At 48.8% G+C, this 123,185-nt stretch overlaps 1 protein-coding gene across 4 annotated transcripts; it reads left to right on the top strand.

The window, feature by feature from the left end:
* Window positions 1-1,837: 1,837 nt before the first annotated feature.
* LRRK1 (leucine rich repeat kinase 1) lies at window positions 1,838-122,919 on the top strand. 4 transcript variants are annotated; one of them, XM_032835992.1, is made up of 35 exons: window positions 1,838-1,871; window positions 6,919-7,135; window positions 41,157-41,320; window positions 49,416-49,587; window positions 52,783-52,962; window positions 53,378-53,526; window positions 73,082-73,308; window positions 74,359-74,486; window positions 74,577-74,740; window positions 75,621-75,758; window positions 77,713-77,825; window positions 79,116-79,192; window positions 83,687-83,816; window positions 84,378-84,490; window positions 84,917-85,131; window positions 87,418-87,582; window positions 88,078-88,250; window positions 88,338-88,391; window positions 89,231-89,351; window positions 89,635-89,794; window positions 90,216-90,492; window positions 93,959-94,130; window positions 96,659-96,822; window positions 97,986-98,125; window positions 100,122-100,371; window positions 102,469-102,635; window positions 104,545-104,742; window positions 105,763-106,040; window positions 107,939-108,133; window positions 108,671-108,822; window positions 114,584-114,701; window positions 115,762-115,878; window positions 118,389-119,239; window positions 119,596-119,697; window positions 121,536-122,919. In XM_032835992.1, exons 2-35 carry the CDS (start codon window positions 7,039-7,041, stop codon window positions 121,711-121,713), a joined length of 6,099 nt encoding a protein of 2,032 aa, XP_032691883.1. In that variant the 5' UTR covers window positions 1,838-1,871; window positions 6,919-7,038; the 3' UTR covers window positions 121,714-122,919. The 4 variants fall into 4 exon arrangements, with proteins under 4 accessions (XP_032691883.1, XP_032691884.1, XP_032691885.1 ...); XM_032835993.1 differs by lacking the exon at window positions 1,838-1,871 and adding an exon at window positions 3,849-3,979; XM_032835994.1 differs by lacking the exons at window positions 1,838-1,871; window positions 88,338-88,391 and having other exon boundaries at window positions 6,710-7,135.
* The last annotated feature ends 266 nt before the right edge of the window (window positions 122,920-123,185 follow it).

Here is a 123,185-nt window from a genome sequence, read left to right as displayed (position 1 = left end):
CCAGAGAAAAATGTCTGAGGAAACTAAGTTTGCAGCCGAAGAAATGACTAAAAGTCTGTGGTGGTGGGATGGCAAGGTAGCAGTCAGCCACTAGGCCTTCGGGAGGCAGAAATGTGAGGTGGGGGAAGCAGCTTCCAGTTGATTACACCTTAGGAGCGGTCATTCCAACTGAGATGCTGAGAACCTGGGTACGCAGAGCAAAAGCTAGAGGACCATGGGTCAGCATTGGCAGGGGAAGTGACCAAGAAGCAGTAGGAAGAGATCTTAACTGACCCGTAATAACCTTCCCGTGCAAGTCTCTGACTAACTCATGCCTAATGAATAGAGTTAAATGCTGGGATGTAACCAGCTCAAAACACTCCAGTAGGCTGTTTTTGTTTTTGTTTTTGTTTTCTTCACATTGGAGACATTCCCTAGCCTCTATTCCCAAACTCTTGGAAAAGGGAAGCTGAGTTGCCCCAACCACATTGGCCACAGGAGCTACAGCGTCCGCCCGGCACTGGGCGTGCTCTTCCTCACGGTACCGCTAGATGGCGCGGCCGCGCGCCGTGGAGGCGCCGCGCGGGGATTGTCCGGCTCACTCAGCACTACGACGCCACGCCCTGCAAATTATTAGGGACTTTTCGGTAGCAATCCCACTGCTGCCTTTTGAGTTCTGGCGTTAGGACCGAAGTATTGAGGACAGGGTTGAAAACCGCATCCACCCTTTGGCAAGGGCGTTCCGTGGCAGGAGAGCTGGGGGTCTCCTGGGAGCAAAGCAAAGCTGCCCAGGGGTGCCCTTGCCAATGGGCCACTGCTCAGAGTGCCCGCGACGTCGTGCGGGGTTCGTGCGGGGGTCGTGCGGGGGCCCTGCGTCCGCCCGGCCTTTGTGAAATGGCAGTGAGGGTGGTGGGGATTTGCCTCCATCTTGCCCTAAATCTCTTGTAACGTTCCATGAGAAGCGTTTAGGGCGCGGGTCCTGCCAGGCTGCAGAACCATAGAACCATCTGCTTTTTTCTGAGCAGACTTCTCTTTCTGGGGTTCGCACGTGGAGCCAAATCTGAGGGCTGTCCGCCTTCAGAGAGTGGCCTCCGCGGTGTGATGAACATACTTATATTCAGTCGAAACAAAAACTGCCAACAATTCCCCCCTGTCTTATCTACTAAAACAGCCCACACCATTTAAAAGGATTCACCAGAGAGTGACATCTTTATATGTGCATCCATAATTAAATAAATTCTTGTGACGGGAGGGGCACAGTTTGCAAAATACAAAAGCATTAAAAATACGTATTTTTATACTGCCCTATACGGAATTGTACATAAATGAATGTTTGCCTGACTTTTAAGTATTTACTGCGAGTCTACACCTAGTACAAGTCAGACGTTAGTCGTTGGATTTTGCCCCCGAGCAGAGCCAAGGGGACAGTGAAAGCTGGGCTGAGCTGGGAACCGACCAATCTTGTCGCTGCGCCTGCCCCGCCAGGAGCGGGCAGGGTACCCAAACCTGGAGGAGACCTCGCGCTGCAAGGGCCCACGGGCCCCGTCGTCTCCCGGGCAGGAGCGGTGCATCTGGGCACCTCCGGCTGGGGAAACTGAGGCGGGCCGCCACACGGACCCCCACCCCCCCGCCCTGTGCCCGTCGCGGGCCGCAGCAGCCTCTGCGGACCCTCGCCGTGCGCGCTCTCCGCGCCTCCCGCCCGCGGGCCGCAGGATTGAGGAAGTGCGTCTGGGCCCGGCCCGGCCCCGGCGCGCGCGGCGGGAGGCGCAGGGGGCGGAGGGCAGGGGGACGGCCAGGCCCCAGCCCGCTGGTGTCCGCCCCGCCCGGCCCCGCGCGCCCAGCCCCGCGTCCCAGGCGTCCCGGGTTCTGCCCCGCCGCCGCCGCAGCCGCAGGTAAGCACCCGTCCGGCCCGCGCCCCAACCGGGGGCCCTGGCTGCTTCCTGCGGAGGGTCTCGGGGAGCCCCGGGCCCCCGCAGTCCAGGCCCGCGCTCCGGGCGGTCGCGTGCTCCGCCGAGGTGGCCCTTGCGGGAGGGGTGGGGGGGATGCACCGAGGGCGCGGGCGACCCCGGTCTCGTGGCCCCGCGGCCTCCCCGGCCCGCGGAGTGAGGGAGGGTGCGGGGCCCTGGAAGGCCACCCCGAAATCCCGCGCGGGCCGTGCCGGGGGTCGGAGGAGCAGGGGCAAAAAAACAAAAGTCGGGAAGAGATACAGGGAGTCTCTACAGATGTCTCTACAGACATTTCCTTCAGCCCCGCACGGGCCCAGTGTGAGCGCGCCAGGGTGCGGGTGAGTGTGAGTGCGTGTGCGTGTGCGTGTGTGTGTGACGGGGAGGCTCTGCCCAGGATCTCTGGCCCCCGGGGGCGGGGGGCGGGGAGCTGCTTCTGAGGGTCTGCCAAGCGCGCCAGCCCCCCCACCCCGCCCTGCAAAGCCTGGGCCGGGTCTCTGCCCAAGGGACCAGGCTCTGGCAGGTCCCCGTAAAACCCGCCATCTCTGCCACCTTGCCTGGCAGGGGTGTAGAGATGAGTGAGGTCCAGGACAGGGTAAGGAGGGAGCCTGGGAAGGCTGGTGGCCAGAGGGAGATGGTGAGGGAGAATCTGGGGACTTCTGGCCAGCCTACCTTCTCCCTGCATGGTTAGAGGCCAGGAAGTTTTCTCCCCAAACACATTGGCAGGGTTCAGAGAGAGAGAAAACAGGAGCCCGAGGTTAAGTTTTTAGCAAGGCTCTCACTGAATACACTCTTTTTAGAGTTTGCCAGCCAGTCAACATTGTAACTAGGTACCCAGACATTAAACGGTCGACTAGATTGACTAAGTATTTTTGCTTCTGTCTGGGAAGAATAAAAAAATTAAGTTACAAACATACAAACCTCACACCTGACTTGTCCCTAAAGGAGGTTTTGGGGTCAGCCAAACATTCCTGCCCCCAAACTTCCACATCTCAGGGAATAGGCCCATATTTAACTCAGTTGCTCAGTTGCTGGGAATTTTCCTCTATCCTGTACCCTCATCCCTTGAATTCAGTCTGTTACCAAGTTGAGTTGGGCTTACCTGTGTGTCTGGGTCCAACCCTTCTTTCTCAGTCTTCATCCTAGTCTAAAGTAGGAGCACCCATTTCTGTATGATTACAATCCTCCCCTCTCCAGTTCTCTATTTGACATCCAGAGTGATTTTTTTAAAAACTAGGTAAATCAGAATGTGTCAGTCCTCTTCTTAGAACCCTGCAATAATTTCTCCTTGTGACTGGCATGAAATATAGGATACCTCCTTTCCCTCGGTTTGTTTGGAGTCTGGCATCATGAACCACATGACCATTGCCCATGTCACCCCACCACACCCCCCCGCCCCAGCCACCCTGGCCCATCTCACTCTTCAGCGTGTGGTGTCTGCTGTCTTGACCCCTGATTCTTCACAGGGCCAGCCACCCCCCTCTAAACCCAGCCTCTTTTTTACATCCCTTGCTCAGTGTCCATCTGGGGTCCCCACTGGCATTATGGTCCTTCTTCATTTATTAGCTCTCTCCTTTAACTGCCTGGCACTCTCTACTGGAGCTCCAGGGGTTCGAGACCATTTGTAGGCACCAGCATTTCTCACTGCTGCTCTTCTCTGCCAGAACTAAGAGGTGCTCAGTACATACAGGCGCAGGAATCGAATGGCTAATGGACAGGCGTAACTTATTTGTGGTTTCAGACTCATGAAGAACTTCTGTTCCCAAACCTTTGGGTGTTCATCTGGGACTGAGACCTACACATTTCTTGTCTGTAGCTCCTTGGTATTTTGATGTCCATGAATCCATTAAACACATTTTGGAAACAAGCCAGTAACTGATCAGGGGAGTATAGTAGTGCCAAAGGGATATCGAAGACTTTGGATCAAGCATCTCTACCACCACACTTTTCATTCAAAAAATTACCGGATAATATGAGCATTGCTAACATGCTTCATTTGCAAGCGTCTTCCAGCCCTTTGGTACTGGCAATCCTTTCCAAGCCTCCTGAAAAGACAGGTGAGCAGGTCCTGAATCTCCTGCCTTTCTCCTCTGTCAGAAACTTTGTAGCAAGCACTCACTTACTTGTACCTTCCCCACAAGCTGTAAAGTTTCCTGAACTCATGGAGTTCCCTCCTCATAGAAAGGGCCCAATGAAAACATTTGCCCAATGAATGTCAGGTTCCCCCCCACTTTTTTCCATTAAGTATTCAGGTATTGTTCATTAATGCCAGTATAAAGATTTGCAAACGAAAAATTGGTGAGGTTTTAAAAGGTATTAAAATGATCATGACAGAAAACCTCTTGAAGCCCTCTTAAGGATGTGTACACCATAATGAAAACAAGACATGGAAGTTATAACCATGATTTGTTGTGCTGGTCTGAACCCAAAGGAAGTAGGAAGAAGCAAAGATCCGTTTGAGGGCGAAGATTAAGCAAAAGTTGAGTTACCTCACTTTAAAACTTCTACCTTAGAGTCTAAGCCGACATACAAATTACAGTTGAAAAACTGCTCCGGTTGTAATATCCTCCATCCTCCATCGGTAAAGAGATTTTCAAAAGGAAACTGAAAATGAAAAGGGGAACAAAATGTGCTGGGCAAGGGTTGGCCTAAAATATTTTAAAGATTTTTTTTTAACTTAAAAGCATTCTATGGTAAGACACTTCTGTTTTCAGAAGGAACATCTACTAGCATTTGGATTTTTTTAAGATGTTGGGTAGATGTGGTAGCTGATTTTAAGAGGTGTTTGAAAGCAGATGGCCACTGTGTTCCTTGGTTTCTGAATGTTACTGTAGGATTCGGAGCTTTTAGTTTAAAACAGAGATGAGATGGTTTGGTGCTTCACTGTGTTCTTGTCTCAAGCTGGTTTTCCTAATCAGATTTTACAATTTAGAAAGCTTTGATGGTCTCCTACATTTTGTCCAGGTGGATCATTCCTCCTTGGATTGTTCAGGCTCCCAGACTCCAAACACAGGTTTTCCTAAATATGGTTTGCTGCAACCTCTCACTCTTCGGTTCAGAAACGTGGGACGGGGGAAGGTCATAATGGACATGGCTTCTAGGGGAGGGGTTTCCTAGCTCCTTGACCTTCCCCTGCCTGTAGGAGTCTAGCCTACCGGGGCCTGATTTCCAGGACCTAAGATGAGAAAGCTCCAGTGCCCTCCTAGCCTTATTCTGTAGCTTGCTCAGTGCCCACACTGTTCAGGACACCGTCTACAACCTGCTCGGTGGGGAGACCATGTGTCTGCCCCCCAGCATTGATATTGTCTCTGAACTTGGTAATTAGATGGTCTCTCTGTCCTCCTGCTGATACTGTAGGGGAGGACCACTTCTGTCCCTATTATAGAAAGTGACTGGGGAAAAATTTACCTTATTTGAAATCACACAGCAACCCTCCGAGGTCACCTGGGTGAGAGGGTGCATGTCTATTTTTAACAGATGGGAAAACTGAGACACATGTAAGTAAGTTTCGGCTTGAGGTCATACTGCTGACATGTGACAGAGACGGTCTAAGCCTTTGATGTTCAGATTGTGCTTTATTCCTTTCTATATTGTCTTGGGCATGACTTACATGACCTTGATTTTTTTTTTCTTACTACATTAGATCACTTTCCATTTCCGTTATTTGTCTGAAAGGATAGTGGCTAATGACCCCGTGCTTACATATAGATAGACTCTGCAAACACTAATAGAAACACGTGCATTTCACATAGTAATCCCCTCCCATTGTGCAATTTATCCCATGCCAGGCCCGAGCTGGACCTGGGTCTTGCCCTCAAGGCAATTCTGGAGATTTAATCATTATAGCAGGATAGGCACCTGTGTTGGGGGACCCCCCCCCCGCACCCGGCCCCAGGCTCAGTGGGAGCCCAGTATGAGAGAGCAACACCCTGCTTCAGCAGTTATCACAGCCTGGTTAGTTTGGGGACATCAAGCTTAATCTAACTCAGGGTTTCTGCAGATAATCGGAACTATTCAGGCTAGATAATTCTCTGTTGTGGGTGGCTGCTCTGTGTATTATAAGATGTTTAGTAATGAACCTGACCTCTACCGGCTAGATGCCTGTAGAACCCCAGACCCCAAGTTGTGACAACCAGAAATGCCTCCAGCCACTGCCAAAGTACCCAGGCAGGCAAAACATGTGGGGCTCCTTTCTGTTATCCCCCAGGGCTCAGACAGACTTGTCTTCATAATCAGTACCAACGCCCTCTGGACCCCTTCTCTTCGGGATCCTTGCCTACCTGCCTCTTTGAGATTACAATCTCGCCTCTGGGCTTCCGGAAGAGTTTGTTCTGGGCAAAGGGAAGATCTTGTATTGTGTTCAGTTGTGAAGTGAGTCTGCCCTACCCCAACTCAGAGTGTGAACCTCGGAAAGCAGAAGCCTCATTTAGTTTTATTGGTGTCGCTGTGCTATTGACAACGTTGACGTGTTGTTTGAACAATGACTGAACCCTTTATCAGGGGTGTCTGCGATTGTTGGGGTTTCTTCAGGACTGTTTTTGTTTTTGTTTTTGTTTTCTTTTCGGTTTTCGTTTTAGAGAGAGAGAGAGCACGAGAGAGCATGAGCGGGGAGGGGGGTATTGGGGAAGAAAAGAGAGAATCTTAAGCAGGCTCCATACCCATTGCAGAGCCCAGTGTGGGGCTCAGTCTCACAACCCTAAGATCATGGCCTGAGCCAAAGTCAAGAGTTGGAGGCTTAACTGACTGAGCCACCCGGGCGCCCCTCGAGACTGTTCTTTAAGTAGCCATGATCCGTGGGGAGCAAGGTTGGGTGGGGGGAGCTCCGTCTTTCCCTGCCCCCACCTGACTGGGCGTGGCTAGACAGATGAAATGCAAGGAGGAATGTTGGCAAAGGAGAAGGACACCAAAGGGCGACATAAAATAGTAAATGTATGCAAGGGAGCAGGAAGGGACTTGACAAGAAGAAACTTTCTGATTTTATATTTTTCACCACCAGAACCAGACAGCTTTCTGCTCAGCCATGACTGAGTGTCTGTGCCTTAGTCCATCCTCTGGGCAGCGGTGGCGGCGGTGACCCCGGCCAGGACTGACTCGGAGAGCGGCCACCCAAGAGTCGATGGCTGGCATGTCTCGACGACCGCCCAGCATGTACTGGTGTGTGGGGCCAGAGGGCTCAGCTGTGTGTCCGGAACGTGCCATGGAGACCCGTAATGGTAAGAGCCAGGCCAGCCTGGCGCGGGGTGTCACCTGCCGTTGGCGTGCTGCGGGGAGTCCAGAGCAAAGGGTTTTCGACCAAAGGTTAAAAAGGCCAATGACTCGGCGAAAGTCTCATCATAAAGTATATCTTGGGATTCTCACTTAAATTCTGAACATTGAAGGGCTGGGGGACAAAATTTATTATGGAGTCAAAGACCTTAAGAATCAGGGCATTACATCATGTTGGTTAAAAAGTTTTTTTAATGGGGATTTGGTTTTGTTTTCTCATGATAAAAGTAATGCATGTTTATTAAAGAAAAATTGAAAAAAAAGGAAAAAAAATAAAGAGAAGTAGGGGGAAAAAACTCGCCAGGAGTCCCACCGCCCTAAATCCAAGAACTGCTAGTAGCTTGGTACGTTCTCGTCCAGTCCTGTAATCTGGGTGCCAGGGATTTTGTTTTAATTTTATAGTGTATACAGTTTAGTATCCTACTTTTTTCTCCTAACTTTGCCAGTCACCTAGCTCATGTGATCTAGTAAAACACCATCTCATGTGGGAACACTGTATAAAGTGATCGACTTAGTCCTTACTCCCCTGTCGGATGTGTGGGAATATTCGGGTTGCTTCTGTTTACTGGCTCTTACCAAAACCATCCCACTACCATCTTTTTCTACATGGTTTGAGACCATTTCCATAAAATACAGGTATAGAAGTGTGATTATTAGGTTTGAACACTTTTAAGCCTCTTTCTGTGGATTGCCAGAGTTCTGCTAGAGTTGTACCTCTTTTAACACCATTTCACCCAAGTTGAGAGGATGGCATTGACACTGTTTTTTTTTTCTAAGATTTTATTTATTTATTTGACAGAGAGAGAGAGATCACAAGGAGGCAGAGAGGCAGACAGAGGGAGGGGGAAGCAGGCTCCCTGCTGAGCAGAGAGCCCAATGTGGGGCTCGATCCCAGGACCCTGAGATCATGACCTGAGCTGAAGGCAGAAGCTTAACCCCCTGAGCCACCCAGGTGCCTCTGGCATTGACACTGTTAATGAAAAGTATTTGGCCCTGGGTGCATAGCAGGCACTGGATTTGGTGCTTTAGGAAATCGTCTCATTTGATCCTCACAATGACCTAGAAAATGGCCATTTATCCCCATTTTATAGCCGAGGAACTTGAGAGTAAAAGATGCGTAGACACTTGGTGGAGGTCAACAATTTGGAAGTGGCAGAACTGCTATTGGAACCCTGTCTTCGTTCTTGAATTCTCTAGGCCACCGTGTGGGGTTTGAGAGGGCCCGTATGTGGGGTTTGAGAGGCCCATGAAGTTAGGGGTGCAGCATCGTGCCTGGCTGGGCAAACACTTTGTTCATTAACTTGAGTGTCTCTCTCCATTGAAAATGCCCCAAAGCTAACTAGGGCGATGTTTCTGGAAGATTGCTTTGCACATAAATCAAATTATGAAAGGGGAGAAGAATTGGTTTCTCGACATCGCTGAGCACTAAATGTTCTCAGAATGTTCTACTCGCATCTTTTGAACAGTTGTTTCTGTCTTAAAAGACTATGTCTTATTGCCATTACTCGTTAGAAAGGTCTCCCCTTGTTAGCATGAGATCAAGGTGACCTGCAGTAGAACACGATATCGGGTTTTTGAGTAGTACCTCTACTTTCCAGTACTTTCCAGTTATCCCATCTGTCTCTCCTCTTAGCAATCCTGAGGAATGAGGATGGGGCGGTGACACTGGGGCTTACTGGGTGGGTGACAGTGTCAGCCGGAAAAGCCCAAGAGAGGATCTGCCCTGTCCCCTTCCTGGTCAGGAGTTGGTGATCTAATGATCTAAATGAGTAGGTCTTTACCCTACCAGAAACACTGGGGGTGTCTACACCACCAATGCCCAGGCACCCCCTAGACTCACTTGAGCAGCATTTTTGGGGAAGGGCAAGTATGGGTGTTTAAAAAAATTTTTCCACCCCCTTTCCATGATTCTAATATGCAGAGAATCAACTGGTCTACAGTGTTTGGGTCCCATAGAACAGAACTTCTCAAACTGCAGTATATACTTGAGTCCCCTGGGAATCTTGGTGAAATGCAGATTCTTACTGTGTCAGTCCGAGGACACCGAGATTCTGTGTTTCTAATAGATGCTCGGGCCATGCTGACCTTCTGTTCTACCCATAGAGTTGCAAGACTGATGTGATGGTTTTCTGAGGGGCCCAGGGATCCTCACTAAGTCTTACAGATCCTTGGGACCTGGGCCAAGGGACACTGAACAGACCTGGAACCAGCCCCGCCTTCCAGGCCTGAGATAGGACAGATAACCAGAAAATGTTCAGATGCACTGGGAGGTGGAGCGTTGAGACGCCGCAGCCCCCATTTTTTTTTTTCTTTCCTTTTGAGATCTGTCTGGCCTTTCCCCTACTCCTACAGTAGGTTCCCCACCAGGCTGGAGGAAGCAGCTCAGAAATGTCTTTTCTGCTACAGGGCTTCCTCCCCAGGGGAATCTCAGGACCCCCCACTACCCTGTTCTGAGAGAACCATGGAACACCCACAAGAGGACAGGAGCCTAGGGGAGTCATGCAGCCCCCACTGGGTGCTGTTCTAGATGCTGGGGTTGGAGGGAGGGGAACCCACATAGGAGGTGATGTCTTGAGAATCCCGGATTGCTGAGGGAGGTGTTTATGTGCAGACAAAACACCTAAACCACAGAGTTGAAAAAGGTAAGAGACAAGTGGCCTGAAATGCACTGGAAAGTTCTGTCCTGTGGCTTAGCTTTATGGAAATTATATTCTCTATTAAGGAATTATAAGAGTAACTGAATTCTCATGAGGACTGCATGGAGTGCAAAGATGCCCATATTCTGAGAGGGGAGAGCGGCCATTGGAGCTGAGGGAGGGGATGAAACCTTTCAGCACTCCCATCCTGCTGGCCATGGACTGTTTACTTGGTGGCCAGACATCAGCCCCGCCCCTCCTTCCCCAGCACCTCCCACCCCCCCTCCCCGCACAGTGGTGGAAGAATGAGGGCAGAGGAGGACCCTCCCCTGCCCTTCCTGCCTGTCTCTTCCTCAGAACAGTATCCCCGCGGGGACCTCCATAGGACCTCACAGGCATTGAGAAGGTTTAGTCTGTTACCTGTGACTCTGGGTTAAGGAGCCACTACTAACCGCATTAGCTAGAGTGATGAGCATTAATGCTAATGACGTCTGTCCCCCACCCCCACCTGCCACCCCCAGGGGCAGAGACTCCTAGTGTAGAAAGCAGAAACACACCAGTCCTCTTAAGGCCATGGCCCAGAATGGTGCCCTGTTGCCCTTGGCCAAAGCAAGTCACGTGGGGGAGCCCAAATGAAGAGCTCCAGCCATCCACCAGGAGGCCGTGGCCAGGCTGTGGATGCAGACAGAGGTGCCTGTCATTCCGTCTGCCGTGACGGGAGTTGGTGGGCTTCAATCCTCTGAAAAGTACGATGTGTTGTACTTATATGTTGTTACTTATCTGGTTAAGCAGCCTGAGGAATTCCTGCCTGGAGCCTGTGTACCAGTGGACCATGGAGTTGCCCTGATGGGCCGTCCTGAGGGGTGGGGTTGGTGAATCCCCCCTGCTGGCCTTCCCCTTCACCCCAAAGCTCTGCAGGCCCAATTTTAAAAACACCCCATGTTTGGATTTTATTTTCACAAAACACAAATCTGCACACCAAGACCACAGCCCCGGGGGCAGGGCACATTCCCAGGGTAACACAGTCACTTGGAGATCAGAGCCACTGCTCTTGGCTCATGAGTAGGGTTTATGTTTTCTGCACTGAGCATGTGTTCCCTTTCCGTGTTGTTTTGTTTTGCATTACATTTGCAGCTGGAAGAATAACACTGCCATTTATTTTTGAAAGTGTTGACTCTTTAAATATCGATGTTTTGTGGCACACCTAACTGGCACAGCTCAGTGCTCACTTTGAAGGCCAACGTTGCTCCAACTGGCCAATGTCCTCCTCATTTCTTTCTGAAACCAATGGAGGAATATTTGTACCCACCGTCCAGGGCTGTGTCCCCAGCAGAAGAGCCAGATTTGTTCTGCTCATTTTCTCCCCAGACCTCCTGGGATCCCAGGGAGTCCTGCTTCCCCTCCTTCCCCTCCGCACCTCCCCTATCCACTCACCTCCCACATCCCCCCAGGGAAGCTTATCACACAGCCCCCTCCCAGAGCCAAGGAAGGAAAACTGGCCAGGAAGCAAACTGATAAGACTCAAATTATAGTCCCTGTAGGAGCAGCTTTCTCTCTTTTAGAAGCTCTCTCTTTTTAAAAAATGCTTGGAAGACGTCATGCTTTGGAAACAGTGAAGTTATTATTAGGCTTCCAAACATAGTTTAGAAAAAGATCCAACCATTAATGAAAATCAGGGAAGAACTCGTGTTTTACTTCGGGGTTTTGGGTGATGGCATTTTGTTTGCATACCGATGTATCCTAGGTGTGTTTCTCGCGCCCCTACCTGTTCTGACCGTATAAGTCACCTTGTTCCTGCTTAGAACGGCTAGCCCTTCCAAAGCCCACCAAGGTTCGAGCACTTCTCCAGTTGCCAGGTGGGGCCAGGGGTCTGGGTGTGCCTGTCCCGTGTTTGTGGGGCACCAGTGTGTCCCAGGAAGGCACGTTGCAACCTTATTGGCACCGTCAGCAGTCAACTGGCTTGTGGTGCAAGAGGAACGTTTAGAAAGCCTGGAGGAGTGGAGAGCAGGAGTTGATAGAACGAGGGTCAGTGAGATAGGGGGGGCCGGGGCTGTGGGGCAGTCTGTGTGAACAAACACACCCTGACACATTTTTCAGTGCCTGACACTCCTCAGAGTGGAAAAACCTGTTCTGCCAGCTGAGGTGAGGCTCCCTGGCAAGTGGAGAGGTGAACAAACTTCTAGATAATTCAGGCCAAGGACTCTTGGCGAGACTTTTCTGGAGGATTAGGGGAGACGTCACGTTCCCCGGGGCAGGGGTGGCTCAGAGACCCCACCGCTCTTCGAGCAGCCCTGACTTCAGCTGCCTGCCTCTCAGAGCACTGTCCTCCCCTGAACCAGCATGGACCAAAGGTGGACAAGGAACCTTCCAGAAGGTCTTCAAACCCCAGGTTTTTACACAGCTACTTTCAGTGCCCTCCTCTTTTTCTTTTGGCTTTTTCAAATCTGTATTAAAAATGACTTCCCAAGAGTCAGGTGGTTGGCTCAAGTCGGGGCTCTTCTTGCCTTCCAGAAAGAGAACCAGGAAAGAGGCTGAAACAGGAAGTGCCCCTCCAGGGGGAGTGTGCTTTCTTGGAGGACCAATGTTAGAAATCCTACCAGGGACAGGGGGCTGGTCTGCGTTGATCCGGGCCTCTCCCAGCAGAACTGCCCGCCCACATCTTTAGCAGGTTTCCGGAGCCCGTGTCCCTCCAGGTTCACACTCTGGGAGCCAGGAGGGTAGACAGGGCTTTGCTTGGAAGGAGTCTGTGGTCCATAGGGCGGCCTCACCCTCAGCCTGGCCTCAGAAGCAGCACTAGGCCTTGCAGGGACTGTAGCCAGTACCCAGTAAGGAGTCCCTTACTGAGGAAGGTGAAGGGATGAGAGGCCCAGTGGTGGCCTGGGGGGGTGGGAGAAACGGCTGTGGGCATCCATCCATGAGGGCAGTGGTTAGTACAGCTGTGCCTTGTGCCCACAGAGTCCTGCCCAAACACAGAAGCTCTGGGTTCGATGGGGCTTCTAACATTACCCTTAATCTGAGGCTTAGATCTGGATATTTCTCCAGAATGTACTTGCTTACTCCTAGCGATGGGGAACTGACTGCCTCTCAGATAACGCCAGCCTGGCTGTGGGCAACTCTGTTAGGAAGTTTATGCTGCAAGACCAGACCTGCCCTCAGGGCATGTAGCTCCACCCACCTGGGCTGATAAGAATCCCTTAACATGCCCTTTCTTGAAATAACTAGAAGCCTATTCCTTGCCCTCCCTCCCTCCGTGCGGATTCCATTTCAGGCTCAGTAAACCACCCACTGCCTTCAAGAGAGAGCAGGCTTCTACTCGGTTATCACTGAGCTTTTTTTTTTTTTTTCCTGGCTTCTTGGTCTGTGGAGTCATTAGGCCATGGCCACCTGGGCCCAGGGAAAGAGCTGCTTCCCCTCTTCCCCTGCCACAACTGCCTCTGCCTTGTGGCGGGTGAGCTCTTGGGAACATCTATTCTAGGGGCTAAGAGCCTGAAGCTCACCCAGCCCTCAGCCCTGACCTCCAGCCTCCCCCTGCCCAACATTGGCCCTTACTTGGCTCCACTTCTCAGGGACAGGCAGGACCGTCCCACTGGACAGCCTCTGTGCTCGCTGGGGAGTAGCACGGGCCCACCTGACATGTATTCAGTGGCCAAGAGGGGACTTTTTCTTTCCAGCCCTACCTCCAGGCCCCCAAGGAGACTGTGAGCAGGAAGGTGTCTGTGTAGACCTCGCCAGGTCCTGGATCAGAAGAACAAGGATTTTCTTCCACCTGTCGGATTTCCTGGTCCCCATGAGTCAGACCTGGAAGCAGCCATATTTAGGGATTTGTATGAAATTCTTGAGTTCTCTGGGAATGGACCCCTTCTCAGCAGTAGCCTATAAATCTGAACTTCAGTATCTATCTTTCGCACACACTTCCAGGAACCCTGATGAAGGAAAATAGGGCACTCCCAATATGCCTTCAAAGTCCTTCACCAGCCTGGCCTCCCCCTGGGTTCAGTTTATCCAGATTTCACATAGACATCTTGTTATTTATTGACACTTGTCACGAAGAAGAAAAGAGCAAAAGACAAAAAACAAAACTCACTGAGTGAGTTTCCTTCCCAACTTCTCCCTGTACTTGTGCCCATGCCTGTGTGCGCGCGCGCGCACACACACACACACACACACACACACACACTTCTTCTGTGTGTATTCCTGGTTTTACCTGCATGATATTCAACTGTACAGACATTGTGCGACGTTTTTCCCCTCCAGTTGTCTTGGAGGCTTTTTCCGCATGAGCCAAATTTGATAGCATGAATAGAAGAATGTTTATCCAATCAGCCGTCTGTTCAAGTGCCTCTAGATGATTTCTCCGTTTTGCTTATTATGGTTAAGAGTTGATTATCACTGCCTATGACCCAGCATGATCGCAGGACCCAAGAATATGCACATGAAATGTTATCAAAGTAATATACACCCCTAGTTAAAGAGGCAGGGGATACAGGGCAGGCTCTAAGGCAAAGCGCCAATGTCAGCTCCCAAAAGGGTCTCTATTTTCTGCCTCTGAGTCTAGATCTTCAGGTCATTACCATTTCTCTACGTGGAGCATATATGCCTGCACATCTGCTCCATTGGCCAAGCCAGTCTCCATGGCCTGCCTGCCGTGATAAACGATTTCCTTCCCTTCTATGCCACGTCTCCCAGCTGCTCCATCCATGCTGAATTCTGTGGGTGTCCTCTCATCTTTGGGTCGTATTCGTGGTCTTCAGTGATACGTTCCCATCACAGTGATTTGGCCTGAGGATTCCATGTCTTCCTTGTCCTGTGGGGACCTGGGGGTGAGGACCCCTTCTTTTCTTTTTACCTCCATCCCACGTTTCTGGCTCATACTCAGAAGTCGTTGGCCCCTCTTTTATTGGAAGCACATCAAGAAGACTCCTAGCCCGGGACTTATGCAGGCACACCAAAGAGACTGGGCGTTCCCAGAAACATCTTTTTGCCCTCCCTGGGGTCCCCCTTGGAAATCATCCACTTTCAGACCATGAAGGAGCCCACTCTGTTGTCCTCTAATGTGGTTTGACTCCCAATGCTTTGTGGGTGACCTTTGGGTGTTTTTTTTTTTTTAACCTCCTCTCTGGAAGCTTCTAGAATCTTCCCTGTATGCTTGGTCTTCTGCAATCCTTCTTCGTAACACAAGACCTGGGTGAGGGTCCTTTTTCATTTCTGCTGCTTGGCACTGGTTAGGCCAGCTGTTCAGGCCTAGAAAAATTCCTTGTATTTGCTTTGATAATATCTTCCTTCTCTGCTTTTTCCCTTTTGGGTTTGGTTTTATTGGTTTTTCTGGAACTTCTTGTAGTTATGATACATGTTGCTCATCTTTTCTCCCGCATTTTCCAGTGCCGCTGCTGCTTCTGAAAATTTGAGAGATGTTCTTGACTCATTTTCTGTCCCGTCTCCTGAATGTTTCATCTGTGATTTCCAGAAAGCTCTTTCCTTTTCTTGGTTGTTTCTTTCCAAGCCTTCTGTTCCTGTGTTATGTCTGAGGTGACTTCTTGAATTCTCCTTAGGATCCTGATGGCATTTATCTTATTTTATTTTAATGTCAGTCTTATTACCTTCTCAGTTGATTTTTAAATTGATTGCTTATGTCAGATTTATTAAGATCAATATTTTTACAGTGAATTTTTACAATGAATTACAGTAAACCAATGATTACATGGTTCAGAGCATTATTAAGGAAATTTGCAGTCAGTTGACTTGATAGGCAGAGCATGTGTATAAACGACCCGGGAAGCAACTTCCCACGATGCCAAGAGAAGCCAGTGAACATGCTGCTAGAAAAGTATTTTTCCATTGTCACTTACTATGTGAGTTCTTTTTTTTTTTTAAAGATTTTATTTATTTATTTGACAGAGAGAGAGATCACAAGTAAGCAGAGAGGCAGGCAGAGAGAGAGGAGGAAGCAGGCTCCCTGCTGAGCAGAGAGCCTGATGCGGGGCTCAATTCCAGGACCTTGGGATCATGACCTGAGCCAAAAGCACAGGCTTTAATGCACTGAGCCACCCAGGTGCCCCTTGTGAGTTCTTTTTAATGTCCTGCATTCTCGGTGTTTCTTCTGAGACCTCATTTTCTGTTTGTTTTATTTATTCAGCACGATTCTGTCAACCCTCATTAAGCATCCGTTTGTGGTAGACACTGTTCTAGGTTCTTAGAACAAAACAGGAGCCTCTGCTCTCATAGGGACTGTAATTCTGGTAGGAATAGACAGCGAAGAACAGGAAAAATCAGAGAGTGATGCTGGATGAGGAGAACATTACAGCAAGAGGAGGGCCTCAAGAGGGACTAGGGGGCTCTCTTTCATTGTTATTGGGTAAGACCTCTCTGAGGAGGGGACTTTGAATTTCAGGTCTGCTCAGTTGAGCAGAAGGAGGGAGCCAAGGGAAGACTGGGAAGAAGAGAGTTTAAAAAAAAAATCCTGAAAAACAAGACAGGATGATATGCCCAGCTCTCCTTCCTGTGCCCCTTCATTCACCTCACGTTGTTTCCAACCTTCTATAGACTGAGGACCGGGAAAGCCGGAAAATGTCCTCATGATACTTACATTCCAGGGGGAAACCGGAGAAATACACTGTGTGTGAAGGCCACAAAGGAAGCTAACCAGTGTGCAGGGATGGGGTGTGTGGGGCAGAGGGCACTCTTTTAGCTCAGAGGTCAGGGAAGGCGTCTGGGGAGAGCTGGCATTATTGAAGCAGAATTAGGTGAACAGAAGGTGGAAGTCAGCCCCATAAAGGGCTGGGGAAGTACTCTCCCAGCCAAGGCTGCCTCCCAGGGCAAGAGCAATGACGTGGCGCTGAGCTGGGTGTGTTGGCACAGCCCCGAGATGGCCTGTGTGCTGAAAGCGGGTGCTCAAAATGTCGGGTGGGGGCTGAATGGGGGTGGGGGGCCTCCGTGGCAGGCCAGGGAAGGGCTCAGGTCTTATTCTGAGAGTAATTGAAGCAGTCAGAGGAGTGACAGGGTGGGATTTAGAAGCTGTAGGCTCTTGGGGTGGTGGCCCAGGTGGGTGGGGCAGGAGCCAGAAGAGGAGGACAGACCTGGGATCTATTCTGAAGCAAAACCCATCACGACTTATTTAGGTGTTTATTGTTTCGTAGCAAACCACCCTATAACCCACTGGTTCCAAGCAACAGTGTGTGACTCCCCGGGATTCTGTGGGCCAGGAAGCGGCCGGGCACCGGGCCCTTCTTCCATCTCTGGCACATCTGACCCCCTCAGCGCTCCCCCACGTGCCTTCTCCCTCCCCATGTGCTTTCTCCCCGTCAAACACCTGCCCCCACTTCCTTGCAGCATAGCAGGTGCATTGAGGGGAATTCAGAAGCTGAAGCTCCCAGGGCCTTCTTGAAGCTCAGGCCAGGCACTGTCTCCTTATCACCTCTGCTGCCCCCATTGGTCAAAACAGTTGAAAAGGCCAGTCCAGGTGCCAGGTAGGGTGGGAGAGATGATGCCTCGTAAAGGGAGGGAAAGCAAAAAGTTGTGACCCTCTTTAATACACCGCAGAACTTGGTAATGGATTACAGGAGGAAGGGAAAGGAGACTCAGATGCAAAACATGACTTTGGACCGCTCCCTGATCATGTCCCCCATTAGCCCCTGAAGGTAACCGTTATTTTTTTTTTTAAAGATTTCATTTATTTATTTGACAGACAGAGATCACAAGTAGGCAGAGAGGCAGGCAGAGAGAGAGAGGAGGGAAGCAGGCACCCCACTGAGCAGAGGGCCCGATACGGGGCCCGATCCCAGGACCCCGAGATCATGACCCGAGCCGAAGGCAGAGGCTTTAACCCACTGAGCCACCCAGGCACCCCAGGTAACTGTTATTTTGAAGATACTTAGAACCCTTTGCCCTAATTTATACCATTGCTAAATATATGGGAATCTTTAGAGTCCAGCAGTCTAGTAATCTTATCTCTGTCCTGCCAGGTGGGTCCCCTTGGGGTTGGGTCAGCATAAATTCCACAACATCTCCTGCCTGGGTTAAGGAAGAGGCTTCACGGAGGAAAAGGAAATCCCAAAGCCTGGCTCTGTCAGATGGAGCACGTGTGGTCCCTAGTCTCTGATCCTCTCTTAGGCAGGCTTGCCAGGGCTTTAAAGAGGTGGGTTCGGGTCCCGTGAAGGGTCCAGCATGGACCTGCCCTCTCGGAAGACTAGCCTATCAATGGTGTGTATGCTGGCTGTGAACAGAGGACATCTTGGAGCCACGAGGTGCCACCATCCCTCAGCCACTGGACTCGGGAAACCAAGCTTGGGTTCCAACCCTTGAGCTGAGAGAAAGGGGGCACCCCTCCTCTGGCTCACTATCCCCATATACAGAGTGGGGGTGGGGCAAGGGGCTGGCGGTTGGCATCCAAACTCACATTTTGGCAATCCTGCTCCTTTCCGAACAGTTTAAATATTTAAAAATGTAAAAATAAGTATTTTCCTACCGGGCTACTCTTGTTGTAACTTGCTTTTTCAACCCACATGAAGTTTGCGCAGGATAAAGATTGTTATTTTCCAAGAAGCCGGATAAAACCTTTTCCCTATAAAACTATCGAGACCTGGTACTTTTTTTATGGGTCAATATTTTACCATTGCTTCCAGTTCTTTAAAGATTGAAATTTTCCATTTCATCCTGAGTTAATTTTGGCAATATATTTTTCTAGATAGGCTCTGTTTCATCAAGATTTTCAAGTGTATTAGCGTAAAGTTCATAGGGGCATTGGGATTTAAAATATATTTTTTAGTTATCTTATTCATTTGTCACAGATAAATCATATACCTGATATAAAATTCAGAATATAAATAAATATATATATATATATATATATATATATATATATATGGGAATATAATGAAAAGTACTCCCTCCCACCCTGGGCCCCGGTCTTTCAGTTCCTTTCCCAAAAAGTCAGAGAAAAAAGTACCCTGTCTTGGTTGGTTTTTTTTTTTTTTTTCCTCAGAAACCACAGTTTTTTGGCCTGGATTTAAAACAGCTGTTTTTCTTTTCATAAATCTTTAGCTTAGGCAGAATTTTGAAATGTTATGTTTTTATCTTAGTTATTTTTCATTTTCTATATTATAAAACTTAAAAAAAAGATTTTATTTTTTTAATTTATTTATTTTATTTATTATTTATTGGAGAGAGAGAGTGAGTGACTGAGAGAGAGAGCACAAGCTGGGGGAAGGGGCAGAGGGAGAAGCAAACTCCCCGCTGAGCAGGGAGCCCTCTGTGGGGCTCGATTCCAGGGCCCCGGGATCATGATATGAGCCGAAGGCAGACGCCCAACCGACTGAGGCACCCAGGTGCCCCTATTTTGAAAATTTTTGAACATATTACAAAAGTAGGGAGAATGGTGTCATGGATCTCTTTGTGTCCATTGCTCCGACTTCCATAATCGTCACCACAGCCAAATCTTGATCTGTTCATATCCTGGTCCCTCTCTTTTGAGATGATTTTAGAACCCAATTCCATGTTAAAAAGACTAAAAACAAAACAAAACAAAACAAAAAAAACCAAAAAACAAAAAAAACCCAGTATCTTTCACATACATTTTTTTAAAAAATAAAAACGTTTCGTTAGTAACATCAGATATCTAGTCAGTGTTCAGATGCCTTTGATTGTGCCCGTAATGTGTTCTGTTTTATTTATCTATCTGAGAGAGAGAGAGAACATAAGCATGGGGGGGCGGGGCAAGCAGAATCCCCGCCTGACTCAGGGCCTGATCCCAGGATCCCAGAGATCAGGACCTGAACTGAGTCACCCAGTTAATTGACTTGGAGCCACCCAGGCGTCCCTGTGCCCATCACGTGTTTTTATCACTGTTTTGTCTAAATCCGGTGTTTTGAATCAAGGTCCCTGCGTTCCATCTGGTGATACGGTTCTTCATTTCTCCCTGTCTCCCTCCTTTACTTTTTCCTTGCAATTTGGTTGTTGCTCAGACCACACTGGCCTGTCTCCCACAGTCTGGATTTTGGTGACTGCATCCGGTGTGTGTTGCTTAACACATTCCTGTCTGTGTTTCCAGAGATCCAGAGGCTTCCTGATTCCGTAAGATGCTCTGGCAAGAATGTTAGACAGTTTGTACTTCCCGTTTCATCCGTGGTGGGAGTCAAATGATGTCTAATGGTCTCTCCTTGGTGGGGGGATTTGTCCAGTGATTTCGGATGTTGTCACCCTCATAATCTGCTATAAAGGTCCAAATGTTTTATTAGTCATCGATTCTTGCTTCGACTGGCTGTCTCATTTGGGCTTGCAAAGTGGTGCTATTTTGAGTCTGTCATTTCTCCTTCATCTATTGGCTGCGATCTGTCTTCAAAGGGCTTTCTCCCATCACCTCTGTGGTAACTCAAGTTACAGTTTTTGGGGGGAAGTCAGAACGAATGGGTCATTCTTTCCCTTTATTTATTCCTTTTTCTGAAAATGAGTCAATTCCCTAGTATTTTTCAAAGATCACCAGTGACAGGTCTTTCTTGTATCACCATTAGCTCATGGATTTTAACTTACTTGATTTTTGATGCTAAAATTACTCATCTTTGACCAGTAGAAGCTCCTTTGGGTTGGTTCCTCTGTCTTTGGATATGACCCCAGGAGTCTTTGGTGCCCTCCTTGCTTTCTGATGTGACAAGATGTTCCAGGACTAGAACTTACTGTCTAATATTCCTGCCATCCGCCATTTCTTTAAGGAGGCCCGCTTCCTCTGGTGGTCTCGTGATTTAATTCTCTACTGTGTAGTTTCGTCTCCCTTCTCATTGAAGACACCATTGTTCTCTCTCCCTCCCCACCCCACCCCTCCATCTTCTCTTTTGTCGATCAATCTTCCAGTGAGATTGTATCATGAATCTTTTGAAAGAATCAGTTCTGGATCTTCTTCTTGTTCTTTTTTATCTCTAAGTTTTCACTTTATACAATTTCTGATTTTCTGTTTCTTTTCTCTTGTTTTCTAAACTCACTTTTCCTTTCCAACTTCTGGAGTGCTATCCTCTCACTTCGGGGAACTCATCCTTTATCACCTTGAGAATTTTTCTTATTTATTTGAAGAGACAGTTCTGGAATTCTTACCAGACAATGTTTTGCAAAGCATTGAGCATTGTCTCCCGTGTCTCTTAATTTTTTGGTTGGTCCTCTTTGCGTCTGGATGCCGCACCTCCCGCTTGTCCTTGCAGGTGATGGAGGCGTCCTCCAGCCCTGTCCATTCCACTCTGCCATCCATGCAATGAGCCTTCCTTTGCAACTCTTATAGTTTTCATTTCTGAGCTTTTTAGTCAAGTCTTGTTTGTGGATGCCGTGTCCTCCTATCTCTCTGGAAGACATCATTCATACTTATTCTGAGGTCTTGTTCTCACTTTACAAATACTGGTTCTGGGTGGAGACGGGCCCCTGAGATGCTGGAAAGCCAGAGCCCAAGATGCTGCTTAGAGAAGCTCAGGCACTGCCTCGTCCTTTCCTCGTGGATGAGGGTGGTGGCTGTTTTATCGGGACTGGGAGAATCCAGAGTTTGCCCATACTCTCTTATCTCAGTGACTGGGTTATGTGTTGAGCCCCCCACCCCCGCCAAACCCCAAGCAGTATGTAAAGGTACAGAAAGCAATGCCTGCTCTCAGACCTGGCAAGACCCTGCCTGTGCAAGTCTTGTCACTGTATGCTCCCTTCCCCTTGGGGACACTCGGGCCCAAGGAGGGCTGAGAGGAGATATGCCCCCACCTTCTCCTGCCCCAGGGCCCATGCGCTTCCAGCGGTGCGGGGTCCTTGGCTCTAAGCAGAGAGCTTAATTTCGCCTTATTTCCTGTGCATGGGAGTGGAGGGTAGGGAGGCCTCTTCCTGCTAATCTGCCCTCTGCTTGTGGGCTCGGTAGGTGAAACCGAGTGCTTCTCCTTATGGTGTTCATCTTCCTCAAATGTTTGTGCGTGTGGAGTTGGATGCTGATGTCTGGGGCTGGGATTCCCCTTGGTTGTCTGCGAATGTGGCATCAGTCACCGCCGCCTACAGAGAGAAGAGCAGAGAGACTGTGGCGTCTTCCCCGGGAGTGTGCCTGGAGCCTGTCTTCTTGGTGGTGGGGGGTGGGGCTTCATGAGCCTCCTGGGTGTCACTTACCAGCAGAAGTGCCACACTTCCCATCTGGCACAGAAGAGGCAGAACCCTGCCCCCTGCCCCACTGCCCAGCAAAGGCTGGACGGGGGCTCACTGTGGTTTCCCCCTCCCTGCAGTCCCCTGCTGGTGACCTTGGTGGCCCTCCTGCTTCCTCTATGCTCCGAGCACTGCTCAAACCTTCTCCACCTGATATACCATGATATCCTATCCTCTCAGGTGTCCTTTTTGTTTTCTTGTGCTAATATATATTTTTTAATGATTTACTTATTTATCTGAGAGAGAGAGAGCACAAGCTGAGAGGAAGGGGCAGATGGAGAGGGAGATAGAGAATCCCAAGCAGACTCCCCACTGAACCCAGAACCCGGTGTGGAGCTCCATCTCATGGCCCTGAGATCACGACCTGAGCTGAAACCAAGAGTCAGATGCTCAACCAACTGAGCCACCCAGGGGCTCCAGGTAATTTTTTTTTTTATTAAAATTTCCAAGGATTTGGGGCAGGAGGTGATGACTCTGTCAGGGTTCAGTCTGCTGTCTTAATTCCATCTTCTAGCATCTTTTTGAGATCTCTGAGGTGTGTAGTTTGTGGGAAAAAGTGGGTGACAATGGCAAGAATGTGGGCTTTGCAGTCAGAAGGAGCTGGTTTCAAATTCTGGTTCCTGGGGCGCCTGGGTAGCTCAGTCGGTTAAGCATCTGTCTTCAGTCAGGTCATGATCTCGGGGTCCTGGGATGGAGCCCCACGTCCAGCCCCATGCTCAGTGGGGAGTCTGCTTCTCCCTCTTCCTCTGCCCCTCCCTGTTCATGCTCTCTCTCTCTCGCTCGCTGTCTCTAAATAAATAAATAAAATCTTAAGAAAAAAGTCCTAGTCTTTCCACAGCCTAGTCCTTCTTTGTAATATAGGCATTGTTAGAATGTGTTCGCAGAATACTTAACACCAGACAGGTGTGAAACCCCGCTTGTGTGATCGGTAGCCCCTCAATTTGTGTCCATTTCTTTCTCTTTCTCTGTGGGGCAAGTTCTTTAACCTCCCCTGGGCTGGATTTCTGCCAGGGAAAATGATCAATAATACTGAGGATTAAAATGGGAGTTCTTAAATACGGAGGTGTCTTTGATTTTATTCGAAGGCACAGGATTGAAGTTGGGGCTGGTCCTCATGTTCAAATGTGGGTAGAACTAAAAAGCGCAGAGCCCAGATCCAATCCTCAAAATAGAATCGTTTTAATTATAACTTAATTGAATTAAAAGTCATCGATTAAAGTTTTAAATCCAAAACATTTTCATTAAAGCCAAAATCTTTTCTTCCCTCATGTTCAGAGTCTTTTTTTTTTTTCTTTTCTTTTTTCCCCCACTCTTGGCCAAATCAGCAAAATGCAAATGTCTCAGGGAAGAGACAGGCCCTCTTAGTAAGGCTCGAAGTTCTAATAGTCTTGAGTATCGAGAATAATAGCTTTCAGCCTCCCGCCGTCCACAGGGAAAGCCTGGGACACGGGTCACGGAGGAATGGTGCGGGGCGCCGGAAGGCAGGTTCTGGTGGGCCAAGGGCCATGGTCCGGAGCCCAGGCATTCTTGGGATGTTTGTGGTCACAGAGAATCGCGGAGCTCCTCGCTTTAATAAGCGGGTTATCGCTCATAAAAACAAACAGCCCTATTGTCAGGCGGCCGGTGCTAATACTGCGCGGAGAAAGCTTGCACTGCGCGCGTGGACACTGACAAATAGGAAAAGGAGCCGTGAAGGCGACAACCGCAGACGGCGGGGTGCACCCCCGCACCACACTAGAAACCCGGCCCCAGACCTGCACAGCTCCCCGGAATGTCGGCTCCTGCTCAGACGGACGCTCTTCTCCGCGTTTCTGTCTCAGGGCAACGGGGAGAGGCTGCGCGCCTTGGCTTCTGTTACGCATTATATCGTAGGTGGCTTTGGCTTTTAACCATTCAGAGGCCACGTTGTCATCCCCCTAATGAGGCGTGGGGCTCCCCTCAAATCCCCATGCAAATGTTATGTGCACGGACTTAGAACTCTGAGAGCCACGCGGGATCCCCGATCCTGCCTTTTTGCTTCTTTCGTGTCCGCTTGCGCTTGGATTTGGAAAGCAGATGGCATCCCAGGATTGAGGCAGATCAGCTGGAGTCAATTTTTGTTGTTTGAACTTGAGGGTGTGGATCTCTGCCTGAAGACCTGTAGAGGAAAAGGAAGAGCAAATGACCTCATTTTTTTCCCCCTTGCCAAGATTCAAAAACTTTAGCCATTTGACTACGAATCTCCAGATCACACCTAGGGTTCCAAAACCCTAAGTATCAATCCACAGTTCTTAGATTTTTACGTCATTCCAGAATTGCTTTGTATGTATGCACACAAGCAAAAACAGATTCTTATTTCTCCCTCCTTTATACAAAATGTAGCTGATCACAGATACTGGTGTGTACCTGCCCTCTTCCACACATTTGTACATAAAAGCTATCATCACAACACAAACCTAGTTAATATAGAGGAGATTAATAAACGCGATTTCGTAACAGTTGGCACTCTTCTTCAGAAAATCCTCCTCAAAGGACAAACAACAAGCAGGTAAAAAATTACTTTCAACATGTACCACAAAGAGCGCTTGCCGATTGATGGGGAAAAGAACAGTCCAATTTCCAAATGAACAACAAAATAGAAGTAGAGAGCCTTGTTCATTGAAAAAGATAGAAATGGTGGGTCTACTAATGAAAATTTGCTAAATGTCATTGATATGGAAAGAAATGCAAACCAGAGCCAACCATGAGATATGTTATTTTGTTTTTCAAATTGGGAAAAATCAGAAAGTTTGATATTATTTAATATAAGCAAGGATATAATTTTTCTTCCATGTTCATAGTTTTAACTAATCTTGAGTTGATAACTAAGTAAGGCTATAATTGGCGCAACTTTTGGAAAAGTAAATTGGCCATCTTTATCAAAAGTAAGGCTCAATAGAGTCTCTTCTCCCACTGCTCTGAATTAACCTGAAGATACAGGTCACAGGTGAGCAGAAATGCACACACGGGTTGTTCAGCACAGCATGAAAGGGAATTATAAAAAAAAAAAATTAGAAATGCTCTAAAAGTCCACTGGTGAGGACAAAGAACTGCTGTAAAATAAGATGTCTGGGTCTCCATGTGCAGATCCAGAAGAACTTTTAGGTGGGAAAAGCAAGTTGCAGGACAGAATCATGGTATAATCTATTTGTTTAAAAAAAGAAAGAAGAAGAAGAAGTGGAAGGGGTGCTTATGTGGCTCAGTTGGTGAAGCGTTTAACCCTTTATTTTGTCTTAGGTCATGACCTCAGTGTTGTGAGATCGAGCCCCATGTCGGGCTTCATCCTGGGCATGGAGCCTGCTTGACATTCTTTCTCTCCCTCAGCCCCTCCTGCATATATGCTTGAGCTCTCTCTCTTTCGAATAAATAAATAAATAAATAAATAAATAAATAAATAAATAAAATCTTAAAAAAAAATAAAGAAGTGGAAGATAAATGAATATTTATGTGAGATCCAGGGGAATCTGAGCCACTTTGTGGCTCTGTCATCACAATACAGCGATATATTTCAAGGAAACTTCAGCCTGGAATCTTAAAATCACAGAGCAGCTTAAATCTTTACTGAAGTTTCTTGACAAGGCATCTGTGGGGAATTCCACTTAAAGCGCACAGCCAAACCTCAGAACTCCTCCGCTCAGATCTTCCTCAGAAGTTCACGAAATATCGTCTCTGTCCTCAATCTCTAATCTCATTATTCTCTCAAGAGATCCGCAGGTGTTTTCCCCAAGGTCAGCTTGTCCTGGTGTATGTATGTGTCTGGAGGGTAGGTGCGTTCAGTTCAGACTGCCTGGGAGGTGGGGGACAGTTGGGAGTTGGAAGGGGGGACACCTTCTTACAGTTTCTGTCCCTGCCATCGTTACTTATGGATGTGTGTTTTATCATTGTAACCCTTTGTCTGTGATATAAGTTGCAGGTTTTTTTTCTTGTCATTTGTCTTGTTACCCTGTTTTGTGCGTTTTGGGGCACACAGACTTTTGTGAGGGGGTTTCCTTAACTATTTGAATTTTAAACAAGCCTCAACAAATTTTTAAGGATTGAAATCCTACAACATAGGTTCTTTGATTAATGGAATGAAATTAGAAATTAATAACAGAAGGAAGTTTGGGAAATTCACAAATATGTGGAAATTAAACAACATGCTCGTAAGTAATCAGGTTAAAGTAGAAATCACAAGAGAAATTAGAGCATGCTTCAAGGTGAATGAAAACAAAAACTCAACATATTAAAATTAAGGTGCAGCTAAAGTAGAGCTTAGGAAATCTCTAGCTATGATCATCTGTATTTAAAAAGAAAGATCTCAAATCAATAACCTAACCTTCCATCTTAAGAAACTAGAAAAAGATAAACAGACGAAACGCAAAGCAAGCAGAAGGAAGAACAAAGATTAGCAGAAGTAAATGAAATAGAGACTAGAAAAACAAGAGAGAAAATCAGTGAGCCCAAAAGTTGTTTTCTAAAAAAAAATCAACAATATTGGCAAACTTTCACTTAAACTGACCAAGAAAAGTAAGAGACAAGGCTGAAATTACTAAGATCAGGAATGAAAAGGGGACATCATGGCCAACTGTACAAAAATAAAAAGAATTATGATAGAATACCAAGCACACTTGTATACCAACAGATTCAGTAACCTAAATGTAGGGCATAAATTCCTGGAAAGATAAATTCCATCTAAACTGGCTCAAGAAGGAATGGAAAATCCAAACAGAATTACAATAAGTAGCTACATTGAGTTAGTAATCCCAAAACTCCCTCAAAGAAAAGCCAGGCCCAGATAGCTTCACTGGTGAGTTTTACCAAACATTTAAAGAATTAACATCAACCTCACAAACACTTCCAAAAAGTAGGAGAGGAGGCAACACTTCCCAGTCCAATCTATGAGCCCAGAATTACCCTAGAACCAAAACCAGAGATACCACAAGAAAACTACAGACCAATATCTCTTTATGAATACAGAGGTAAATCCTCAACAAAATATTAGCAAACCAAATCCCGTAATAGATAAAAACATGGCTAACTGGGATTTATCCAAGGATTGCAAACTTGGTTTAATATCAATCAATGTAATATATCATAGTAGCAGAAAAAAGGAGAAAAAAAACCACAGGATCGTCTTGACACAGAAAAAGCATTTGACAATATCCAACACCCTTGGATGTTAAAAAAAAAAAAATTCAGTCAGCCAGTAATAGAAGGGAACTTCCTCAACCTGATAAGGTACATCTATTAAAAATCCACAGCTAACATCATACTTAATTATAAAAGACTGAATGCTTTCTCTCTCATACCAGGAACAAAACCACAATCTCTAGTGTCACAAATTCAATCAACATTACACTCAAGTGTCTAGCCAGCATAATGAAATAAGAAAAAGAAATAGAAGGCATCCAGATTGTAAAGAAATATGTAAAACTATCTGTATTTGGAGATGACATAGTATTTTCTACAGAACATCCTAGGGAATCTACCAAAACTTAGAACTAATGTCAGTTCAGCAAGTTTTCAAGATACGGGATCAAAACGTAAAAATCAATTGTAGTTACATATACTTTCAATGAACAGTCTGAAAATGAAATTAAAACACATTAGTAGTAACACCAGAAAGAATAAAACAATTGAGAATAAATGTAACAGAAGTACAAGATTGATACACTGAAAACTACAATGCATGGTTGAAAGAAGTTACCGAAACCCTAAATAAGTGGAAAAACCATCCTGTGTTCATGGGTTGGAAGACTTAAGTCAGGTTAACATGGCAGTAATCCCAAAATTGGTCTGCATATGCGGTCCTTATAAGAAATCCCAGCTGAAAGAGTCACAGAAACTGACAAGCTGATCCTAAAATGCATGTGGAAACAAAGGAGACTCGATAGCCAAAACGATCTTGAAAAAGAAGAACAAAGTTGAAGGACTCACACTACCTGATTTCAAAATGTCCTACAGAGTTGTAATAATCAAGACAGTGTGGGATTGGCGGTAAGGGTAGACCTAGAGATCAGTGGAATAGAATTAAGAATCCAGAAATAAACCCCTGCATTTATGGTCAGATGATTTTTGTTAAGAGCACTAATGTAATTCAGAGGGAGGATAATCATTTTTTTCAACAAATGGTACTGGGACAGCTGGATATCTATGTGCAAAAAAAAAAAAAATTCACACACCGTAAATTCACCATTTTAGGGCACAAAGTTCAGTGGTTTTTAGCATATTCCTGGCATCACGCAATAGTCATCAGTCCTCTAAAGGTAAAATACTTTGATCCCTCCAGAAAGAGACCCTGTCCCCAGGTGCAGTCCCTCTCTACCTGTCCCTCTCCCAGCTGATAACAACCACAAATTGACTTTCTGTCTCTGTAGCTTTGCCTGTTCAGGACATTTCATGTAAATGGAATCAGTGGATTTTATGATATGTGAATTATACTTGATAACACTTATACTTAATAACACTATAGTCAGATTTATTAGTCTTTCATTACTACTGGGTTTTGAGTCACAGTTAAGAGGCTACACCCTCCTAGGTTAAAAGGAAATTCACCTGTTTTCTTCTATTGCTTCTGTGGTTTCATTTTTTTTACATCTGTCTGTCTGATCCATGTGGAACCATCCTGGTTTCTCGGTGAGGAATGGATCTGACCGTGTCTCTCCCATGTGCCCCCACCCCCACAGTTGTACATACACCATTTATTAGCATGCTCTTTTTGGGGAGGGTTGCCTTGACTCCTGTCCTGGGCCACGCTCTTCTCTGAGAAGAAACAGTGAGCATTGGATCCTAGCACCTTTCCTGGGAGAAAGTATCAATTTGCTGGTCAGGCTTTTGATGATAACCAGTTTTTTGGTTTTTTTGTTGCTGTTTGTTTGCTTATTTGTTTTTTTTAATCACAGTTATTTCCTAATAGAGATTTTGCTGTAATTAACCAAGCAGTTAACTCTGAACACTGCCTCCAGGATTAAAAACTATATTAAATGTAAGGTTACCTCTTACATGGGAATATTATCGGGCATTTCCCATGCTTTCAAGTAAGATCATTGCCTTGCCCTGAATATTTGTGTCCCCTGAAACCTTCATGCCAAGGTGATGGTATTAGGAGGTGGGTCCTGTGGGCCTTGATTGAGTCACAAGGATGATAGGATTAGTGTTCTGGCAGAAGAGACCCTGCAGAGCCCCCTGGCCTGTTCTACCATGCGAGGATGTAGTGAGAGGTCAGCCACCCAGCCTACGGTTCTCGCTAACCATGCTAGCACCCTGATTTCAGACTTCCCGCCTCCAGAATGGGGAGAAACAAGTTTCTGTTGTTTACAAGTCATCCAGTCTGTGGTATTTGGTCAGAGCATCCCTGATGAACGGAGACAAACTTAAAAGAAGAGCTGTTCATCAAAATGAACTCTAAAGCCCCTTACTTGAACTTGGCTGATCTCATTCAGCAGCGTTTTTAGATAAGGTCACTGCCAGAGTAAACAATGGAGGCCCCTTATGTTGGCCAGTAGCATTTACACGCCTACTTATTGAGCTTCAGCTGGGTGCGAGGCAGTGTGCACGTGTCTGGCTGTGTCCACCAGCATACACCGCCCTATCTGGAATTTGTGGTGCCCAGACATTTGGGGTGCATCCGTACCCCTGCTCCCCCGCAAGCTCAGGGATGCTACAGGCAAGCCCTTTTCTCCCACTGCTTGGCCCCCACTCACATCTGACCCAGAGTTCAGTAGAGCAGATATAGAAAATCACCAGCTTGTCCATTTGAATTCACGTGATTGACCTCAGATGCCGGAGGACTTAACAGGATTCTTAGACACAGGCCACATTTCACTTAATTTCAAGTGAAGATAGTAAGAGCTAGCATCGATCAGAGCTCACTAGGGTCAGGTCGTGCTCTAGCACTTTCCATGCTGACATACTTCCATTCATTGAACCCTACAAGCACCCTCATGAGGTAGGTGCTGCCGTGACCTCCAGGAGGCCAAGGGGGTGATGTAGAGATGCTTGCCCAGCTGGGTACAAAAGGAGGGGGCTAAGGCCTTTCCACTCTTCCACTCCTGCATGTGGCTGTGTTTACCCTGGGCCTCCTCCTACCACAGAGTGTTTAAGTCCTGGGATACTTTCATGAACTGGAAAGCCCCGGAGTATTATCTTGAAATAGTCTAGATTTTGACCTAACTTGAACCCCGCTGCAGCTCTGCGGGAGCAGGTGGGGGGGTGCATGCAGGCAAGGCCATTGAGCCAGAATGAAGCCATTCATGGAAAGTAAATCCAGAAGGGCCTAAAGACCTCCTTCTCCTCTTTTACCCAGAGAAGTCGGTGCCCCACCATGCATATGCTGAATGATACTGCCGGTGAGCAGGATTATAGGGGAACCGCTTACTGACAGGAGGAGAACTCTGGAGGTTCAACAGATTGAGTGCAAGGAGCTCTGGATGAGCACCTACTGTGTGCGTGGCACAGTGCTAGGCCCACGTGACTCTGAAGGAGCACCTACTGTGTGCGTGGCACAGTGCTAGGCCCACGTGACTCTGAAGGAGCACCTACTGTGTGCGTGGCACAGTGCCAGGCCCACGTGACTCTGAGTGAACACCCACTGTGTGTGTGGCACAGTGCCAGGCCCACGTGACTCTGAGAAAGTAGGTCCCAGGCTGCAGCACTACTGGGCAGAAAGGAGGGGGTTCAGACACTTCACAAGAGGATGGTCTTGGCCAGGCTAAAGAAGAAGAGGGTAGCCCACGGAGAGCGTGGGTACAAGTCTTCCCTGGGGAGCAGCCAAGCCTGGAAGCAAGAGGAGAATTTTGATAAATGGTGAAAGGCGGGTGGCCTCCTTCCAGGTGGGAGAGACACAGGAGTGAAGGCTGAGGGAGCCCAGAGTCCCCGGTGGGAAGGAGACTTCAGTGTAGGGAAGGGAAGGGGGAGGGTAGGCTTCCTGCAAATAACCCCCATTTGTGAGCCCATCTTTTTTTTTTTTTTTTGGTCATGAATTTTACAGTAGTTTTTTAATGTGTCTTTTTGTCATTGTTTTTACAAGAGGTGACAAGATTCAGACATAAATCCTTGTCAACACCATGCAGCCATTAAGCAGCCAAGAAGCTAGGACTTGAACCCAAGTCTTACCATCCGAGTTGAATGGCATTTCCATTAGCACATTCTAGCATAGTTCATAGCTTTTGGGACACCACTGGAAAAATCTGGGTGCCTCATGCTTCATTTTCCTCTAGGTTGAGATCTTTTCTCCCTTCCCTTGTGCCCATCCTTGTTAAGAAGAAGAAGTTGGATTCACCAGAAGTTCTACTTTGCTAACCTGAAAAGTATATTTTTAAAAACCACTCCTCCATGTCAGCAGTTCCAGAAGTAACTAGAAAATAGAGCAAAGGGGAGGGATCCCCTCAAATTCCACCACATAAAGAAAAAAGAGAGTTATCATCTTGGGGTCTTTCCTTTCTGTCAGTCTGTCTGACAGAAAGACAGTGTCCCTCCGTGAGCTCAACACCATAAGCATTTAGAATGCATTAGGTCCTTGGCATAACCACCCTTCTTTGCTCCACAAAACAATCAGTGCCTTCATGCATTTTTTTTTTTTTTGGCATCGTGTCTTTAAATGTGTGGAATTATTCCCTTGGAATTCAGTTCCCCAGAAGTCGGACTGGTGTGACAAGGGGTGGCCTTCACCCTCCATGTTTATAAACACAATCCTCTCCCCACGGTGTGACTGATTTCTGTTTCTGTCCTCAGATTCTGCCATCTTATATTATGTGAGTATTAAATAAAGGAACTGTCTTACTTCTGTTATTTTTATTTCCCCAGAAGGATGGTTCCTCTTTCTTTTACCAGGGTAGGTCCCAAGTCTCTCGAGCCTGGTTTCTGTGGTAGATATTTAAAATCTGGGAAGAAGATAGCCGCACGCTAGCTTTTCCTCCCGTTTCCATCCAGCTGTGTCCCCGGGGTCTAGTTCAGCGTATACTGGGGGTATGATATTTCTAGAATGAAGGAGCAACAAATAAATGAATTTTTGGAAGAGGAACTAAGCAAGGAAAGAATTCGTCTTTGTAGCTTTGTACTCTGTATTTCTGTGTTTCTCTTCCGCTGTCCCAGAAAATTCATGGAGGAGTTGACATCCATCATTTCCTTTGGTTTTTGCATCTAATGAGATAGGATCGTCTCACCTTTTAGCTCCGATGTGTTTGCCAAGCACATAATGTTCTGGATAGGCAGGACATGTTTGGCTGAGAACGCACAGCCTGGGGAGTTAGGGGTCGGACTTCGGTGGCAGGTGTTGGGGACAGGTCCAAGTCCCATCTCCGCTGTGGGGAGCTGAATAAGGGGAGTTTCTCTGACGCCTCAGAACCCTGAGCAGCTCATGGAGGGTGGTGATGACATCTCTTACATCATTAGGCAGAACTCGATAAATGGCACTGATTACTGGCATACTAAATATTATTACTAGACCATTTTATTTTATCTTTAAAAATCTGCGACGTGCTTACAGATAGATTGTCCCAAGGGGTTTTCTTGTTCTCTGGCTTTTCCCAGAACTGAAACAATTGGTTTCTCCAACAGTTGGTTCCTTCAACTTAGATAAGGCCATCATGAAACCAGGGTAGAAGGAGTCAAACTTGGGCAGGATGTCTTTCATCTTGTAATTTCCTTTTCTTCATTTCAAAGTCAATGCACACTTGGTGAGGAAAAAAAAATACCAGAAAGCACAGAAAAACCCAAATTAAAAAAAAAATTCCATTCATTGCACTGCTGAAGGCAGGTAACATACATGGGATGTTAGGCTTTTTTTCTAAACAGAGAGAGAGAGACAGACTCAGTGTTTATAAACGAAAATAATAGACTGCACATTAGAAACCTTTCTTTCTTTTAATCCCATATTATCTACCAACTTGGAGTAAATTCTCTTACTTTGCATATTTTCAAATAGTGTCACCCAACTGTTAGGTATTTCCCCGTGATGCTTCCGTCTGTGCCCATATCTTACACTTTAAGTTAATGATACGGAAGTGTTTTTCGTTATTAGTCTTCATTATTATCTGTTGTAACTTCTGCATCCTGGCTTCCCTCATCTGTAAAATGGTAGCCATGCAGAGTGTCGCCGTGAGCATTAGATTAAATGACAAAAATCGAGCACCAACCAGTCAGCACTGGGCACCTAGACGTTGCCTTTACCATAAGCCATTCCCTAATCCCCTGATAACGGCCATTTCCGGGGTTAGCGGGTTCTTCCCTCCGATGTAGTAGGTAACTCGGCTGGGCTGTGTCATACCTTAGGAATGGCTCTTTCTGGGTGTGCCCTGTTATTTCTTCCTAGAACAATGGGGTCTCGTTAATATTGTCCTATTGCTTTCTGAAACAGCCATGCAATTTGTCCAGCCTCCCACAATGACAAACGTCACCACACTCTAACCAGAAACGAAGGGTTAGAATTTATTAGATTTTTCACTGTGCCCGGTGGGCATCACATAGCATCAGGCGATTAATTGTATATATATATTTTTATTTCTAATGAAAATAGCACTTTTACTTGCGATTCTCCCTTGTGTGAGCTGTTTGTATCTATAACTGCACATCCCCCCTTCTATGAACAAAAACCCATTTGGTGAGAAGATCCACAGAGAAGTTGTGCATCTGTGCTGCGAGCCTCCGAGGTACGGGAAGCGCTCAGCTTCCCTTGCCGGAGCCCAGCGCTGCTCTGCGTGAGCCATGAGCCAGGATGCCTTCGCTCCCTGCGCTTTCTTTGCTGATGCTGGTCCATCCAGGCAGCCCCTCGTGATGGGGCTGAGCCCCTGCCATCTGGAGCTGCTGAGGAATTATCACTGGGGGTCACCCTGGGGGTCATGTCGCCCTCCACACCCCCATCCTCTGCCTCTTCCTCGAATAAATAAAGGGTTGGATTTCACCGTAATTCAACCCAGAGATGAAAACCGCTTACTGAGGCTAAAATCCTAGAGTAATAATAGCTGCAGAGAAAGAAGCATCCTTCCAGCTGAAGGCTGGGGAACCTGGGGCTACAGTAGGTGAGCCCCTGCAGAGCCAGGAGGGATCCCCTCCGGGGAGGGACGGCCCCTGCCCCCGCGCTCTGGCTGCACAGGGACTCGGAGGACGATGGCACGGCAAGGTCCTTGAGCAGTTGTGACCAGGTCAGTAGCATCCTGAAGTTTACTTTTGCTTGCTTTGCTGTGAACTAGAGCTTGGTAGAGATGTTTTTACTTTTTGCTACTCTATTGATAGAGATGAACATAATAAAAAAAATTCATGGGTGTGCAAGTAAAATGTGTCTTTTCTGGGATATACCTAGGATGCAACAGATTTTGAATTGACAGACAACATTGTCTTTCCATCATACGTGTTTTCTTTGGAGGGGAAGAGAGAATTAAGTATAATATATGTTATATATGTCTATAACATAATCTATGTAATTATAACATAATTATATAATAGTAATATAATTATATATTGTCACATGATCATATATATGTATATATGTATGTATGTATATATTCTCATATTACCTCTCTATTGTCCTAGATTTGTAGGAAAAAAAACAGTAGAGAGAGAATTTTATTTTGATTTTTGGGTCGGGAGGGATGACTTATCAAATGCTGTTCTTAAAGGAAAGGTAAGACTTTCCCTAGGATATAAGGACAGAACAACAACAACAAAAAGGATGTAAGAACAGGACAGACTCTGCACTGACAAACAAAGGAGGACTCTTTAAGGGGGGACGTCCACAAGGAACTACATGTCCGCATGTAAGGGACATGGCTTTTATAGTGGACATCACTATAATATTCATGGAATTCTATTTTACTGTTTCTCCAAAATAAGAGAATAATTCCCATTAGTTTTCCTATAGTCAAAATAACCTGTATTTCTAGAACCTGAATTACAGAAATGATATTTAGACACCCAGTCATTGGCAACCAAACCCATTTCTCTTCAAAACGCCCAAATCTAGAGCACATACAGTGTTACTGAAAGTATTTCTTTATAAATAGAATATTAAATGGAAAGTGATTCTCGAGGTCTAAATAATGTCCTCATTGCACAGGCTTTTAAATATTGTTTTAACCCAATACTTCTTCACATAATGAACTTTAATTACTGTCGCTGTCCAGCATATTCAAATATTAAATACCATATTAAATACCAGGCTATGTAGATATTAACATTTGTCACCAACTGCAGATGTGTTGTCCACTTACCCCCTCATGGCTGACGGTACATGTTTCTTGTCTTCTTAATAATTCTGTTATTATAGAATAGGGCTGAATCCCTAACCCCAGCCATCCACTGTATTTGCAGTGTCCTCTCACTAACTCCTACTTCTAACTAACAAACTCCTAAAATCAAGCAAGTAACACTACCAAAAAAAAAAAAAAAAATTGTGCTCTTGGTTTTTTTCCCTTCTGCTCCTTTACTTGGTAACTTACTTCACTAAGCATATTAATTTTGCATTAAAAGCAAGTGAGTTGCCTATTTGTAGTGTGTGTCTCTATCTGTCTATCTATGGAATGTTTATTGCTATATAAGAAAGTAATGACATTGTAATGGAGAACTGAAAGGAATTTTTTTCTTTAAATTTTGAAGCTGAGTCATTCTAATGTTCTGTGATTGTTTTCCTATGGGTTCTAGTTGCTTCTTTGGCACATTAATATTTTATTGAAACAGAATACATTTTGAGTGTTTATATTTTTTGAGTGTTTATATTTTTAACATGAGTTGTATATCCATGTGAGAAAAATATTGAGAACTGTCCTATTTTACTGAATACAAGAATTTAATATGGACAATGGTTGAGAAATAGGCACAAATCACTAAATAATCCCTCATAGGATAAATACATCCCTCCACTTTAAGTGTAAATCAGGGGTCACCAGTTGTCAGCTACAAAACTGTACTATTCGGAGGAAAAGTACTATAAAAGTAAATATTTACCTCTAAGAAAAGGTGTATGATGGTGGGGAAGAGAGGTTTCTGCTTTTTTCCATGATGTAGTTCTGTATTTTTATTTTCAGTGAGAATGTGTTGTTGTATTACTTGTGTAATATTTTTAAAATTTAAAATAGTTTTATTTAATTCCATTAAATAAATTCATTTAATTCCATTATGGGGAACTTGGAAAATAAAGAAGAAAAATCTTCTCTAATTCCATTATTAATTCCATCCCAGCCCACCGTTAATACTCACTATTAGCACTGTGGTCTTTTTTTTTCCCCTTTTCAATATAAATATATGTTAACCATTCTCTTTATAATTTCAGAAAATTAAAAGAAGTTGGCAGATTAAATTAAATGCATGTGCACAAGGAGATGTTTCCCCATAATGTCCTCCCAACAATTTGATTGCCCTAGAACCCCCAGCTCTCAGCCTCAGTGACGGTGCACCTGCGCGGTCCACACAACCTAGGAAAATCAGATTCAAAACTGAAAACACCGCAATATTAAAAAATATATAAATAGAATTGAGCAGAGTCTTGGCTCTGATTACCTCATTTAGTGCACATATGCTGCATTATTTAAAAGTCAAGTGAAAGTAAAATCCCCCATGTAATTTTTTTTAAGATTTTATTTATTTATTTGACAGAAAGTGCAAGTAGGCAGAGTGGCAGGCAGAGGCAGAGGGAAAAGCAGGCTTCCTGCTTAGCAGGGAGCCCTGTGAGGGGCTGGATCCCAGGACCCCGGGATCATGACCTGAGCTGAAGAAGGCAGACACTTAACTGACTGAGCCACCAGGCACAAGAATTTGACATGCACCCTAATCCCTGGGTTCTGCCTTCTCGGTGTTGCTTAACTGGGACTGAAGGTGAACTGTTTTTATTTACGTTCCTACAGTAAACAGAAGACGTCACTTCATACTTGCTTGTACACACATGCGTGCACGCACACACACACACACACACACACTTGTATTTTGCAGAGATAAGGGAAATATTTAATTTTTAAAGATGAGCAATGACATAATTAAGTGCCTCTTCTGATGCATGCTGTTGCTTTTGATTCTGCCTCCTTGCAACCTGCCAGCGCCTCCCTCCTTCCAGCCTGCTCTCCGATGTCCCAGGGTCTCTGACGGTGAATAATTAATGGGATCCCTAGCGTGTGATGGGGAGCAAGGCTGCCTTACTCACAAGTGTGGCCACTTACAGACTGAGTCATTTTCTGATTCCTCTTTGCAAAAATACTCAGACACGGCCATCTTGCACTGGTGTTTCGTGAATGGTGCAGAGTGTGTGTGATGCATTAGCCACATAAGTGAATGGTTGTAAAGACCCCAAACGGGTTCAAGAGCCTTTACAGTAAGCAGATTGTCTTTGCCTTTCTACGGAGCAGGATTTTTTTCTGCCCCGTTGGTGGAGCTCATTCAGGATGCCATATGGTGAGCCCTGCATTTAGGGTATGACATTTTGATTCACTTCTCTACATTTTCTTACGAAAAATGTTAAACATAGAGTTGAAAGACTCGAACCATGTACATCCATTACCCACCACCTAAAGTCTACCATTAGCATTTTCTAAAACTGCTCTCTCACGTTCTGTCCATCTGTCCATCCCTCTCTTCATCCATCAGTCCAATATTTTCAGTGCATTTCAAAGAAAGTGGCAAGTATCTGTATACTTCCCCCTCACAATCTTCGGCATTCGTGTTTTTTACTACAGTTCAATATTGTTTACATAGCATTTGGGGATAAAATCCGTATAGAGCAAAATGCATAACTCTTCCTTAGACCATTTGGTCAGTTTTGACAAATAACACCAGTGTAATGAAAAAAAAAATCAGTTTCCTTGTGCCCCTTCCCTAGTAAACTTCACGCCTGACCCTGCCTCCAGGAAGCACTATACTGACTTTTTTCCCCCACCCGTCGATTAGAACACCATATAAATGGAATCATCTTGTGCAGTCATTCTTTCACTCAGCATTATGTTTTGAGATTTCCTGTCACTCATTTCACAGATCAGTATTTCATTCCTTTTTATTGCTGAAGAGTCACTAAACCACAGTCGTCGTTAATCTGTTTTCCTGCCGATGGACACTTGTGCTATTTACAGTTTGGAAATGCTGTGAATGAAACTGCTCTGAAAATTCTTGGATAGGTTTTTTTAGACCTATTTCTCTCGTGTAAATATCTGAAAATAGATGTGCTGGATCGGAGGGTAGCTGTATATTTAGTTTTATAAGAAACCACCAGACTTCTTTCCAAGCGGTTATACCATTTTATACTCCAGCCAATAAGCTATGAGCGTTCTTGTGGCTCCGTATCCTCACCAAGTACTGGGAGACTTTTTAAATGTTAGTAATTCTGCTGGGAGTGGACTGGTGTCTCCTTCTGGTTTTAATTTGCATCTCCCTGATGACTAATGATACTGAGCATTTTGTTTTGTTTTGTTTTAAGGCTTTATTTATTTATTTGACAGAGAGAGAAAGTGCACACAAGCAGACAGAGGGGTAGGCAAAGGGAGAAGCAGACTCCCCGCTGAGCAGGGAGCCCCAGGTGGGGCTCAATCCCAGGACCCCAGTATCATGACCTGAGCCAAAGGCAGACACTTAACTGACTGAGCTAACCAGGTGCCCCAATATTGAGCATTTTTAATATCTTCTGTTCTAATCTTTGCCCATTTTGTATTGGGCTGTCCTTTATTATTGAGTCATAGGAGTCCTTTGTGTGTTTTGGATACCATTCTCTCCTTTTGAGGGTGGGGAGGGGGTTATGTTTTATAAATATTTTCTTCCAGTATATGACTTGCTTATTCATTTTTAAATGGTAGAGCAATCTTTTGATGAGCAGAAATTTTAAATTTTGGTGAAGTCTGATTTAGCAGTTTTTCCTTTCATAGTTATTATTTTCTCTGTCCCATCTAAGAAACCTTTGCTTCCTCTCAAGGCATAAAGTTACTGTCATTTCTTTTTCCTAGAAGTTCCTTAATTTTAAACTTTATGTAGGTCCATGGTCCATCTCAGGTTAATGCTTGTGTGCGGTAGGAAGTGGGAGTCTGGGTTTCTTTTCACTCCTTGTAGATGTCCAGTTGTTCCAGCGCCGTTTGTGGAAAAGACTGCTTTTCTCATTATATTGCTTTGGCACTCTTGTCCAAAACCAATTGGATGTATAAGTATTACAAGTATGAGTGTATTTCTCAACTCTCTATGCTGTTCCATGGATTTATCTGTCTATACTGGTACCAAAATGTCTTGATTACTGTAGGGTTTTTTTTCTCTCTCTCTTTTTTTTTTTTTTTTTAAGAGAAAGAGAGCATGAGTTGGGGAGGGGCGGAGGGAGAGGGAGAGAAAGAATCCCAATCAGGCTCCACACCCAGTGCAAAGCCTGACATGGGGCTCGATCCCACAACCCTGAGATCATGACCTGAGCTGAAATCAAGAGTTGGACACTTACCCCACTGAGTCACCCAGGCACCCCTTGATAACTATAGCTTTATAGTAAGTCTTGAAATAGTCTTGAAATTACCAGTGGTATACATCTTCCAGTTGTATTCTTTCTCAAGATTACTTAGGATATTTAAGATCCTTTGAATTTCCATACAGACTTGAAGATCAGATTGTTAATTTCTATTTTTGTTAAGAGATTTTATTTATTTATTTGAGAGAGAGAGAGAGAAAGATAGCAAGAGAGAGCACAAACAGAGGAGAGAAGGAGAAGCATACTCCCCACTGAGCAGGGAACCTGACTCAGGGCTCAATCTCAGGACCCTGGGATCATGACCTGAGTCGAAGGCAGACACTTAACCAGCTGGGCCACCTAGGTGCCCCCAGATAGTTAATTTCTATCCCCAAAAGCCTATGAGAACTATGGTTGGGATTTTATTGAACCTATAGATAGGTTATAGATAACATTGGGAAGAATTAACATATTAAGAATATTGATTCTTCTAATCCATGAACGTGGGATTTCTTTCCATTTATTTGGGCCTTCCCATCTTTTGTTAAATTTGTTTCTAAGTATGTAGTTTTATGCTATTGTAAATAAATTAATTTTTTTCCCAGAAGTTAGCTGCTATAGTGTGATTCGCTTCTGTGATAGGAATATTTGGAAGCCAGCCTTGCTCAGCATGATTTTCACATGAGAAGAAGCTTCTTTTTTGTTTATTCCTTCAAAGAGGCCACAGAGAGATGGAGGGGGTTCACCCCAGCCTGAGAGCTAGGGGACCAAACTTCTGTTCAGGTTTGCCTTTTACTGACTGTGTGGACCTGGCCAAGAATGGTTAGACTCTCTCCCTATTTCATTCAACATGATAAGGACATAACTCCTTATTCTTTGGAGTCTTTTAAGGAATATTGCTTAGCTCAGTGAGTGCAGGAGCTGACTTCCCTTACTTCTGCATCTTCAGTACCCGGTACAGTGCTCGGCCCATCACAGCCACTCAGTAGACTCCCCAGCGTTCTGCCTCTTGGCCTCCTGCAAAGCTGACCCCGCCTGCTAAATACTTCCAGCTGCTCAGTTGTTGTGGAGCAGCCTGGCCCACCTTCCACCCCGTACAGCCAGTGTCCACTATTAGGGAACAGCAAGATACTAACCGATGGCTGAGCCACATTGCAGATAACCCAATGGCAGAGTCAGGAGACATCCTAGGTACACCATGTGCCAGGGTCCCAAGACCCAGAGTTTCAGGGGATTGCCAAGATCATAATGTGGCATACTTGTGCAAGGGCAGGTATGGATGAGGGCTGCTGATTCTAAATCCCATGCCCTTAGTGGGGTTCTCTAGGCAGAGAGGGGCTAGATTTCCAAATCCCTAGTATGAGACCTTTCTTTCTACCACCACTGGATACTATATCCCCATGAGGGAGACAGCAGGGGCATAGTTTGGCTGGACCAACCATTCTCCCACCAAAGTCCCTGTTACTCTGTTCCTGTTAGAGAGATCCGCCTGGCTGTCACCAGCCAGACAACCACCCTAGGTGTCCTGGACCCCCTCCATGACAGCACAGTGTGGCTGTGCAGACAGCTCGGCTGAGCACCAGCCCCACACTGAAAGTACCCCCCCATCCCCCCACCCTGGCCCAGGTTTGCAGGGCCCGGGGTCTGCTGTCATCCATGACACCGGCATTATTTCAGGCCCATCCCTTTCTCTTTCTAAGGCCTCAGATGGATGTCATAGAGAGCACGTGTGGCTCTTCTCCCGTGATCCCCATGAGCAGTCCTGGCCAGTGACAGTGACCTGGTGTGTGTGCTTCTGTCTACTAGGAGCTGAGGACATGGGCAGCAAACCGTCCACACCAGGCGGTGACCCCACAGCACAGTGCCCCAGGACAGAAGGCATTCATGCTGCATACAAGCAAGGAGACCCCAGCAGGGCCCGGCATCTGCTCCGAGAGGCTTGTGATGAAAGCACATCCCAGCTGGAGAAGGTAGGGTCGATGCTGGCTCCTCAAGCCAGACTGGGGATCTGGCTTGGATGAATGTTACCATTCAGATTATTTCCTTTGTTATCATCATAATCATAATGGGGATCTTTTTAACCTCCTTTCACATGTAAACATATGGTTGCTGGTGCGGGACTCGATCCCAGGACCCCGAGATCATGACCTGAGCCGAAGGCAGCGGCTTAACCCACTGAGCCACCCAGGCGCCCCGGTTGCTGGTCCTTTCAAACCAACTTCTGAACTTGCCACCATCCATGCACACCCTTTCACCTTCCCGGAGGACAGAGGAGTAACAAATGTGAAGACCGAAAGGCCGATCTGAAGGTTCAACTTACTGTAGTCTTTTCACTTGTCTTCCATTATAAAAATAGCACATGCTCAAAAAAAGAAAACTTAGAAATATGTAAAAGTAGAGAGGAAAAGAAAAAGAAAGTAACCTTATTCTTAATGCATCCAAACAGTCCCACTTAACAGTTTCGTTATATTTTCTCTCTGTCTGCTGATCTGTGCATATGTTGTTGTTTCTGATATAGATACAGTCATATTGTATATATAGATTTGTATGCTGCTTATCCTTACATAATATTACATCAAGCATTTCCCATCTGGTTATAAATTCTGTAGAGGAAGAAAGGTTTTTATACTTCACTTGAATTGATAAAACACTGAACCAGTAGAATTGTTAAGCTATGTATGTAATACCAGGAGCAACCACCTTAACAATACAAAGAAATACACTCAAAAACACTATTGACCAATCAAAATGGAATTTTAAAAATGTCTCAGAAACCACAGAAAGTCAGGGGGAAAAAATCAGAAAAATGAAAGAGCAAACAGAAAACAAAACAAAAAAATTGCATGACAGACTTAGATTTAACATATAAATAAATAGCTATATTAACATAATTAGTCCAAATACATAAACTTAAAGAGATTGCAGAGTATATTTTATTTTTTAAGACTTTATTTATTTATTTGACAGAGAGAGAGAGAGATATCACAAGTAGGCAGAGAGGCAGGCAGAGAGAGAGAGGGAAGCAGGCTCCCTGCCGAGCAGAGAGCCTGATGTGGGGGTCAATCCCAGGACTCTGAGATCATGACCTGAGCCGAGGGCAGAGGCTTAACACACTGAGCCACACAGGAGCCCCTGCAGAGTATGTTTAAAAAAAAAAAAAACATGAGCAACTATAAGCTGCCTATGAAAAACTCACTTCAAATAGGATATATGTAGGTTGAAAGTAAATGGATAGAAAAAGATATACCATGCAGATATTAATCAAAAGAAAGGAGTGGCTAAATATCAGGTAAAGTAGACCTCAGGGTAAAGGAAATTACCGTGGACAGGGAGGATATTTCATAATGATGAAGGGGTCCATCCACCAAGAAGACATAGCAATCCTAAATGCACATGCACCAAACAACAGAGCTGCAAAATAGCAAAACAAAAACTGATATAACAGAAAGGAGAACTAGATAAATCTGCAATAATAGTTGGAGAGTTTGACGCCCTCTCTCCACAAGTGCTAGAACAACCAGGCAGAAAATCAGCAAGGATACAGAACTTACCACCACCAACCAACAGAACTGAACTGACATTTAGGAAACATTCCACACAAGAGCAGAATGCATCCTTTTCAAGGGTCTGCAAACCATATCTCAAGATAGACTGCATATTCTAGGCCACAAGGTAAACCTCAGCAAGTTTAAAAGAATTAAAACCAGACAGAATATGTTCTCTAACTTCAGTGGAATCAAATTGGACATTTATAACAAAAAGATAATAGGAAAATCTCCAAGCACCTGGAAACTAATCACAAACTTTGAAATAATCCATGGGTCAAAGAGAAAGTCTCAACAGAAATCCCTAAAGAAAAAAAAAATTGAACGAAATGAAAATGAAAATGCATGTCAGAATTAATAGGGTGCAGCTAATTCAGTGCTGAGAGGGAAATTTATAGCACTAAATACTTCCATTAAAAAAGAAGAAAAGTCTCAAAGTAATAATCCAAACTCACACCTGAAGGAACTACAAGAAGTCACAAAATGAATCCAAAGCAAGTGGGAGAAATGCCAGAAATAAGAGTAGAAAATTAATGAAATTTAAACAGAAAAACAATAGAGAAAATCAATGAAACAAAAGGTATTTTTTTAAAAGATCAACAAAATTGACAAACCTCTGGCAAAACTAACAAAGAGAAAGATCACTAATATCAGGAAGGAAAGAGGGAATATCAGTACATACCCTGCAAATATCAAAAGGATTGTAAGGGAACGATATGAACAACTTTACACACATAAATTTGACAACTTAGATGAAATGGACCAATCCTGGAAAAACAGAAACTAAAGCACATCCTGTATAAAATACATAATTTTAATAACTCTTTAATTATTAAGGAAATTCAAGTTACAATTTATAACTTCCTAAAAAGAAATCCCAGATGGTTTCATGGAAGAAATCTACCAAATGTTTAAAGAAGAATTAATACCAACTCTAAGGACACTTTCCAACACTTCTGTGAGTCCAATTTACCTGATACCTAAAGCAGATAAAGACAGTACAAAGAGAAGTTCAGACCACTGTCCGTCTTTAATATAGATGCAAAAAATCTTAACATATTACAAATAGATTTCATCAGCATATAAAAAGAGTAATACACTGTGACCAAGTGGGATTTATTCCAGAGATATAAGACTGGTTCAGTACTCAGTAATCAATCAATGAAGTCCTCCATTATTAATAGACTGCTATGGACTGAATGTTGATGTCCCCTCAAAAATATGTATGTTGAATGATGTGATGGTGTTTGGAGCTGGAGCCTTTGGAAGGTGATTAGGTCATAAGGCTGGAGGTGTCCTGAAAGGGGTTAGTGCTCTTGTAAAAAATCCCATAAAGCCCCCAAGCCTTATTCTGCCACATGAGGCTACAACAAGAGATTGGCCATCAGGAAGAGGGCCCTCACCTGAGCAGACCAGCACCCTAAATCTCAGACTTCCAGCCTCCAAACTGTAAGAAATAAATTTTTGTTGTTTTTATGCCCCTCCATCTATGGTATTTTGTTACAACAATTTGGATGAATTAAGCCATAAACTCAAGAAGAAAAATCACATTATCATAACACTTGATACATAAAAAGCATTTGACTAAATGTAATACCCTCATGATAGAAACTCTTAGACAATTAAGAACAGAGGGGAACTTCTTCAACCTGATGAACAGCTAGAGAAACCTACAACTAACTTTATACTTGATAGTGAAAGACTGCTTTACCCCTAAGATTGGGAATAAGGCAAGGATATCTGCTCTCAATATAATACTAGCAGTTTTATTTTAGAATAATTATACATAATTATATTTGGTCTATTACTGGAAGTTCTGACCAGTGCAGTAAGGCCAGAAAAAGAAATAAAAGGCATACACATCTGAAAGGAAGAAATAAAACTATATTTGCAGATGACATGACTGTCTCGTAGAATATCCATAAAAGAGGGACACCTGGGTAGCTCAGTGAGTTAAGCATCCAACTCTTGGTTTCAGCTTAGGTCATGATCTCAGGGTTGTGGGATTGAGCCCCATGTCAGGCTCCATGCTTAATACAGAGTCTGCTTGAGATTCTCTCTCTCCCTCTCCCTCCCCCACCTTGCTCATGCCTCCTCTCTCTCTCTAAAATAAATAAATCTTAAAAAAATAAGAATACCCATGAAAGAAATTATCCATAAAAAATTGATAAATTGGACCTCATCAAAATTAAAAAGCTTTTGCTTTGAGAAAAGACTGTGTTAAGAGTAAAAAGACAAGCTACAGACCTGGAGAAAATATTAGCAAATCACCTATCTGATGAAGGGCTCATACCTAGTTCATACATAAAAATCTCCCAATACTAGACAACAAGAGCAAACAATCCAATTAAATAATGGATGAAACAGTTGAAGAAACACTTTGTTGAAGAGTAAGCACAGATGGCCAATAAGTACATGGAAAGACTTAATGATTGTTCAACATCTTTAGCCATTAGGGAAATGCAAATTAAGACCGGGATGAAATATCACCGTACATCTATTAGGATGGCCAAGATTAAAAAAAAAAAATAGTGACAACATGAAATTTTGGTGAGGGTGTAGAGAAACTCTCTTTCATACACCGTGGTGAGAATATAGAATGGAACAACCATTCTGGAAAATAGTTCAACAGTTTCTTAAAAAACAAAAAATACATTTACATTATGACCCAACATGTGCATTCCTGAACATTTCGCCTAGAGAAATGAAAACTTATGTGCACACAGAAATCTGAGTGTGATTGTTCATAGCAACTTTACTAGTAATAAGAACTGGACACAGCATAGAATTCCTAGCAGATAAATTATTGAACATACAATGGAAAATAATATAATATAGATGTAAACCATAAATATGTAAGTATATAAAATATGCAAATATATAAAATATGTAATAAAATATATAAAATATTTAACATGTAATATAAACACTAAAATATGTAAAATACTACAAATATAATATAAATATAATACTAAACATTATAAAGAAACTCTTTGAGAAGGAGGAACCCTCTTAACACTGTTGGTGGGCATGCAAGCTGGCAAAGCCATTCTGAAAAACAGTATGGAGGTGCCTCACAAAGTTGAAAATAGAGGTGCTCTGTGACCCAGCAATCGCACTACTAGGTATTCACCCCAAATCTACAAATGTAGTGATCTGAAGTGGTACCCGCATTCCAGTGTTTATAGCAGCAATGTCCACAATAGCCAGACTATGGAAGGAGACCAGATGTCCACTGACAGATGAATGGATAAAGAAGATGTGGTGTGTATATACAATGGAATATTACTCAGCCATCAAAAGAAACCCCGAAATCTTGCCATTTGCAATGACGTGGACGGAACTAGAGGGTATTACACTAGGCAAAATAAGTCAAAGGAAGACAATTATCACGTTATCTCACTCATGTGTGGAACATAGGAAACAAAACAGAGGATCACAGGGGAAAGGAGCAGAAAATAAAACAAGACAAAACCAGAGAGGGAGACAAACCATAAGACGCTCTTAATCATAGGAAACAAACTGAGGGTTGCTGGAGGGGTGGAGGGTGGGGTAATTGGGTGATGAGCGCTAAGGAGGGGACCTGATGTGATGAGCACTGGGTGTTCTATAACACCGATGAGTCACCGAACGTGACCTCTGAAACAAATAGTACACTATGTGTTAGTTAATTGCATTTAAATTTTAAAAACTAAAAAAAAATAAACTCTTTGAAATACACAACCACTCCGATGAATCTCGAGGGCATTATGTTGAGCAGGAAATTTAAAAAAAAATCCCAAAAGGTCACATTCTGTATGATCCCATTTGTATAACATTCTCAAAATGATGAAACTATAATCGAGATGGAAAAGAGATTCGGGGTTGCTGGGGTTCGTGATGGTGGAGGGCTCAGGAGAGGCTGATCTCTCAATGGAGTAGTTCTACCTGGTGATGATCACTCTAATGGATACACACGTGACAAAATGGCAGAACGAAATACCCACATTGTACTCATGTCAAATTATGGGTCTTAATCTTGAACTACAATTGTGTAAGCTGTCACCACTGGGGGACACGGAGTGACAGAAATATGGATGCCCCTCAGGACCATCTTTGGTAAGAATCTCTATTTCAGAGCAAAAAAGGGGAAAAAACCCATAAAAAATAAGCAAAGTATAATTCCTCTTTAATAATATATACAAACTGGCAAAAAGTGATCTGTGGTGTCAGAAGTCAGGGTAGTGGTTAGGTCAGGTAGGATGGTGGCCAGAACGGGGCAGAAAAGGGACTTCTGGGCACAGATAATCTCGCATCCCTGGTATGGGTGTCCCCTACATGAATGTGTTCACTTTGTAACCATTCGTGAGACTGAACACACAGTGTGTGCTCTTTTCTGCAGGGCTGTTATATGCCAGTAAAAATTGTCATGGGTGAAGTGAAAAAAAGTGTTTGGTTTCATGTGGGATTACCCATGTGTGGATGCAGATGAACACATTCTGGAAGGCTATGTCAGAGCAGTTTCCTTTGCAAAAGGGCATTAGGAAGGAGAGGCATGTAGGGAGACCTCCTTTGCATTTTAAACTTTTCTATGCTGTTTGAATGAAAAAACAAACAAACAAATACATGCTATCGAGCTTCTGGGCTGTCTCTACCCAGAGGGCCAGCCTTGACTCTTCCTGCCTTCTGGTTCCTTTTGGCCTCTGGTTTGGCTCCTGTGACATCATCACTTTGTGAGGACGGGGCTTTTTAGCCTCTCACCCGCGAGAGTCTAGACAGCTGTTGGTTGTGTGTGGTGAATCATTTAATCAGTCCCTGTGGCTTTTCTCCCTAATGCAAGTGCTTTCCTGGAATGGCAGGCCTGGTGGGCCCCACCCTGGGCAGATTGGCAAGCCAGTGGGTTTTTCTTTCCTGGCCATATGGAATGCATACCTCACATGGCCAGCTCATTCATTCCACTTAGACAACGCGGGCCTCCCTCCAAGTCCCACATCTCCTGGGAAGTCTTGGACAGAGTGGAGAGAACATGGGCTTTGGCTAGACCGAGCCCAGTTCAAATCCTGGATAGTTCTGTAGGCGGCAAACTCCCTCCTTCCTCACCCACAAGATGGAAACACAGTGTGAAAATAAATAAAGGAAACCTTATTTAAAATGGGAGTCTGGAAGCCCTGAAGGGCAAGTTCTCATGCATCACCACTCATCTTAAGAAGCAAACATTGCATACCCAGGGAGAAGCAGCTTCCTTTCTGTAGCCCAGCAGGAAGAAGGAAGAATTTCTCCCTGCCCAGCAACAGACCAGCTAATGGGAACTCAGTAAAACACCCTCCCAGCTTCCTCCTTTCCCTTATAAAACCAAGCCCCTCTATTCTGTTCTCCGAACTTGCCTATGGTTCACCGTAGTCTCCTTGTCCTGAATTGCAATTCCCGGCTATTCCCAATGTTTTTTTTTTTGCAGGTAAAATAACTGTCTCCCTTTTTTTTTTTTTTAAATCAACAGCAGATAAGACGGTTATGACTGTTATCAGGACTAAGTGTGACCATGTAAATAAAACGCTCCATGCAGCATCCCGCACATGATAAGAGCCTACCTAAGATATCAGTTCTCATCTCTGGGATCCTGTTGACCCATCCCTGCCTGTCTCACCTGAAATTGACTCCTAATACACTTGTATTAGGAGTAAAATATGCTTGCATCTGTTTGATGCAGATTCCAGACTCAGATTTATCTGTAAACTCATGAAGGTCACAGATTGCCCCGGGTATCCTAGACACAGTAGGTCCTCGGGAAATGCCGGCGCTGGCACAGGCTGCCTCATTCCAACGTGGATCAATTCTGCATCCGCCTCCTTGAACCCTATGGATGCCCAAGTCCATCGGAACTAGCCAGGTTTCAGGAGGACTTAAAGTTTCAGTAATGCAGCCAACCTCTGTATATGCCAATCCAGCATTTTTTTGCAGACCTAGCCAGCCCATGAGAAGTCGGGGCCATTTGTACAGTCCTCCAGAGCCATTTCTAGCTGTGTGATCTTGGGCGAGTCACAACACATCTCTGAACCCCCATGTCTTTGTCCACATATTAATACTCTGCTTCAGATGGGGATACGTACTCCCCGGCCTCGTGAAGCTTAAGGCGAATAGCAGTGCTGTCCCGAAGAAACAGAATGGGAGTCACATTTATATTGAATGGTCTAGCAGTCACATTCAAAAAGTAAGCAGAAACAGGTGAAATACTCATATTTTTGATCCGAATGTATGAAAGATCGCTTCAACATGTACTCCATAGAAAACTGATCGACGAGATAGTTGACATTTTTGCACTAAATCTTTGAAATTGTGTGTGATTGGACGCTTCCAGCCCCTCTCACTTTGCATGAGCCTCGTTTCAAGTCCTCAGCAGCCGTCCGTGACCCCGTGGTGTGATCCCAGACAGCCCGGCTCCAGGCTTGCCCGTGGGCTTGGGGAAGCAGGTGCAGTTGATTGTCTTGGCTGTTCTAACAGCGCCCACCTCACTGAAGTCCTGTCCCTGCTCTGTGTTGACCAGGGCCAACTTCTGAGCATCTCGGCAGCCTACGGTGACCTGGAGACTGTCCGGTACCTTCTCACTGAGAGACAGGTGGAGCTGCCCACCGAGCCCACCGACGACAATCCAGCTGTGGTGGCGGCTCATTTTGGGCATACTGACATCGTGCAGGAGTTGCTCGAATCTTTGCCAGGTAAATCCCAGGCCCTGAGCTCCTTGCCCACCTCTCAGGAGTCACCTCTTCTCAGGAATCAGACACACATTTGCTGGTGGGGTTTGGGGGGCTTGGGGGTGGGCATGGGCTTTCTTGTTTCTTGACGCTTTCACCAAGCAAGAGAACCAGATTTCTGGGCCATCACACTGACAGTCCACAGTAAAAACCGCCACATCCCATGTCTCATTCCCTTGAGCTCAGGAGGTAAATTTTCTGATGCCATATTTGATAGAGAATATGGACCTATGTCCCTTTTTAAAAAATTTAATAGTTTTTGTCCTTAAAGAAGTTTTAGATTTTCAGAAATGTGGATGTGGAAGTGCAGAGAATCCCCATCTACCTTTTAGGTTCACTTCCTTCACCTGACGACATGCATTGAAAGTTCCTCCATGCCTTTTTATGGCTCGGTAGCTCATTTCTTCACAAGGCATTATTACCTTAGCAGTCTTTGGGAGTTAGGGTTTGTTTGGAAGCACAGCCAGCGTCATGGGTGTGCAACGGTGTGGGCCCTGCCCTCAGAAGGCTCATGCTTGGTTCAACACTCCATGGTCGCCATCTTGAAATTTTTGATATTTTTAAACAAGGGGCTCACCTTTGTATTTTGCACTGGGCCCCACATATTATGTAGCCATCCTGTCAGGGGTAGGGGGCTGTCCCACAGTGTGCTTTGAGTAGATTTGTGCTTGGACTTGGTTCTAAGCCAGTGCCCCCTTCACATGTCTGGAGTGAGAATGAGGTTATGGTAGAAATCAGGATTGTGTTATGGTTCACAGGTGCATACTGGGTCCAGTGAAACACAGGAGGGCAAGGAGGGGGCAGACTCCCTCTCTTCAGGGATCCCCAAGATTAGCTCTGTTATAGCCCCAAAGCATCCATGCCGGCTGGCTCATGACCTAATTGTGCATTTTGAACTTACTGAACATTCATCCTATGAGTCTCTCACTATTGCCTTCCTGTGCATTCTGAAGAACTTAAGAGATACACAGACTTCTTTAAAAAGGTGATCCCAGATCTTTCATAGCTCCTGGCTAAGCAGAGACAATAGAAGCAGAAAACCCAGTAATTCTGTGTAGTGTAACCATGGTGAGGGTGAAGTATTTACACAGTGATCTGGGAGCACACATAGAGAATGGTCTTTTCTGGTCTTCATAAGGAGCTGACATCTGAGCTGGGTTTTGCAGGGTTCATAGGAGTTTACTTGGCAGATGAGAGAGGGAAGGGCTTCGGTCGCCTACTTTCGCAAAGCAGGGAGCTTGGCTGGACATGAGCATGGTTTTCAGCTGCTTTGGGGCGTCCTATCTTCACCTCAACCAGGGACAGAGCGGCTGAGGACCAAAAGAGTCTAGGGCATCATTCTGGACCCTGCAGGAAGTGCAGAGATGGTCAAAACAGCGTGTGTCCCTATGAATTCCCAAACCGGGAGGAAGGCAGCCACTGGAAGGAGTCTGTCTGTGAAACACAAAACACAACTTGAGAACAAGGGAGGGTTTGAGAAGAGGAGAGATGAGAGGCTCATAGGGGTAGGCACATCATTGTGTAGTTGTGGACGTCATTTCAAGTACGTCATTATCTACTGTCTGGTCTCCGTAGCTGAGTGGAAATGGAGCAAAGGAGGAAGAGGAAGGATGGAGACCCTAATGGGACTCTCCCAGAGTATCATTGGATTTGGGCCTCAGAAGATCTGTGTGGGGTTTATACGGTTGAGAGAGCACCCTTTGGTTTTTAGTGTTTAAATCCTTTAGCTTTACAGGGTTTAAGTCTTGACTTTGTCATTTACCAACTGTGGGACTTCTGGCAAATTCCCAAACTCCTCTGAGCTCTGATTTCCTCCTACTAAACTCATGGCTATGAAATATAGCCTTAAACCACCTCCTCGGATCGGTAGACATCCATCCTCAACAGAAGTTAACAGCATGATGACTGGATTTCTCTAGATACAGTTGCAGGAAGCGAGTTGGAGATCACTTGTTAATATCTGTCGGAGTACCACCTCCTTTGAATTGTCAATTCTAGTTATCAGAGGGAGAAGAGGAGCCACTGATTTAGCATCTGCTGCAACCCAGGCACTATGCCAGGCACCCTCTGTGCTGGATTTTCATTTCTTCCATCCCAACCTCCCCCCTACTTCCTGGTCAGTTTCCTACCATGGAGGGGAGGGTCCCTCTCTCCATGCTTGGGAGCACTTGGGTTCCTAAGGACTCCCAGCCTCTGGAAATGAGACAATGTTATGATGCAGTTGGGAAGTGTCAGCATGGAGGATGAGATCATTTTTCCGTGGCCGCTACATCCAAAAGACATTGCATTTACTTTGAACTTGAAGATACTGTAATACTTCAGCCCACGCTGTCCCTGTTCCTTCAGTGCGCTAAGTGTTATTTCCTCCTGGAATTAAGTAGGTGGTTCTTGCAGGGAGTAATTTGCAAAGTTTTAGGCTGGATAGTTAGATCGATTTCTTTCACCAAAGCCCTTTTTCTTTCATTTTTGAAAGTAATATATGTACTCATGGATAATTTAGAAATGCAGGAAAGTGTTAGTACTCTAAATACATAATGACAAATCATGAGTTAGAATATTTTGAGTCGGGCACTTGATATACATTATGTCATGCAATCCTCACATTAAACTTGAGAGGACGAGTGCTATTACTTCCATTCTACCAACAGGTAAACTGAGTCAGGGAGAAGTTAAGAAATTTGTTTGAGATTACACAGCTAAAATATTTTAACCCTAAGCTGCTTGTCTCCAAAGCTCATGTCCCTGTATGTAATGCTATTCTGGGCATGAGGTCAGGACTGAGGATGGGGAAAGGGGTGAGGCAAATGGTCACAATCCCCACTACCGAGAGATAATACTGCAACACGGGGTAGTACCTTTTAGTCTTATTTCCACACATGCATTTTTTTATCCAGTTACAACCATACCATATATGCTGTTGGGAATGCTACTTTTCCTCACTCGGCATTGTGTACTGAGGAGGCGGATTTATTATCATATGGGAAAATGGCATATGCAATTCAGAGGGACTGTTCCAGGAAACACTACTGACTTGACAGAAGTGACTTTTGGCTGGAAATGGGACAGCTTAATATTACCAGTGGTCCGAGGTGAGATGAGGGTGGGAACAACCAAAACCCCAGAGTGCCACCTTCCTTTTATCCTGTCCTCTCCTGCCAGGTCCCTGCAGCCCCCAGCGGCTGCTGAACTGGATGCTGGCTTTGGCTTGCCAGCGAGGGCACCTGGGGTTGGTGAAGCTCCTCGTCCTAACCCACGGGGCCGACCCAGAAAGCTATGCAGTCAGGAAGAACGAGTTTCCTGTTATCGTGCGCTTACCGCTGTATGCAGCCATCAAGTCAGGTGGGTTCCCCCGTCAGTCCCGCCCATGGGAACACTTGCAGGTTGGAGATGTGGGACCTTGTCTTCCCCCTCCCTTCTAGCTCTTGAAACACCTGTGTAGAGACATTTGCAAATTCCATTATTTGCTGTCTCTCAAAACGTCTGCATCGTCCCTCTTTGGCCCCACTTGCGCCTGCAACGGGATTTCAGTGACAGGTACCGACTGTGGCAAATGGGACCATAGTAGGAGACCCTCCACAGGGCAGAGTGCCACAAAACGTCTCCCACGAACAGGAATTTGCCACCTCAAGAGAAGTCATAGAGAAGGTCCACCAGCACAATGACCCTTTTCATTCCCATTTCACACATCAGCATCTGCCATTTTGGACCAGCTGCGACACACTCGGACATCTGAACGCCATTCTCTGTCCTTTAGGAAATGAAGATATCGCCATATTCCTGCTTCGGCATGGGGCTTTTTTCTGTTCCTACATCTTACTGGACAGTCCTGACCCCAGCAAACATCTCCTCAGGAAGTATTTCATCGAAGCTAGTGCCTTGTCCAGCAGCTGTCCAGGAAAAATGGTGAGTAGCCACTGACCGTGGATAAATGGATAAAGACCAGGTGGTACATACATACAATGGAGTATTTTTCAGTCATAAGAAGGAAAGACATCCCGTCATTTTCAGCAACATGGATGGACTTTGAGGGCATTGTGCTAAACGAATAAGTCAGACGCAGAAAGACAAATACGGTATGATCTCACCTCCATGCAGAATCAGAAAAAGCCAAACTGCTAGAAACAGAGAGTAGATGATTTGCCAGGGGTTAGAGGGTGCAGAAAATGGGGAGATATTGGTCATAGGGTACAAATGCCAGTTACGAGATGGCTAAGTTCTGGAGACCTAATACACAGCTCTGTGATTATAGTTAATAATACTGTGCTCTAGACTTGAAAGTTGCTCAAAGAGTAAATCTTAAAGTGTTCTCACCACTTGAAAAGAGTGGTAATTAGATAACATTATACAGGTGTTAGCTTACAGTCTGATGGTAATCATTTTGCGATAAGTGTGTTGAATCAGCAGGTTGTACACCTTCAACTTACCCAATATTTGTTTAAGATTTTTCTTTTGATGTGAGAGAGAGAGAGAGAGAGAGCAAAAACAGGGAGGAGGGGCAGAGGAAGATGGAAAAGCAGACCCTCTGCTTAGCAGGGAAACAGATGCGCCTGGATCCCAGGATCCTGGGATTATGACCCGAGCTAAAGGCAATTGCTTAACCAACTAAGCCACGCAGGCGCCCCACCCCCACCCCACTTACCCACAATTATATGTCAATTATATCTGAATAAAATTGGAAAAATATGCAGGACATAGTTTTAGTTTTCCTTTTAATAATAAAAGTAGTGTTGTATTATTCACATTATCTTCAACTTGGTTTTTTAAATTCAGCACTCTATCATGGACTCCTAGACAGATCACTGTGGCTACAACTCATTCTTTAAATACATGCCCTAAATCTATCCCATTGGTGGACATTTGGATTATTTCTGGGTTTTGCCCTTTGTTATACAACCTGTTTTTCTAGGATATTGGCTTCTGTAGATCAAAGTCCCCAAAGTGGATTTTTTGGGGAATCACTTCCCCAAAAAGCTATGGTGATTCACTTTCACCAGCATTATGTGGGAATCTCTGTTTCCACACCTTGGCCACCATTAGATGTCCAGGAGCCTTTTAATATTATCAGTCTGTTGGATGAAAATGAGATTTCCTTGTTTTGATGTCCAAACTGTTCTTATGAAGAATATCGAGCATCTTATCCTGTCTTCATGAACTTTTTGCATCTCCCCTCACTTGAGTTGCCTGTTACTGTTTGTTGATTATTTTCCTGAAGGGTTGGTCATCTCTTCCTTCTCATTTGAGAGGATCTTTTTTTGTATCTCAGACTTTAAACCTTTTTTTTTTAATTATACATATTGTCAATATTTTCCCCAATCCCTGTTTTTTCTTTTGTGATAGCAAAGATATGAGAATATGTAATGAAATCTCTTTTTTGTTCTGGTATTTAGGTTATATAAGAAGGTCATTTTCCCCCTCAATTTTATATAAATATTTTCCTCCTGGAATATCTCACAATATTTTTTTTCTTTTAGTTTTTACATTTTAAGCTTTAATTTTTCTGGTATTTATTTGTATATGAGGTATGAGGGAGAGAATCTAGCTTTCATCTTTTCTATATGGATGATCAGTTATTCTAGCACAGTTTTTAAAATAAAGCTTCCTCTCCCTTCTGAATTGAGATGTCATCATTGTTATTTTCCCCATTATCTATCTGTATGCATTTTGGGATTCTCCATACTGGTCCACTGGCCTATTCATCTGTTTCTAGGTAAATGCCATCCGGTTTTGAGAACAGTCATTTCATTTAAGTCTTACAGACTATTAATGCGTGTTTTCGACTTGTTTAGTTTTTTTCTTTGAAAATATCTTGACTGTTATTAGACATTTTTTCTTTCTTTTGTGCATTTCCCATGATGACTCTATTTGTGCAGCTTTCCGCTTATTAAAGAACAGCTTTCATGTTCTTTAATAAGGTTTTGTATTTTGTTTATCTTATCTATATTATTTTTTATATTTTTAATGAGATTTTACAACCTGGACCCGCCATGTTTATGTCTTCTTTCTTGTTTCTGCCACTATACGAATTGAATATGATTCTTTTCCATTTCTATTTCCAATCCAATGTTACTGATATGGAGAAAAGCTCCTTTGTTTATTTATATTTTATCCAGCCCCTTTACCAGCTTCTCTTATTAATTCTAATCGTTTTTGGAAGAGTTCCTTGAGACTTTTAGGTATATGATCAAGTCCAAATAGGTTTGTCCCTTCTTTTCTAATATTCATATAACTTATTTTATTTCCTGTCTCATGGTATCACTAGGAATTTCAAAAGTTGAATCATCATGAGGATAGCAGACGTATCTCTCTTATTCCTGATTTTAAAGGTCTTGACCTCAGCAATTTATAGGCATTTGCTGTAGATTTCTGGTAAATAGACTGTTGTTAGATTTAGGTAGTTTCCATGTATTCCTTTTTTGCTTAGGAGTTGTTATTGGGAAAGACTGCTGGATTTTGTCAAATCCCACTTTGGGAGGAGCTATTGATATATTCATGTGGCTTTTCTACTTTAACGTGTTGTTATAATGAATGATGATGATATATTTTCCTTTTCACTTATGACATCAGACAGTTTTACTTTTTCTCTTTGGAACTTAATCAGACCAGCCAGGGATTGAGATGTTCAAGTGGTTTTGTCAAATGACTTTTAGATTTTATTTACTTCTTTATGATTTGTTCTATCTGTTAGTTCATTAACTTTAGCTTTTATCTGTACTAAAATCTTCATATTTTCTTCTTCAAGTATTTTATTTGTCTCTGAGTATTTTGGGGTGTTGTAGTTAAGGTAAGGGCACAGCACTGATACTTCATGGTCTGATCTGGGTTCCGGATCTTCATCTGATAACTTTACCACTCTGTGTTTTGGTTTCCTCATCTGAGAAGGAGGAAAAAGAGAGAGAAAGTATCTATCTTGGAAGGATACTTGACAATTAAATGCGGTAATAGTTACAACATTCTAAAACCAATGCCTGGCACATGGTAAGTATCTAACAGATGATATCTAGTACTATTGGAGTTCTTTTTTTAGATTTATTGGTTTAAATATTTTTCTTTTTTCCTCTAATTTTATCTTGTCAGTTGTAGATGCAAGTCTTTCATGTGCTGTCGATTTGTGCTAGCTTTCTTTATCAGAATCTGAACTATACACACACGTGACATGTGACATGTACACATTTACATATTTATAAATATACATATATATGTATATAAATACATATGTATTTGCTACTTGTGATTTTTTTCTAGTTCTTCACATTATTCTACAAGTTTTTGGTCTACAGGCCCGTTTAATGGCTTTATGCCCCCTTTTGACTTATTTCATTATGTCAAACACCTGCTTTCATCCTGTTCGTGCTTCTGTCCTTAAAATTGGGATTTGTGTCTTCTTTGCTCTTCACATGGCCACCCTGCCTTCTTTTTCTTTGCATCAGGGTTGTACAAGTTTTCCCAGACATTCATCTTCAGTTTTTTCATTGTCTTAGGTGTATTTCTTTCTTTTATTTTTAGATTTTTTTTTTAATTATGTATTTGACAGACAGAGATCACAAGTAGGCAGAGAGGCTGGCAGAGGTGGGGATGGGGGGGGGGAAGCAGACTTCCTGCCGAGCAAAGAGCCCAATGTGGAGCTCGATCCCAGGACCCTGAGATCATGACCTGAGCCGAAGACAGAGGCTTTAACCTCCTGAGCCACCCAGGCGCCCCTCTTAGGTGTATTTCTTATAGACAGCATTTAGTTTTCATCCCATCTGAGAGTGTGTCTTTGAGGAGTCCACTCAATTCACATTTGTGTGGGACCTGACATAGTCATCTATTACTCACATCTTTTTAATTATATTTATTATATTTACTGCTATTAATAATATCAATAATATTTATTATATTAATATATTATTTATATCAAATATGTTATTTAATATATTTATTATACTTATTTATGATATTATATTTATTGCTATTTCCTTTTAACTGTTCTCTTGTTCTTGCTGGTTTCCTAGTTTTTAAAGAATGCCAACATTCTTATCAATAGTAAACGTACAATAAATATTTAATATTTGCCTCACCTAGTAAAAGGAAATAGGGACCATGCAGCCCTTTCCTTTATATTGTGCTTGGTGTTTTTCCCAACACTTTCCTACTTGATCGCTATAACACCTCAGTAAGAACTGTGGGGAACGGAATGTTTTCCTGATGAAAATATTGTGGTTTAGAGACCTCCTGTTACTTGTCCAAGGACAGCAACTACAACACAGTTATACTCAGCCCAGAACTTGAGTCTCCAGAACTCAGGGCTTTTCCCATTTCATGATTCCTGGACTATCCCTCCCATGTACATCAGTAGTTGTCACACTTTTCTGTACACTGACTCCCTGGGAACTTTTAAAAACCCCAGCGCTCAGGTCACACCTGACACTAATTGAATATAAATCGCTAATGGGACCTGCCTCAGTTTCATTTAAAAAATTCCCCAGGTGATTTCAGTGTGCAGCCGGGCTCGAGAGCCAGCGACTTTGATTTTCTTGGCTAAAGGTTAAAAGCAGAAGTGATTGGCATCTCCGTCTGCCGTCGTTTCCACTGAGCAACATTTGCCGAGATAGAGCATGAAAGTGATCATTGCATTTTAGAAGGAGAAGACAAAAGACAATGTTACTTTTCTTCTCCTTGACCTAGAAGAGAAAATGAAATTACACTGCAGGCTGAGTCAGGAGGCTTTTTTTGGGGCTTCCCCAAAGGAGGTGGTATTCTGATTATTCATGTGAACTTCAAAGGCCAAAGGCCTTGTAGTGGGTGTGTCTGGCTGCCTGTGATCCAGAACCTGCGATAGCACATTCCTTCAGTGCTGCTGGCAGAAGACAGGGAGGCAGGCCGCCCAGAGGGACCGGGCCATCAGGAACAATGACTCAGGAACCGCAGGTGAGCCCTCTTACCTTCCCAGGTGTGCAGTGGGTCTGACTTGGCATTTTTGGTTCCAAAGAGTAGACAAGGGCGGCCATGCAAAGGGCGCTTTGCTGCCCTGAGTGCACGGCCTGAGAGCTCCCTTGGCCTTACTGGCATTTGTGACAGTGACCTTGCTGCATTAGTCATGTTGTCTTTGGTGTGTTTACGCTCTGCCTTCTCCACCGGCGAGGAGGGTTTTATTTTGTTTTGTTTTATGTAATTGCTGCTTTGGTGGAAGCCACCGCCAGGGAAGGTTCAGAGCCTTCCTGCGTGCCTCTGGGTCAGGCGTTCCCTCGTTCCCAGGCTGCCACAGGCGGGGGGGGAGGGGACTGCAGAGAACCCCACGTTGGTGTCCCATTGGCAGGAGCAGGCCATTTCGGTTTTGTGGGCATTCGGTAAGCCAGGCCCGAGAGCCCACACCACGTGGTCTGGACATACTTTCAGAAGAGCAAACCCAAAGCCAAGTCGGATCTGGCCAGAGCTGTTTGTTGGCTCGGGTTGGCCGGCACCCCTCTTGAAAGCTGCCAAACTCTTGCCTGAACATGGAACGAGAAGGCTGTGCTCGTGGCAAGAGGCCGGTCGCTATTTGCTTTGTTTCCATGAGAGACAGCAGCATTTTGAGGTTGGCAGGCCCAGAAAGGAGCAGGAAAACTCTGAAATGCCAGGAAAGGCCAGCCCAGCAGGTCCTGGAATAACCGTGGTGTTTGTCCCCATGCAGCAGTGAGAGGGCTTTCTGGGGGTGTTCTGAGCGTTGCAAGGAGACAGAGTTGGACTGAATTTTGAAACAACCCAATGGAGAATTTACTAATTGCCTCTTAAAAGTCCCTAATGTTTTAAATCTGGTAGCTCACCTAGAGAGGAACAGGTATCATTATGACCATTATGGTGGCTTCTTGGACCAGCTCTGGGCTTGTGTACTTTAAAAATTCCCGGTGGCCCCACCATTCAGATGCCTGTGTCTGCAGTAGGAAACATCCTGGCTGCACGTTTTCACAACTGAACCAGCCTTTCTCCACCCACGTGATCTGCCGGGTCTGAGGACTTGTGTTCGCAGGATGCTCGGAAAGGATAGGAAGCAGCAAGCAAATATGGCCTCGCGGCTGCTGTCAAGAGAAAAAAGGGGGGACCTTCATGCAGAGTCGGCTGAGTGGGGGCTGCATGCTCCCGAGAGCCCCTGAGGCACCGTACAGGCAAGCAGCCTTTCCCAGGGGACCCCAAGTCCTCTGGGGAGCACCTTTGTTTTGGGTTAGGCCTACTGCTTGGCGCAAAGAGTCTTTATTCCAGAGCTGTGTGCTTTCCAGAACACTTGGACGCACGCACATCCCCACCTTCTTGGTCCTCCATGCCTCACAGCTCACAGCTGCCAGCCTAGTGGGGTCGGAACCCGTGTCCCCAGAAGTCAGCCTCTGGAGGAGCAGCAGTGCCCCGCGGGTGAGGGACAGCGCGAGGTTCCGACCCACTGCCCGGACCCTGGCCCTTTCACCCTTCACTGGTGGGAGAGGAAGAGCGAGCCTTTCACCAGCTCCTCAAAAGTTGTAAAAGCAAACTCAGGACGGTTCCAGCCTCTGTCCATCAATTCGGCTTCTCTTGTGTCCTGTTCCGCACACGTCCGTTTCCTCTGGCTTCCAAATACTGACCTTCCCTGTCCCTTGTGCCTTCCTCGTTTGGGTGCCCTCCCCGTGGCTCCTGGCCACACAGTTCGTTCTCCCTCAGAGCCTGAAATCGGGCAGCAGGTGACACAGCAGAGCCAAGGAGCAGAGCCAAGGAGCAACCATTGCTGCCACTGGCGACAGGCTTCCTGCTGAATCTTAAAACACTACTACACAGCGGGGGGCGAAACCGCTTGCACTTAGTTCAAATGGGGAAAACCATGGATGAAACAGAGACGCAGGAAGAGTAAAACTATTCTTTGAGCTTAAATGACAAACCGGAAAATACAGTCGGGGAAGTATGAGAACAGGGTCCAATGTCGGCACAACCATGGATATCCGTGTAGACAGTTGCCTCTCATTACACTGGTAATGATACAGATCAATTTCAAACAGGTAAGGGGTAAACACTGGAAAGTCATCAGAATATATTTTTAAAAGGGCGTTTATCCCAGTTGTAAAAGGGAGATGATTATATTATTATTATTTTTTTTACAAATTTACAAAGAGATATAAAGGTACATCATCAGAAATAAGATGAATGCTTTATATATTAAAGCAAAAAACTTGCAGGAAAATATGGTTTTAAAAAGAAATATAGGGACATCCGGGTGGTTCAGCCAGTTAAGATGTTCCTTCAACTCAGGTCATGATCCCGGGGTTCTGGGATCGAGCCCCACATCAGGCTCCTTGCTCAGCGGGGAGTCTGCTTCTCCCTCTCCCTCCACCTGCCTCTCCCCCTGCTTGTGCTCTCTCTCTCAATCTGACAAATAAGTAAATAAAGTCTTAAAAAAAAAGGAAATATAAAAGAGCAATGGAAGATTTTTGAACTCACCAAAACACAAATAGATCATGGATACAATGTACATGTCAGTCGATCATTGAATTTCATTCAGCCAATGTTTATATAGATCACCACTAGATGCCCAAGACTCAGCAGTGACCAAGCCAGGACCGTGACCTTTGCCACCACATTGCTCACAAATTCTACCAGGCAGGAAGAGAAATGAGGAGTTAATTTACCCAGAAGCGGACCAAGGCAGTACATCATGGCATGAACACAGATACAACTTCATTGACAATTACAGAAATTCACATTAAAGCAACTCGAGAGTACTGACACAAGCCTGTGAAATGAGCAAAGATAAACATGAATGCTGAGTAAGACACTTGGCATGATGGTCGAGAAATGGGCACACCGATGCCTTTGCTGGCACAGTCTGTTCCATATGTGCAGAAAGTCACTGGCATCATGTGACAAAAGCCATAAAACTATTTCTCCCAGGGAACTGTTCTGAATGTGTATTTCCTTTCTGAGAGATACCTCTAGGACATAATTTGAAGGGGAAAAAAGAATTCCCACAAACATGGTCAAAACACTGCTATTCATAATAAGAAGAAATTAGGGGAGGGGCGCCTGGGTGGCTCAGTGGGTGAAGCGTCTGTCTTCAGCTCAGGTCATGAACGCAGGGTCCTAGGATCGAGCCCCATGTCGGGCTCTCTGCTCAGTGGGGATCGTGCTTCTCATTCGGCCTCTGCATTCCCCTGCTTGTGCTCTCTCTCTCTATATCTGTCGAATAAATAAATAAAATATTTAAAAGAAGAAGAGGAAACTAGGGGATGGAAACAGAAATGTCCAGCTGCAGGAAGAAACTGTACCATCCATGTTGTACCTTCAGAGTGGATGGCACATAGCCAGGATCAACCCTGCCTGTGTCCTCAGCACTCAGCACACCCCTGCTCCTTGACCAGGACACCCTTGAACTCTGAACCCCACACAACATCCTCAGGAAGCCTTCTTTGACCCACACGCCTGGTCGGATCCCCCTTATATCTCCCAGAGCTTCCTGTCCGTTTTATTTATAGCAATTAACAAAGTTGGAGGTTGTCTGGGTGACATTCTCATCTAATGTCAACTCTCCCATTTGAGAGGAAGCTTCTCAAAAGCAGGGGATTTAGCCAGGTTTGCTTACCCTGTGTTTGAACCCCCGACCCCGCCCCAGTATAGGGCTGGAACAGGATGATTAGCATGGATGGACAAATGGATGGTTGAAACTTTATATATGCAGTAAATCTCCCATTTACGTAAAACTTATGAGCTGACAAAGGACTGTGCCAATGACTTTAATCACCTACACAGTCCAATGAGGTAAAATTTTTGCCTTTATTTAAAAGTTGAGGAAACTGATGTTTCTCTCAATAGTATGCTAAGTAGTTTAGTTAACTGCAGACATTTTATTTCCTGCCCCCCCCTTTCTCAAATAGACGTTGGCAATATTAATTTGGAAGTAGTGATGGAATATTTCTTGTAAGCTTCCTATTTTTAAAAGGAATGACTGAAATACTACAGGGGGAAAAAGAAACATAGTGCTTTTTAAAAAAGATTTTATTTATTTATTTGACAGAGCGCGCGCAAGCGCACAAGCAGGGGGAGCAGTAGAGGGAGAGGGAGGAACAGGCTCCCCGCTGAGCAGGGAGCCCGATGCAGGACTGGATCCCAGGACCCCGGGATCATGACTTGAGCCGAAGGAAGACCCTTAACCGACTGAGCTACCCAGGCACCCTGTGATTTTTTTTTTTTTTTAAGGAAAAAAACCTATCTGTTTTTTAAAAATTTTAGTGAAGAAAAGGTGATCAGTTTTATTAAACACTTTTTGGCATTCAGATATTCTTAACTATAGAGACCAAACTGATGGTTACCAGAGGGGAGGTCGGTGGGGGGATGAGGGAAATCGGTGATGGGGATTCAGGAGGACATTTGTGTGATGAACACCGGGTGATATGTGGAGATCCTGAGTCACTATCTTGTACATCTGAAACTACTATAGCACCGTATGTTAGCTCCACTGAAATTTAGAGAAAATAATTAAAAACTCAAGAAAAACTTTGGGATACAATACTAAAAAAGAATTATATTGAATTAGGAGCCTCGCGGAGGGGTGAGTCTCTAGTTATTTTCCTTATTTGTCTTTTATACATTATTTTATTTTTCTCTTTTTATGTCACTTTGAGAATATTTGTAAGTAAATCTTGCATTTCAACATCGTTATTTGGTTTGTTATCAGCTGTGGCCAAGGACAACCCCTCCCATAACTTAAACATTGTTTTTACATTGTTCGTCAGATTGTCATTTCATTCTTAGATTATTAAAGTTACATTTAAGTCTTTTTTTCATTTAGTCAATTGTCAACTGTTATTTTTTTCAAAGACCCTTGAATTGGCTTTGTTTATCGACTTCCTTGTCTTGACTTCCCTCTGGTTTCTCTATGCTCGGTCTAATTGTTTTAACTTTCCTGTTTTCTTTCAGCTTGCTACTCTAAGCAGGGCGGGGTTGCTTTATTATGTCTCATTTTTTCTGTTTGTAACAGTGATCAGAGTTGTGCGTTGTCTTTTCCATTACTTGTAATACTTTTGTTGTTCTAAAAATATCTTCTGTTGTGACTTGGTTTTCCTCTCCTACACGAGCATGAACTAAAAGGTCATGTTTTCACGTTCAAAGGATTGGCCACCTTCTAATTCTGCTTCTCTCGTTGGTTCTGCCTCTAGTTTGCCTTTGTCCTCAAATAAGATAGAGCGGATGTTTGCCTCTCCCTGCACTTTTTCTTGCTCCCTTTCCATCTTTACTTTTCCTTCATACTCAGAATTTAATTAAAAATAATGTGCAAGTTCATATCTATTTGAACACAGGATTCATTCTCCTGCCCCCCCCCTTTGGTGAGCGCTCATTTTTATGACAGTGCATAACTCTTTAATTTCTCTATTCATTGCATCTTTGATCTATCGTAGTATGCCAGCATTTTTCTTGAATTTGCATTAGTTCTTCTTTTACCTTATATTGCCCTGGGTTGGAACGTAAAGATTTAACATGGTTATATTTTGGGGTTATGACCATTTGAGCATCTTGATTACTATCAAGGAGCCTTGGTTATTTCTCTGAATGCCTTCGATACTGTGTCTGCTTTTCCCCGGCCATGGAAAGGGAACATGTTGGTCGGGTAAGAAGGCACCAGAGCGTCAGGCACCTGAATCACCATCTTGGTTCTGCTACCTTTGAGCAAGTTGTCTCTTTGAGGTTCTATTTTATTTTCAAGATTTTTTTAAAAAATTTATTTGACAGAGAGAGAGATCACAAGTAGGTAGAGAGATAGGCAGAGAGGGAAGGGGAAGCAGACTCCCTGCTCAGCAGGGTTGCAGGGCTCGATCCCAGGACCCTGAGATCATGACCAGAGCCAAAGGCAGAGGCTTAACCCACTGAGCCACCCAGGTGCCTCTCTCTGAGGTTCTTCACCTCCTAGACCTTACAGGGTTACTGTGAGGGTGAGCTGAAAAAGTGGCCATGGAAGTCTGCATGTGCATTGCAAAGAGTCAGCGAGATGGTGTCATCATGAAATCACAGCTCAATTTCCCTACAGAGGGATTCCGATTCCCTACAGAAATTCCCTACAGTCTGACCTTGAGTGTGCCTTTGGAGGCAATAGACTGTTGCATGTTGACGGTTTAAAATGCCATCCTAGCTTTGGTTCTAAGTTATTTTTGTGCTTCTATTTCCCATTGATCTGGTTTCTATGGTAATATCTCCTTCTGTTTGTTCGCCTTAAATCATAGTGGCAGCTAACCACTACTAATTCTGATATTTACAGTATTTTGAGCAGATGTGCTTTTTCAGCGCTGATTACCCCTTTTTTCTCATTTGGTCATTCATTAACTAAATCATTGAATTCATCTTCTTCCCGAATCTGGGAGGAAGGCTGACCTCCCTCTTTCTCTTATCTCTCCCTTCCTTTACTCCCTATAATCATTCTCCGGTCATTTTTGAAGCTCTCCTTTACACTATGGAGACTTCACAGGCTTTTTGGTTGAATGACCTATCTTACTGTTCTTTTCCTACCTGTTCACTATATTTCTAATCTACTTGTCTCAACAGGCATCCTTTTGGCCTTTAAGAATCTGTTCCTTTCGTTTCCTTTCTTTAATGCGTGGGCCTCTGTCCATGGAATGTTCTGGGTTCTCAGGTCTTGACTTCTCCCATCTTTATTTGACTTGTTACCATCTGTATCAGTGCTATAGTAACAAAGTAACAAAAATCGGTTGGCTTAAAATAACAGAGATTTACTGTCTCAAGTTCTGGAGGCTAGAAGTCTGACATCAAGGTGGCAGTAGCAGCAAGCTTCTCTTCCCTCTGAGCTCCATGAAAGGGAGCTCCTTTCCCTAGCTTCCGGTGGTGGCAGGCTGTTCTTGGCGTTCTTGGGTCGTAGACACATGACTCCACCCACATGCTGTCTTGTCATTGCACATCTTCACATCATCCTGTCTCTGCACTTACCTGCCTTTGTGACCAAATTTCCCCTCTTTATAAGGACACCAGTCATATTACTTGGGAACCTACCTTAATGACCTCATTTTAACTTTATCTCTCCAAAGACTCTCTGTCCAATGAGGGCCACATTCAGAGGTACTGGGGGTTAGGGCTTCAACATATCTTTTATGCGGAACACAATTCAGCCCATAACACCATCCTTGTGGCCACTGCTCCATTGCCCATGGCCTGGGTCCCCTGGTCACGGTCACCTCCCATGCATGGGTGGATGTCCGATCTCCTGCTTGTCCTTACATCCTGAATGTCCCATCTCTTCTTGAGAGCCTTTCCCTGCCAGAGCACAAAGACTTGAGCGGCAGGTGTTTTGAAGTGTCACACCAAGGGATTCCCCTCAGGGGGCAAGGAGGCGCCGTCAGTCGGGTGTTGTCCATTGTAGCCCTCACCTGCACAAGGAGGCTGGGACAGAGCACTATCTCCAATGTGCCAATCCTTTATCTAGCCAAATCCCTGTCCTCCCTGACCTCCTCGGACAGTCGGGGTTCCCGGAGAACATTTGCAGTTGTCTTCATTTGCGGGGTTTCTTTTGACTTGTTCTTCAGGCTCTTTGCCAAGTTCATTCTATTTCAATTAGATCTGTGGGTTCTGCCGTGTCTCCAGCCATCTGGGTGCTCTGACTGCTGCTTCCCACGTCAGAAAGTGGCTCTTGGCTCTCTGGCTGGCCCAGCGAGGAGAAGACACCCTCTGTCCTCATCCCAGGAATTTTTGTTTAACCACCAAAAGGGAGGCTTGGGTTTTATGTTGCCAAGGATTCACAGATACATTTTATTTATTTATTTATTTATTTTAAGATTTTATTTATCTGACAGACAGAGATCACAAGCAGGCAGAGAGGCAGGCAGAGAGAGAGGAGGAAGCAGGCTCCCCGCTGAGCAGAGAGCCCGATGCGGGGCTCGATCCCAGGACCCTGAGATCATGACCTGAGCCGAGGGCAGAAGCTTTAACCCACTGCGCCACCCAGGCGCCCCTCACGAATACATATTAGAAGATTCTGTCTCCCCCATCCCCTTTGAACATGTGTGTCTTGATGGAATGGACTGATTTTATAAGCTGCCTTTTCGTGTCATGCCCTCGCGTCCTGGAGCTTGAATTGGTCCCCTCACGGGATTTACAGCCTCAAGGAGGGAAGGTTCTTACAGAGTTAGCCATGGGCCAAGGTCAAACACAGACCAACTGATAGGAACCATGAAGTGGCAACACAGAGAAGACTGAGTTCCGCTCTGCCGGGCTCTGTAGAGACCGGGAGTCGGTGAAACTGACTCTCCACTCTGGTGAGGCTACTCCCCACCTAACCAGTGGCAGAGGCACACAGCTCCCTACCAACCCCCAACTGTCAAGGTCAAAATCCAGGCTGAAAGCATCGTAGACCCTAGCTCTTCGCTTACCAATCATCTTTCTCCGATCAGTGAGGGTTGCGCTGATGTAAAAGCAAACATAAGTGATATAATTGTGGCGTTCCGGCTCTTCCGCTGTGATGGTTTAGGTCCAGTGGCTTCAAGAAAGTTTGTGTCAAGTCCGGTAATCGCCGTTCCCTCCCCCACCGGATTGCAGCCCCCATCGCAAGACAAGGAGGTCTTTGGTACACAGAAGCACCCCAAGTGTCACTCTGTGCTGAGCCATGCCCTTCCATACATCTAGGCGTTCCCTGATTCGGTCCTAATGGTTACCACAGCCTCGGGAAGCATGTGTCTAGGTCAGCCCCTGTGCCTTCTGGAAGAGCAGTACTTCCTTCTCTGTTGCCCGACATTCAGAGGGCTCGTGCTTGAGGACAAACATGAGTGTGTTTCCGTCTGTTTGCTCCAGAGCGGGAGTGGGGGGTGCCTTAGCCACAGCACTGGTGAATGGGGGCGGGGGGGTGGAGGGGTCCTCCACATCCAGCTGTCTTTGATTTTGCAATTCGGCGTGCATGGCTTTCATTATGCAAGCACTTGGCTTCTGTCCCTCGGAAACTTGTTTATTGTGATCCTTCCCCCGGCTAAACACAAATAAGTAACAAGGGCTTCGTGGCTCGCCCTGCTTGGTTTCCACGTCAAGTGTCCTGTCATCTGCTGAACTGTGCGCCTGTTGACTTCCCTTCTGCCGCTTTGTAAACACTCAGACACCCTGTCATGTCTGGGCACCAACAGGAAAATCACTTTTGTCAATGAAAATTTTCAAACTAACCCAAGACGAGGTAGAAATCTCACACACATTTTTTTTTTCAACCGCCAAGCCCAGAAGTCCTTTCCCAAGGATGTCTAGACTCCGAGTGTATTGTTCTGTGTTCAGACTTCTGCTTTTGACTCATTCTTCTGGGGCGTGAGTTTAACAGATTTCCACCCTGCAGAACCTCTGGTTGGGGGGTGGGTAAGACCTAGAAAGAACTCTCAATTTTAGGAAATGGCGACATCTGCTTCCTCCACTTCCCTGTGTCTGGCGAATTCAGCGGCGCGCACAGCCACTCTCCTTTTCTCCATGATTTTCTTCTGCTAGAACAGTGCCCTCCAAATGAAGCAAGATGGCATCGCCATGACATAGACCCTCGTGGGAGACGAGGAGGCAGTCCAGGCACCCAAGCTTGCAGGATTGGCAGGATTTAGACAGGAGGCAGAAGGGCTGTGAATTCCAGGGGAGACAACCCAGAGCAGGGTGCAGAGCCAATGCAGGGACAGACCTGGGTGTGAAAGCAGAGGCCAGCCAGGCCTGCAGAAGCTCGGACCCTCGAGAGACCTCATGACACCCCCCGTCAAAACGAGGCTGGTTTTCAGGAATAGCTCTCTTAGCTCCAGGCCCACCTGCCTTGTGCTTCCCGCAGTGTCCAAGCATTGCCAAACCACACACATTCCCGGGGGAGGGTCGGCAGCTCCCCAGCCAGCCCCCCTGGCAGATGGGCCGGTCAGTTACTGACGGTGAGGCTACACTCCCTGGGCCCCCAAAGCCTACCTGAGAATCTCAGCGTCGGGTCCGCATTCTGAGGCCTGTGTTTCCTTCATGAACAGGCAGTTTCTGTGTTTCATTGACATTTTTTCCTTGGCCTTGACTCCTCTGCTCTTGGGAGCACACCCATCCCCCAGTCACTTCTACCTACAATGAATTAACTCCGCAAGCCCTCTGCCAGCGGGGACGCAGAGGGCAAGCAGAGGGCAGGGAGGAGACGGTGAGGCAGACAGCTGGAAAGTGGCTGGGGAGACTGGCGGTGTGGGGGCTCCCCAGGGAAGGAATTCAGGGGCCCTGCTGCAGGCAGCCTAGGTGGGGGAGGTGGGGAAAGGCTGAGGGTTGTGACATTTTCGGGCGATCGATTAGGTTGGAGTTGTGAATGGATGAATCGAGGTTCTCAGTGGTTGGATTCTGGGCCAGTGCACAAGCATTTATTTAGTGTCTGCTGCATGCGGGGCACACTGCTGACCACCTGAGACTGTCGGTCAAGGCTCTGTGCAGCAGGTTCCCGTGGGCTGGGCTCTGGCCTGCCTCCTGGGGCACAGGGGATGAGCCCCAAGCCTGCGTTAATGCGGAGCATAATCAGCAGGTGGGATCCTATACGGGGAGACGAGCCAGACAGAGCCCAAGAAGGTGTCCACGTCTGCTACAACTTGCCGAGGACCCACGTAGAGCTAGGCAGGCAGACGCTGGGCTCGGGGTTCCTGAGGTCGAGTGCCTGCTCTTAATGGGATTATAGGCTGCAGCTCAGGGTTCCCAGAACATGACAGAAATGCAAGAGGGAGACCGCAATCGGGCTCATTTCCGGTTTGTTAGGATTTTTGATGGTCCTGTCATTTGATTTATAAGACTTTCCGTAGACATCTAAGATGTGTCTTAAAAATCAAAATCAAAACCGGCCTCCTTTTCAGTTTCCTTTTGGCTGCCAGGTCAGTCTAAGACAGATCCCCTTGGTGTTGAATGATCAGAAATGGGCACACAGGGTGAGTGGAGAGTCAGACTGTGATCTGGGCCTCTTGGCTTTGTGCCCAGCTCTCTAGTCCTGGGCCCAGGATCAGTGTGTGTCTCCAAGGACCCAGGAAGAGGAGGCCACCAGGCCCTTGGAGGGCCTTCCTTGACTGGGTATTGCAAAGCCTGGAACCTTCCTCTCAGCCCGCCCCTGGGTCAGCCGTCATGCTGATCCCAAAGCTCCCTCCAGGGGAACACTGTCCTTCTCAGCACACAAGCCAGGGACAATCCTGGGTCCAGAAGTGACCTAGACATCATCTGGCCCCAACCACTTCTTTAACAAATGAAAACCAACAATAACCAGACCAAGGGTGATGCAATTACGAATTATAGAAAGATTAAGAAGAAGCCTATGTGTCTGGATTTGAACTTCAGGCATCAGGATTCACTCCTGTGGAATACAGAGCTGTGTCGGATCCGCTGAGAAGCAGCGACACCCCAGCAGCAGTGGGCACACCTAGCACCCAGATACTAGTTTCTAAATACCATTTTCTGCTCAAGGGAATCAGGGCAGATTCTGGGGCTGGGGCTTGGAAAGCAACAGAAACGGGGGTGTCCGATGTTGCCAGCAAGTAAGGAAATATCCCAAACAGGTAGGAATATGTCACAGGAACACAGGAGTCCCCTTGATGGGACTCCCACTGGCCAAACTGGGGGTGACTAGAGTGGCAAAAGACATAATGATAATAATAATTGTAACACTTAGAATAAAGAAAGAATCCATGACTCCATAGTGATACTTAAAAGGAGCAGGGAGCCCCCCTTCTGTATAGAAGAATGCCAGGTAACAAATGCAGAAGGAATGGTAGTTTTAGGAAAATCACTGCTTTGTAACCATCAACGTACTGACTGAGCTAGGCTAGGCTCAACAATGGCCACTGAAACCACTGGGTGAAATGATGTAGGAACGCAAGACAGAATTTCACTCAGAATATCACTCTACCCGTGCTTACGAATCACAGAGTAAAATGCACCTTTACAAAGGGAGGGGCGGGCGTCCGGCGGACACTACCTTTAACAAGGGAGTGGACTTATCATCAGTAGCAGAACAAGCTGACAGCAGGTGACCTATGGTGACGTTCTGTTGAGAGGACTCAGGGTTGTCTGAGATACTTGCCAAAAATGCTTCCCTTGAATCTGAATACGAGGGGAAACAACTGAGTAAATTCAGATTCTTGGGTAGTCTACGAGGCCGCTGGAATGACTTGAAAAACTGCATTGCCAGTGTTGAAAAAGAAATAAGAAGCCACAAAGACTCGGGGCACCTTGGTGGCTCGGTGGGTTAAGCCTCTGCCTTCGGCTCAGGTCATGATCTCAGGGTCCTGGGATCGAGCCAACATCGGGCTCTCTGCTCAGCGGGGAGCCTGCTTTCCCCTCTCTCTCTGCCTGTCTCTCTGCCTACTTGTGATCTCTCTCCCTGCCAAATAAATAAATAAAATCTTTAAGAAGCCGCGAGGACTCTTCTAGGTTAAAGTAGAGGGACATGCAATGTGTGCTTCTGGATGGGATCCTGAATCAGGACACAAAATAGTCATAAAAGACCATTTGGGATAACTGGGACTATGTGGACATGGACGATGGATTTGATAATATTGTATTGATTTCATTTCTCTCTCTCTTTTTTTTTAAGATTTTATTTATTTGACAGAGAGAGAGAGATACAGGGGGTACAGCTAGTTAAGCATCTGAGCCTTGGTTTTGGCTCAGGTCATGATCTCATAGGTCACGGGATCGAGCCCTGTGCGGGCTCCATGCTCAGCATGGACTCTGCTTGGGACTCTCTCCCTCTGCCCCTCCCCCTCTAAAACAAGTAAATCTAAAAAAAAAAAAAAAAAGTACAGTGTGTGTGGAGGAAAAAGAGAGAAAGCAAATGTGATGTCACGTTAACAGTGGAATCCAAATGAAGGTTATTTCATGCATATTCACAAAGCTCAGCTCTTCCGCAGTTCTGAAATTTTTCATTAAAAAAGTGTGGGGAAAACCGTAATGACGAGGGAAGCAGCAGTAGAGTGACCTTGTCTTTTAAAAAAAAAATCAGCGGAGGCTAAAACTTCATTCTCTTGACCCCAAATCCAACAGAGCCTCACCTGTCCGTCTCCATCCAGATGAATGGGGAGACAAGACAGAGTCCTTCACCTCCTGGGTCCAAGACCGGACTTTGGAGAGGGTGTTCCAGACCCACGCATTCCAATCCGGGCAGCGTTGCTAAGGAGATAAAGACCGGGCACACATCGCCATCTAGTGGCCACATAAGGAAGCGTGTCTGCTACTGCCTATTCTGAACCCAAACTTAACCCAGGTTACTGGTCTCCTGGCTCCGCCCTTCCCTCCCCCCCACAGGCCCCTGGCTTGGTTGTTACATTTTCCCTTTGGCCAAGCACTGATCTTTTGTTTCATATGGACTTCCAGTTGCTTTGGAGAAACAAGCCAAAAAGCTGATTTCCTGCCCCCAGAAACCGAATTGAGACCCAATCCTTTGAGAATACAGAAAAAAGAGAAAAACCCTGCTCATGTGTATTTAACCACCACACCCCAGCAAACCACTGGCCTTTCTGACTCCCTCTTGTGGAAATAAACGAAGGCCAACCAAATGAGAAAAGCAAAGGCAATTTATTCCAAGTTTGCTGTAGCAAGGGAGTCAGCTACCCTCTCCTGCGTTTTGGCAGAGCTGTGGGAACGCTTTCTGGTGGGAGAAAAGGGAAGCCTCAGGTGTGCCCCCCACCCTGGGGGGCCGTCAATGGGGAAGCTGGAGACAGCTCACGAGAAGGGAGGTTGTCCTGTGTGATTGGTTGGGGGAGCACTTTGGCTTCCTCTGGCTCATTTAAGTGGGACGTGGGGACAAAGACTGGGGAATCTGCTTGTGATTAATCAACTCCTGGCCCTTTGGGGCTGATTGTTACAGAAGTTACTGGATCGGTGCTAGCCATGGTGGTGTGGCTCCCTACAAGTCTGGCTCAGAGCAGGCTGGCTTCCTGGGCTCGTTATTGTAGAAAAGGGGGTTAGTTTCCCAGGCAGGTTGCCACACGTGGCGTGTCAAAGTTCTGTTTTTTATATATGGCCTGGCCATTGTCTGTGTATTTGGTCCTTCTCACCCTGGAAGCAGCCCATCCACAAGCTCCCAGTGTGGGCTCTGCCGTATTGCAGGGGGCAGCCCCCCTAAGGGGGGTCGGGAGACCCAGGTTGGGTCTTCTGTCTTCTTCTCCAGTCTGGGGGAAACCCCTCCAAGCATGGGTGGCTCTGTACAAAACAGGTGTCATTCCCGCGGATTCCAGCCCTGGAAGAGGGAACATTCATGGACCCCCCCCACCCCCACAAATGGGTTCCCCCTAGAGGCTGGAGAGTTGGGGGGCAAAGTTTTGCAGAGGTCACTTGTGAGATGCAGATGCGGATGGAAATAGGTTAACCCCCCCACACACAGTGCCAGCCACAAGGTGGCCAAGGTCCTGACACCCTGGGACTCCAGCTGAGATGAACAGAAACAGGCAGACTCACAGTCGAATAAATCATTGCTCTATTCTAAGGCGACACTGGCCCCTGGGCTTCCCGCCCGAGGGCGCTTTTCCCCTTTCTCCAAACCCAGGCTCTCCGTGTGAAGTGGGCCCACCTCAAGCTGCCCTGGGTAGATCTCGACTGGCTCATAGACATCTCCTGCCAGATCACGGAGCTGGACCTTTCTGCCAACTGCCTGGCTTCCCTCCCCTCCGTCATCCCCTGGGGACTCATCAACCTCCGGAAGCTGAACCTCTCCAAGAACCACCTGGGGGAGCTGCCTGCCGTGCAGTCATCGGACGAAATCATCTGCTCCAGGTGGGCACCCGCCCCCTCGCAGGCCCCTCGGGGTGTGCACGGGGACCTCCGAACCCAGCACGAGCCCCCGCTCCTCCCAGTCCTCCTGCTAAGTACTCCTGAATCAGAGTTTGTGGTTGGAAATCCAGTTCTCCGTAAAAGGAGGGGAATTCTGCTGCCCTTACACAGTTCCGAGGAATATGGTCCCCCCTCCTTTCAAGGGGGATGCAGAGACGTCTGGGGGGGACGGTTTGTCGCTGCCCAACCTTATACTGTGCATGGTGGCCGTGCCTGCTGCTCACCCGAGATGTCCCCTCTTGGTCCTGCAGACGGAAATCCAAGGAGGCTGGACGTCGCCTGCCTGGGGGACACAGTGAGGCCCAGGGAGTCCGTTTTTATTTGACCTCCCAGGGACAGTGGAAAGGGCCTCCCAGAAAGAGTTACCCCGAAAACGCTCTGTCAGCGGGTGGATGGCGTGGGCAGCTCCTAGTTTCCTTTCTTGGGAGGCCTTGGGAGGAAGCCTGAGCGTGGCCCCTGGAGCTCCATGAGAAGAGGAAGGGCCTTACCTTTGCTGACGGGCGGCGATCCTCACTCTGTAAGGATCTGAGCCAAGTTCAAAAGCTAAGGCTTCACTTAGAGTGAGCTAAGAGAGAATGCTGCACAGGGCACAGGGTCAGGAAGCAAGCCACAGGGAAGCCACACAAACATTTCAAGAACAAGGGCCTTCTGAGTGGGGGTCCTCAGCCAGGGCAAGCCGTGGGGGTCCAGGTGGCGAAACACAGCCCTCTGGCCTTCCAGCAGCTTCGAGGGTACCAGCTGACTTTGCTATCATCTCCTGAGAAAGGTTCGTATCCCTACTGGTCAGTGAGACCAGGGCCCACCAAAGACATGTGTGATTTTCTTCGTCTCTGCGGGATGTGGTAACAGTTAATGGGATGGAAAGAAGGTCTACCACGACACTTTCAATGCACGCTCTTTAGCACTGCACGAGGGGAAATACAGAGAAACATGTTGCAGGGATGCCTTTCCTCTTTCTTCTGATGCCCTGACTGCCTCCCTCCCCAACCACAGGCTCCTCGAGATTGACATTTCCAGCAACAAATTACCGTACCTCCCGCCGGGATTCCTGCACCTCTCCAAACTCCAAAAACTGACAGCTTCCAAAAACTACTTAGAGAAACTGTTTGAAGAAGAAGGTGGTACGTTGTATCATCGGCACCCTGACCTCAGTCGTCGTTTTGCTCTTGACCGCCGTCTTCTCACCGCGTTACGATTTTCTTTCTCCCCAGCCACTAACTGGATCGGTTTGCGGAAGCTGCAGGAACTCGATATTTCTGACAATAAATTGACAGAACTCCCTGCACTTTTCCTCCACTGCTTCAAGTCCCTCAGTTTTCTGAACGTCTCCAGAAATAACCTGAAGGTGTTCCCGGATGCCTGGGCCTGCCCTTTGGTGAGTATTGTACCGGAAATCAGGAAAGGCCGGTCAAGCCAGCATCTCACGTGCACCGGAGCTCCGGTCAGGGCTCTGTCTCACTTCCTCCTCTTGGTGACCAGGTTGGGTAGCAGCACTGCTGTTCCCTTGTTACCACTCAGAGGTGTCACTGGGCATTGAGCCCCTGAGTGTCTTAGGCGACTCACCTGAAAGCCAGCCCTGCCTCCTCTCCTCCCTCCACCCCGGGCCCAGCTCCCAGCTCCAGATTCCTGCCATAACCTCCATAACTTTCCACCGTTACAGCCTGCCCATCTGGCATAGGAGGAGTTCTGCCCCAAAGCGGCGGGGGGTGGGGGGGCGTTGTGTGGTTCCTTTCCACGAGCTGTGAAATAAGAACAAAGAAGAGAAGAAGAAATAATTCGCCTCCACCTCCCTGCCAATTAAATAGTGTTTTTGTTTCTGGGGATGTTTGCTTGTTAAAACAGATGGGCCGGCATAAAGAATATTTATGTGTTATTGCTGTTGGTTTCAAACCAAGAAACTCTCCATCGCTCGCATGCGCTTTCTGGCTTCAACAGATGTGTGTGGGAAACCCGCTCGTCCCTAGAGCTTGATCCTGAATGATGCCGTTATTTCCAAGGACAATGGGCCAGATGTTCTGGAATGAAGGGACAGGAGCAGGAGCCACCTTGGTCTCCCTCAGGAAACCGTTCCTGTCCCTTCCTTGGAGCAAGGACAGGAACACGGGACATGACAGTTTGTAGCCTCGTAACTGTGTTGTGTTTATGACAGAGCCTTAGCTGTCGAGTTCTGATTTTCAAGTCAGTTTTGGAAAAGGTCTTTCACTGCACTTCAAAAGCAAATTAATATCTCCTTCTCTTTCTTGTCAAACTCCTAGAAATGTTGTAAAGCATCCAGAAATGCCCTGGAATCTCTACCGGACAAGATGGCTGTCTTCTGGAAAAACCACCTGCGGGATGTGGATTTCTCAGAAAATGCTCTCAAGGAAGTTCCCCTGGGGCTTTTCCAGCTTGACGTAAGCCTCATGGCCCTCTCTTTCTCATTGTTGGCTTTTGTGAGGAAATCAGTCCACGTCGCAGTACAATCTGTTGGCTTCTCCTGAGCTGCTGAGACAAAAAAAAAAAAAAAAAAAAAGAAAGAAAAAAGAAAAAAGGTTCAACTCTCAAAATTGTGCGTGTTTATGAGCACAGATTGGGAGGAAGTGAGCAGCATGAAAACAGCTCTGTGAGGGGAAGGGAGAGCATAGGTTTTCATCCTCTAGGACTCTTCGTTGTTGAAACGCATGAGCATAGCTCCGCAGCCCTGTCTGGCCTTCTCCGGTCTTCACCGGCCTCTGTCTTTTGGGGCCCCCGGGTGCCCACCCCTCCCCCACCCCCTCAAGACCTACCGGTGTGCAAAGCTGAGGGAGCACCGTGGGGCAGGAGCTTCTTGCCCACCTCCCTCCCCAGAGGTGGCAGAACTGGAATTCCTGGGGCTCAGAATCTTCCTTGGCTGTGAGCTCAAGAAAGTGCCTTTTTCCAGACCCCCAAGTCCCCCCCAACCCATCCACCTGGGGCTGCTTTCCTGTCTTAGGTGCTTTGCTGATCCGTCTGTTTTCCCCACTCGGACGGGAGCCCCTGAAGGCGAGCATAGCTCCTGTTCATCTCTTGGCACCCAGGGCCGCCCCGGCTCAGGGCCTGACCAAGCGTTGGCTGAAGGCACCCGAGCACACCTCGGCCCCCCGTCCTGTCATGCCAGCCTCATGGGCCCCCACAGGTTCTCGTGCAGGAAGAAGCACAGCTTCCCCTCGTGTTCAGGGACCCCTAAAGGGCCAGGAAGGTACCTTCCATCTGTGTGTTCTCAGGAAGCAGGGCCATTGAGTCTCAGGCCCCGAGGCGTGCACACATCAAGTGGGGCCCTGGTAGGTGAGGGCATAGGTCACTGCTACCCTCAGAGGCCCCCCTGGCCATGAGTTGAGTCCCCTGCTCTGGGTCGGTTTCCTCATTTCACACCAGCCATGTGCTGACCGGGTTTTCTGGTTTCCACTGAGGCCAGAAGCAGGAGATCCTGAGGGAAAGAACATTGCCCAGGACTTTACCACTCGGCCCTGTGGGACCTTGTGTTTGCTCATGGGTCTCCCCCTTCGAATGGGGGTGCTGGGAGGCCCTGCACGACCCCAGGGTTCTGGGGCCTGGCGCGTGCACAGCCCTATGAGACATTCGGTGACAAACTGGTTGTGACGGTGGGGAAGACCTGGACCCCCCCTTGACAGGGGAGAGGCGAGGGCATGGGTAAGGAGTACAAAGTGGTGGGGGAATCCATTCGCACTCCTGAGCCACGGCCACCGAGGACAGGAGAGTCCGTGTCCCTAGGGAAGGTGTTGAGAAAGGTTGCAGGGTGCCCCCTATGCGCCCACTAAGGTAAAATATGTGACAAGTCCAAGGATGGAGCTTGTCCCCCGCAGTCCCTGGTGGGCAGACAGAGGGCCAGTGGCCAGGGAGTCAGCAGGGGGCACCAGGCCAGCAGGGGACACTGGGTGTCCCCGCCACCCTCCCCTGCCCAGGGCATCACCTGAGGAGGTTACGGGAGGCAGGGGCGCCCCACAGTGTGCTGCAGTCCCTCCCCCGTGTGATGCCTCGGCCCCCAGGACCCTCAGCATCGGCCGCTGCTCCCCGGACAGGCCCGTGCATAATTGTCACTCTTCAGAGGGCCCAACACTGAGATGTACTTGTCCTCCTTTCATTCTGGAATAACTGCCTCGAATTGATCGGGAGGGAAGGATTGTGTACAGATGGTCCTGTTTGCTGCGTTGGGTATAATCTCGCGAGTTCTAAAAGGCTCTTGAGCCTGATGCTGTTGGAATCTTCACGAAGGCGAATCAGTTGTCATCGTTTTGCTGCATTGTCTCAGGGAGCTGACCCTTCTCCCTATGGTGTTTGATGGTGTCTCTGCGTCTCCCTCTCCCTCCCTCTCTCTCTCTCTCTCTCCAGGCCCTCATGTTCCTGAGGTTACAGGGAAACCAGCTCGTGGCACTGCCGCCTCAAGAGAAGTGGACCTGCAGGCAACTCAAAACCCTGGATCTTTCCAGAAACCAATTTGGCAAGTAAGCATGGAGGCTCTGGCAAGTTCCAGAATGCGTGTGTGACCTCAGTCCGGCAGCCCCGTGGGCCGGTGTCTCTGTCGGTTTGTCAGGGCGACTATCAACAGAGCACCGCAGGCCCGGGAGGAGCAGGGGGACTTCAAGAGGAGACATTTATTCCCCCTGCATGCCCGGAGGCGGGAAATCCGAGGTTAAGGTGACAGCATGGCTGGTTTCCTCTGAGGCCTCTCCCTTGGGCTTGCATAGAACTGGCTTTTCCCCGTGTCTCCCGTGGTTTTCCCGCTGTGCATGCCTGTGTCCAAATCTCTTCTTAGAAGGACACTAGTCAGACTGGCTTAGAGCCCACTCACATGGCCTCATTTTAACTTGTTTACCTCTTTAAAGACCTGCCTCCAATTACAGTCACATTCGGAGGTCCTGGGGGTCAGGACTTCAAAACATAGGGGCGCCTGGGTGGCTCAGTTGGTTAAGCGTCTGCCTTGGGCTCAGATCATGATCCTAGGATCTTGGGATCGAGCCCCACATCTGGCTCCTTGCTCAGTGGGAACTCTGCTTCTCCCTCTCCTGCCTCTCCACTTGTGTGCTCTCTCTCTGACAAATAAATAAAAGCTTTAAAAAAAAAAAAAAAAGACTTCAAAACATAAATTGGAAGGGGAGTCACAATTCACCCGTAACAACATCCTTCCATTTCTAATTTTTAAGGGCTCCTGGAAGATCTTCTCATGTCAGCCTAACCTGTCATTCTGTTCTAAAGTTTTGGCCAAAAAATGCACCTCCTTAAATAAGTCAGTCCCAGAGCTAATAAAAGATGAAAATCTGGGGATGAGCACAGCTTGCCTTTGGGGTCCTGGAGACCAGCCTCCCTATTTCACTTGCTGAAGCCCACTTCTTAGCAGGACTTGACCCCCAAAAGGGAACCCCCACTCCCACCCCCACCCCCAGGTGAGAGTGTGTGATGTGGAGCAGCGACTGGAATGGGCCTTCTTGCCAGGCACAGAAATGCTCCCACCTGCCTGTAATGGAAAGCTCAAGAATGGAAATCACCATTGGCCATGCCAGCATTAGATCACCTCCTCTGGACACTTTTTTTTTCCCCAAAGACTTCAGAGCATAATCAGTGCAATTAGAAGGCAATGGCTGTGCTTACATAGTAGCTGCAGAGACCCAGACACCTTCCTGGTGGAATGTTCTCCCTTATCTCCGCATGGCTGGGCATTATATAGTCACAGCAAAAATTGTCACGGTCTCCTCAAAATCTGATTTTTTTTTTTTTTTTTTTTTTGGCCCCTGCAGAAATGAAGACGGACTGAAAACAAAGCGTATTTCCTTTTTCACCACCAGAGGGCGCCAGCGTTCTGGGACCGAAACAGGTGTGTGTCCATGGGGGCAGATGAGACAGCCGGTCGGGCAGTTCCCTGCTCCACCACCGGGGGTCGCCCTCGCACGGGGTTTCCCCGGAAAAACCTGGGCGTGCCCGGTGCCTCATCAGACAGGTTTGGCCTGCATGTACCCTGAAACCCTCTTCCTGCTTGCAGTCTGATGAGACTGGTATATAAATGTGTGGATAGCTCTGTTGTGAGTGAGCATCGCCGAGAGATGGTACACCTGTTAGTGCCTTTCTGTAAGGGTCATGGCATGGGATGTGGCTTGGGGTTCCCCCCATTTTGCAGATGAGGAAGCAGAGGCTATGGGCTTGCAGTCAGCTCAGGCTCCCGTAACAGAGAACCACAGACTGGGCAGCTGAGATGCTAAAAATGTATGCTCTCACAGTTCTGGAGGCTGGAAGTCTGCGATCAGGCTCCTCGTGAGGATCTTCTTGCTGTGTTCTCAGAGGGAGACAGAGACAGACAGACGGACAGAGCAAGCTCTCTGGTATCTCTTCTAAAGACACTAGTGCCCTCATGGGGACCCTCCCTTCATGACCTCATCTAAACCTAATTACCCCCCAAAGCCTCCAACTCCAATTATCACTTTGGGTAGGCTAGGGCTTTGGGGGGGACACAGTCCAGTCTGCAGCACAGGGGCTGACTCACTTGCCCAGGTCATGTGGCTGCTCGGTGACAGAACCAGGTGTCAGCCCAGCGCTGTGGGACCCCAGCACTGTGTGACCCCAGCTCTGAGGCTGGGGAGAGCAGCACCATGAAGTCCTCACGGCCACACTATAGCAGCTGGTGAAGGCCTCGTGGAAACACAGCGCCACTGTCCTGGCCAGCCTGAGGGGCTTGGCCTCTTCCCCCAAACTCATCAGAAACGGGACTGTTGCTAGAGTGTTCTGACTGGTCTCACAACCAGGCTAGATCAGCCAACGGTATTCCAGGAAAACCACTTCTTTTCGTTCATCGTCTTCTGGGAGGTACAGGGGAAGGTGTGGACCTGTCCCTCAAGCTCCTCAGCCAGCCCTCTTTTTTAACCCAAAAGTGAAGACTTGTAAAGCCAGCTATGCTCACAGAAATATCCCTCAAGACGCTGTCCCGGAGAACAGGAACCAGTATTTAGGTCATCCTCAGTGTAACATAACTTTCTTCTTTGGCTCCATTTCTGTTGGCAAAGCACTCTTTTAGTACAGGTGGTGTAAGACGGGGACGAGAAATGCCAGAGGCCAAGACACATTTGCAGGAGGTGGACCTAAATAGTCTGTCCACCTGTTACTCTTCTTAATGACCTAATATGTGTGTTTATACATACGATATCCATATGCATCAGTCATGAATGAGTGCGTATGTTTTTTTACGTGTGACTTAAATATAACATGGAACAGACCTAAGTAAATAATAGGAATTTAGTATATGACAAAGGCGGCATTTCAGTTTAGTGGGGGAAACACGCTTTATTATTTTAATAAATACTGTGGTGTACCTGCCTGTCCAGTGGGAAGGAGAAAGTCACCACACTGGATTCCCTACTTTACTTCTACTGCAAAAATGTGCATGTAGGTTTCAGATTTAAACAAAGAAGATAAAGAAAACCATAAACATTTAAGAGAATATAGGTATAATTTGTGGATGGAGAAGTCCTTTAAAACCTAGGTGGGAAATCCAGAAGTCACTAGAAAAAGACCAAAACCTTGGGCTTTGTAAAAATTGAAAAGCCTTGTTCAGTAAAAGGCATCATAAACTGAGCCATGATGCAGACAGACCGCGAAGGAATATTTTCAACGCAAATCATTGCGACACAAATTGGCTTAAGTCCCTGATACACAAAGACTGCTTACAAATTAATTTTTTGAAAAGGACAACTCAATTGGAAAAAAAAAAATAGGGGAGGGCAGTGGGTATAAACAGTTTGCAGGAAAGGAAATCCAGATGGCCCAGAAACGGATGAGAAGGCCCCAAACCACACTCATGGGGACATATCATGAGGAATTTCATAACTCATTCTTTTTAAAATGCGGGGCCTTAGGACTTTGGAAACTGAGTCCAAACATAGGGATTTGACTTGGAAGGAAGGACAAACACTTTCTTCTTATTGACGCTGAAAGGGTATACTGCCCGTGGAAAGGGTAGCTGGGGAATGGATCTCGGTCAGGCTTCTGTTACTGTCGGTTGAGCCTTGTGAACTCGAGTGGGTCAGAAAGGTGTCTCCAGGATGGAAATGCAGAAGGGCAAGAGGAGGTAGGGCCCAGCACTCAGTGGGACCAGACGCTTCCTTGCGAAGCCGCCAAAGCGCAAGGCCACAGGCACGCCACAAAGAAACATGACAGGAGCGTGTACTAATGTTCTGAAAAACGGCTTTGCCGGTGGCTGGCTGGAGCCCGTCTGGGGAGCCAGGTGAGGAGGCCGCGCCCCTTGGAAGTCTCCCTGGCAGAGGTGGGTGGTGGCTTTGGCCCTTGACAAAGGCCTCTTGAGTTTGTCCATTTCGTCTCAAAAGTTGAGGCCCACCCCAGCATGAAAAGAAGGAGACCCGTTGCAAATTCTTCCCCCCGTGGGGCTTATCCTTCCGGGGGGGCCGCTGATCCTCGGGTAAGGAATGACATGTAAAAGCTAACTTGTCTGCCGATGGATAGTAAAATTCCAAGGAGATTTGTGTACAATGAAGTAGTCCTACTTGCACGGTGGCCTCGTCCAAAAATAATTTGGACAGCCGTTTTTACGGTAAAACTCAGACTAGCAGGGTCATAAATAACTTAGGAACGATTACAGTTCATAAATACTTAGAGCTGTGCTCTCCCAGGCCCATTGCCGCTCGGGGCCAGCGGCTCTGCAACAGGTGCTGCTCCTGCAATAGTAATTCCTTATTCCATCTGCCCGCTACTTACAGGGGCTTCGTAAACACCGAGGGACGACCTGAAAATCAGAAAACACAGGGGCCAGGTGTTCTGAGTGTGTTCTCGGGGAAGAAAGTGAGCCTTTCTTCCTTCCCATGCATGTTCCTTCAGTGTGTGTCAACGCAGGCTAAAGTGAATCGTTCTTTATCATTGGGGAGAAAACAGTCCTTTTGAACATTTTTCTTACGTTCAAAGCCGTCTTTAAAAGTCTGTGGCACCTTCGTTACACTCCAGAAGGCACTGCGCTGACCCCCCCTCCCTTCCCACGGGGGCCCGCTGGGCTGGTTTTCCGGGCGCCAATTTCGGGATTCCATTATCGCCTCTTCTGGAACATTCTCGGATGCCAGGTTACCCCATTAGCATTGATACCGCGGGTGACACGTGTGGAGAAGAGCCAGAGCAAAGGGAGGAAGTTGTGATCAAGGGCAGGAAAGTGGTTCCAGCCCAACAAAAGAATCCCGCTTCTCTATCTTGCTGGGCTGGCAGAGGGCCGGGGGAGAGGGCTTTGGGGCCGTCTTTTATCTTGAGTTCTGGGAGCTGGAGCTGAAAGGCACCCTTGCGGGCATGGAGTCCTGCCCCCCCTTACCAGGGAGGATAAGGCACTTTGGAGATTTTGCTGAAACCTAAGTCTCTGATCCCCATCAGTGTGTGAGTCCAAGCTCCCGGCCCCAGTCGCTCTTGGCTCCCACGCTCTGGTGCCCGAGGAAGGAACACATATGACACGATCTCCATGGGAATCCCATAACTAACCCCATTCACGAAGTCACTTAAACACTAGAGAGTTGGCTGGCTTTTCAGAGAGTGGCATCTTAGGAAGCATAAAAACCAAGCCCATTGTATTATTTGCTAATGGATTGGCTTTTTGTTTTTAATTGAAGATGTGTCTGCCATAAACAGAATTTTTGAATGGTGTCAGATGGTGTGGCATGAATATCCAGTCTCCTAGTCACTCCCCTCCCCAGAGACAGTGGTGGTGTGTGCGTTACCGTTATGTTTGTGTCTAACATCCGTGTACACGCATGTGTGCCTGTGTGTGCTCACATGCCTGTAGCGGCATGTAAAACGCACACACATGTGGTACGTGTGCACACACCTGTGATGTCGTATGCCTCTGGCCCCCATCGCATAATATCTTTATGCCTATAAAATATATACGTGAAATGTACATAGTGCACGGGCTGTGCGTTTGCTCCCACACCTGCACACACCCATTTTCACTCACCAGTAGCTGTCGAGTGTTGCTTCACCTCCACGTGTAGACCTGCCCCGTGCTTTGCAATAATTATATATTATCCCTGTCGCTCATCAGCTGCCTCCCTGCGGGGGGGAGGGCTGCCTTCTGTCTTTGCTGTTACAAACAGTGTGCCTGGGAGTGTCCTGCCTTTACAACCTGGCCACACACGTGCAGGGACATCTGCAGGACCAGCCCCTGGAATTAGAACCCTTCGGTCAGGAAGACAAGCACCTTACTCAGGTCGACTTGCCGAAATGCCCCCCCAGAGGCTGCTGCCAGCTCGCACACCCGGGTACCTTCCATGCCATGCCGGGATGGTCCAGAATCCTCTGCCAACATCCTTTCTGCTTTGACATCTCTTTGCAGCGGGGGTGCTGGAATTTCCGGCCTTCCTAAGTGAGTCTTTGGAAGTCCTTTGTCTGAACGACAATCACCTGGACGCCATCCCTCCCTCGGTTTGCCTCCTGAAGAGTTTATCAGAGCTCTACCTGGGAAAGTGAGTACCCAGCCGGCAGGGGGAGGCTGAGTGTGCTTCTGTCTCCCATCTGAGGACGCAGACCCCGGGGGGGAAGGAAGCCATCTATGTACGGGGAGGTAGCAGGGGGACTTTGAGAACCGGGCTTCATCAAAGAGGTGGGAGAGGGAAAGGCAGGGGCCATGATGCCTGACGCCTTCTGTCCTAATGAGAACTGCTCAGTCCTTCATCCTTGCATTTGCCGAATCCCTACCGCTGGGCACCGCTGGGGGGTGCAGTGTGAGAAACAATGAAAATATCAATTCGGTTACTTTGCCTTTTTGAGAAGAGACACTGATAATCTTTATGGCGTCCTAATTGATAGAAGAGAGAGGATGTTGGGGGAGGAAATCTAGTTCTAAGCCACGGGGCTCTGCAGAAGGCAGAGCTGGCTTTCCAGCGAGGAAGGCTTCGGAGATAACTGTCTCGACGGAACGCTCGAGATGTTGGGCTTGGGGTGCAGGGCCCAGAGGCTGACAGCCTGCCACGTGCACGCATGCGTGTAGTTCTTTGTGTCCTCCCACGGTGTGTGTGTCCCCTCAGCAATCCTGGCCTCCGTGAGCTCCCGGCGGAGCTGGGGCAGCTGAGCAACCTCTGGCAGTTGGACATCGAAGACCTGAACATCACCAACGTGCCCGCAGAGATCAAAAAAGAAGGTAGGCTTTCTGAGGCAGCACCCCTCCCAACCCCAACCACCCCGGGAAAAGAGGACTCGAGTCCAGTCGTTAAGGACCTGGGCTGGAAGCGGCTTAGGCTTCCGTGGTTGGGCAGGTGCAGAGAGATGACCCAGAAAGTGATGGTGTCTGAGCGCCATTGTACTGCAATTAACCACGTGATGAAACTATGATTCTGTGGGCGGGAAGGATACCATCTTTAGGTCCTTGACTTTTGGACTCCACTTTTGGGATAATTATGACTGCAGCTTCCCTGCACCGTCCAACCCAATCGCCCTCTCCACGTCCCCCATTAGAACACGTGGAAAGCGTTCCTTCAAGACAGGATTTTGTTTCCCAAGAGCTGCGAGCGTGTTCTCGTCCATACGTCAGGGGCGTCTACCTTCCCTGCTCTGTGATTTTGCCCAGGACCCAAAGCGATGCTGTCTTACCTGCGTGCTCAGCTGCGGAAAGCAGAGAAGTGCAAGCTGATGAAAATGATCATCGTGGGTCCTCCGCGCCAGGGCAAGTCCACCCTCCTGGAGATCTTACAGACGGGGAGGGCCCCCCAGGTGGTGCACAGCGAGGCCACCATCAGGACCACCAAGTGGGAGCTCCAGAGGCCAGCTGGCTCGAGAGCCAAGGTCAAGGATGGTCGGCGTGCTGAGTCCCCATGGGCGGGAGGGAGATTCCCGGGGCCCCATCTCTCTCCCCTCTCCAGAGAGCCTGGGATTTTCACAGCCTGGAGCCTCAGGCCCCGGATATTTACAAGAGCCGCTGTCTGCTATCTCAGACCAGCTCCTGCCAAGGGTGGTGAATAGTTTCTTAATAATTTCTTCACATGACCTCGTGGTTGTTCTGTTATAGTTAAGTGGAGGCTTTGGGCCAGTGGTTCTTTTTTTTTTTTTTTTTTAAAGATTTATTTATTTATTTGACAGAGATCACAAGTAGGCAGAGAGGCAGACAGAGAGAGAGGAGGAAGCAGGCTCCCTGAGCAGGGAGCCTTGATGCGGGGCTCGATCCCAGGATCCTGAGATCATGACCTGAGCCGAAGGCAGAGGCTTAACCCACTGAGCCACCCAGGCGCCCCAGGGCCAGTGGTTCTTAGTCTTGGCTGTCCATTAGATTTCTCTGATGGGCTTCTAAAGATAGCAATGGCCAGGCCTTGCCACTCCTGGCCCTAAGGATGGCATTTCAAAGCGTCCAGAGTAGCTGTCCCCGAGAGCAGAGAGCAAACTGCTACCATAGGCAGCAAGACACAGCTCACCTGCCCCTGATGGGGAGGCTGAGGGCGCCCCTGGAATGAATGTCCATCCCCGCTGACACCGGCTCCCACCCCAGGTTCTGAAAAGTCCAGTTCTTAAGCCCTATTTAAAACGAATCCTCTGGCGACCCCATTAATCATCTTGTTTTCTGTTCAGTATGAGCCAAAGGAAAAGGAACACAGGCTCGCCCTGGAATCGGGGGAAAGAGCCTGCAGAAGAGTTGGGGGGATAGAGCACAGCACGAGTGCTTAGCTCTTTCACCCAGCTCAGGGAAGGAACGCACTCCTATCACACCTCCCTTAGCTGTCGCCGTATTTGCGGTTACACGGAACCACACCAGGACCTGGGTGCGAGGAGGCTGTTGAGGGCAACAGACGGGTCTTGGGGCCAGAGGCTGCACGATGGCCCCCCACGGCCCCCAACACAGGGCCGACTGGAGACAGCTTCCCTTGCAGTCTTCTGCACAAGATCACTTGCCAAGTCAGGCTTTCTAAGTTCGGGTCATAAAGCATTTAAGCCATATATTTTAACAGACTCAGACACCAGTTCTCTAGAGAGCAGAGTTCCGCCTGGTAGTACCAGAACCACCACCCCTGCCCCCCCAGGACTCCCCAGGAGTGAATCTCACTAACTCATGTCCGGAGGCTCTTGAAAACCACCCAGGATCTCTGGATTCTCTCCTGTTTCATTTTGTTGGGTTTTGTTTGTTTTCTTTGTTTTTGTTTTTTGAGTAATTACTCAGTATCACTTTCTTCCAGCCGGTCTTCAGCAAATGATTGTCCAAGGTCCGAGGGGTGAATTGCCGTTTCCATCTTTCCTGTCCCTCGGCCCCCACTTCCTTTCAGCCGGCGCTATAATTTCCCCTCCTTTGTCAAGGGACCACCAGCACCTGATCTCTCGAACGCGGAGGCCCGTCCCTGCCCGTGTGTCTGGGCCCTCAGCCAGTTGAGAACAGCTGTCCGTTTTGATTCCTTTGCAAAAGCAGGTCAGCACGCCTTGTCTCAGCGGCCAGCGTGCTACGTTGTGGAAACGACCCTTTGCTGCAGAAAGCTGCCGTCTTTCTGCTTGGGCCAGACTCTGAGCTCACAGGATGACAGAGAAACCGCCGTTTACACAGCCTTTCCCGGCAACACAACAGCTAATCTTTTGTTTGGTTCCCACGACGGGACGGCTTCCCATCACCCTCGGGGGGCGGCTTCCCTCATTGGGCGCTGCGCTCTGCCTGTGTCCTCGGCCGTGCCCTCGCATGGATGGAGGTTAAGCCTTGGTGTGAGCATCGACGTCAGCCCCGGGGGTTCCCTCCAGCAGGAGGTCTAACCGTCTGCTGCAGAGACAGAGACACAGCCATGTCCCCAGTGTTCCACAGACATAGGTGGACACAAACACCCCAGCCCACGGGCACCCGCCTTCCAGTGCCTGGCCCTGTGCTCTGTGAGCGGTAGATAGAAGCTTCCAGAAGTCCCACCTTGGCACTGCTGGGTCCCTTTCCCTTGCTTGGGTTCCTTGATTCCCGAGAGAGACAGCAGGACTGGCCGAGCCCTTCCATGGCTGTGCCTTTCTTAGGCCCCTCGCACAGCACCGGAAGCCGTCGGTGACCTCAGTGTGGCTGTGACTATGGCTGTGGTCCTAAATGCCTCCTAAATGTGGCTCTTGTTGCTCAAGCAGGTGGAGTCTGTGGAATTCACCGTCTGGGACATTGGTGGCCCCGCGAGCATGGCCACCGTCAACCAGTGCTTCTTCACAGACAAGGCCCTGTATGTGGTGGTCTGGAACTTGGCTCTGGGCGAGGAGGCCGTGGCCAGCCTCCAGTTCTGGCTGCTCAACATCGAGGTGAGGAGACACCAGACCCTCAGGTCACGGGCCGCGGAGCCTCACGGGGGGCCCACCACTTCTCTGAAGCATCCCCCTTTATGGGGAGGGCCAGGAAATGGTCAGGGAGAAACGCTGGGCATCATGGTGGGCGTTAGGAGGGCCCCTGATTCATAGGTCACCGTGGAGCCCTTAAAACCCTCCTCCACCAGATGGTTGTCTGCACCCTCGTCATTTTCTTCTACCTTAAATTTAAGAGCCCACCCCCACCTTGGACCCAAAAGGAAGACAGAGCCCCCCTCCCTTTCATAGGTAAAGATTGGTAAGAGCCTGGATGTGGATGCAGGCCAGGTCACAGGTGGCAGACACACTGGCTGAGGGAACAGAGATCCAGCCCATCTGGGATGCCCCTCCTGGAACCTCTCCGTGCACAACATGCCCTCGAGGTTTCCGGAGGTTTCCCGGGAGCTGTTTCCCAGTCCCGTCTGTGCTCAGCTGTGGGGCTGTCTTCGGCAGGCCAAGGCCCCAAACTCAGTGGTGCTGGTGGTCGGAACGCACCTGGACTTGATCGAAACCAAATTCCGAGTGGAGAGAATCGCAACGCTGCGCGCCTATGTGCTGGCACTCTGCCGCTCGCCCTCTGGGTCCCGGGCCACAGGCTTCCCCGACATCACCTTCAAACACTTGCAGTGAGTGTCCTGCTCTCTCGCACCTGGTGCCCAGCGGTTGCTGGGGCTGCGGTGCCCTCACGTGTCCATCTTCCCCGCCCCGGGTAGGACAAGCTCCCGCTCGTGGATTGGCAGGGCAGAGCGCGGACACCCCCTCCCCAGGTGTGTGGGTCCCCCCTACCCCATGGGTCCCCTCCTCAGGGTCCCCTCCTTGCCTGTGGCCTGTGTTGAGCATGCACGGCCCCCATGAGACCCAGATGTAGAAAGTCGTGTACCACCTGTCACATTTACTGATCTCGGACGGATCACAGAGCCCCCATGTGGTCCTGGTCCTCACGTTGGGTCTGAGTGGTCCGAGCCAGTGCCAGTGGGATCGGGGCTCTGAGCTTGTTGCTTCTCTCCCCTCCCGTCCTTGGGCTCATGACGGTCCCGTGGGTTATGGGGACCATTGTGCCCTCTTCACAGATGATGGAAGGAGCTCAGCGAGTTAAACATGACTTCTGTCGTAGGAAGCAAGTGTGGGTTGCTATGCTGTGCTGGGGGCTCTTGGGTTCCCCCCACTTTGGGTGGGGTGCTGCAGTCTTGGCGCAGGGATGAGCCTGGGGTCACTTCCGCTTGCCTCAGAGCACAGGATCGGACTGACCCTGATGCAGAGCTTCAGGACTCCCTCATGTGCCCTTGAGAACACCCCTGAGGCCTGCAATAACAGGATCTGGTCCAACCCGCCTCTGCCTTTCCAGCTTGTGTCCTTGGGGGTCACCTTGCACCTTCGGGCCTCACTTTCCTCCTCTGTAAAATGGGCGCACTTGGGACACGGTGCGTCACTCCCTGCACAGAGCGTTGCACCAAGTGAGCCTTTAATGCGTGTCTCTACGCTCACCTTTCCCGGGTCCTTTTAACATGCCAGCGTGAGGGACAAAACCCGGGGACACAGAGATGCTGCCCAGCTTTTCGGAGAGGAGCCGTGTGGCGAGGGATCACGTTCTGTTTTGCACTCGCAGTGAGCTCTCCTGTAAGAGTCTGGAAGGCCACGAGGGGCTGCGGCAGCTGATTTTCCATGTCACGTGCAACATGAAGGACGTGGGCAGCACCATTGGCTGTCAGAGACTTGCGGGGAGGCTGGTGCGTGCTCAGGCCTCCCGCTGCAACTGGGAGGGCAGGGAGCTCCCTTTCTGTCGGGAATCCCAGCACCTATGCTGCGTGCTCAGTCGCGCTGGTCCCTGTGCAAGCAGTTTTGGGGGAGGGGTGTGCAAGGGTGCAAGGTTGAGGGGGTGCAGGGGTGAGCGGGTGAGAGGAGAAGGTCACCCACTCAGGCCTCCGGGGAGCGGGGGGCAGCAGGCGGGGCCGGGTGGGTGGGGCGCGGCTCGGGAGCTTTGGGGGCCCAGCCAGCCCGCCTGTCACCCAGATCCCCAGGAGCTACCTGAGCCTCCGGGAGGCCATGCTGGCCGAGCAGCAGCGCCGCAGCCTGGGCGACGACGTGCAGTACCTGACGGACAGGCAGCTGGAGCAGCTGGTAGAGCAGATGCCTGACAAGGACATCAAGGACTACGAGGACCTGCAGTCCGGTGAGCGATGCCCCAGAGGGCGGCGGAGGGGCGGGGGCAGAGGGAGCCCTGGGAAGGGGCAGTCCCATGTTTCACTGCTCGGCACCTGTCTGCAAGTGACCATCAGAGCACTTGGCGTGGTTGTGACACGAAGGGGGGTCCGTGGTTTAAAGAGTAGGGACGTTTGCAAAGATGGGATCTGCGAATGCTGGAGGTGGGCGGGCCGGAGCTCCCCAGCGGGCCGTCAGATCAGCAGGTTGGCAAGAGTTCCAGGGTGCCACTAGGGCACCCGGGACGGGGCAGCAGAGCCATCTGCAGGGCCATGTGTGCTGGGGGCATTGCTTGCTTTCCAAGAAGAACCAGTGACCCGGCCCCCTAAGGACTAGGTCACCCTAGAGTCCCTGTCACCCTTTGTCTGACACTGCTCCCCTTCCCTGGGTAGCCATCAGCTTCCTCATAGAAACCGGCACCCTGCTCCACTTCCCGGACACCAGCCATGGCCTGAGGAACCTCTACTTCCTTGACCCCATCTGGCTGTCCGAATGTCTGCAGAGGATTTTCAACATCAAGGGCTCCCGGTCGGTGGCCAAGAACGGGGTGATCCGGGCAGAAGACCTCAGGATGCTGCTGGTGGGGACCGGCTTCACACAGCAGACGGAGGAGCAGTATTTCCAGTTCCTGGCCAAGTTTGAGATCGCCCTGCCTGTGGCCAACGACAGGTGAGGCCACGGCCGGGCCGCTCATGCTGCGCCCCCATGGAAGGAGTGGGGCTTGGGGTCACTGGGGGCTTGACCAAGAGCTCCAGGCACGGGCCATGGGGACGGATGACCTGCCCGCCTGGGCTGGCCTCTCCTTTTTGGGCCCCGGGGGGTCTCTTTTCAGGGGCTTCAAAGAAACGCATTCACTGAAAAAAAAAAAAATGTAAGAAAACATGCATGAATGGCATTAAAAATATCTTGCAAGGGGGGGGGCTCATATTTTAAAGAGTGGATTGTTTGGTTATTTGGTGAATGCAAATGGGATAAGTGACAAGGAGACACTAATTATACAGCCTGGTTTCCAAATGCAGGGGGGCAGGGCCCGGGGTGGGGGTGGGTACGTGTGGGTCCCATCCAGTGATGCTGCCTTTGAACTGGCTGGGCACACAGGGCCTCCATGTCCCAATTTCAGTTTCAGCTGCTTCCTGGGTCTGATATTGATGTTGCCCACAAGGCAGTAACCAGGACCCCAAACCCGCAGACCTTTTCCACGCACCTACCGTAGACTGTGTCACCACCTGCCTCCCTAGAGCTAGAGCTAGTCCTAGAGCTCTGGGGTCATGCCCACTTGAGACTCTTGGGAAGCTGGCCTGGACCCTGTGTGGCCAGCCCAGAGACTCCACCTGCATAGACTGGGCCTCTAGGAGCCAGAGCTGGGCCACCGTGCCCGAGGCACCCTGCAGATTTCCACTTAATCTTGTAACTGTGGGAGAGGGCCTCTTGTCCCTCCAGCCCCCTTGGAGCCACGAGGGGGTCCTAAAAGGAGAAACCCCAAGGAGGGATTGAAAGTCTGCATGATCCCTCATACCGTGAACAAGGGATGTCTTTGACTTTCGTCCATGCAAAATGAGGCAGCCTCTAAGTTTACAGTATTTCTGAAATCAGAGAATTTTCCAGTTATTTTACCAACAGGTAAGAGGAATGAGGGGTTACCAGGACTCAATAAAAGCAAGTCGGTTCTGCACACATGTATGACCGGTTGAACCATAAAATTACCCAGGTTATGGCTGAGTCTTCTGGAAGGCTTATAGTCCGGTGGGTGAGACCACAGGGCCAGAATGCTTGCATACGAATCCCAGCTGCCTTTCTTGTCTCATCTGTACAACAGGAATAAGACTATCGCCAACTGGTATTATAATGATTGTGAGGATTAAATCAGATAATACATGTAGAATATGAGAAGTATCTCTTACCCTTAAAAGCTCCAAAGATGGGCCACCTGGGCGGTTCAGTCGTTTAAGTGTCCGACTCCTGGTTGCAGCTCAGGTCACAATCTCTGGGTCTTGAGATCAAGCCCCAAGTCGGGCTCCTTGCTCAGCACAGGGTCTGCTTGAAATTCTCTCTCTCCTTCTCCCCCTCCCCCTGCTAGTGCATGTGCACACATGCCTGCTCTCTCTCGCTCTCTCGCTCTCTCTCTAAAATAAATAAATCTTAAAAAAAACCTCCAAAGACATCAGGTGTCATAAGCATTATTATTGTTACCCTCCCTCTATGTTAAGTACTTAAAGCCAGTGGTATCTGGTTCCCTAGAAAGTCACAAATGTCCAGGTACTTTCCATTTTAGCACAGGTGTAATGGTTCCCTTGTGCCCTAGGCAAGTTCCCTCTCCTTGCACACGAACGTGTATTTGGTTAACGGTGCTGCCCAGCGTCTCTGAGAGCTCCTGGCCCACAGAGCTCCTGGCAGTCACGGTGGTGTAGCGTGAGCTCGCTCCTCCGTAGAGACATAGTCATCACCCCCCTCACCAAGGTTTTGTTCAGCAGACACAGGAAGAATTTGCCTCTCCCATCCCCATCTTGCTGACTGTCTGGTCATCCCGCGGTTCATCCCTTTGCCGCAAGCGATCGCTTTCCAGCAGGTGAGCCGGTGTCGGTGTCTGGAGCAGAGCGGCCGTGGCCCGTCGCTGGCATCTCTCCTCTCCCGTGCTGGCTTCGGAGCGGTCTCTGCCTTTGGCCACGTGGAGCAGCTGCTCAGTGTGGGCTGCGCCGGGGCCCCTGGGCGCAGAGCCCACTCCCTCGCCTCACTGGGCACCACCCGGGAGAGAGGGAGGCTGCAGGACATGGCCGGTGTGAGCTCCACACTGAGTGTGGTGTGGGCGGAGGAAGTGGCGTAAATCATGGCAAGGCACTGATGAGGACCTCTGGATTGGGGAGGGACGGGGATCAGATAGATGTACAAGGACTTTTCAGAACGTGAAGGACTAAGTCAGGCTTGGGTAAAGGCCTGGGGGTGGAGGGAGAGACACTGTAGCTGGGGTGAATGAGAAGGTCCTCTTACCCCAGAGCCCGAGTGGCTGAAAAGGACCTGAAACCTCACTGGCTTGCCCTGTCGGCCCCCCCCCCCCACCAACCCTGTTGGGCAGGTGTCCTTTCTCTTCCCGTGTCAGGAAAGGAGAGTCTGCACGGGGTTGCAGGGTTGAAGGCACAGAGCTGGGATGGACGCTTCTACGATATTTTCAGAATAGAACCCAGACCATTCTAAAGACACTTTATTGGAGCTAAACTGATGTATTTAAAAGCTTCAGGGGAGCTGAAGGCACAGTCTTTGTTCAGAAAAGAACCCACAAAAGGCCACCCCGTGCCTGCTCCCGCAGCTCCCCGCACACAGAAGATTCTGGGTTTCAGGCACGCTCTTGGAGGGGGCCTCCCCAGTTTTGGCTGTTGTCAGCTGACTCAGTGACTCAGCACTTTTATGCTGAGCGAGAGGGCTCTCATAAAACATCCCTCCGTGCACAAACAGCCTCATTCTAACTTTTAAGGCTATGGTGTTGTCTCAGCCGTCCAAGAACAATAAATAGCTTCGAAGGCCAGAAACATGACTCTGACCCCAATGTCTCCATGGCCCTTGGAACTGTGCGGCTGTATTTGTGTTTCCTTTGCCATCCAAAGTTAATTTTAAGCGATTCCCCAGTCACAGCCCCCTTTGCAGTGAGCGGACTGAGACTTACTATGTCTGATGTGTTTATGACCACAGACATTCTCATGTCTTACCTTAACATATTCTAGTCGCTGTCCTAGAGGTCTTTCAAGAGGTACCTTTGCTGTCCCCTTCTTCATTTCCTCTTGGACCATTTATTCTCAAACACAGAAACTACCCTGTCTGTCTAAAAGTAGAATTCCAGGGGCACTTGGGTGGCTCAGTTGGTTAAGCATCTGCCTTTGGCTCAGGTCATGATCCCAGGGTTCTGGGATCAAGCCCCGAGACGGGCTCCCTGCTCAGCAAGGAGTCTGCTTCTCCCTCTGCCTCTGCCTGCTGCTCTGCCTACTTGTGATCCCACTTTCTCTCTCTGTCAAATACATAAATAAAATCTTTAAAACAAACTAAAAAATAAAAGTAGAATTCCAGAGGCTCTGCGAGGGGGAAGGCACTGGGGCAGGGGTCCCAGGCCAGGCCACACCGTTCACCTGTCCCCATTGATGTGTTCCAGCTACCTTCTGCCACACCTCCTTCCATCCAAACCCGGCCTGGACACTCACGGCATGCGGCACCCCAAGGCCAACACCATTCAGAGAGTGTTTAAGATGAGTTTTGTTCCCGTCGGCTTCTGGCAAAGGTTTATAGCACGGATGTTGATCAGCCTGGCGGAGATGGACCTGCAGGTAGCGGCCATTTCTACCCCGAGCGGGGGTGGGGTGGAGGGAAGGGGAATGCACGCAGGGCACCCAGAGCTGAGCTCTCCTGGGAAGGAGAGGCCCTTTGCTGGAAGGGGTTGACTGAAGCCCCTTTTTCTGTAGCAAAGCTGCTGCCTTAAGCCCAGGAGGCCAGCATGAGCACAGCTGCCTTCTCTTCTGTGGCTGGCAGACAGACCCTTTTGCGCCCTTCTGTGAATAAGAAACCAGCCTCTAGCTGGCTCAGAGTCCACATTTTAGGAGCTGTGGTTGTAAACCAGTCCACATCAGAAATCCCCTTGTTAGAACAGAGATGTCCGGGCCCCCTCCGAGGTTCCAATGCAGTGAGTGAGGACTGGGAACCGGCCTTTTGCATATATAACCATGGTCCCCCACGATGCCCCGGGTTTGGAGACCACACTTAGAGAACCGTGGCTTTGCTGCTCAGGCAGTGGCCTGAGCTCACCTGGGGAGTTTCTGACAGACACGGACAGAGGGCAGGCTGCCTAAATCAGACTCTCTCGGGGCGCCACCCAGGCATTGGGAGTTTTTAGAACTTGCCAGGTGACTTCACCGTCAAGTCCGAGAACCACTGGTGTGGACCTTTAACTTGGTCTGGAAGCAATGAAGACCTGACCCAAGCAGTTCCTTTCCATGGATTCACCCGATAGGGGGTCAAAAGGAGTGCTGGCTTTCCGCCACCCTTAATTTCATGCAAAACAGTAACACGGAAGTAGTATTTGTCTAGAATGGCGTTTCTCAAAGTGGGATTCCAGAACCTCACCTGGGAACATGTTAGAAATGATGGGTATTAAGGAGGGCACGTATTGCCTGGAGCCCTGGGTGTAGTGCATAAACAATTAATCTTGGAACACTGAAGAAATATAATTAAATTAAAATATAATAAAATACAATGGTAAGGAAACAAATAAATATTTAAGATTTCTCTAAAAAAAATAAATGCAAATCCATGCCCCCCACATACGCACCCACTACGTCAGAAACTCCAGGATGGAGCCCAGTGCTCTGATTTTCACAAGCCTTCCAGAGGATTCTGACCCAGTATGAGCACCCCTGGCAAAAACTTGGAATATTTGATGCTAAATTCACTATGAATAATTGTTGAATAATTGATGCTAAATTCACTATGAGTTTTATTTTTGCCACATTCTAATGAAAAAGGCCCTTATGGAATTAACAACCCCATGGCTGAAATGTTAAAAAATCAATACAAGAGCCTGAAAATCGTAACTGCTGTGGCCCGTGTTGCGGGGGGTGGGGGAAGGGCTTGCTTGCAAGGCTTGGGGGGCCCAGTGATGATGGGAAAAGTGGGTACAGGAGCTGGCTGGTCTACAGTTCTGATTCGGTCACCCTGCCCTCCCTTTGAACTGTCCTCCTGCCGCGTTCTAAGTGGGAGGTCACAGAACACAGCATTGCTGTCATCGTGGGAGGCCTGAGCTCCCAAGTGGGCTCCTTGAGGGAGGGTGGGGGGCCCAGCTGGGCGTGGGGGCGGGCGCCCTTCCAGGCGGCAGCCCTCCCTCCAAATGAGAGGAGAAGTCCCATTAAAATTCAGACGAGGAGGAGTTCAGTCTCAAAAGTAGTCAGAAGCATACAAATTCAAGCAACAGATGAAATGTTGACCACTTTGCACGTCTCAAGCCCCAGACTGAAGCCATAGTGGGCAGCTCCAGAAGCAGGACACGTTCTCATGCCGTGACCCGTGTATATACGGTTGAATTCTTCCCACAGCGGCTCCTCGGTCCATAGCCAGAGCCTAAAAACCGTTCAGACCCTTGGGCGCAATAATCCTACCGCTAAAAACGTGAGCGAAGGAAATCACTTGGAATCAGAGAACGCTTTGTGACTTTTCCTGGATCATTGGCCTGGCCTGCTTGAGGGAGCGGACGATAGGAACAATCCAGACATTCCAAGAAACAAATGATCGGGAAGTCACTATATTTCACAAAACACTGGGCTTTAGAAAAATGACTGTTATGTGAGTTTTTTAGTGGCCTAGGGGAAGTGAAGTTTTTGAAAGCATCCAAAATGAGAAATTTAGAAAATTAGAAATACAAAATTAGAAAATATGGCTTCGGCCGTTTTCCAAACATATACGTAGACAGAAAAAAAAAAAAATCCTGGAATAAAAGACACCAAAATCTCTCTGCTTAGTGTTAAGTTGTTTGGGGGTTTTTGTTTTTGTTTTTTGTACGTTTCCCTGTATTTTCTACATTTTTCTCACGTGAATTTTTGCTTGTCAAATCAGGGAGGGAAAAGGTTTGAAAAAGAAGAGCCTATGGTCCGTCCTTTGGGAAAACTGTGCTCCCAGAGTGTTGTGAGGCCCCCTCCAGATCGTGCAGTGTTTCATTTGGCAACGGGATGTGCGGTGCGGGAGGAGGGAGTGGGGAGGACGGGCGTCATGTATCGCGATGGGACCAGGCCGGCCTCTTCAGGGCTCTGCCCGGCACCGGCGCGGAGGCTGGAATGCGTAAGCAGGGTCTTTCCTCTCTGTCTTTCAGCTCTTCGAGAACAGGAAGAATTCTAAAAGCAGACACAGGAAAGTCACCATTTATAGTTTTACAGGAAGCCAGAGAAATCGCTGCAGCACATTCAGAGTAAAAAGAAATCAGACCATCTATTGGCAGGAAGGGCTCCTGGTCACTTTTGATGGGGGCTACCTCAGGTAGGAATGGTCAGAAACCTGCCTGACGGGGTCACCATGGTGCCGTGGGAGCAGCCCCCGTGGCGGCCTCCTCCAGGGGACCGTCTGCTTGGCGTCCAAAGTTCTTCCAAGAGCAGCTTATCATGGCAGCCTGCTAGAAAGAGGAGACCCTCCCCAGCAGCTGTCCCAAGCTCCCCCATCTCCTCACCCCTCCTCCTCTCCCCTGGCAGGACAGGAAAGGTGAAGGGAGGTATAGTGACCACAGCCCAGGACTTGAGGGAAGTGGGTAGCCACTGAGCTCTGGGGTAACAGATGCCAGCAACCCCGTGGTCACTTAGGGGACACCTTCAGGAGCCTTGCTGCCATCTGGCTCTGTCCCCTGGTCCTAAGCGATGATGGCCCAAAGGACACCATTGATCCCCCACATGACATAACAAGACACATAACTTAGCTCCCTTTTCCTGGTTTCTTTCCATTTTTGAGAGACAGAAAGACAAAGCCAGCTCGAGAGGTTTGATAAATGACTTTTAATCAGCTTTAATAAACACACAAGATGGTTTCGTATTTACACTGAGTTTTTCAAAATACTCTTCAGCTCCATGAGAAGGGAGGGAGAAAGGATCTTCCCAGGGGCGCCTGGATGGCTAAGTCATTGGGCATCTGCCTTCAGCCCAGGTCATGATCCCAGGGTCCTGGGATCAAGCCCCACGTGCGTTGGGCTCCCTGCTCAGCGGAAAGCCTGCTTCTCCCTTTCCCACTCCCCCTACTGGTGTTCCCTCTCTCCCTGTCTCTGTCTCTGTCAAATAAATAAATAAAATCTTCTAAAAACTTTTTAAAAAAATGGATGTTCCTACTTAAAGCTCACAGCTGCCACCTGGCAAATGAGTGTCTTGTAGTTTAGAGAAGGCGAGAACTTTCCCCAAGGTCACCCCTAGGGGTTGATCCCTGCCTGAACATACCTTCCTGCATCACTGGACTGGGAAGTGGTGGGCAGACAAGGCAGGGTCACACACACAAGTACACAAACACAGGGGTCCCCCTGACTGTCCTGCCTGGGCACAGGTTCCTGGGGTCAGGGTAGGGGTGAGGTGTTCCCTGGGGTTCGGGTCTCAGCCTGGAGGCAAGAGATCATCCCAGGGCCCTCCACAGCAAGATCACAGTGGGCTCTCCCTTTTGGGTTGCAGCGTGGAATCATCAGATGTGAACTGGAAAAAGAAGAAAAGCGGAGGAATAAAAATCATTTGCCAGTCAGAAGTGAGGGACTTCTCTGCCATGGCGTTTATCACAGACCATGTCAACTCCCTGATCGATCAGTGGTTTCCCGGTAAGAGAACATTCTGGAACCAAGTCTTTGTTCAGTTAATATTTCTTTACAAATCAGGGTAGGGCTCATTCTGCGGGGAGCAGAAGTCTCACTGGGATTCAGCCCATGGAAACCAGAGAGGTCCTAATGGCCCTTTGGCAGAATCCTGATCCCTGACGGAGCCCAGCTGTGACATGGGTTTGGGCACTATGGGGAAGATGTGGGCCCAGACCCCACAGGGTGTGTGCAGGCCTTGGCTCCCTGGCTGCCCACAGTGTTTGGGAAGACAGACAGGCCTGGGTGCCCTGCCTGGTCCAAGGAGACCCTCAATGGATGCTTCACACAAGTCCTGTTTACACAGAGAGGACGATGCTGAAATCTGGGGGGACCCAATGGATGGGGTGGGACAGCAAGGGAGCCACACCTGTCAAGGACCCCCATTTTCCTTTCCTGCCAGCTCCCACCCCCAAATCCCAGAGGTGACCAACCACCACATGGTCCATTGATCCACTTCTTCATTGACAATCCACCCAAAGAAAATACTGTTTGAAGTGAAGCTTCTGAGGCCCTCTGTTTGTTTTGCTACCAGAGTAGAGACAAACCCGCGGGGTGTCCTGCGGGCGGAGGCTGCGTGGGACAGACCTGGCAGCCTCTACCCTATGAGCCCCCAGCCTCTGAAGGCTGGCGTGCAAGAGAGTGGAGAATGGGTTTGGATGCCAAGACCTGCTTGGCCAGTGCCCTCGCCTCTCTGAGCTGGTGTGTCTCCTGCAGCCATCGCTGCATCCCAGGCCAGCCTCAGGAGAGGAGCATGGCAGGCCATGCTTCAGATGCATGGTCTGGACACTGGGGCCTGGGGGCCTGCCAGGGCTGATGGAAAAGCTGACCTATAAGGAAAAATGCTTAGAAAGGGGCCCATGAGGGACACCTGGGTGGCTCAGTCAGTTAAGCATCTGACTCTTGGTTTCGCCTGGGGTCGTGATCTTGGGGTCCTGGGATCAAGCCCCATGTCAGGCTCCGTGCTCAGCGGGGAGTCTGCCTGCAATTCTCTCTCCCCTTCCCCCCTTCTCTCTCACTCTCTAAAATATATAAATAAATCTTTTTTAAAAATGAAAGAAAGAAAGAGGCCCAAGAGAAGGCATTTGGTGTGTGACTTGTGGCAGTTTGGGTGTCCTTGGTCATCCAAGGAAGCCTCTGGACCCATATGAGCCTCACTGGGCTTTGGGGATGCCCCGCCAACCAATGACCCCCCCCCACAGCTGGTCTCGGGGGAGATTTGACAGCTGGGGTGGGAGAGGGGCATTCCATTATCACCTGTGACAGGGCTGCTCAGGAGACAGCACCACGAGCCAGCGGGCAGGATGTGTTACAACCAGGCCTGCAGATATAAGATGCGCCCAGAAAGTTCTAGAAGTCCCCTCTCCGACCCTGTGCAAGGCAGGCCATCAGTTCTCCCTGAGGCGCCTTGGAGGCTACTTCTTTGCACCTCCTTTCAGAGGCATGTGGAAAAGCTGTGTGTCTCCTGCCCCAGGGACCCCAGGTAAAATGACGGGGTTCTGTCTGTTATAATTTGTACTCATTTCTCCCCTGCATTGCCCTTCTAGGAGGGATCATAGTAATTGCAAGCCTTATGTTTCTAATTTTAAGAATGGCTTCTTATTGGTTGTGGTTCAGTTGCCTGAGCATGGCATAGCTCAGACACAGCCCGCGGCATCCTGTCGGGGCCCAGCTGTGCAGGAGGGATCCCCGACCTCTCAGCCCCTCCCTAGCCAGCCTGCTGAGGGTCTAGACCACCCACTGTCTTGTCCAGTGCATCCCTGACCTTTCCCGATGCTGAGCTTTCAGGATCTCGCTCTCCAAGAAAGAACCCAAGGACACAGTCATGGTTCAGCCACTCCCTAGGTCCAGGCAGGGGCACCCAGATCCCCTCCTATGAAAAGTCCACCCAACCTGGACACTGCTTGGGGACCCACCTGTGGCTGCCTTCATGTAAACTGTCTCCTGCTCTGTCTGCACTTAGCCCTGACAGCCACAGAGAGTGATGGGACCCCGCTCATGGAACAGTATGTCCCCTGCCCGGTGTGCGAGACCTCCTGGGCCCAGCACACGGACCCGAGTGAGAAGGCGGAGGGCGTGCAGTACTTTGACATGGAAGACTGCGTGCTCACGGCCATTGAGCAGGACTTCATCTCCTGCCCCAGACACCCCGACCTGCCCGTGCCTCTCCAGGAGCTGGTCCCCGAGCTGTTCATGACCGACTTCCCGGCCAGGTAGGGCCACAGCGCTGCTCCCCTGATCCCTATTCTCCTGCCAGCTCTAGGAATAGAAGGAAAATTCTCCTCGGCCTTCGAGAAGGGGGCGCTCCCAGACCTACAGCCTTGTTTTCCTTTCTTGGCAAATGCAGACTCCTAACCGCTGCCCCGAGGCTGGGCGTTTGGGTCCCCTACCTCTCTGTTCCTGCAGTTAAGTCGACCTATAACCTCAGATAATTACTTCGGAGAGAAGGCTGGAGAAATAGAGAAGGATTTTTGGTCCCACCCAACAGGAAAAGGTCACAAAATCCAAGTGCTGGGTCAGAGAGGGGCTGTTCTGCAGTCGTAGAAACTGGAAGCTACGACTCGGTCTCCCTGGAGATAATTTGACATGGGCGGTGACCCACTATTTTGCAATTATGAAGTCCCGTTGTTGCCTTAGTCAAAAGATGGCTATACCTGGCTTCTTTAAAGAAAAGTGAACTTTTGGGTGGTGGGGGTAAGAATATTTATATTCTCATTTTTCCAAATTGCCCCTATCCCAGAGAATCCATGTGCAGCAGTCTGAGAGAGTGCAGGATATGGGTCGGTCTATCAAATTAAGAAATTGCTTCCTACATTGGATGATGTCACCCCATAACCCTTTCCAGGTGCCCCAGTTACCTCGCTGGTCGAAATGATAATTCTGCAAAACGAGCTCCCTTTATTCCTAGAACCCTAACGTGAGGATTATCTTTTCTCGGAGACCATACCCAGAGTTATATAGAAGCATGGATCAGGTTTTGGGGGGGCGCCCAATGGGGCAGCCCCAAATGTTAGGATTTTCATTTATTTGCTGAACCTTGTTGGGTTTTTTGCCCACACTGAATCTGGGCTGGGGCGTCTACTGTATGAGATCAGGAAAGCCTGCTGGGTTTGGATCGAATGGCAGGCGTAGCCTGGTCCTTCACTGAAGGTACTTGGCGACTAGTTAAAATGCCCGACAATGTGGACGGGATTCCCAGCCCAGCAGAGGCTCCCTGGAAATTTGAGCTGGGGCCCAGCCCGGGCGCTGAGGCATCGCACCCCCCACACCAGGAGTTTGGGCGAGTCGGGGTTTGGGGAGGGGGTTACCAGGCATCCGGGGAGCCCTGTCCGGTGGCCCCGAGTTTACAGGAGTCCTAACAGAATGCCCCCAGGGGATTCCCCAGCATTTCTGCTGCTCCCCATAAACCCACACGGCCCATGCAGGCAGTTTTGGGGAGAGGGCACTCGGAGAAGAGCCCGGCTTCTCTGCGGCACCCCCCACCCCGCACCGAACTGCCTGGTGGGCTCAGCCTGTGCGGCCTGGATGGCTCCAAGGGAGACACCTGGCTTAGGCAGCCTGTGAGGGACCCAGACAGACTTCAGCAGAACAGAGCGAGGCCCCGAAGTCGGAGGGCCTCTGGGCTGCCTCCCCGTCCCTCCCTGCCTCCTATCAGCCCTCTCTCTCTCTCTCCCTCCCTTCCAGGAGTGACTTACAGTCTTCCCAAAAGCCCAGAAGGAATCTCCCCTTTACCTAGAATTAGAACACACCAACCAGGGGGGTCTAAACTCCCTGCCTTTGGGTGAAACCCTAGCCAGCGACTGCACATAGAGCTCTTGCCCCTCAGAAGCCCTCCGTGGCCACTTGCATCATCATGCTCCGCTTAATAAAAAGAAGAAATAAGGAAACGATCAACCTAGCAGTGAATAAATGTATTTTGTCTGATGGGTGCTAGCCCTTAAAGCCCAGAATCTTTGGGAAGGAAACACCCAAAGAATTTTCTTTTCATGTGGGCCACTCTGCAAGACATCCCCCTGTGCTATCCCCCTGTGCCACCAGCATACCTACGAGGCAGTTTCCATTACAAGCCCACTTTATGCAGGAGACCTAGGCTTGCTGAGGCTACATAACCTGCCCGCGGCCATGGCTTATCCTGGCTCTGACCCCATGGGTGGCTTTGAACTATGACTCCCTGCTGTGGGAGAAATGACCAAGGCTGTCCTCGCATCCACCCATCCCAGGGCCGCCCCCACCTCAGTAGGCCCCTCTGGAGGGCGGTAAGGGACCAGCTGGGGAGGTGCGGTCTGACCCGCGTGCTGTGCTTCCGGCAGACTCTTCCTGGAGAACAGCAAGCTGGAGCACAGCGAGGACGACAGCAGTGTCCTGGGCCAGGGCGGGAGCGGCACTGTCATCTACCGGGCCCGGTACCAAGGCCAACCTGTGGCGGTGAAACGGTTCCAGATCAAGAAATTCAAGAACTTGGCCAATGCCCCAGCGGGTAAACAGGGCCCCGTGTCGTTTCTTTTGAGACCCATGTTCCCTTGGTCCAAACTTGCTGCCACCTCGGGGAGACTGGAGGAGGAGGGTGGACGAGGCCGGCGGAGGTCCCTGGGCAGCCGACCTGCCTTGTTCCTGGCAGGATGTGGGACAGGCTTAAAGGTCGGGCTGAGCCACGCTTGGAAATTGGGAGATTATTTTCTCGTCTAGAGGCAAGACCCCAAGAGCATGAGCCATCCTTACAGTTTCCATCGGCCCCGTGGCCGGCACAGGCCTGGCATGTGATGGGTACACACTCAAACGTCAGGTGGACCCTCATCCTGCAGGACCCCTCTCAGCCATGTCCACTAAAGGAGGGAAGGTGGGAGGCCAGGTCCGGGTGAATGGATGGGGAAGCCAGCGTGGGACGGCTTCTCCGCCACCCACAAGAAGGAGGAAACCATCTCTTGCTTTGGCACATCCAGGCCCAGACTCTGTGTGCAGCTCAGAGATGTCCTCTACCTAGAGCAACCCATCACCACTCTACACCCGGCTGGCACGGGTACTGGGTGAGCCCCTCACTCCCAGCCGGCGGGATATCACGTGTCTCACCCCCACCCCGGCCCGGCTCAGCGTGTTCATCCTTACGATCGTTCAGGTCATTTACACGCTTGGTAGGAAAATCAGAATCAGAGCAATATAAAAAAAGAGAGAGAGAAAGATCAGAAAGGAAGAGACCAATTGTTACCATAGGAAGAGAATGACTTCCTGCACAGAAAAATCCCAGAGAGTCTGCTGACAAATGTGAGAGCCAGTAAAAGTTTCCCAGAGTTGCCAGATGTGAGCTCAACCTCAGAATTCTGCAGCGTTCTCACAGACGGCGAAGGCAGCAATAAAGCGTTGAGTGTGGAGGGATAACTAATGTATATCGTTCAGTTCTCATTTAAATCCTATTGAGGATGTGCGTGCCTGTGTGTATGTGAGAGAGAGAAGGAGGTCTTACTCACTGAGTCTAAATGCGTATAAAATGGCAAAATCCCCAGAACAGCTGAGAGTCCTAGAGAGGGAGACGGAGGAAAGAGACCTGCCCAGCAGGATCCCTGATTTTGAGATTGAACGTAGGGGAGGTACAGATGGGGACGCAGGAGGACAAGCAAGGCCTGGTTGAGCCCACTTGGTGACCTCAGGGCCAGCCACAGACCAGTGGGTGGCATCTTGCCCACCCCCCATTTGGCAGGAGAGGCCCTTTGTGGGGAAGAAGGGGACCCCTTGGGCAGCCACCTTCCAGGGGTTACAGCACAGCTGGAAATTGGCCACTCCTGCTGATAGATGTTGCTCCTCTGGCCTGAGATGATGTGTCACAGGCCCACGGCGGCCCCGGGTCTCTCTCTGGCTGAGGAGAGAAAGCTGGCTCTTTCTTGCCTTTGGAGGTCCAGGCTACCAGCGGGGAGTCAGGTGGACCCGCCCTCAGCATCCCTGTGGGCGAGCAGCCGGGGCTCGGTTACCTGCCCGTCCTGGGGCTCGAGCCAGGCTTCGGGTGACATTCAGGGAGGCAGAACCAGAATAAGCCGTCGCTGTGACCTTCCGGAGGCCAGCAAGGGGGTGGGGTGAGGGCTCCGAGAGTGACAGGATGGCAGGGACACACGCAGGAGCAGGGGCAGGAACCGCCCACTGTGTTGGGATGAGTTTAGCACCTGAGGAGGGAGGCGCCCCGTACCAGCCTGAATACCTCAGAACACCACCATCTGGGGCCGAATTTGGGGGGACAGTTTCGCACCCCTGATGTGTCAGTGCCTTAAAATGTGAGTGCTGCCCCCTCAGCCCCTCCGGTCCCCGGTCCCGCGGGGCAGCTCTGAGTGTGGCAGGACCCCCCCTGAGTGGCCCTAGAGGGTCTCCCCGGACAGCCCTGACGGCCGCGCCCTCCCTCGCAGACACCATGCTGCGGCACCTGCGGGCCACCGACGCCATGAAGAACTTCTCGGAGTTCCGGCAGGAGGCCAGCATGCTGCACGCCCTGCAGCACCCCTGCATCGTGTCGCTCATCGGCATCAGCATCCACCCGCTCTGCTTCGCCCTGGAGCTCGCCCCGCTCGGCAGCCTCAACACCGTGCTGTCGGAGAACGCCAAAGGTACCAGTCGTGCTCCGGAACATTCCCGGGGCATTGCGTGGGGCCCGGCCAGATAACAGCCCAAACACCACCCCCCGCCCCCCGTGGGAGGCTGGCAGCCCAGACCCTAGGGAAGCTGGATCCCCGGGGGTTCCCTCCTCCTGCCCGGCCTGGCTGTCGGGGGCAGAGCACCGACTCCCTGTGGGCCAAGAAAGGCACTTCCCTGGGTCTATACCCTGAGTGGTGGTGGTGGTGGTGAGGCTGCAGAAGCTTATGGTTTAGAGTTGGAAGGAACCACCTTCCAAGTCCTGGTTCTCTGCTGTAATCCTGTAAGTGCCTCGTGTGCTGGCCTGTAAAAGGAGGGTGATAATAGTCCCACTAAGGGGGGCGGGGCAGTTGAGGGTCTCAAAGGAGGCAGCCCAGGGCAGCCTGAGCAGCAGCCTGGTGCCCACACGCCCACCAGCCACGTAAAGCTCTCCTTTCTCCAGAACGCACAACACATATCCATCATCGCTCAAAACCAACAAAAAGCAAACAACAACAAAAAAACCTGACTATTATTTTTTAATGAATTTTTACAATAATTTTCCTCAGGACACGAATAGGGAACTAAGTTCCAAAGAGCGGACAGAAGGAGAGAGGTTGTGGTCTCGTGACTCAGGCAGAAGAAACACAATTAAACTCAAATCATGTCTCCCTCAGCGGAGGAGAACTTTTTTTAAATGAAACTCTTACTCCCGCAGTCTACCCCTTGACCGTAGCACGAGCTTGGCCTGCGATGAACTCTAGGAATTTTGAATCCTTGCCCTTTTCGTTAAAAACACCAACAATTCCAGGCATGAAGTAGCATGTATGACGCTGTAGAAATAAGCATCTCTCTCCTAAATACCGTTTTATTTCAGAAGGTCCCTCTCTGTCTCCGTGGGCCTCCAGCATGGAGAATGAGAAGTGTCCGTAGGATACAAAGTATCTGGGGAGAGAGAAGGTGAGGAAAGACTGTTGTCATAATGGTAGTTTGGTATTTTTTTTTTCTTTGCAAAGATTCTTCCTTTATGCCCCTGGGACACATGCTCACCCAGAAAATAGCCTACCAGATCGCGTCTGGCCTAGCCTACCTGCACAAGAAAAATATCATCTTCTGTGACCTGAAGTCGGACAACATTCTGGTCTGGTCTCTGGACGTCAAGGAGCACATCAACATCAAGCTGTCGGACTACGGGATCTCACGACAGTCATTTCACGAGGGTGCCCTCGGCGTGGAGGGCACCCCCGGCTACCAGGCCCCAGAGATCAGGCCTCGCATCGTGTATGACGAGAAGGTACCCACACCCTGGCCCACTGCCGGCCCCCCGGCCTCTGGGAGGCCAGCCAGGCAGACCTCATGCAGCCTCTGAGCTCTGTTTCCCCAGGCACAGTCCCCTCTCTCTCCTGTGCTTCACCAGGGGGCTCTGGCTTGGACCAGAAATGCACAGGGGTCTGTGCCCACTAGGAATGTCAAGGTTAACTTCTCCTTAGTTTCAGGAACAGTGAAGTCTCTCACCTCTGAAGTCTCTAACCTTGACTCAGAGACATATCAAGGTGAGTCCAGGACAGAAATGGGTCTGGATTTGGCTCCCCGCTCTGCCATTTAGACATATACAGTGGGGACAGTGAACCAGCCTCGTGGGGGCTCATATGGAGCAGTCAGAAGAAGGACGGCAAAGGCTCCTGGCCCATAGGTGCTGTCCCCAAGGTGTTCCCCAAGGTCAGTGCTGAGGCAACATCGCCAAAGCCAGGAGAAGAGAGTGAATTCTAACAGGACAAGCATGGCCTCCCCGAGCCGCTGCCTGGCCAGCCTCAGCCAAGATGTTAGCTGAAGGTTTACTTTCTTCCCTGAAAGCCACTTGGTAGCGGCAGGCACAGAGACAACTTAGACCGGTGTTCTAGCTAGTGCCAGCCCTGGTTCATCAGTCCCCCAGCACGGAAACTCCCCTGGTCTACAGTTTTTCATTATTTGGTGGTTTACAGATGAGTCATTGCCTGATTGCTTCAGGAATGGCCTAAACAGGCCTGTAGTCCCCATGCTGTATGTTACATCCCCATGATATTTTATAAGTGGAAGTTTGTACCTTTTGGCCACCTTCAGATAAAAAAAGGAGGAAAGAATGACCTTAGTGGGGCATCTGTGGGGCTAAGTCAGTTAACTGTACAACTCTTGGTTTCGGCTCAGGTCACGATCTCAGGGTCACGAGATTGAGCCCCACTGAGCTTGGGATCTCTTTCTCCCTCTCCCTCTGCCCCTCCTCCATCCCTCTAAAAAAAGGAATGACCTTAGCGTGTGTGGGTTAACTCATCACCTGTGGCTATTAACCAAAATAGAAAAGGCAAATCACAGTGATAAAAATAAGAGCTTCTTAAGTGGCAGGTGACACAGACCAGGCACCTCGAAACTAAGATTATAACAGGAACCTTCACATCGAAAACTCTCAGGTCCACCTCAGCCATCCTCCTGCTAAAATGTTATCTACCTCTCGGCCCTCACGGAGGCCTAAACTAACTTCTCCTTTTGGGGCCCTTTGAGGACATTAAACTTAGAGGAGTCAACATTTCGTGATTTAGGAGATATTCCCCCTTTATGATTTGCATACACTGCCCTTCTGGTGCCAAACACATTTAGCTGAGGGTCCGTGTTCTCTTGCCTTTTCTTGATTCTCAAGGATGAGGAGTGTAGCATCCTTGGAGCCCTTAACCTGATGGCTAGCATGGTCCCCGTGTGTATTTATTGGATGGATGGATGAGTGGATGGGTGGATGGTTGGATGGAAGGAAGTATGGGAGGATGGATAGGTATGTGGACAGCAGAACATATCACCAGATGGATGAATGGGTAGACAGGAATATAAATAGATAAATACACAGAAGGATAAGCTGTCAAGTGGATGGATGGATGGATGGATGGTTGGTTTGATGGTTGGATAATGGATGAAAAGAAGAAAAGGAAGGAAGGAGGGAAGGATTGGAAGATGGATGGGTAAAGGGACAGAATGATGGTCAAATGGTTGGTTGGAGGTTTGGACAGGTGGGGAGTGAGGGATGCATTGATGGATGGATTGATGACTGTGTCCCTTTGGGCAGGATCCCTGGTCCAATTGGTCTTCTGCTCCCTCCGTCTCAGGGCCAGCTTATGAAAACTGCTGGGCCCAGGCTGGGGACCTGACTTGGCTTGCCTCTTTGCCCAGGTAGACATGTTCTCCTATGGAATGGTGCTCTACGAGTTGCTGTCAGGACAACGGCCAGCACTGGGCCACCACCAGCTTCAGATTGCCAAGAAGCTGTCCAAGGGCATCCGCCCTGTCCTGGGGCAGCCAGAGGAAGTCCAGTTCCATCGGCTCCAGGCACTCATGATGGAGTGCTGGGACACGAAGCCTGAGAAGGTACCCAATGGCCTGGGGTCTGGGGGCCTGGCCGCTCGTGCCCCTGTGGTAGTGGAGGCTCTGGATGTCAGAGCCCACGTGTATGTCTACTTGCCCATCCTTTGCTAAGGGTCTAGAACAAATGGGGCAACCCTTCTCTGCAGGAGTCATAATATTTTAAAGCTTAGCTGTTTGGGGCAAGAGGCCAGGGGTTTCAAGGTTAAATAAAATGCATTTATCAAATTAGACAGTATGGATTTGATGTATTGGGAGTAAAATAAGGTCTGAGGAAAATTCTCCACAAGATAGCATGTCTGTGGGCATGGGGGTTGGAATATCGAGTTTAAGCTGATGGGACCGCCTAAGTTCAAGATCCCATGGAGAGTGAGGACCCAGGCCACCAGACACTCCGGCACCTGGACTTGTCTTGGCTTCTTCTTCTGAGCATTTTCTAGTCCTTCCTCCCTTGTTCAAGACCATCGGTTTCATGGGCAGAGTAGGCGTCCATCTAGCCACAAGCGACCCTTGCTCACGGCTCCGGTGGCCTGTCTCCCTCAGCGACCACTGGCCCTGTCGGTGGTGAGCCAGATGAAGGACCCAACTTTTGCCACGTTCATGTACCAGCTACCCTGTGGGAAGCAGACGTCCTTCTTCTCCTCCCAAGGCCAGGAGTACATGGTGGTGTTCTGGGACGGGAAAGAGGAGTCCAGGTAATGTCCCGAGGCTGGCCGCGCCCTGCTAGTATAGGAGGGGGGGTGTGGAATTGGGGAGCAGTCAGGGATGACCATGCTGAGAGGAGTCCAGTGGACAGCAGGTTGAAAGCCTGGTGGAGTTCACTCCAGAGAGAAAACTGAGTCCCCGCAAATAGAAAGGCATGTAGGCATTCGCGGTTGAGAGGGGCAAAGAGAAGGGGTGCATGGGGTCAACAGAGGCCTTTGCTCTTGTACTTATTTTTTTCCTTCTTCATTCCCATCTCCTATTTCACCCACCCTCATCCCCCTCCCCTCTGGCAACCACCAGTTTGTTCTCTGTGTTTAGGAGTCTGTTTCTGTTTTATTTTTTCTTTTGTTTTTTAGATTCCACATGTAATTGAAATCATATGGTGTTTGTCTTTCTCTGACTTATTTCACTTAGCATAATGCCTCCAGGTCCAGCCGTGTTGTTGCAAAGGTCAAGATGTCATTCTTTTTTATGGCTAAGTAATATTCCGTGTGTGTGTGTGTGTGTGTGTGTGTGTGTGTGTACCACATCTTTATCCATGCGTCTGTGGATGGATGCTTAGGTTGCTTCCATATTTGGCTACTGTAAAAAATGTTGCAGTGAACAGAGATGCACGTATCTTTTCTTTTTTTGTTGTTTTAAATTTATTTGAGAGAGAGCACAAGCACGAACAGGGCCATGGAGGTGGCAGAGGAAAAGGGAGAGGGAGAAGCAGACTCCCCACTAAGCAGAGAACCCAATGCGGGGCTCGATCCCAGAACCCTGGGATCATGACCTGAGCCAAAGGCAGCCGCTTAACTGAGCCACCCAGACACCTTGCGAAGCACATATCTTTTCAAATTAGTGTTTTCATTTTCTTCAGGTAAATACCCAGAAGTGGAGTTATTGGATCCTATGCTATTTCTATTTTTAATATTTTGAGGAACCTCCATACTGTTTTTCCAGTTCATATCCCCACCAACAGTGCACGAGGGTTCCCTTTTCTCTGCAGTCTCTCCAACATTTGTTGGTTCTTGCCTTTTTTTTTTTTTAATTTGGTTCTTGTCTTTCTGACACTGGCCCTTCTGATAGGTGTGAGGTGATACCTCATCATGGGTTTGATTCACATTCCCTGATGATCAGTGATGTTGAGCATCTTCTCATATGTTTGTTGGCCCTCTGGATGTCTTCTTTAAAAACAAAATGTCTATTGAGGTCTTCTGCTTATACTTTACTTTTTTAAAAGATTTTATTTATTTATTTGACAGACAGAGATCACAAGTAGGCAGAGAGGGAGGCAGAGTGGGAGTGGGAAGCAGGCTCCCTGCTAAGCAGAGAGCCCCATGCGGGGCTTGATCCCAGGACCCTGGGATCATGACCTGAGCTGAAGGCAAAGGCTTTAACCCACTGAGCCACCCAGGCACCCCTTCTGCTCATTTTTTAATCCAATTATTTGTTTTCTTGGTGCTAAATTGTATAAGCTCTTTATATATTTTGGGTGTTAATCCCTTATGTTAACCCATTAATCAAATGATCAGATTTATAATTTGCAAATATCTCCCATTCAGTAGCTTTGCTGATGGTTTCCTTCACTGTGCCAAAACTTTTTAGCTTGCTGTGGTCCCAGTTTATTTTTGCTTTTGTTGCCCTTGATTCAGGAGACAGATCCAAAAAATATTGCTAAGCTTGATGTCCCAAGGGTTTACTGCCTCTGTTTTCTCTTAGAAGTTTTATGGTTTCTGGGGCACCTGGATGGCTCAGTGGGTTAAGCCTCTGCCTTCGGCTCAGGTCATGATCCCAGGGTCCTGGGATTGAGCCCCACATCGGGCTCTCTGCTCAGCAGGACCCTGCTTCCTCCTCTCTTTTTCTCTGCCTGCCTCTCTGCCTACCTGTGATCTCTGTCTGTCAAATAAATAAATAAAATCTTTAATAAAAAAAAGAAAAGAAGAAGTTTTATGGTTTCAGGTCCCCCCTTTAGGTCTTGGAGTTTATTTTGTGTATTGTGTAAGAAAGTGGCCCGGTTTCATTCTTTTACATGTGGCTGTCAAGTTCTGATTGAACAACACTGATTGAAGAAACTGTCTTCCCACCCATTGTGTATTCTTGCCTCCTTTGCTGTGGAGGAACTGACCACATAAGTATGGGTTTATTTCTGGGCTCTCTATTCTGTTCTGTTGATCTATGTGTGTTTTGGGGCCCGTACCATTCCGTTTTGATTACTATGGCTTTGTCGTTATGGTTCAAAACCAGGGATTGTGATACTTCCAGCTTTAGTCTTCTGTCTCAACATTTCTTTGGCTTTTCCAGTCTTTTGTGGCCTCCATACAAATTTTAAGATTATGTGTTCTCACTCTATGAAAAATGCTGATGCTCTTTTGATAGGGAGAGCATTGAATCTGTAGATGACTTTGGGTAGTATGGACATTTGAATAATAGTGACTCAACCAGTCCATAAACATGTGTCCCTTTATTTATGTCCTCTTCAGTTTGTTTTAGCAGTGTCTTTCGCCTCCTGGATTAACTGTATTCCTAGGTATTTTATTCTTTTTGGTGCAACTGTAAATGGAATCATTTTCTTAACTTTTCTTTCTGCTAGTGTGCAGAAACACGACAGATTCCTGTGTATTAATTTTGTACCCCACATCTTTACCCAGGTCACCTATTAGTTGTAATAGTTCTCCCATCCTGGGCGGATTTTGTTTTAAGATGGGTGCTATTTGCAGCTTGGTGGCAGAAGGAGCAAATAATGCCGGGGGTCAGGGAGAGAGGACAGTGACTGGGGTGGGGTTGTGGAGTAGCGAGAGGGGCAGGGGACGCAGAGCCAAGCAGGACTGGTGCCCTTGCATAAGCAATGTGTGGGCCTTCCCTTCTAGTCGCATCTTTTTCTCAGTGAAGTGACAGGAAAGACAAAGCATCGGGATAGGTTTTGAATATTCGAGAAGACCACAACGTGTGACATGAGCATGGGCACATGAGACTAGGGTGGTGACAGGGCAGCCCTGAAGCCCTCTGGGGGATGGAGGTCCTGTGTTGGAAATAAGGCTCATGCACAGCGTTCTGTGCCCCCAGCATGCTTTGCTGCCCCCAGATTGCAAGCTGGGTAACAGTTGGTTTTAAGCAGGGTTGGGTTTTTGGCAGGAGGGAGAGAAGGACATGGGCAGGGCAGGTATTTTCAAAAGAGTCATGATAGAGATGGGTCATAAAATGATGGGGCCATAAAATGGATAAGGAATCATGGAAAGTACCAGAGAGTCCTAGATCTTAGCAGAGTGTAAACAAAACCAAAACCCTGTGATGTTATGGTAGTGGGTGGAATGTTCTGGAAAACTCAGGGGTAGAGGTCAGAAAATAGATCCTTGACACTGAGTGGGTGGGAGGGTTGCAAATATTAGCAAAGACGGGATGCAACATGCAACTTTGGGAGAGGGTGGCTGGGGTAAGCTGAGAATAAGATCACTGGGAAACGAACAGGAGGTCACAGGACCAAGATCCCAGGTATTGGAAAGATCAACTTTGTAGTCTCCAAAACCCACCATCTGCTGTGAGATCCTCCAGTCCTGGTCAGGGTATGAGGTGTTTCCCACCCCCTCATGGGACATCTTCAGAGTCACAAGAGCATTTCATGGCCTGAATAATCTTCTAAGCCTCATGGCAAACATAGGCAATAATGCTTAGATAAAGTGGAGCTTGATACATGAGGAGATAAATGGAAGAACTTTGCCATTTTCCCAAGATCCGTCCAGGTAACGTTTGCGCCACGATGAATGCCATGGGGACTGAGCACTCTGACATAAGACATGGTCTAAGAAACCATGCCCTAACGAAATATGTATATTGGTGCGTGTGCGTATTTATTTATTTTTACTAATATTTATATATGTAAATATATATTTTTTCAGTAATTACATCGCCGGGCATTACACATTGTGATATTTGGCATGCAAAGTATGAAAGATAGATTAAATTAAAAAAAGAAAAACAGTACTTCTGAATTTAAATTTTTAGATTCATGATAGATTTTATCTTTAAGAAAAATAAACTCATGTTTCCTAGCCCTGCCCATTGATAAGGCCTACCAGAAATGACCACCTAGCAATGATGACCCCCGGACCCAGATGGTGGGTCTAAGCACCCTAGTACTTAGTACTCTAAGTATCATAGGGAACCAGGGCTTATCGGAGAGGTGGCTGACTCCAGGTCTGGGACAGGAAGATGGCCGGAACATCTGACACACCAGAATCAAGGATGCCATCAGATACTCGTGAGGAGAGATTAAAGGGATTTAGGAGTCAACCCAGAGTGGTTCCTGCTGGCCAAGGATAGGGCAGTTGGCCATTAGTAAGAAGAATTGCAGTGGGATGAGACACGTCAAATTTTTTAATTCATGTGTTTCTAATGCTACTTAATAAAAACAAAAATAAATAAATAAAAACAGACAAACTGCGGTTCCTGGATAGCTCTAGTCAGTTAAGTGTCCAGTTCTTGTTTTCAGCACAGGTCATGACTTCGTGGTCTTTAGATCAAGCCCCACATCGGGCTTCATGTTCAGCTGGGAGTCTGCCTAAAACTCTCTCTCTTTCCCTCTCCCTGTGCCCTCCCTCTGCTCATGCTCTCTAAATAAATTAAGTCTTAAATAAAAGCCCCTCATTGATGACCATTGGAGGCTCTGACCCATTATTTTGAAAACTAGTATATTCAGAAAGAATCAAGGTTTTATTCTGCCTTTCCTATGTGAACTCTACCCCAGGGTAGCAAAAGAGAGAAAAGGAGGAAGTTTCTCTTTTTAGAATAAATGAGGCTAATACATAAATAAAGAATGCCGGAAATAGAATGTCAGCCTTTTGCAATCTCTATTGAAATAATGGATATAAGGCAGTGATCATTCATGATTACAGAAGGAGTGAGAACAGGACATTCCCAACAGAAATCCACACCCCCACTGAGGAAATGTTCTTGCCTAAAAAAAAGCAGACAGAATCTGATCAAGACTCGAGACTTGGGGGAGAAGGGAGACAGGTGACACCCCAGGGATGTGGGCACTGCACAGGACACCCCCAGCATTCTCAGCACATAACCTGCCAGAGAAAAAAGAGAAAGGGGAGGGGAAGCCAGTCTATAGACTGAGAGACATAAATGTGCAAAAGATGTGTGTGACCTTGGTCAATAACTTCAGTCGCCACTTCAGACAGTGAGGACACTGGATGCCCATGAAGAATAGTGGGGAGACGGAAATGCGAGGGGCAGGTCAGCTCCAGTGAGCAAACAGTAGCCCTCATAAATGACAGCTTATTAGTTCTCAGAGCACTCGTGTTGGGGGACGTGTTTCAAGGACCCCCAGCTTACTCTGAAATGCACCCATCTGTCTTTAGCCTTGACTTTGTCTGCTCTGATATGGAGGGGCTCCCCTGTTCCTGAGTTGTAGCAGGTAGGGCCAGCGGGAGGGGTGAGTGGCTTTGATGGAAATGCGGCCACCTGTGTCCCTTCTTCAAACCGGGGGGCAACTTCTTGGACCCTCCAACATCACAGACAGAAGAGACCCTTTCTTCCCATGGGGAATGCCCTCCCACGGCCTGAACGTTCAAACAAGGGAAGCAGAATCCACCTGCACCCAATGCCGTGAACGGTCCTCAATTCTCTCAGAATGTGGCCAAATTCAACCCTGGGTTGGAGGGGCTGGAGGAGGCAGCTGACGTCCTCCCCCAAGGCTGCTCAGGCCAAGACAAGAAAAGGGAGGCCACTGCATGCTGACCCCACAATTGTCCCTGATTCTAGGAACTACACGGTGGTGAACACCGAGAAGGGCCTTATGGAAGTACAGCGGATGAGCTGTGCGGGAATGAAGCTGAGCTGCCAGCTCAAGGTCCAGAACTCTCTGTGGACGGCCACCGAGGTAAGTGCCCCCACGCAGGGCTCTCATCCAGCTGGGCAACACAAGGCGCAGTCCATGCCGTGTTTTTTTTTGGTGGGGGGAGCGATTTAGCAAAGAGGATCACAGGATGCCCAGGTACCTGGGATTACCAGATAACCCCAGCCCGCACGTGTGAGACCCCCAGAGCAGTGCCAGCAGCCCTGGGAAGAAGCAGCAGCGCAGCGTGTCCCCAAAGGTAACGACCGGCCTTGTCCCTGCGTGTGACCTGGACTCAGTCGAGAGAAATCTCAGGGGCGGGATCCCCGCGAAAGGAGAACTCCATTAGGCTGGTTAAGTCACCGGGTTTTTTATAGCACTGCAGGGTCTCCCCAGCCAATCCTCCACTCAGCCCTGAAGGCATTTTGCCTTCACATCAAGGAAGTCAGCCGAAGGCCCTGGGAGCTGTCTTCTGAGAAATCCAGAGGGACAGGCCCCAGTGACTGCTCTGAGAGCTGTGTGGGGCGTGGCGAGGGCGTGGCGAGGGCGTGGCGAGGGCGTGGCATTGGTGCCTCCCGCCCCGCCTCTCAGAGGACAGACACTTGTGTCTGCCAGAAGGCTCATCCCAGTGTAAGTCCCGGTAGTGAAAACTTGGGAACAGACCGAGCTCTGACAGCAGGTTAGGCTGTGCCGGCCCCCCCCGCCCCGCCCCCGGCGATGGGCAGTGCGCTCACACACGCTTCCCTCCACCTGCCATGAGTTGTCACGGGAAAGGTGAGGGAACAGCGCAGTCAGGCAGTCCCACTTTGGCCAGGAATGCAGAGACAGACACACAGACACTCAGGGGAAACGAAGTCTGGGCCCCAAGTCCCCGTGGTGGTTTTCTCCAGGTAACAGGGTAGGGGCGATTCTATGTTTCTTCTTTAAACTCGTGTCATTTTCCAGATCCCTGCAAAGCACAGGAAGATGCAACCAGCCAACCAGAAAGGCCTGGTCAAGGTTGCTTCCTAAGGCACAAAGGGATTCCCAAGGCAGAAGGGACCCTGAGAGAAAATGGCAGGCATGTTCCCACTGGGGTCTTACATTGGCTTGTCTACCTCTATAGGACCAGAAGATCTACATTTATAGCCTCAAGGGCATGTGCCCCTTAAACATGCCCCAACGGGCTTTGGACACCCCGGCAGTCGTCACCTGCTTGTTGGCAGTGCCTGTTATTAAAAAGGTGAGGTCAGGCGGGGGGGGGGAGGTGGATGCCCTTCTGTTGGGGTGTCCCCCCTCGGCTTGGGGGTGGGGGTATGAGAAGCGGGAGCAAAGCCAGTTCCTCTTGGACCACCGAGCCCGGGGTCAGGTCCCAGTCAGCCTCAGAGAGACAGACCATCATGAGTGCCTTTTCAGGACCACATGGAACTCACAGAGCAGAACTCAGGGCTGAGGGGAAAGCTTGCATTCCACCTGCAAATGCCACAGTCCCAGATTCAGGTGAAGCGCTTTTGGGGTACAGATGGTATAAATAGCCGTTGCACGTGTGCCCTTCCCCTTCGGGTAGCAGTGGACATGTGCAGGCAGCCCTGCCCACACCCCTGGGGAGCAGCCAGTTCCACGTGCCTCTGGAGTGCCCACAGTCAGCCCTACACCTTTGGTCCCTCTTTGTCCTTGATCTTCTAGCCCCCACCTCTCTGAAATGGAGCCCCAGGTGGTCAATCCCCACAGCCTGGGTCTCCAGCACCTCTGCAGGGTGGACAAGCCTCCCCGCCCATCCAGCATCGCACTCTGGGGTGACCCTTCTTGCTAGGAATGTACCTCTGCCACACCACCTTTTATTCAGTTCTCAAGGTCAGGGACCACCGAGCCTGCTCTGAGAAGCTGCGCCAGCCCTTCAGTGGTGCCGTCTGGCTTCTCGGGCCTCTGATCCCAGGCACTGCTCTTCTGCCTTTGCCCCCTTCCCTGCCGCCCCATCCCCTGCTGGTCCTCCCTGCTCCTCATCAACGCTCAGGGTGTCATTATCAGTGGTGTTTGGTTAAAACATGTTGGCTGTCATCATCCAATTTCAGTTTTCCCATCTGGAAAACAAGGATAAGAAGAGGTTGAAAAGGGTTCTCTGAGCATAATATCCTCCAAGCTCTGGACCTGTGCACTTGGATAAATGTGAGAGCATTATTATGACTTCTTAACAGTTGTGAAATAGATATGCTCTTTGCCCAGCTACAGTCTATTCCTTTTAAAAAAACTTTTTTAAAGTCTGAAATGAACCCTAGAATCATTTACGACCATGCCCCATGGGCGAGGCTGGGCAGCTCGGGACCCCGTCTGCCCAGAGCCCAGAAGGACATGACACAAAGCGTTATTTAAGGCCACTGCTGGCCAGAGCGCCCGAACCAGGGCACCACCACCCGCACGACCAAGGGGAATAAAGCGGGCTCTGTGCGGAGCCTCCCTGTCAGCATGCCTGCGCCTCGGAGGCTGTGCTGCCCGTGGCCACGACAGCAGGCCCCTGCATTCTTGCACGCACACATTCACACCCAGCCGGACCGTGGGGCTCACCGCCCTGACTGGGGCCCAGAGCTGGGATTCAGATAGAGATGCTGCTCCTATTTGCTTTGGCTGCCTTCTTCCCGAAATTTCTGAGGATGGATTTTGATAAATGTTCTTAGGGCTCATTGACCTTGCTGTTGCGCTCCCGTTACCTTGGACAGCCTGGCCTCCCCAGTTCCCAGGTAGCTCCAGGTCCCAGAAAGGGGACTTTCTGTTGCCCACCCATGCTGGCACGAAGCCTGGGTCCCTGCTCTGTGGTGGCTTCGGCTTTGTTCTCCTGAACTCCTCCCTCCCACCTCAGCCCTTGCCAGGCATCTGGGCTCTGCAGCTGCCCTCTGTTCCCGGCTCTGCAGAGATGCTCCAGGGAGGCCTGGGGTGGGCCCAGCATCCAGCACTGTCCCTGCACCTTTGGCTACGGAAGATGGCATGCTTCACTGTGGGGGCGGAGGGCACCCCCAGGACCCTAGCACGGACATCTAGGCATTTCAGAATAGGTGTGGGAAGTGGGGGGTGTAGGCACAGGGTCCGAGAAGTGCCTCCATGAGAGGGTTGAGCTGGAAGCGATTTCTTCAAGGGTAGGCTCAGCTGCACACATAATCTGCTGGGGCAGAACGCCAGGTGGATTCACAGAGATCGTCGAGACTCAGTCCTTCCACGTGGCAGGCCCATACCGAGGAGGCAGTGGCGGGCATGCCGAGCCTGCTGTCATGGAGCCCCCGTCTGGTGGGGCAGCCGGCAGGAGGTGGCAAGCACACCCACATGCTGCCCGTGACTGCTGTCACATCGTTAACAAGCAGAGCTCATGGGAAGGAGGGAACCACGTCCTGCCTCTGAAGGAGGCCCGTGTGACCCGAAGCAGAAGGCAGCCCCCTCCCTCTCACACTGCCGGAAGCCAGCCTGCATGCAGGCAGGCCCCTTGATTCAGGGCACACCCGCCCTTCCCTCATGTGCCAGGGGCCACGCTCTTCCCCTGCACGCTCCTCTCCTGCTCCTGGCAGGGAGGGTGGGTGTGGCTCTTCTGGGCCTGACTTGCACCGGCTCTGGGAGCATGCCCAGAAGCTCCTGCTGGCGGCCCCCTGCCTTTCTGGGAACATCGCTCCTCTGAGGGCGCTGGGGTCAGTGCAAAGAGGAGTTTTGTGCCCACTCCGCTTCTCCTTGGCCTGCGGGAGGCTCACGGGCAGTCCTGTCTTCTCCTCGCAGAATTCCTACCTGGTGCTGGCAGGCCTGGATGACGGGCTTGTGGCAGTGTTTCCCGTGGTGCGGGGTGCCCCGGACAACAGCTGCTCCTACCTGTGCTCACACACGGCCAACAGGTCCAAGTTCAGCATCCCAGATGAAGACACGCGGCAGAACCCCTACCCCGTGAAGGCCATGGAGGTGGTCAACAGTGGGTCCGAGGTCTGGTACAGCAACGGGCCAGGCCTGCTGGTCATCGACTGTGCTGCCCTGGAGATCAGCAGGAGGCTGGAACCCTATTTGGCCCCTTCGGTGGTCACCTCGGTCGTGTGCAGCTCTGAGTGCCGCGGGGAGGAGGTCGTCTGGTGCCTGGACGACAGGGCCAACTCGCTGGTGATGTACCACGCGGCCACCTACCAGCTGTGTGCCCGGTACTTCTGTGGGGACCCCAGCCCGCTCAGAGACATGTTTCCAGTGCGCCCTCTGGGTCCGGAGTCCCCGGGCAGCCACGCAGCCGGCTCCAAAGAGCCCGAGGGGGACTCCATCGCGGACGTGAGCATCATGTACAGCGAGGAGCTAGGCACACAGATCCTGACGCACCAGGACTCACTGACTGACTACTGCTCCATGTCCTCCTACTCCTCATCCTCTCCCCACCGGGCCCCCGTGTCCTCCTCCAGCCTGCCCTGCTCCCCGGCCAGCTCTTCCAGCGTGCCTTTCTCCACCGACTGCGAGGACTCCGACCGGCTGCACGAGCCCGCCGCGGGCTCCGACAGGTCTGAGCACGACCTGACGCCCGTGGACGGGGACGCCTTCAGCCAGCACCTGCAGGCCGTGAGGATCCTAGCCGTGAAAGACGTCATCTGGGTCCCCAGGTACGTTTCCCCGCGAGTGGGGCAACTCTCCCATACTGCCCACGGGAGCTTGCCGAGGCCACCATGCTCCCTGTGTTCTGGAGCCTGGAGGGATCTCTTTAGGAAACCTGAGAAGGGCCCCCACAAGTGCTCATCTGCCCCCCGAGGACTGCCAGGCAGAGCCCCAGTCTGCAGCGATTCTGTTTCCCGCTGGGAAAGGCCTCCTGGGCCCGGCCGCGGCGGCGCCCTTGCGGTAACCCAATCTGTTCTCAGAGACGGCGCATTTGTTGCCTCACCTCTGTGCACGCTGGCTCCGTTTCTCCCCGAGAGCACGGCCCTGGACAAAACGCTTCCCCTTCTCGGGTTTGGTTTCGCAGGCGCGGCGGCGATGTCATTGTCATCGGCCTGGAGAAGGACGCCGAGGGCCAGCGGGGCCGCGTCCTCGCCGTCTTAAAAGCCCGGGAGCTGACTCCACATGGGTAAGCCTGAAGGTGCCTCCTTTAGGCCCCGCAGCTGTGGTGCGGGGAGTCAGGACCCCTCTGCCAGCACCCCCTATACACGCAGGGGCTTCTCAGCCTTTTGTCCTCCACCAATAAATGCCACGGTGGCCAGAAGGCAGAGAAGGAACAAGATGAGGTCCTCCATGCAGCTCCTCAGAGCTCAGCAAATACTAGCTGAACCGGGCATCACGGGTCATAGGTCCACAGATCATGGCTGGCTGTTTCTGGGGTTCCCAGTGCACCTGTGGACTGAGGGTCCTGCCTGGGGTCCATATGTCCAGGGCTGGAGTTCAGCTGCCATTGAAATGAGGAGCTGACTGATTCACTGTTATTCCCACCGAGTAGGAGGGCTCTTTCTGGGGTCTCCACCTGCCCAGACAGCCCCTAGGGGAGGCACAGACCTGGCACACACCACCCCTCCCTGTGCCCAAGCCCAGGCTCTGCCTTGGCTCCATACCCATCTGTCAGGGGGCCCTACCAGGAGGCAGACCAGACTCCACTGTGAGGGTTGTTCTGGGGCAAGACAGCCTATCCGGATGCAGTGTGCGTGGCTATGGGCGTAGGAGGCTGGCACTGGCCAGTATCCCCAGAGTCCCCTGCCAGCCGGCAGTATGCACACCTCACTTTGTCTACTGAGCCCCATCCCGAGAACCTCCTTGATGGAGAAATGTCATGTGGCCTGTTTGCCCCAGAGCAGGATAATGGTGAAAGAGGGAACATCTGTGGCAGGTCCCTTTCCTTGCCTGAAAGCACAGGGCATCCTCAAGGACCCACCAAATCCACTGAAGCCTGGTCTGCCAGTGATTCCAGAAACAAGATCTGGGATGTGTTTTGTTTGTTTGTTTGCGTGTGTGTGTGCTGAGCCTCAGCTGAGTTTGTGGGTGAAGTAATGATCACATCACAGGTCAGGGGGGTCGGGGGGCTTCTGGGGAAGCAGGCATGTCTGTAGAGCCCAGGCCTGTGGACCTCACCTTGCCCATCATTAGTGTCCCGAAGTTTTTCACTGGTGGTGTTCTCCTGTGCAGCCCCCAAAGGCAGGTTTACTCTCTGTAGGGAGAAAGCAGCCCAGGCAGCCAGCTGACACTGAGGGGCATAGCCTGATCCCACCAGCCTTTTGCCATGCATCTGAGACATCAATTCTCTCAGCAGATAACTAGTGAATTCCTGCAGCGTGCACGGCCCTGAGGTGGCCAGAGGCCCTGCGTGTCATACCGGTTTGCACGCTGGCCACAGGGCAAGGCGGTGAGCGCTGGGACATGGGCTGCCCGCTCCGGCTGAGGCCCAGCAGGAAACCTGTGGTGTGTGCACAGATCGGCAAAACAATCCACAGCCTCCGAAAACAAATGCGTATAGTTAGGGCACGTGGGCGCGGATTTCTGTCGGTTATACCGCCCTGGATTTCCTAAGCACCGAGAACTTAGCGTGGGAGGAAGAGCTGACAGCAAGGAGAACTGAGTCAGTGCTTCAAATCCGTTAGTGTCCGCTGACAAGCAGCAGTCGGAGGTGATGGTGCTTTCTGGACACTTGCGGGTCTCGGTCCAGTGACAGAGGCTACCTGCTCTCTGTGGAGTGAGTCCCTTACAGACGGTCCCCAGGTGCACGAAGGGATGCCCTAGGCTCTTCTTTAGTTAGGAAGCCTCCGCCCATGGGCCAGACCCCCAGGGGACGCAGGTGCAACAGAGCGCAGCCTGCCACCGGGCCAGGATGTCCAGATGCCCCTCCTCAGCCAGGCTCCCAAGAAGTTGCACACTGAGGGTCCTGGCCCCAACCAAGTGGGGACCCCTATAGATTTTCTCAGACCCTTCCTTTCTCTGTAGGGTTCTTGTGGATGCAGCCGTGGTGGCAAAGGACACAGTTGTGTGTGGCTTTGAGAACGAAAACACGGAGTGGTGCCTCGCAGTCTGGAGGGGCTGGGGCACCAGAGAGTTTGACATTTTCTACCAGTCCTATGAGGAGCTGGGCAGGCTGGAGGCTTGCACGCGGAAGAGGAGGTGATTCCTATGGAATGATAGTCGTGGAGACCTGGCTGCCCTGGGCCACCCCTCCACCTGCCGCCTGCTGCCCCCTGAGGACCCAGAAGACCCTGAAACATTTGCTGCTAGAAGTGCTGAGGAGTCACCACCTTGGCCGTGGTCTGGGGGGCTCCCCGGTTCTCCAGGGTAGAGCTAGCTGCCTACCTCCATTCTCCCATTACGGGTTTTACAACCCAAGAGAAGACAGTGGGGCCTGGTTGGGAGCAACTGCCCCTGCTTCCTCCCTGGAAGTCCAGGAGCGGGGGAGGGGGGCCACGCTCCGGCCTGGGTCACACAAAGCAGGGCTGGGTCTTCCCAGTCCCTCCCCAGGTCTCAGATGGAATTACACTAGACGCTCTCAGCTGGGGAGCAGTTTGGGGCAGGGGCGGGAGGGTGCCGTGACCTCTGCCCCTTCCCCCAGTGGTCTCCAGGCTCTCAGCCCATTTCACAAGTCCCTGGGGCCTTGGGGCCTCGCTTGGGCAAGCTGAGATCAGATGTCTCCCAGTCAGGAAAGTCTCTGTGTGAGAAGCCCTCAGAAGGACGTCGGGGAGGAGCACTGCCCAATCTGGGGGATGAATGAGTTCATTTAAGTGACACAGCCAGAAAGCCAAGAGCTCGCGCAAGGCCCGGAGCACCCACTCGGCCCCTGCATTCTTCTCCTGCCGACAAAAGGCCGGGGAAACTCAATCAGTGGGACTTAAGAAAGGGCTGTGTGTTTATAGCTTCGTAAAGTAAACTCGGACGCAGCTGGAGCACAAGCCCTGTTTGTTTGCACGTAATAATCTTGTTTATCACTTTAACAAATTAAGTAATAGCTCGGTGGTTAGGCCCCGGTTGTAAAATCACCTCATTCGGAGCTCCCACCAAATCAGGCGTTGGCTCAGCATTGACGGCGCTCATGGACAGCGAAGTCCAAGGAGCGAAATGGTTAGTGGGGGATTTATGGGTCTGAGAGCCACCGTTTGTATAAATTAATGCACACACATGTGCCCACGGATCATGTTGCTCCCGAAAGTAATCATCGGAGGCCACTGGACCTGGAACGGTGGTGTGAACGTGAGCTCATCCTCTGGTTCAAGTTGTAGACCTTTTTCTAAAATTAAGTTATGCAGATCAGACTTAAGATTGGCTGGGATATGTGGGCAAAGGTGGTTCCTTTTATTTGAAAATAAAGTGGTTCTCTTGAGAATGATGTCAGCCTCTGTCTGTAGAGCGTGTTGGAAGGACCCAGGCCCTCTTGCTGCCAGGGTGGAATGGGCAGCACCCTCCTACCGGCGCACAGCTGTCCCCATCCAAGCAGCCCCATGGCAGCCCCCCACACCCCCAGTGCACAGCTGTCCCCATGCAAGCAGCCCCATCGCAGCTTCCGTGAGCAGAGACAGCCGCTGCATCAGCCTCAGCCCACCCACTTCCTTTCGCTGCTGGCCTGGGCATCGAGTCCAGTGGGGACTGCAG

The sequence above is a fragment of the Lontra canadensis genome, unplaced genomic scaffold, assembly GCF_010015895.1.
Source record: "Lontra canadensis isolate GAN:19392208 unplaced genomic scaffold, GSC_riverotter_1.0 scaffold89, whole genome shotgun sequence".
NCBI lineage: Eukaryota > Metazoa > Chordata > Mammalia > Carnivora > Mustelidae > Lontra > Lontra canadensis.
The sequence above is the reverse complement of the archived record's forward strand: the minus strand, read 5'-3'. Positions and strand labels throughout refer to the sequence as shown.

Coding starts and splice junctions, on each gene's coding strand:
- LRRK1 (XM_032835992.1), top strand. CDS start 7,039: ATGGCTGGCATGTCTCGACGACCGCCCAGCATGTACTGGTGTGTGGGG. Junction 73,309..74,358: donor GACGAAATCATCTGCTCCAG/GTGGGCACCCGC, acceptor CCCCAACCACAG/GCTCCTCGAGATTGACATTT. Junction 108,823..114,583: donor GACGGGAAAGAGGAGTCCAG/GTAATGTCCCGA, acceptor CCCTGATTCTAG/GAACTACACGGTGGTGAACA.